We start from the raw sequence: 111,532 nt of genomic DNA, 5'->3' as shown, positions 1-111,532 counted from the left end.
CTGGTTTGTGCAGTTGAAATGGTTGAATGTGCTGTTTTCGTTTCAGAGTTATTAAAGATAATTTTATAGGTCACTGTTACGCATTGGTCGCATGATAATGCGCTGATCGTTTCCCCAAGATGCAGACGGTACTCCAGAGGCAGCGTGTAGGTAGGAAAATGATTTATTTTCCATAAATCACGCAAAAATACAGGAAAGCGTACCGATATGAATGAAAAATATATGAGTATACCACATTGTGGAGGGGGGAGTGGTCTGCGGGCGTGCCGCGGAACGGGGTGTGCAAGGACGGCCTCGAAGCCAGCGGCAGGTATGTAGATTGCCCCAGCTGGGGCTGGTTATCTAATCACTTGTCGCCTTTATTAGCAGCAGCCGGACCGAGACACGAGGGTTGGAGTTGGAGCTAGAGAGCAGAACAGAGCAGCAAGAGAGACTGGGCCTGAAAAGTCGAGTGCGTTTGCTGAAGAGTGGACTCAATAAAACATTGTTGAATCTTGAATACCGGGCTCTCGTGCCAGTGTGTGGTGGTCAGGAGAACCCACTAGAGGGCAACCTCTACACACATACAGTGTACAAAACCCAAAACCAGTGAAGTTGGCAAACTTGGCAAGTAAAAACGGAATACAATTGAGGGTTCAAATTGAGCAAAGACAAGATATTTAATGTTCGAACTGAGAAATTTAAAAACGTTTTCCAAATAATCATTAACTTAGAATTTAATGGCAGCAACACATTGCAAAAAAGTTGGCACAGGGGCATTTTTACCACTGTGTTACATGGCCTTTCCTTTTAACAACACTCACTAAATGTTTGGGAACTGAGGAGACCAATTTTTGAAGCTTTTCAGGTGGAATTGTTTTCCATTCTTGCTTGATGTACAGCTTAAGTTGTTCAACAGTCCGGGGGTCTCCGTTGTGATATTTTAGGCTTCATAATGTGCCCCAAATTTTCAATGGGAGACAGGTCTGGACTATAGGCAGGCCAATCTAGTACCCGCACTCTTTTACTATGAAGCCACGCTGTTGCAACACGTGGCTTGGCATTGTCTTGCTGAAATAAGCAGGGGCGTCCATGGTAACGTTGCTTGGATGGCAACATATGTTGTTCCAAAACCTGTATGTACCTTTCAGCATTAATGGTGCCTTCACAGATGTGTAAGTTACCCATGCCTTGGGCACTAATACACCCCCATACCATCACAGATGCTGGCTTTTGAACTTTGCGCCTATAACGGTCCAGATGGTTCTTTTCCTCTTTGGTCCGAAGGACACGACGTCCACAGTTTCCAAAAACAATTTGAAATGTGGACTCGTCTGACCACAGAACACTTTTCCACTTTGCATCAGTCCATCTTAGAAGAGCTCGGGCCCAGCGAAGCCGGTAGTCTTTGCAGTTTAGTCAGTGGTTTTCTGAAGTGTTCCTGAGCCCATGTGGTGATATCCTTTACACACTGATGTCGGTTTTTGATGCAGTACCGCCTGAGGGATCGAAGGGTCACAGGCATCCAATGTTGGTTTTCGGCCTTGCAGTGATTTCTCCAGATTCTCTGAACCTTTTGATATTACGGACCGTAGATGGTGAAATCCCTAAATTCCTTGCAATAGCTGGTTGAGAAATGTTGTTCTTAAACTGTTCGATAATTTGTTCACGCATTTGTTGACAAAGTGGTGACCCTCGCCCCATCCTTGTTTGTGAATGACTGATCATTTCATGGAAGCTGCTTTTTATACCCAATCATGGCACCCACCTGTTCCCAATTAGCCTGTTCACCTGTGGGATGTTCCAAATAAGTGTTTGACGAGCATTCCTCAACTTTCTCAGTCTTTTTTGCCACTTGTGCCAGCTTTTTTTAAACATGTAGCAGGCATCAAATTTCAAATGAGCTACTATTTGCAAAAATGAACAAAGTTTACCAGTTCGAACGTTAAGTATCTTGTCTTTGCAGTCTATTCAATTGAATATAGGTGGAAAAGGATTTGCAAATCATTGTATTCTGTTTTTTTTGGGGGGGGTTTTGTAGTAGCCATACTTGTTTGGTATTCCCCAATGTGGTGTATGCATTTGAATGGCCACCTGAGCACTGTACTGGTTGATTGTAGGTCGTAATGTGGGCGTGGTGTCTTAACTATAGTAAGTGCATTCATCTGCATTGGTGTGTGGCTGAGATCAGGGTTCACTCAACCTTTTTTCCACCACGGACCAGTTTAATGTATGCATTGTTTTCACGGACTGGCTTTCTATGTGTGGCAGAAAAAATCAGCATGAAAATGTTTTTATATGTCCATTAATGTGCATTGTTCCATGTACTCCAACAAATGAGTTGCAATGTACATCTATTAACAAGCTTGTTGGTGCGTTTAGTGGGCCAGGCGAAAGTTAAGTCGGAGAAAATGCGGTAGTTTATACAATTAATTATTGTTTCTGTGTGGCCCGGTAGCAAATGCGTCACGGACCGGTGGTTACTTGCCAACCTTGAGACTTCCGATTTCGGGAGGTGGGGTGGGGGTGGGGGGGGGGGGGGGGGGGGGGGGGGGGGGGGGTATATTTACAGCTAGAATTCACCAAGTCAAGTATTTCATATATATATATATATATATATATATATATATATATATATATAAGAAATACTTGACTTTCAGTGAATTCTAGCTATATATATATATATATATATATATATATATATATATATATATATATATATATATATATATATATATAATAAGAGAAATACATTTATTTACACATATACACACACATAACACTAATCTACTCATTGTTGAGTTAAGGGTTGAATTGTCCATCCTTGTTCTATTCTCTGTCACTATTTTTCTAACCATGCTGAACACCCTCTCTGATGATGCATTCTGCTTCGTCTCCTTGTTGTGTGCGCAGTTGTGCACTGCACTCTCTAAAAGCCCTAGATGTTATTGTCACATATGCATGTACAGTAGATGGCAGTATTGTCCTGTTTAAGAGTGTCACAACATTGCTGTTTACGGCAGACAAACTGCTTTACGGTAGACGAAAACATGACTGCCGTAGTTGTGTGTTGTTGCCGCGCTGGGAGGACGTTAATGAAACTGCCTAACAATAAACCCAAATAAGAAACCAAGAACTCGCCCTCGATCATTCTACAGTTATAACGTGATTGGGCAGGCACGCTGTTTATATTGTGGGAAAGCGGACGTGAAAACAGGCTGACGACACGTCACTCAGGTCCGCCTGAATTTCGGGAGAGGCGCTGAATTTCGGGAGTCTCCCGGAAAATCCGGGACGGTTGGCAAGTATGCCACTGGCCTAGATAATGGTGGCGGGGTCAACTTGAGGACGAAACTTTTTGCTGCCTGTCATCACATAATTCATGTTTATTACATCTCTCACATTGCGGCAACTTTGTTAATTTTGTCATCTTCATGAATGTTAGCCTTGTTCTAATTTGATCAACGGTAAGTCATATGCCTGAAAGTAAGTGACGGTTTCTTATACTTAGGTGATGACGCAATAAAGACACAAGTGCATCAGATTACGTTTCATCAGTGTCAACAACCCCACGTTTTAGCCCTGCCATTGCGTTTAAAGTTATACGCCGCGAAATACAGCAGTGAAGGAATTGTGCACGGAGCCCGAATGATAGTATGCCTGGCAGGGTGCGGAACATTGTGTTATCTGTGGGTGACATGATGGTTCTGAATCGCAGTGGGAGTTGAAGGTAAAATAGGCAAGGTGCTGGTGTGGTTAATTATATCATGTACAATTATCTTATATGATTGGAAGTAGCATGTGTTTGTATTTGGCCACATCATTTTTCAATTAAAGTATTCTTCTACTAAGGTCAAAGTGCAAAGGTCCATCACCGGCACTGCAGAGTGTCCACAGGAGATTGGGAATCCCATAAGAATGTAGGTGTCAAGTTTAGGAGGAAGACTAAAGACATTAGCAACACCTGTGTGGAAGTCGCTTCCTATTCGTTCCACTATTACACGTCGCAGGAGCCAGGCGTGCCGTTTTAACCAAGTTTTGTAATGCTCTTTGAACAATACAGCAATCTTTTCAGATGTTCGTCTCCAAGTCTCTCCAAGTTTCTCCTCCCCATTCTGCACCCGGCCGCTCACTGTTAAAGACAACAGATGATTAGATTAACAAGTACCACCTCCATCCATCCATCCATCTTCTTCCGCTTATCCGAGGTTGGGTCGCGGGGGCAGCAGCCTAAGCAGGGAAGCCCAGACCTTCCTCTCCCCAGCCACTTCGTCCAGCTTTTCCCGGGGGATCCCGAGGCGTTCCCAGGCCAGTCGGGAGACATAGTCTTCCCAACGTGTCCTGGGTCTTCCCCGTGGCCTCCTACCGGTTGGACGTGCCCTAAACACCCCCCAAGGGAGGCGTTCGGGTGGCATCCTGACCAGATGCCCGAACCACCTCATCTGGCTCCTCTCGATGTGGAGGAGCAGTGGCTTTACTTTGAGCTCCCCCCGGATGGCAGAGCTTCTCACCCTATCTCTAAGGGAGAGCCCCGCCACCCGGCGGAGGAAACTCATTTCGGCCGCCTGTACCCGTGATCTTGTCCTTTCGGTCATTACCCAAAGCTCATGACCATAGGTGAGGATGGGAACGTAGATCGACCGGTAAATTGAGAGCTTTGCCTTCCAGCTCAGCTCCTTCTTCACCACAATGGATCGAGACAGCGTCCGCATTACTGAAGATGCCGCACCGATCCGCCTGTCGATCTCACGATCCACTCTTCCCTCACTCGTGAACAAGGCTCCTAGGTACTCGAACTCCTCCACTTGGGTACTACCTGTGAAATCTAATCACCTGCCAGCTGTGTCTCGCCGTCAGCACATGCACATGCCCCTGCCCGATGGTGCTCGTCCTTAGCACCATGGACAGCGGCAGTGACTTTTGCTCCTGCAGGCAGCGCTGGCTACAACTCCCCCCACAACCTTGTAGAAGGTCCACAGATAGGGACAGAGGATAGGGGTCGGTGTTCACCCGACTTAAACTAATCATAGAAATAATGGTAAGGAAAGATAGACAGGCCAGACTGCCCGGCATCAAGATTAGACCCACAAGGAGAGGGGGTCTACAAGAAATGGTATTTAAACAGAGTGTTCCTACAGGACAGCAGAATGAAGAGATTTGGCACACTTCTTCTCCTAGAGCTACAGTTCTAGTCCGAGGCTCGCTGAAACAAAATTAAGCTTTTTGTTGGACGATTCCTCTTGGCGTCTCCTTGGCTCATCACCCGACCATCAAATATACAACAATGGCAGTTGCAGAGAAACCTGGAACATGGCCGGGAGGTCTAAGGATGATGCAGTGCCTGTGACTCCACGGGGTGCAGACTTTTGTTCTCTTATGTTTTGTCTATTTGCTGCAGTGCATATGCAGAGAGAGAGGAATGAAGCTTACACCGACGATACAATTAGAAAATAAGTACACTTGGCACCAGGAAACCCTAAGCTGCAGATCTATGATCGACTTTGTAGTCGTATCATCAGACCTGCATCCGCATGTTTTGCACCCACGGGTAAAGAGAGGGGCTGAGCTCTCAACTGATCACCACCTACTGATGAATTGGATAAGTTGAGTTAGTAGAGTCTCCTGTTCGCGGAGTCTTCAATACAAAACATTGAAAGCTTTGTCTGCATTCCGTGGTGGGCTGAGGATAAAGAATCCGAGTAGGCCGTATTATTTCCCTCCATTGCTGTGGTTCCAAGGTGGTCATACTTGTCGTGGCGGCAATCCCCTAACTTGAAGGTGGATAACAGAGGTTAGGGAGGCCGTCAAGCTGAAAGAGTCTTACACAGCGTGAATGACTTGTTTAAAGGGGAACATTATCACAATTTCAGAAGGGTTAAAACCATTAAAAATCAGTTCCCAGTGGCTTATTTTATTTTTCGAAGTTTTTTTCAAAATTTTACCCATCACGCAATATTCCTAAAAAAAGCTTCAAAGTGCCTGATTTTAACCATCGTTATATACACCCGTCCATTTTCCTGTGACGTCACATAGTGATGCCAACTCAAACAAACATGGCGCATAGAACAGCAAGCTATAGCGACATTAGCTCGGATTCAGACTCGGATTTCAGCGGCTTAAGCGATTCAACAGATTACGCATGTATTGAAACGGATGGTTGTAGAGTGGAGGCAGGTAGCGAAAACGAAATTGAAGAAGAAACTGAAGCTATTGAGCCATATCGGTTTGAACCGCATGCAAGCGAAACCGACGAAAACAACACGACAGCCAGCGACACGGGAGAAAGCGAGGACGAATTTGGCGATCGCCTTCTAACCAACGATTGGTATGTGTTTGTTTGGCATTAAAGGAAACTAACAACTATGAACTAGGTTTACAGCATATGAAATACATTTGGCAACAACATGCACTTTGAGAGTGCAGACAGCCCAGTTTTCATCAATTAATATATTCTGTAGACATACCCTCATCCGCTCTCTTTTCTTGAAAGCTGATCTGTCCAGTTTTGGAGTTGATGTCAGCAGGCCAGGGAAGCTAGGGTCGATATTCTTCTCTTGATCATCTTCGGTGGCATAAGGGACGGTGTGAGCCAAGACATCCAGGGGGTTTAGCTCGCTCGTCTGCGGGAACAAACTGCCGCCATTGCTTGCTGTGCTACGGAGGTCCTTTGTCCCTGAATTGCTCACACACTCCGGCAGATTCAATGGGGGACAAGCGGCAGATTTCTTTGACTTTATCGTTGGAAATGCATCTGCTTTGAGTGTCGCAGGATATCCACACATTCTTGCCATCTTTGTCGTAGCATAGCTTTCGTCGGTAAAGTGTGCGGAACAAACGTCCAATTTCTTGCCACTTCTGCATCTTTGGGCCACTGATGCAACTTGAATCCGTCCCTGTTCGTGTTGTTACACTCTCCGACAACACACCGACGAGGCATGATGTCTCCAAGGTACGGAAAACAGTCGAAAAAAACGGAAAATAACAGAGCTGATTTGACTCGGTGTTTGAGAAAATGGCGGATTGCTTCCCAATGTGACGTCACGTTGTGACGTCATCGCTCCGAGAGCGAATATTAGAAAGGCGTTTAATTCGCCAAAATTCAGCCATTTAGAGTTCGGAAATCGGTTAAAAAATATTGGTCTTTTTTCTGCAACATCAAGGTATATATTGACGCTTACACAGGTCTGGTGATAATGTTCCCCTTTAACTCCTGAAGCAGCTGATTGGTACCGGCAGGCCAAGCCGAACATGGCTTGGTAGTGGTTATAACAAAACCTCGATGTGGAAGGAGTTCGGTGAGAATATGGAGCACAATTTTCAGTCTGTTGGCTTCAAAAAAAGTTTCAGAAGCCATCCAAAACCGATATAATCTGGGGTTTGAAGGTCTTAACCTCACTGACATGCCTTCTGTGGAAGAGTCTTAGGTTACAAAAGTGGACGTGTCCATCACTGTGGCTGAGGTAGTGAAAACAAATTCAAGGCTTCGGATGTGGACGACTTCCACTCTGAATTCTTTAAGGCCGTTAACGTTGTAGAATTGTCTTGGTTGACATGTCTTAACACTGCGTAGAAGTTGCCCAAAACCCAATTTACATAAGATGCAAACAGGTTGAGGTGTCACAACCCGAGGGTCCCTGGTTCAATCCCCACCTAGTACCAACCTCGTCATGTCCGTTGTGTCCTGAGCAAGACACTTCACCCTTGCTCCTGATGGGTGCTGGTTAGCGCCTTGCATGGCAGCTCCCTCCATCAGTGTGTGAATGTGTGTGTGAATGGGTGAATGTGGAAGTAGTGTCAAAGCGCTTTGAGTACCTTGAAGGTAGAAAAGCGCTATACAAGTACAACCCATATTAACGGTTTAGCTGATACCCATTTTGCACTTGGAAAATGGACTTGGGCTATGAAAATAATAGGCAAAATACTGATTAGCCTAGTTATTAGTCATTACTGTTCCCTGACTTAATACTGGAATGGCTGAGCAATCTTCCTAGCTCTTGGGGAGATTTGTTTGTTTAAGGCCAAAGATTTGCTGAGACTAGGAGATTCAATACTATTAGTTATTTCTTCCACTGGTCATTAAAAATAGAGTTCAGCTCTCCTGCTAGCAAAGCGGGTTAAATCATCAGCTTTTAATTTTTAGTTCTACATCTTTTATATTTTTCTTCTTCAACTCCCTAGTTTGATTACTAATAATTTGTTACTGTTGAAATGAGCCATGTTTTGTGGACTTGAAAAAGCGTTCGACAGTGCCCCTCTCAGTGTCCTATGTGCAGGTCCTCCAGAAGTACAATTTTGTTCAAAATAATAGCAGTCCCACATCACTAGCAAGATAAATCACTGTTTTTGTTAGAATTTCAACTTCTGCGCTGCAAGTAAGTTTCTAGGTTTAGTAAAGAATATATATATAGATATAGATATATACAGTATGTATAGAAAACCAACAGACCCAACAGGCATGACATGCATGCTGCTGATTCTGTGAAACTGAATCATTTACTGAAAAGGGCGTGTTCAAAAAAATAGCAGTGCTCAGTTTCATAAGTGACGTCATTGATTATGTGAAAAAAAAAAGTGTTAAACAGGTGGCCCTTATTTAAAGATCAAGGCAACTGACGCTGCATATGCTGGCTGTGCATTTGTCCTTGAAAAACAGAGTAAAATGGGTCGTTTGAAGACACTGTTCAGAAGAAGAGTGTTCTTTGATTAAGAAATTAATAAAAGAGGGGAAAACCTATAAAGAAGTGCAGAAAATGATAGGCTGTTCAGCTAAAGGGATATCAAACGCATTAAAATGGCAGCCAAAACCAGAAAGGCGAGGAAGAAAAAGAAAAAGGACTATTGGAATGGATCGGAGAATAACCAAAATGGCAAAGGCTCAGCCAATGATCAGCTCCAGGAGGATGAAAGAAGATCTAAGATGGCCTGTGAGTACTGTAACAATCAAACCACGTCTATGTGAAGCCAAGCTACCAGCAAAGTCCCATTGTTAAAAAAAAGACGTGCTGAAGCGGTTACAATTTTCCAAAGAACACATTGACTGGCCTAAAAAGAAATGACGTAATATTTGGGGACTGATGAGAGTAAGATTGTTCTTTTGGGCCTAAGGGCCACAGACAGTTTGTCAGACGTCCTGCAAACACTGAATTCAAGCCCCAGTGCACAGTGAAGACGGTGAAGCATGGTGGTGCGAGCATCATGATATGGGGGATGTTTCTCGTACTATGGTGTTGGTCCTAATTATCGCATACCAGGGATCGTGGATCAGTTTGAGTACCGGTACATCAGAATACTGGAAGAAGTCATGTTGCCATATGCTGAAGAGGAAATGCCCTTGAAATGGGTGTTTCAACAAGACAATGACCCCAAACACACCAGCAAGCGAGCAAAATCATGGTTCCAGACAAACAGAATTCAAGTAATGGAGAGGCCAGCACAATCCCCGAACTAAAATCCCATTGAAAACGTGTGGGCTGATATAAAAAATGCTGTTCATGAGGCAAAACTAAGAAATGCAGAGGAATTGTTGAACGTAGCACAACTGTCCTGGGCTGCAATACCTGTTGACCGGTGCCAGAAGTTGGTGGACTCCATGTGCCACAGATGTGAAGCAGTTATCAGAAACCCTGGTTATGTAACTAAATATTAGTTAATGATTTTCAAGAAAGTTGAATATGCAAGCCTTTCTTAGTTTATACAGTACATTTGAGTTTTGTAAAGAAATATGTCAGCACTGCTATTTTTTTGTTTTATATTTATTGGCTTTCTGTAAAATATCAAATTCAATTACTTTTTGCCAATATTCTGACTTTGAAATAGAACGTGCAGTGTCCCCAATGCATTTGTGTTCATTAAAATACAATTTATTTGAAGAATTTTGAGGTTTACTCACCTTTTTAGACACACTGCTATTATTATGAACATAACTGTATGTGTTTGTGGCACCAACAGCACAACAAGCAGAGCATGAGTCCAGTTTAGAGGTATGGTCTCTGCTATTGGCAGCTGATGCGGTCATGATGGCCTCATCAATCTGTGACCTTTAGTGTTTACTGGGTCAGGTCACAGCTCAGTGTAAACTTCACACTGTAAAGCATATGGGATAAGACTGAGTTTGCAACCTTTGGGTTGGGAGCAAGCTTTTCTACAGGTAGGAGAGTTTAAGTATTTAAGGACACAGGGCGAGGATCTCCATCTTTAACTCAGAATTATGTCTTGCAGCTGGTCTGGGAAAACCAAGTGGTGGAACTGGAAGAGATGGCCAGAAACCAGAAGTCTGGCCTTTTCCTATTGAAACTGTTGCTTCCGCAACCCATAAAAGCATTAGGAAATGGATGGATGTCAGGTCATGGTATTCTCAAGGCATTAAATCGATCATAGCTTGGTCAGATCTAATTAGTCACTAGATCTGACCAACTAAGTCTGTGAGCATAAACTGACAAAGGTTGCTCGGATGAGAGGCGAAATATCTTCAAAGACAAACTGGACAGTCCAGTTGTGATCAATTGAATGCTCTTAGAATAAAATGGGTATTAGTACAGTACTAACCTTGAAAGTGTTTTCTTTGCTCGTTCCTTGTTTAGTTGCATATTTCAGACATTGAAACACATGGAAATAGTTGTTCCAAGTGAGTACAGTGATTGATTTTAATGGCTTCATTAACAACTATATAAAAACAGCTGATAAAAATCCATGCACTCTTGTGAAATATATAGGAAAGGTATGTACAACACAACAGTGTGAACCGTAACAGTGACTTCATTCAGGTGGGTGCTTGACCACAAATATACTTGGCTGCATAGAAGATTGACATTATTATCATTATTGCCTACACTCAAAACATCCGAGGAAAACACAAGTCAAAGTTCTAGCAGGACTTTTTAGACTGATTTTATAAGTCAGTTCTTGCAGCTTGACCGACTTTCAAGCATAAGCACTAAAAGCAAAAATAGTAAGAAGTTTCCCTTTAGCAAAAAGTCACATTCTGAAAGCATCGTCATGAAAGAACTATCGTACAGAAAAGAACAACAAAAGCCTGAGTTGATGGAGAAAAGTAGAATCTTAATCAATCTAAAAAAGCCTGAGGAAAAGGACCACCCATTTACTATTTTACATCCATTTACAAAGTTGTCATCCAAGGGAAATACAAGAAACATATCAAATGCAGTCATTTTTTACACATACTATGCGTCATTCTTAAATAATAATGATCAGGTGGTGATGGGGGAAGCAAAGGAATGAGAAATGGTGAAAATGAGGTACTTCAGGTGGTCAGCCTGAGCCCAGACTGGATTGAAGGTCAGCTCTGAACATGACGGTCATGACAAGTGACGCTTCTACCCCTTAACACTTAAATAAGGTAAAAATCACATTGTATGATCCATGTGAGCAAACATCCAGTGTCATGGTTTGATGGAATATGAGGCAGTGCTCGGGGTCTGTTGTGACCGGAGGTAAAAAAAAAAAAAGAAAAAGAAAAAAAAAAGAGAACGTTTTCATATAAAAATAACAAAAAGTGTGCTGCATGCAGCTTTCTTAAATACAAAAATAGGCTCTGATTCTTTGTCCACGCTGCGTAGCGTTTGTCTCCCAGGCTGTCCAGAATGAGTGCTTATACAGCGTCCTGTAAGGCATCGGCTGTGTTGGAGAGTTCAAGGCTGCCAGCGGCAGACGCCAGCGGCTGTTATGTTTTGCGGCTGCTCCAGATCTGCTCTGGCGTGCTCTTGTGATCCGAAGAATAGTCATAAGGTGAGCGCTGGTCTCGGGGAGAGCGCGGCCCGCTGGCCGACGCCCTCTGCTCCGTCTGCCAGTCCGAGTGGTAGCGGTAGGACGAGCGCTGGTCCGAGTGGAGAAAGTCCTTTAAGTCTGGCCGTTGGTCTCTGCTGGAGCGCACTTCCTCCAGCTTCCTTTGCTTGCCGTCACTGTAATGCCTGCAACACACATAAACACACAATTAGCAACACAACGATGATGTGTGCCATACATTCTTTTCTGCGTCCGCTATTGATAACATTTGACCGCAAAAACAGATTTGGTGCTACATGTTAAGAATCTCCACATAAACATGGAGAATTAATATGTTAAATCATTTTACTTTAAAAGAGTCACTTCCGTTACTTTTAATGTTACAATGGGTAGCTTTCTATTAGTGCATTGCTAATGTAAGTTTTCTAACGCATTATATACAGTACGTGCCCAGAGTGAAAATGTGTAAATGGGCTCAGGGCCAAAAACTGCAATTTTAAAAAGGGAAATGCATTTTTTGGGGGGAATTTTGCCTAACCTTCACATTCACTATGAGAGACAAGACGACAAAAGTTGTTTTTTTCCGCTTTCTAACATAAAAAAACGGCTCGTTCTCAATGGCTAGCAATGCAATTAATGTGAGCAATCAATTCTACCACTAAATCACTTTAAAATGCATTAAAAAACCGCCAATACTTCATTTACGTTCCATAACCCGTATAATAACCAAGCTGTAGCGACATTGTTATTGTAAGAGCGAACACTGAGGAACTCTTTTTCTATCGTGCTAACACATCGATGTGCTTCGGTATTAGCCGTAAAAGCTAACGACGGCAAAAGATAATTTTCTGATTAGATTTAAATAGGTTTCTGCGGTGCTTTTTTGTGAACTTCTGGATCTGCCTGCCGGGAGCCTTTCGGCCATGGAGACCAGCTGCTGGGTCTCTGCCACAACAGAATCCGTTTGGAGAGACTGGAGGAGATGCGGATGAAGAGACAGGGCTGAGCTGAGCGCTGGGACGGACAAGCTTCACAGTGTCATGGCTGAATGAGCAGGTATGGGACACCTTGGTCTTCTTGGACGTATCCTCGCTCATCCATGCGGACTGGACACTTACCGAGAGTTGGTGGGCGGCCTAGGGTGGAGTTGGCTCTCTTGGTTGCTTTGTTGGGTCTGCTCCTGTCTCTGGCCAGCAGACGATGGCGTGGAACACCGCAGAGGCCACCGCAGTGTACCGTATTTTCCGCACTATAAGGCGCACCTAAAAACCACAAATTTTCTCAAAAGCTAACAGTGCGCCTTATAACCCGGTGCGCTTTATTACGATTAATTTTCATAAAGTTTCGCTCTCGCAACTTCGGTAAACAGCCGCCATCTTTTTTCCCGGTAGAACAGGAAGCGCTTCTTCTTCTACGCAAGCAACCGCCAAGGAAAGCACCCGCCCCCATAGAACAGGAAGCGCTTCACCCGCCCCCATAGAACAGGAAGCGCTTCACCCGCCCCCGGAAGAAGAAGAAAAAACGCGCGGATATCACCGTACGTTTCATTTCCTGTTTACATCTGTAAAGACCACAAAATGGCTCCTACTAAGCGATCCGGTTCATAAAAAGACGCAATCTCTCCATCCGCACACGGATTACTACCGTATTTCACAGCAACTGAACCGCACTGTGGAACGGGAGCACGTACGGTGAATATTCGCGCAACAGGGAATGAGAAGTCATCCTTCACTGTGGTTCTAGCTTGCCATGCTAACTTCCACTCATGGTGATATTCAAAAGGAAGACCTTGCCAAAAGAGACCTTTCCAGCCGGCGTCATCATAAAAGCTAACTCGAAGGGATGGATGGATGAAGAAAAGATGAGCGAGTGGTTAAGGGAAGTTTACGCGAAGAGGCCGGGTGGCTTTTTTCACACAGCTCCGAAGGCGAACACACCTTCACTAAGACGGGCAGACAGCCTCGGACGACATACGCCAACATTTGCCAGTGGATCGTAAATGCTTGGGCAGATATTTCGGTCACAACTGTGGTCCGAGCTTTCCGGAAGGCAGGATTCACAGAACAACAGCGACACTGACTCCCGATGACTTCTACGAGACGGAACCGGCCATTTTGGATACCACGCTTGCGCAACTTTTCAATTCGGACACCGAAGACGAAGAATTCGAAGGATTTACGAATGAAGAATAACTTCAGAAGGTGAGCGCTATGTTTATTTTGTGTGTTGTGACATTAACGTTCGAGCAACATTATGTTACTATTGCTCTACACCATTTTGAATTTTACTATGTTTGTGATTGCACATTTGCGTACATTTTGGGACAGAGTTGTTAGAACGCTGGTTTTCAATATATTATTAAAGTTTGACTGAACTATCTGACTGTTTTTTTGACATTCACTTTAGCGCAGCGTTTTTTTGACATTCACTTTAGCGCAGCGTAGGCGCGGCTTATAGTCCGGGGCGGCTTATTGGTGGACAAAATTATGAAATATGTAATTCATAGAAGGTGCGGCTAATAATCCGGTGCGCCTTATAGTGCGGAAAATACGGTATATGTTTTTTTATTTTTTTGTTGTTGTTTTACTTCTGTGGCTGTGTTTACAATTGGCTGGTTGCATCAGCTCTGCTCTTTTAATGTCATTTGATGTTTCCCTCTTGCACACATGCTTATGTGTGCTATGGCTATGAGTTTTTTCTCTCTCCTTGGCCCAGGTTTAGATTTAGTTTTAGTTTTCTCACCCTCTCCCGGATTCCGTCTGCTCCAACGTCTTACTCTTACTGTGGGATCTGAGGATGTCGTTGTGGCATGTGCAGCCCTTTGAGACACTTGTGATTTAGGGCTATATAAGTAAACATTGATTGATACTCTTCCTTCGTGCTCGCTTCTACAAACCCCGTTTCCATATGAGTTGGGAAATTGTGTTAGATGTAAATATAAACGGAATGCAATGATTTGCAAATCCTTTTCAACCCATATGCAATTGAATGCACTACAAAGATAAGCAAGATATTTGATGTTCAAACTCAAACTTTTTTTTTTTGCAAATAATAATTAACTTAGAATTTCATGGCTGCAACACATGCCAAAGTAGTTGGGAAAGGGCATGTTGACCACTGTGTTACATGGCCTTTCCTTTTAACAACACTCAGTAAACGTTTGGGAACTGAGGAGACACATTTTTGAAGCTTCTCAGGTGGAATTCTTTCCCATTCTTGCTTGATGTACAGCTTAAGTTGTTCAACAGTCCAGGGGTCTTCGTTGTGGTATTTTAAGCTTCCGAATGCGCCACACATTTTCAATGGGAGACAGGTCTGGACTACAGGCAGGCCAGTCTAGTACCCGCACTCTTTTACTATAAAGCGACGTTGATGTAACACGTGGCTTGGCATTGTCTTGCTGAAATAAGCAGGGGCGTCCATGGTAACGTTGCTTGGATGGCAACATATGTTGCTCCAAAACCTGTATGTACCTTTCAGCATTAATGGCGCCTTCACAGATGTGTAAGTTACCCATGTCTTGGGCACTAATACACCCCCATACCATCACAGATGCTGGCTTTTCAACTTTTCGCCTATAACAATCCGGATGGTTCTTTTCCTCTTTGGTCCGGAGGACACGACGTCCACAGTTTCCAAAAACAATTTGAAATGTGGACTCGTCAGACCACAGAACACTTTTCCACTTTGTATCAGTCCATCTTAGATGAGCTCAGGCCCAGCGAAGCCGACGGCGTTTCTGGGTGTTGTTGATAAACGGTTTTCGTCTTGCATAGGAGAGTTTTAACTTGCACTTACAGATGTAGCGACCAACTGTAGTTACTGACAGTGAGTTTCTGAAGTGTTCCTGAGCCCATGTGGTGATATCCTTTACACACTGATGTCGCTTGTTGATGCAGTACAGCCTGAGGGATCGAAGGTCACGGGCTTAGCTGCTTACGTGCAGTGATTTCTCCAGATTCTCTGAACCCTTTGATGATATTACGGACCGTAGATGGTGAAATCCCTAAATTCCTTGCAATAGCTGGTTGAGAAAGGTTTTTCTTAAAACTGTTCAACAATTTGCTCACGCATTTGTTGACAAAGTGGTGACCCTCGCCCCATCCTTGTTTGCGAATGACTGATCATTTCATGGAATCTACTTTTATACCCAATCATGGCACCCACCTGTTCCCAATTTGCCTGTTCACCTGTGGGATGTTCCAAATAAGTGTTTGATGAGCATTCCTAAACTTTATCGGTATTTATTGCCACCTTTCCCAACTTCTTTGTCACGTGTTGCTGGCATCAAATTCTAAAGTTAATGATTATTTGCAAAAAAAAAAAAAAAAAGTTTATCAGTTTGAACATCAAATATGTTGTCTTTGTAGCATATTCACCAGAATATGGGTTGAATATGATTTTGCAAATCATTGTTTTCCGTTTATATTTACATCTAACACAATTTCCCAACTCATATGAAAACGGGGTTTGTATAAGCAGCAGTATATTTTAGCTTTAAAAGTGTAAGGTTGTAAATCATTTGTCCAAAAATAGTCGTCTTTGTTGTCTGTCACCAAGTCTGCCATGATTAGAAAACACTTGTGTTTGATTCCGGAAGTAGGAACACACATGTTGCCAAAAGTCAGACATGCGCTGCTATGGAAACAGAAATCAATGCACGGAAAAAAATCTGTCCCGAAAATGACTGAAATTCTTAAAATACGATAAATATTGAATATAATACATATTGTTATGAACGTGTCTGTTACTGCATTATATAGAGACTTGCACTGTGTATATAAAACGTTGCTGGAGGGTTTTGAAATAGTTTTAGAGGGCTTTGAAGGCTACAATGGTGACTTCCATTAGCTGCATCTTTCAATCGTTTTAGATCATCTTTAAAGTCGTAAAAAAAAAAAAAGACGCGTGTTCTTGTCTCTCAGACTACGTTTACACTGCAGGCCAAAGTGGTAGTAATTTATTATAGCTGTTAAGTAGAGGAGACACTGACATCAGCGTGGCTCTATGGGAGATTTGCTTTTCAACCCACATGTAAGCGAATGCGCCACAGCATCAATTCCGGTCTTTCAACAATCACTATTTCTTCGGAATCAAAATATATATTCATATACTACATATGGCCTATTATTTGCGCACGATTGACAAGCAATTCAGAAAATTCAGTCGTCTTTAATAAAAAACTAAACCGGATGTTGTGAGGAAATATCCATTTCCGCTGGCGACTGCGTCTTTGCACACGAATGATCGGCGTTTGAGTGACAGCCATAATCCCTAATCAGAATTGTAGAGCCCCGCGTTAATTTGTCTCTTGCTTCAAAAAGGAAGAAAGAAGTCTGACTTTGTGCATCGCTATCAGTACCTGAGCGCGTTATTATAACAGTGGAATTAACTGATTAGAGTAACCCCTCTTCTTAGTCATTCACAATCTTTATCTCGGCGCAGACTAGAGCGGAGTGCCGTCGCTAACACACACACACACACACACACACACACACACACACACACACACACACACACACACACACACACACACACACACACACACACACACACACACACACACACACACACACACACACACACACACACACACACACACACACACAGAGAGAGAGAGAGCCTCACGACTCGCCAGCGAGAAGTGCCGCAAAGTAACACAAATTTGGAGGAGAAACAAAAGATTATAAAGCCAAAAGTCCTGTTGTGGGAATATGTCAGCTACAAATAGGATGGGCGATATGAGGCCATCAACACGAGCGAAAATGTCGCCGTGACCATGTGATAGCAATAAACAAAAAGACAATGTCCGACCTAATTTTTCCAACTAGGAAAAAAAAATGTACTCCTCTAAAAGGCCTTAGTGGCCACCTACGTGGATAGCACCTTTTAGCTCTTATTTCCAAAATTGTGTACACTACTGAATTGGGGTCTTATGCCGCTTATGTGGACACTTATACTGCTATCTGGTGGTGTCAGAAGAGTATAACATACAATGGAATTTGAAAAAAAAAAAAAAAAAAAAAAAAAAAAAAAAAAGGAAAAATAAAAATTAGCATGTCACTACAAATGAAGTACACATTTGTGTACTTATGGACTAAGTACATCATATCAAAAGTTGATTAAGTTTTTATTCTAATTAGGGTCCAATAAGCCCAAATAGCAAAGAGAAATAAAAAATGCATGTAAACAAACAGCTTGGGCCTTAAGAGGTTAAGATGTTCAATACTTATTAAGGTTACAAAAATTAGTCCATTTAATATTTGTTTGTGTATTTATTTGATAGTTATTTACCTTCCAATTACAGTACAATGGTAAACATCCTACAGTAATGAGGAATACGTTTATTATATCCTTGTACCGTATTTTTCGGAGTATAAGTCGCACCGGCCGAAAATGCATAATAAAGAAGGAAAAAAACATATAAGTCACACTGGAGTATAAGTCGCATTTTTGGGGGAAATTCATTTGATAAAACCCAACACCATTTGAAACATTTGAAAGGCAATTTAAAATAAATAAAGAATAGTGAACAACCGGCTGAATAAGTGTACGTTATATGACGCATCAATAACCAACTGAGAACGTGCCTGGTATCTTAACGTAACATATTATGGTAAGAGTCATTCAAATAACTATAACATATAGAACATGCTATACGTTTACCAAACAATCTGTCTCCTAATCGCTAAATCCGATGAAGTCTTATACGTCTAGTCTCTTACGTGAATGAGCTAAACAATATTATTTGATATTTTACGGTAATGTGTTAATAATTTCACACATAAGTCGCTCCTGAGTATAAGTCGCACCCCCGGCCAAACTATGAAAAAAACTGCGACTTATAGTCCGAAAAATACGGTAAATACCGGTAGTTACTTGTGTTATTATATATTATGATTACATTACAATATAAACACTATAGTTTTGTAGACAAAAGCTTTGAGTCCGCATAAAGCCAAATATTTTAAGTAAATTATTGCAAAATGTTCTAATGTGTGGCACCATGAGCCAAGAATAAGTTGGCAGTCTAAAAGTAACATGTCATTCTTACCTTTTTAATTTTGCCGTTTTATGTATAAAATATAAAAATCGCAAATCGGATCGCAACTTGAGAGAAAAATCGCAATTAGGATTTTTCTCAAAATTGTGCCGCTCTAGTACATATAAATTAAACAATTTAATGTTGGCACCCTCACCTGTCTTGTCTGTCCCTACTGTCAGGTCTGTAGTGGTCTCGGTGGTCTTTGCCATTACTGAATGAGGAGTAGGACCGTTTCCTTGAATCACCCGCAGTCTTCCTGGGAGCCTCCGAGCTGTGTCTGTCCCTGCTGGTGTCATGATGGCGAGCTGTGGGCTGATGTCTGTCTGAGCTGTAGCTGTCCCTGCTGCTGTCGTCCTGGTGACAGCTGTCCCTCAGCCGATCAATATCTGTGGATGGAGCACAATCTTGATGACTCCACATTAACCACGCACCTTATGTTTATTATTGTTGCATTCACCATGAACAGACGTACCTGCGTGTTTAAAGCCCACTGTTCTAGTGTTCTGCTCTGCAGCCTGTTGGAAAACATCAACATCGATATTCATCTTTTGTTGGATAGAGGAACACTGCAGGGCACATACTTGAGCGTTTTCTTGTCTCTTCTTGATGGCGTGCTTGTACAGTTTATGCAACTTCCTGGCATCGAACTCGGTGAATTTAGAAACAAATATCCACAGGTTTCTGTGAAAACAAATATTACAACAAATCACTCACTGACATAGCTCACTATCAATCAATCAAGTTTATTGATATAATCCTTAATCACAAATGCCTCACAAACCACAAGTCTACATTTACACTTTAGATGCACACATACAAACTGTGTTTTATCAGAAGGTGTATTCTGAGGAATGCGTGACAATTCACCAGTGTCATTCTCCAAACCATATTAATCCCAGAACCAATTTGTGGAACCCCAAGCTAGGAATGTAACGCTTACACACCATCAGGCAAGTAACGCTTACGCAATCGTCACCGTATTGAAAGCTAGGGGTGTAAAGTAGGGATGTAACGGTTTAAAAATCTCACGGTACGATATTATCCCGGTATTAAGGTATGTTATTATTGTGGTTTATGTCAACATTTAGCACCTGCTTGGTTTTAAGGACACGGTTGGGTTCATTTTGGGTACAGTAAGGTATCAAAATGTAAAATATAAAGCTGAAGCGATAGAATAAAACATAAAAAACTACCGCATGCGAGCAGGTAACTCTTCAATAAATACAATTATCGCATACAAATGATATAAAAGTAAATAATTATGAAATAAAAATAGTTTTACCAGGTTTTCAGTTAAGTACAAAAATGTACAAATGTGCAACAGTAAGTTTAAAGACTTTGATTTTTTTTTTGTGGTAAAATATTGGTTTCAGTACAGTATTAATAGTTCCAGTTAGTAGTCCTGTTCTTCATTTCTACTGAACAATGGCAGCAAACTGCTTTCATCTTATCCACTTGTCTTTGTTTACGTATTTCACCGGAAAGGCCAAGTGTTTCCAAACAGGAGACTTAAATGACAAAAGGTTTTCAAGCTCTGCCTTCTCCTTGGCACTATTGTTAGCCATGGTTACTGTAAGCTAAAGGCTGCACTGTTTTTGTTGACCTCGTGGTCATGACGCAATAAACACTTCCTGTCCCTCAGTTAATGTGTACTGTGTGGAAAATCATTGCACTTGTGTACTGAACCGAATATTCTATGCCAAAAAAAAAAAATCTACTTTTTACTACGGTACATTAACCGTTACTCCCCCACCTGTAGCCAGGCATGTGAACACTGTCTTTGGTGTATAAATGATGTAGTAATAAACAAAACTTACTTTCTCCACTGTTTAATGAGTTCGGGGTTGGAATACTCCTTGAGACACTCAGTGATATGGTCTCCAATCTTGATGAGACATTGCCGGGTATGTTCCAGCTGCTCACGCTCTGACAGTCCCTTTTCTGGTCGGTCCAACTGCTTGAGTGCTGCCTTGACAGGTCGCATTCTCTCTTTACACTACACATCAAAACACAACATAGTAACTGTTTAGCATTTTTTTCCAGCTCGTTTGGACTGTTGTCAGGGACTAAAATGTATTGATAAAATAGGTGTTGGTGTGGACATGGACTAAAATGGAATTAAATATGTGTTGCTGTGCACAGTGCATCCGGAAAGTATTCACATTCCCACATTTTCTTATGTTACACCTTTATTCCAACATGGAATATATTCATTTTTGTTCTCAAAGCTATACACAATCCTTCATGATGATTACATGAAAAAGGTTTGTAAAGCTTTTTGCAAATTCATCAAAAATAAAAAAAATAAGAAATCACATGTACATAAGTATTCAATACTTTGTTGATGCACCTTTGGCAGCAATATATAGCCTCAAGTATTTTTGAATACGATGCCACAAGCTTGGCACACCTATCTTTGGGCAGTTTTGCCCAGCCCATTCCTCTTTGCAGCACCTCTCAAGCTCATCTAGAGTTGTCCTTAAGCCAATTCTTTGATATCTTGGCTGTGTGCTTAGGGTTGTCCTGCTGAAAAATGAACCGTCAAGAGTTTAAGAACGCTCTGGAACCGGTTTTCACACAGGATGTGTCTGTACATTGTTGCATTAATTTTTCCCTTTACCGTGACAAGTCTCCTAATTCCTGCCACTGAAAAACACCCCCATAGCATGATGCTGCCACCACCATGCTTTACTGTAGGAATGGTATTGACCTGGTGATGAGCGATGCCTGGTTTCCTCAAAACATGACGCCTAGCATTAATGCCAAACAGTTTAATCTTTTTCTAATCAGACCAGAGAATTTTGTTTTTTCATGGTCAGAGTTTTTCAGGTGCAATTTTGGCAAACTCCATGAAGGCTGCCATGTGCTTTTTACTAAGAAATGGCTTCCGTCTGGCCACTCTACTATACAGGCCTGATTGGTGGAAGGTTCTCCTTTCTCCACAGAGGAATGCTGTAACTGTGACAGAGTGACCATCAAATTCTTAGCCACCTCCCTGACTAAGGCCTTTCTCCCCCGATCACTCCGTTTACATAAAATGTATTCTACATCTTGGTTTGTGCTCTACCATGCACTGTCAAGTGTGGCACCTTATATATAGACAGGTCTGTGCCTTTCCAAATCATGCCCAACAAACAAAATGTATTTAAAAATTTAAATTCAATTAAGCTGTAGGAACATCTCAACAATGTTCAATTGAAACAGGATGCACCTGAGCGCACTTGAGCTTCATGGCAAAGGCTGTCAATCCTTTTGTACATGTGATTTCTTAGTTGTTTTTTTTTAATAAATCTGCAAAAAAATATTTTTCCCCCCACATTGTCATTATGGGGTATTGTGTGTATAATTTTGAGGACAAAAATGCATTTTTTTCCATTTTGGAATAAGTCTGTAACATAAAATGTGGTAAACGTGATGCACTGTAAATACTTTCACTGTACATGAACTAAAATGGAATAAATGAAGTATGTGTTGGTTTGGACATGGATTAAAATGGAATGAAATATGTGTTAATTTGTGCATGGACTAAAATGGATTCAAAATTTGTTTTGAAAACAAAAACAGAATTTTAAAAATCTAGCAGTTAATAGATATAAATTAAAGATCTGCCAAACAATGACAAACAGTATAATTGAAGTCAAAGACCACTTCTGTTAAGAACAAAGTTCCCTTGTGCAGGTAAGCAATGTCCACCTCATACAAAAAAATCCATATATTAATACAATTACCGGGTACATGAGGTGACTTTTACGCCGATAATAACGTCAACATGTGCATTTGTAACTGTACAGTTTCAAGAACATGAGCATCTCCAGGTGGAAGAGTCTTTCTTATATTTTTTTACCATTTGGAAATATTCTATGTCCACATCAGTGTGTTGATGTGGACATAGACACAAAAAATAAATATGTGTTTGCGTAGACATGGACTAAAGTGGATTAAAGAAATATGTTTTGATGTGGTCATAGAATAAAATGTGTTGGTGTAGACATGGACTAAGATGGAATAAATGAAACATGTGTTGTGTGGACTGTGGACATGGACTAAAATGGAGGAAATGCTGCAGCACTGCGATTGGCAGCAGGCTGGGATGTTTGAACGCACCACACTGAAGGTTTTTTGGTCTAGTTCTTCAGACTCCTCCAGGCCTTGAATGTTCTCTCCACCTGCTGATATGTGGACTGGCACATCAGATGCTTTCTTTATCCGTTCTCTGAGCTCAGCTTTGTTCTCACTCAGCTGAAAAAATGAAAAATGGTTGAAGTGTTGTCATGTCACTTCATTCAATGTATTCTTGAAAGTGGGCTCACATTTTCCACAGCGTCCTCTTGCTTAATAACCGCTTCCAAAGGGTTCTCTTTTAGCTCCTTTGTGTCTTTTCCATCCCAACTTTCTTCCTTTTTGCATTCTTTTGTTTCTTTTAGCACCTCTCTCTCACCAGAAGAAGAGCCTTCTTCTTGCTGAGCCTCCTCCTCCTCTTCATCTTCCTCCTCCTCATCATCCTCGTCGTCGTCTTCTTCGTGTGCCTCGTTGTCTTCCTTCACTGTTATCCTGTCTGGTCTGCTTCTTCTGCTTGGAGCCTTAACTGGTGCTACTTCCTGGAACTGTGAGCACATGTTCTAAATCAACTTAAACTATTTTAGATGCTACAATCAGTACAAGATACAATATATGTTTACAATGTACCTTTTCCTCCTCTATTTCGTCCTCATCATCCGACCTCTTGTCTGATGGAGGATCTGAGGATGCACTCTTTATTATCTCATCTATCAGAGTTGGCTTCAAAGTTTTGCTCTTTTTGCTTCTTGGCTTCCTCTTTCGAGAATTTGCCTGCACAAAGACAGCATATTTAGTCCAAAAGCATATGTTGGCAGAAAGTGTGAAAGATTGTGCTGGAGGTAGGGCTGAACAATTAAACACGTTTTAATTACATTTTCAACTTTGGCTTATCACAATCATAAAAATATTGGAATCGTAAAAAAACCCGATTAATTAATAAAAAAATAAAATAATTAATTGCACAATGCAATTCCTGAGCTTAAAGGGTGAAACGGATTAAGAGCGAAATAGTAAAAAAAAGACCACGTTTACTATACCATCAGAATGAGAATCAGTTTTATTGGTCAAGTATGTTTAACACGCAAGAAATTTGACTTCATAGACTGTGCTCTCTGTTCAATGTAAATAATTAAAAAAATATAAACAAGTACTTAAAGCAACCCACTACTACCGACCACGCAGTCTGATAGTTTATATATATATGATGAAATCTTAACATTGCAACACATGCCAATACGGCCGGGTTAGCTTACTAAAGTGCAATTTTAAATTTCGCGCGAAATATCCTGCTGAAAACGTCTCGGTATGATGACGCCTGCGTGTGACCTCACGAATTGTAGAGGATATTTTGGGACAGCATGGTGGCCAGCTATTAAGTCGTCTGTTTTCATCGCAAAAATCCACAGTATTCTGGACATCTGTGTTGGTGAATCTTTTGCAATTTGTTCAATGAACAATGGAGACAGCAAAGAAAAAAGCTGTAGGTGGGAAGCGGTGTATTGCGGCAGGTGTTGTGCCGGATAACGCACCCCCGCCGTAGAATGCACTCCCTGACTGTTGTGCCGGATAACACAGCCGGTGTTTCATTGTTTACATTCCCGGAAGATGACAGTCAAGCTTTACCATTGGCCTGTGGAGAACTGGGACAACAGAGACTCTTACCAGGAGGACTTTGAGTTGGATACAAAGACGCGGTACCCTGAGTACGCATGCAGCTGCGGCTTCCAAACATTTGATCGCTTGCCCGTACGTGCGTGCCGCTATGTGCATGTCACGTACGTAACTTTGGGGAAATATATGTGCTGTATGAACTTTGGGGAGGTGAACGGTACTTTGGGCTGTGGGATTGAGTGTGTTGTGCAAGTGTTTGAGTTGCATTGGCGGGTTATATGGACGGGAGGGGGGAGGTGTTTGTTATGCGGGATTCCTTTGTGGCATATTAAATATAAGCCTGGTTGTGTTGTGGCTAATAGAGTATATATATGTCTTGTGTTTATTTACTGTTTTAGTCATTCCCAGCTGAATATCAGGTCCCACCCGCCTCTCACAGCATCTTCCCTATCTGAATCGCTCCCACTGCCCTCTAGTCCTTCACTCTCACTTTCCTCATCTACTAATCTTTCATCCTCGCTCAAATTAATGGGGAAATCGTCACTTTCTCGGTCCGAATCGCTCTCGCTGCTGGTGGCCATGATTGTAAACAATGTGCAGATGTGAGGAGCTCCACAACCTGTGACGTCACGCGCATATCATCTGCTACTTCCGGTACAGGCAAGGCTTTTTTATCAGCGACCAAAAGTTGCGAACTTTATCGTCTATATTCTCTACTAAATCCTTTCAGCAAAAATATGGCAATATCGCAAAATGATCAAGTATGACACATAGAATGGACCTGCTATACCCGTTTAAATAAGAAAATCGCATTTCAATAGGCCTTTAAATAACTAATATGTGCAATACTAATAAATAGTACAGTGGTGAATAGAGCAAAAGCAAAAGATGATGACGTGCGAATGATTTAGGACAGTGACAGATTTGTTCCAGAGTTATTTCACAGCTTTCATCAGAGGGATAGCCTTAGGGAAGAAATTGTTGTTATGACAAGTTGTTTTGGCATACAGTGATTTGTAACGTAACATGGTTGCTAAGTTTTCTCGGACACAGCGCTAGTATGCCCAATGAATAATCAATACACTCAACCAAAAAATTAAGGCCATAAGATTTCCGCGTTAACATAACCGCGGACAAAATAAAAAAATTGGCCAATAAAATTAAATCGGCTATTGAACGCAGAATATCACGGAAATTAACATAAATGTGACTGAAATACTGTCATTGTGAGAAGAAGGAACATTTGTTTGGGAAAATAATGTGTTCGGACCCTTCATTAATCCTTGAAACACTCACCCGCCCCGGCTGAAGTAAACAACGTTGAAACGGCCACTTGAAACAGCGATTAAACTACGAAGCTAAAGCTAGTAAGAACAATCCAAACACCCACAACATATTTCATCTGCTTGTGTTGTTGTGTACTAACAGGACAGCAGTCGCAACTCGAGAGGATCTCTTTCTCTCTTTTTAGCAGCCTCAAGCTGTCTATATACATCAAGCTCGAGACAGCAGCATACTTCCCCCCTTCACAATAACAGCACATTGGGTCTGACTGCACTAACAAAATAAAGGTTTCAAAAAAATACGTTACACAAGCATAATGTACTTTAAGCACTTATTGATACATTTACACAATTATTATGTATGCTTTGACTTAAAATAGTGCTCAAAATTGTCCTAAAACGTATTGCAATAATACTGGTAAATGTGAGAATTTAACAAATTTAAGATTTAAATTCAAAATTTAAATTACATATTTCATTGAATATTATGTAGGACAAAAAACAATGTGGTGGTAAAATAAGTATAAAAGGTAAAAAAACAGATTTCTAAAAACTTAACAGAAAGGAATTATTTTTATTTTTTCGTAATGCATATTTTTAAATTCTTTGTTGTTACTTTTTTTTTACTTGTTTATTGATTACCAATTTATACGCAGTTATCATTTTAAATTAAAGTTTAATTTTGGTGCTACAATAAATAGTCATGTTTTCAAATGAATGAATAATCTTGTTATTAATCATGATTTGAATATCAATCAAAATAACCATGATTATTATTTTTGCCATAATCGTCCAGCCCTAGCTGGAGGTAGCTTGTTGATTTAGATCATAGCAAGACAAGAAGACATACTGTCCCTGCTTGTTTCTGAGCTTCTTTTTTGGCAAGATCTTTGCTCAGTAACTTGATGAGGTAGTCTGCTCTGGTCTGGAGCTGCTTGGCCTGTGGTTTCTTGTCAGGGTCATCTGGTAAGAGCTGGAAAAGATAATATTTACAACAGGGCCATGATGAAATGGTAAAGGGTCAGTGAGCAGTGTTGGGGTATATGCGCTACAGCAGTTGATACATCGTCCTTTAGGAAGAAAACTAAAAGGCAGCTGTGTGGTTGTGCAGTTAAGAACCGAGAAATAAAAATAACATAGGGTAGCGTAAAGTAGAGTAAAATAAGTAGCGGTAATAAGACATTATGCAATCCTAACATTTACTTGAACTTACCTTGTGTGTAAGATTGAGGTCTGGGTCCATTTTGATCATCTCCCAGCTGCCATAACCATACTCATAGATGCCAATGAGGAGGCTGGAGTCATCCTCCTTCCCCCACTCAATGTCAAAGTGTGCTGCCTTTGAGTGGCATGGAATCATGTACCTAATCAGACCCAAAACATAAAAATCTCAATCTCTGTTCACAGTATCAATATCATTTTAAAAACAAACAAACATTTTTTTTACTGAAGAATCAGCATCACAAAGAAACGATGCCATTTTACAAAAATATTCGCCAACGAAATTGGACGATGTGTGCAGCCGGGGTATAGCTTCCACCAGTTTATTTAGGCAGGAATGCTCCCCTATGGCAACGGTAATGATCCTTTTGCAGGTTCACCTAGAGAAACCATGTTACAATGTTTGTTTGGTCTAGATCAGGGATGCCCAAACGTTATGCATCTAAAGGCCAAAGTGAAAATGTGCCAATGGGCTGTAGGCCAAACAGCGATTTTTAAGCATGCAGCAGCACCCTGTTTCAACAACGAAAATCCTTAGTTGAAGACAGCCCTAAAGATGATTAAAAAAAGTGATTTCCTTAAAAACTAAGTTCTCATGGCTCTAATGTTGTGTGAGCCGGGATGTAAAGATACGAACATTTCTCCTATTATAGGTATTATCACCAAAATTATAATGGTTATCACAACTATCACAGTATTGTTTAATGCACTCACAAAGTACATATACTTGTTGTTATTGTTGTGTTTGTTGTCACTCTGTCTTATGCCCCTCTTGTCCCCGCAATTTCCCCCTCTGTCTTCTTTTTTTTTCTCTTTCCATCCTATCCTAAGGCAACAAGATAAGTATCCCGCACTTCTCTTTTGTAAAGTAAACCTGTACAGCCGATATGGGCATTTACTTGAACAATATGATTTTCCCAAGTAGCTGGATAGGACAAAAAAAAAGTACTTTATCACTTATTCCCAAGTCAAAAAAAAAGTATACAAATAAAATATATATCATCACAATATACTTTTATGGCAGAATAAATACTGTATGTTATGTAATAATATTGACTTGACTTAAGAGTCATTATTTTATTTGAGTGTTCAAATATGTTTATCTTCTTACGTTTAAATTTTTAAAAGTTTTTCTGTTTTTTTTTTTTTTTTATGATAAAGGAAAAAAACGTTTGTTGGACGCCTAGCCAGTTTATGTGATGCCATGCAAATTCGCTTCCCGTTTCATACTCCTTCAAGTATAGATGGATCTCTATGGGCTAAGCGAGTACAGCCTGTGCACAATTGAATATGTTAGTTGCTCCAACAGTAATGTGTTTATACTAATTTAGGTTGGGAAATGTCATTTCTTAATGGGGAAAGAGATGAATGTACCTTGTATTCATGAGTGATAGCTCGCATGAATACAAGGTATACAGTGCAACCGGTAGTAAGTTACCGGTAATCAAAATGTTATCAATCACTGTTTTACCATAATTTTAATTTAAAATGGTAATACCGTATTTTCCGCACCATTAGCCGCACCTAAAAACCACAAATTTACTCAAAAGCTGACAGTGCGGCTTTTAACCCGGTGCGCTTTATATATGGATAAATATTAAGATTCATTTTCATAAAGTTTCGTTCTCGCAACTTCGGTAAACAGCCGCCATCTTTTTTCCCGGTAGAGCAGGAAGCGCTTCTTCTTCTACGCAAGCAACCGCCAAGGTAAGCACCCGCCCCCATAGAACAGGAAGCGCTTCTTCTTGTACTGTAAGCAACCACCCGCCCCCGGAAGAAGAAGAAGCGCGCGGTGCATGCTGGGATATGTGACGTTTCATTTCCATTTGTGTGTTTATGTAAAGACCCCAAAATGGCTCCTATTAAGTGTGTTGTCTGTCTAATTATAAATAATGCAGACGAGGCGTGTTAACTGAGTTCTCAACGTTTACTCACAGCGTGCTCATAACCACATTCTAACTCCCAGCATACAACAACGCTTCTCAGGGCTACCGCGCATGCTCGTAACTATCGTTGCATGCTGGGTAGTGTAGTTGTTATATTTGCTAGCTCATAACATCACATTAAAAGACACGCTTACGCGCTTAATTCAATACTCGCCGTCATTCCGGGTGGATTGACAAAAGACCTCCAGCCGCTAGATATTGGTGTCAACAGGGCATTCGAAGCTAGACTGCTAACTGCGTGGGAACAGTGGATGACGAAGAAGCGCGCGGTGCATGCTGGGATATGTGACGTTTCATTTCCATTTGTGTGTTTATGTAAAGACCCCAAAATGGCTCCTATTAAGTGTGTTGTCTGTCTAATTATAAATAATGCAGACGAGGCGTGTTAACTGAGTTCTCAACGTTTACTCACAGCGTGCTCATAACCACATTCTAACTCCCAGCATACAACAACGCTTCTCAGGGCTACCGCGCATGCTCGTAACTATCGTTGCATGCTGGGTAGTGTAGTTGTTATATTTGCTAGCTCATAACATCACATTAAAAGACACGCTTACGCGCTTAATTCAATACTCGCCGTCATTCCGGGTGGATTGACAAAAGACCTCCAGCCGCTAGATATTGGTGTCAACAGGGCATTCGAAGCTAGACTGCTAACTGCGTGGGAACAATGGATGACAGAAGGCGAACACACATTCACTAAGACAGGGAGGCAGCGCCAGACGACGCCAACATTTGCCAGTGGATCGTAAATGCCTGGGCAGATATTTCGGTCACAACTGTGGTCCGAGCTTTCCGGAAGGCAGGATTCACAGAACTGCTGGATAACAGTGACACTGACTCCGATGACTTCGACGAGACGGAACCGGCCATTTTGGATCTCACATTTGCCCAACTTTTCACTTCGGACACCGAAGACGAAGGATTTACGAATGAAGAATAACTTCAGAAAGTGAGCGCTATGTTTATTTTGTGTGTTGTGACATTAACGTTCGAGCAACATTATGTTGCTATTGCTCTGCACTATTTTGAATTTTACTATGTTTGTGATTGCACATTTGCGTACATTTTGGGACAGAGTTGTTAGAACGCTGGTTTTCAATATATTATTAAAGTTTGACTGACCTATCTGACTGTTTTTTTGACATTCCCTTTAGCGCAGCGTAGGCGCGGCTTATAGTCCGGGACGGCTTATTGGTGGACAAAGTTATGAAATATGCCATTCATTGAAGGTGCGGCTAATAATCCGGTGCGCCTTATAGTGCGGAAAATACGGTACTACCTGTGGGGAGTTTTATTGCGATTTATAAATATACCGTTTATCGTTAGAGAATAGAAAATTGCCAGAGAATAGAGATCAATTCTAAGCAGAAATATCAATACTGTCATTGTTTCTAGTGGTTTGTAGCACCTGGAGTGGTCTTAATAAACAAAACATTATAATCTTCATCCAAGAAACCCTTTTGTTTTTAGATAATGCACATCAATAAATGGAGGTTTTATATAAGTTCAATGTTCTTTTTACTAACTTCTTTCTCTCCTCAGCGTCCTCAGGAATGGCTTTGTGAAGCGGAGCAAGCTCTTCCTCATGAGAGATAACAAGCTTGGCGTTGACTTGGACACCAGAGATCCTGAATGTGGGACCTTTTACCTTCCCTCTCCTGCCCCCTACACCAAAGATGTAAAACTTCAATTAGTGTCCATTCCAGAAGCTCCCAGACAATACCTGTGACATGGTATGTATGATATGTGGTATATTTTGTATGTTTGCTTAATCAAAAAAAATCTATCTGAAATTACCAGAATTTCTTTCAGGTCCACATGGGTTCTCGCGTAGTGTTCTCAAACAGCCGTTGTGGACGGTTTCAGCCAAGCGTTTCAGGTCATGTTCAGACTTATCCACAAGTTCGGCATCACGAGCAATAGCATCCAACCTGAGTCAGAAAATTACATGTCCAAATGTCAGAATTGTATTTTCTGACAAAACAAACAAGCGACACAATAGAAAAACAGATTTCAAGTACCTTTCCAGCGGTCCACCAAATTTCTTGTAACTCTTGACAAACCTGTTAAGTATTGGAAAAGATGTCAACAGCAATGTGGAAACTTCAATGCAGATATTTCTTGATAGTCGTGATAGTCACCTCCGGATTTCAGCATCACTGAAGCCCTTGATATTTTCACGCGGAATAGTACGAGGCCGGCCACGTTTCTTTGGCCTCTTTCGATCTGAGTGGGAGTCGCTGTCTGACCCGGAGTATCTCCTGCTCCGGCCCTGCCTTCTGCCCGCATTTGCATTAAAGCTTATCTGTCAAATTTACAAAAGGAAATAGAGTATAATAAATATAGAACATTATCAGCCATACTTTCAGGATTACTGCCCGAGTACCTGTTTGGCACAGTTCCTCATGCGTGGCAGCAAGTAGATCTCCTCTAGCTCCTTCTGCCTCTCCTCCTCCTCCATCCTCCTCCTCTGCTCTTCAGGAATGATGTCATCCCAACTTCGATGGCTACGCTCCGAGTCCATTTCTATTTCCTCTTCATCCATCATGGTGAAGTTCGCTACCTGTACAGGTCAGAGGACCACTTAAGTAGAAGTAGCACATTTTCCATATATAGATTGTTCTCGATTGCTGAACTGAATGTTTTTGATCGTGTCTTTGGCAGTAGGGCATGTTAATGACAGCATGAGTCTGCTTCTAAGAGCTTCAAAGCACTACAGCGCAAGCCAAATGTTTGTCAGTGTTGGGGTCCCGACCTGCTCTGCCACTTTGCGTAATCTCATGTATAGGTTCATGTGTAGGGCAGCTGAGTCAGACCACACTATGATTAATGGCCTGACAAATCCTACTCGCAGTTCTGTCAGATTTTCACACAATTTTTGTAACCATTGGCGAACAAGCCTGTATGCTGGACATTAAATATTGTGAAGGGTTTTACAAATTCAGATAAAAAATAAAAAAGTATTTTATTTTTTATTTATTCTGCTGCTTGTATTTCTTTAATTTGTTTTATCTTTGTCATGTTTTTCTTCTGTGATGTGGATACCCCTGGGTCTGAAATAAATGACTAAATTAAAGTACCGGTACAAGTAGAGATGAAAAACAAGTTAACTTTATATGCTTTGTGTTTCATTCCATCCATTAAACTATATCCAATTGTATTTACAATCCGCAAAGTGTGTGAAAATACCGTCTAAACATCACAAAATGCCACAAATTCAGTCAGCTATTTTTAATATTCCGTTCAGAATACCTTCGGCTATTTCCGGAGATTAACGTCACTGGAGGATCGCTTCTGCATTCTGACCATAGTATCAGATCAGTCACAGTGGAAATACGCAAAAATTAGAAAGACTTTAAAACCCGCAAACAATACCTAATTTACATCTCGTGACATGTATATTCACCAAATATTAGAAATGTTGTTACATAAGCGCTAATGCAGATGAAGTATTTTTTAGCAGTGATAACCGAGAGCTAACTATACTTTATGCTGCACTGGACTCAAGGAGAGACGTTAATGTAATTATAAAATGAAACTGAAGATAGCAGTAATGCAACATATATGGATGCAAACTGCCATAAAACTGTGAAGAAGAAGCAGCTTATGCAGCACTGCAGCATTGAGCCACTGATGTCTTGTTTACTGTCGTTCCTGCTACTGCTGCCAAGTGCCACCCACACTGGTTTAAATGTACCGGTAGCTTAAAATGTGTAGATAATGGGTTTCACTATGTAAAGCGCTTTGAGCCTTTAGAGGAAAAAGCGCTATATAAATATAATTCACTTATTTTTAGGTGCAAAGAATTGTACAGTGGCATACCCCAGCAAATATTACAAAACAATTTCAGTTGAGTCTTTAAAGTGACAATGTAAACATCCAGTGCAAAAACGATATTGTTCACTTCAGTTCACTTTCTGACAAGTAGTGTCACGGGGGGAAAATGTACATCAGTCTGGAATATGCCATTTCTAAAAAAATTAACACATTTTTCATTAAACTTTTCTGATGTTTGACCTCGCTGGCTTCAAATATATTTTCTGGGTGACGATTTATGAGGTGGCAACCTTTCCAGGGTGCTGCCTTTTACCCGAGTGTACCTGGATAGGCTCCAGCCACCCGCGACATCGAGAGAGACAAGCATTGAAAAATGGATTGAGGAATGATTAAGAAATTTTTAAGTTTACTCGTATTTCCCGCCATTTACCATTTTTTGGGGGTGATTTCCGTACGTGCCGAGGGACATGACCGACTGTGCCGCCTTCGAAATGCTCAAGACAAAAGTGGTGCGCTTTGCAGAATGCACACTTTCTTACCTCCGCCTAAGACAGGGGTCGGCAACCCGCGGCTCCGGAGCCGCATGCGGCTCTTTAATCACTCTGATGCGGCTCAGCTGCATACTTGCCGACCCCCCCGATTTTCCCGGGAGACTTCCGGATTTCAGTGCCTCTTGCAGAAAACTCCCGGGATTAATATTCTCCGATTTTCACCCTTACAATAATAATAAGGGCGTGCCATGATGATACAGCATTTAGCGCCCTCTACAATCTGTATAAACAGCGTGCCAGCCCGGCCTCTTGTTATATGCATCTTCTGCTTGCACACGCAAGTGACAGCAAGGCATACTTGGTCAACAGCCACACAGGTTACACTGACGATGGCCATATAAAACAACTTTAACACTCTTACTAATAATGCGCCACACCTTGAACCAAAACCAAACAAGAATGACAAACACATTTCGGGAGAACATCTGCACCTTAACACAACATAAACACAACAGAACAAATACCCAGAATCCCATGCAGCCCTGACTCTCCCGGGCTACATTATACACCCCTGCTACCACCAAACTCCGCCCCCACCCCAACCCTGCGCCCTCACACATCAACACTCCCAACCCCCCCCCCCCCCCCCTCTGTGCGTCGGTTGAGGTGGGCGGGGTTTGGTAGCGGAGGTGTATAATGTAGCCCGGAAGAGTTAGGGCTGCATGGGATTCTGGGTATTTGTTCTGTTGTGTTTATGTTGTGTTACGGTGCAGATGTTCTCCCGAAATGTGTTTGTCATTCTTGTTTGGTGTGAGTTCAAAGTGTGGCGCATTATTAATAAGAGTGTTAAAGTTTTTTATACCACCGTCAGTGTAACCTGTGTGGTTGTTGACCAAATATGCCTTGCTGTCACTTACCTGAGCAAGCAGAAGCCCCATACAACGTGTGGCTGGGCCGGCACGCTGGTTGTAGTGGCCGCTAAATGCTGTACCATCACGGCACGTTCGAGAGAACAGTTGCCCTGAAATTCGTAGCCTGCCGGAAAAATCGAGAGGGTCGACAAGTATGACGCTGTCATGCGCCATTCATATAAAACCCGCGGGTCGCACTAACATTCAATTTTCATATTAAGATGTGGACCGCGTGTCTGAGACCCTTGGTTTATACATAGCACAAAGCAAAAAACAACAACTTTGTATGCAGTGTTATTTCATTTTAAATTTCAAAAGATTTCTGTGACTCCCGTTGTTTTCTTTAATTTGTGAAACTGGTCAAAATGGCTCTTTGACTGGTAAAGGTTGCCGACCCCTGGCCTAAGAGGTTATGTTTTCGCCAGGGTTTGTTTGTCGGTTTGTTAGCAACATCACTCAAAAAAGTTCTGGACAGACTTTGATGAAATGTCCGAAATTCAATTCTTCTCATCTACCGGTACTTCGAAAACACTTCACTCCCGGTTTACAAGGTTCCACGCCCCCACCTTGCCAGTACCGTGCTGTGCAGGGGATTCTGGGAGACGTACCGTAGTTTATTTGCAATCCTGGCCAACGCTAAAGCGCCAGAAAAAAACTACATACCAAGTTTTTGATTGATACCGTCACGGCATTCATTATTGTGAAGCCTTTGAAACCGAAATACCGCGGTATCTACAAAACCGTTACAACCCTAATAAAAAATAATTTTGTAACTCACACAAGTGCTACTTATATGCATTTTACATTTTGCACCAAGGCTGTACAATTATCAATCACAATTTATTTGCTTAAAATTAAAGAACGGAATCAATTTTTTATTTTTTGTGGGGATGGGGTGGGGGGGTATTTCCATACGCAATGCAACGTGCATGCACACGGTCATCAGTATGTAGAGCAAGGGCAGTAGAGGTATCTAGTTTTGGCTGGTGACTCGCTGGGAGTGCCAGCCGACATGCCAACAATGTTTGAGTGAAACAGCATTTATTTGAGTAAACTAAAATCATATAGAAATGTGATCATATATTAGTGTAAATCAAGACAGCAATTTCCGTGCAGCTAATTCGTAGGAGAAAATAAAAGCAAAACACAGGCATTGTCAGGCCCTGTAGAGGATACCAGTCAACAGTTATTGAAAAGAGTCCTCCTATTTACCTTGAACTGAGACAGCAGCTCTTCTCCCACTGTGGAAGGTCCAGGATCATTCTCTCTGGTTTCAGCTCTTTTAAGAATCTCATCAATATCCATTTCCTGTAGACCAGGACAAACCCTTGCATGACACTCCACTACTTCCATGATAATACATTTGAGTACAGTTGAGGTGTTCTGTACCTGGGGTTCCTGCTCCTCGCCCTCCAGCTCTTTGAAAAGTTCCTCGGCACCAAATTTCAGGATGGCAGACAACTCTTCCTTGTTAAATGGTGCTGAACTGCATGACATAAAAAGAACATTGGAAAAGTTCACGTGACATTGACGGTGACAACCAAGTTTTCTGAGGTTGTCACAAGGCAGTAAATAATAAGGATGCAACACAGTAACATACTGGACCCCAGGACTCCAGTTTTTTTCTGTGACACATACAGTACATCTTGCCTTTTTGGATGTGTGTGAGCTTGTGTGCCTGTTAAATGTAGTAAAAAGCCCTCCATGTGACAGTGTCAAACACTTTGTGCCTCTCCCCCTCACAGTTTTGTAACTGGAGCCGAAGCAAAACAGATTTATGGCCACCACTAGCAGATAAATTGACAAACCGCAATTTAAAGAAACACCGGCTTCATTCAAATCTGTTGAATGCTTCTCGTGAGAAACAACGTCTCACCACTCAACCACGGCACCTCACGTTGTTGCTTGAGCAAATTCTGCCTGGCCACAACGCTGACACGCAGGTAGAACTAAGTGACTAAACTATTGATCTAGACTAAGAGACTAAATGTATCTTTTGAGTTAATGAGAGGTAAAAAATAATTATACTTGAATATTTTTTAATCACAGTTTTTGTTAATGTCTCCAATTAAAATTCTCAGATATACTTTTTACTACAAACCTCTACAGAGACGTTTGAGTTTGGCCACAAAATTAACAATTGTCCACAAATTGTGTAAAAAATATATTTTTCTTGAATTGATCATTTAACTTGTTTTGTGCTCGCACATTGTTATTTTGCACTACCTCAAATTCTAACTGCACTGTCTTTTCATTAAATATAGGCTATTTGAGTTTGAAAATGTCCGCAAATTGGGTTACGGTTTGCCATTAAAGGGTTAATAGTGGGTTCCACAGCCAAACCACTGGATATATATACCACTGGAAGCACTGGCATATATGAGTAGTCAAGGAATAGAAAGGTCTTATAATATTTAGTACACCAGTACCACATGTATCTTTGTACCGCTAGTAAATACAGTATTTGTGGCTTGCCTGGAGGGAGCAGTGCCCGTGTGGAGGACTGTTTTCCCTGTTGTGTCCATCCTCTGAATGACAAGGTGATCCAGCACCATCTTCTTCTTTGCTCGCTCAATGATTTCCTCCTCCACTGAACTCTTTGTCACCAGACGATAGATGTTAACCTAAAAGAACACAAGCAGAAGAAGTGATAAGAGAGTACACAAGGTGGGGTGATTGAGGGTTTGACTGTGATAATATAATACAGATGTGAGGACTGGAGGCATTTTTGATGTGTCTATCATCTCTGCTATTCAGCAACAAAGCAACAGGAACAAAATCCCCTTAAATAGTAGTGATCTACTGTAATAAATACTGCTGGGTAGTGATAGGTAAAGGGCACCTCCGTGACTGTATGGCACACTCACTACCTGTATCTACACTGCAATGATAATGTATTAGTGTTTCATAATGGTCCTCTGCAATCAATACATTTGAACTGCAAATGAAATACATTGTTTATTTGTTAAATAAGATCCCCATTAGCTGCTTAGCTATTCTTCCTAGGGTCTGAAATTTCAAAAAAGGTTTGATACATGTACAACATTAGGTAAAAAGCGAATACCCACAAAATCATACATGACAATAACAGCACATTCAAAATAAAACAACCGCTCCACATTAACATACAATAGTTATGCGAATGTGGGATTGCACAATAACCATAAAAGTATATTTTTTTTTACAGAAAAGTTTAACTCCTACCATATTTGCATCCAATCAAATTAGAAAACAAAAATGGACCAAAAAGAAAATGTTAGTCTTGTGTAAATGTATAAAGCCTAAATCATTTTTCAAAACGTTACTGAACTATTTCTACAAATTAAAAAATAAAAATTGCAAAAATAAGTAAATATAGTTGTTTTTGTTTATTTTTAAATGAACAGTTGCGCAGGAAGGAATATTAAATTTGCGCAACTCTGGTCAATGAGCCAAATAGTAAACATTTTACTTTATTTGCCTCTGTAAGATCAAAATGTTACCACACTTCGCAAAAAAATCCGTCTTGTTAGTTTCATTTAGATCGATGGAGAAGTAAATCAAACGCGGCACTCCAACGACTTCCTTTAGTACAAGCTGTCACTTGTGAGCGGAAAAAAGGGCTTCCTGATAAACACAGTTTGGCACTGCACAATTAAATGACAAAGCAGTTTTATGCCACATTTTTTTTCTTGAAGGGACACCGATGCGCTTCAGTATCGTTTCATCAATTACAACTGCTGTGTCTTGTGGGTTCAGAAAAAACCCCAACACAAATATTAGTGGAAGTATCATGAGGCTTTTATTTACATATTAGATTTTAGCTTGATTAAGCCTGAATAAAGACAAGCTAACTTAATTCATATACTGTTATTGCTTACTTGTCTCTTTTGTCCAATTCTATGGGCTCTGGCCTGGGCTTGCAGATCATTTTGTGGGTTCCAATCTGAGTCAAAGATGACAACTGTGTCAGCTGAAGCCAGGTTGATACCCAGGCCGCCTGCACGTGTGGATAATAGGAAGCAGAAATCCTGAGGAGACAGGGTGATCACTTCAATTGGCATATTTACTCACAGGACTCTCAAACTGCACTCATTGTATTCGCACGACACTTACCTCCGAGCCATCTGCATTAAAATGATCCAAAGCTTGTTTCCTCATTTCACCCTTGATGGATCCATCTAATCGCTAAATACACAGTATAACATGTTCAACTGATGAATTAGGTTAACTGGAACAATATACAAGTTAATAATTCATACTAATCTACAGTAATTCACAAAAGTGAGTACACTCCTTGTAGCCCCAGACAATGATGTTATGACCATCATGCTTGATTGTCAGGCAAAAAAGGGGTACCGGTATTACAAGATATTTACACAATAATGGCAGGTTGTTGACTGCTATTCTATATGCTATACACAAACTACTTTAAAGTACATTTCAATGGCTCCTGAGATGATTCAGTGTATTAAAATGGTTGCTGAGATGTGAGGAGTGCACTCACTTGTGGGAGATACCTGTTGTACAATAAATGTGATGGTAATGATCTATTCAGGCACCTGAAAGAGAAACTGTCGGCTTCTCAGGTAATCGGCAAGGATATCCAGCATCCGAACCATCTGGGAAAATATCAAAACTCTGTGGCCTCGCTCTTTTAAACGCACCAGCAACTTGTCCAAAAGAACCAGCTTCCCACTGCTACGAATGAGATGCTGAAAAAAAGAGCAGAAATTGGTGTTATTTTTCCAATTTGTTGGGTCATTAGTACTGGCAAATTTACCAAATCAGAAGAAAGGAATTGCAAGTAAAAGTGTACTTGTATTGCAACACTCCATTACTACAAACTGCATTAAAGGGGTCCCATTTGTTTGGATTTACATGAAGTCACGTCCGGTTCACGTTCGCTCATTAAATATGCGTGGTGAGCAAGCCAGTGTCTGTTCTCACTGGGTACTAGGTGCTATTTAGCCTTTCTCAAAGCAAACTGCCCTATGCTTGCAACCATTTAAATTGCAAAAAGGAAAAAAGTTTCTTCTGAGTTCCTCGAAAGGTAATCAAGAAGGGCGGAAGAAAGCAAGATTTTACAAAAGATGACGAGAAAAGTGTCACGGACTCCGGTCTAAAAGGAGTCGAAGAATGCAAGAGTTTGCTGTGATCACTTCGTTAAAGGTTTGTTTGGCATATATATATATACTGTATATAAAAAACAGAAATACAATGCAATACAATTCAATACATATCAAAGAAAAAAGGGAGACTATTCCAGCTGCACTCGGGCGGAAGGCAGTGTACACACTGGACAAATATAATATAATAGAACAAACAAAATAAATAACTGCTTGGTAAAGTTAAGGAAGTGTCGATGAAGGCGAATTGCAACAGAAAGCAAGCAGTTATTGACAGGGATTTAACAAGTAAAAGACTAAGAGTCTAAAGAAGATATAAAATGTGTCAGCATTGTGACAGTCCGTAGACAACATGTAAGAACAGGGCAGATCGATTCATAAACTGGTGGTGTCAATACCAAGGGTAGTATCAGTCCTACTTATATTGATACAGGAGAGATTAAATCAACATTGTTATTTTCTCAAAAATCATTATTTTGTTGTATACAAGCAAATGTTTATATGCTCAGGGAACAATTCCCCTGACATTGAAGGCAAAAACCAAAGGACTTAAAATGAGTAGTAGATGATAGTTTTTGCTTTTGTTTAGAGTACTATTGACGTGTTTATTTGCTCAAAAAATTGTATGTAACACAAGAGAATAAAGAACTATTTTAAATATTGTGTTGATATTGTTCAACCGTCAATAGCACTCTCCATAAATAAATTGAAAAATGCATGTTTAATACATGTGATCAAATTCTGCCAATCTCACTCATGGATGATCACATTGGAATTGGCAGCATAAAACCCTGATTGGAACCGATCTAATTTTTATTATTTTGTAGTGTGGAATGTTAGAAAAGACTTGATCAAGATAAATTACATAAAGAGAGAACAATGGTAGGTATGACAAACTTTAACTTATTTGTTATTAAACTTTTTGAATAAAACTGGACTCACTGGTGACGGTGGCAGAGAAGAGGACTGTGGAAAAACTAGTGAGCATCATGGATGATGCCAGTCACCCTCTGCATACCGTTATCAGTAGCCAGAGGAGCCTGATCAGTGCACTGCTTCATCCCAAATGCAGGACTAATAGACTCAAAAACTATTTTGTCCCACACGCCATCAGACTGTACAACTCCTCTCTGGGGGGAGGGGGGGTACTAGGATTAGGGATGTCCCGATCCAGGTTTTTGCACTTCCGATCCGATACCGATATTGTTTTTGCACTTCCGATCCGATACCGATACTGACCGATACTGGCCTATCCGAGCATGTATTAAAGTTTAAAGTTATTTAACCTACTTAGTTGTCGGAATCATGTTGAAAAGGGTTTTAGTACTCTTGATAATAACTAGCCAGCTGAATTAGGGGAGTTTGAATAATACACAATGGTTGGTAACAAGAAACTGACCTGTTTATTCAAGGATAAACACAAAATAGACAAAATTATACATGACAAACAGAAATGGCATCATTGAACTACGGCTGGGCGATATGGCCTTTTTTTAATATTCCGATATTTTAAGGCCATGTCACGATACACCATATATATGTGGATATGTTTAGTCCATGTCACGATACACCATATATATGTGGATATGTTTAGTCCATGTCCCGATACACCATATATATGTGGATATGTTTAGTCCATGTCACGATACACCATATATATGTGGATATTTTGCTTTAGCCTTGAATGAACACTTGATGCATATAATCACAGCAGTATGATGATTCTATGTGTCTACATTAAAACATTCTTCTTCATATTGCATTAATATATGCTACTTTTAAACTTTCATGCAGAGAAGGAAATCACAACTAAAAAAATCACAAATTTTTTCATACGGTGTTGATGTGGAAATTTTTGCCTCGGCATTTTGATGGTGTGGGCGTGTGGCACCGAATGGAGATAAGCGTCACGACAGACGCTACAATATTTGAACAATGATGACGAAAACTGTTTTCTCTGTCGTGTCCGTGTGTCGAAAATTGTTATGCGCTTATTTTTTTATTTGATTTTGTGCGTGGCATGGATTTGCCGCGCGCAATTGCACAGGCGCGCACCTTAGAGGGAGCGTTGCTAGCACGGCTGCGCTAGCATCACAGCTAACGTTAGCCATGCTGCTACCTCTCTGCTCGGGGAGGACGTATACGTATGTGACGTATGACGTGACAGTATGTGACGTGTGTAAGAAGGTGCGCTTGCTGTCTGTGAGAGGAAGACACAGGAAAGAGTGAGAAGAGCCTGTCGTGTAATGCCAGCAGCTAAAAGCAACTGCGTGAGAATCCACAGACCTGTGGATGTGTTGAAGGTGTGCTGGAAAATGCGGAACTGAAATTAGGGAGCAGCAGAAAAGTGGAATGTATTATTTAGATAGGTGCGTTGGAAAACACGGACCGGAGTTTTTTTAAAAACTGGATCTGGATCGGCATTTTCCCATGCCTTGCCGATACGCATTTTTTGGCAAATATCGGCGGCCGATCCGATCCAAATATCGGATCGGGACATCCCTAACTTGGATGACAAGGGATGCAAAACAACATGTACCCCCATTATTTATTATTTACTTTTTAAATTATATTTCAATTCTGTACACTGCTGCTGGAATTGTAATTTTCGTATCTATGAATGGATTTAAGTATTTTGGCCACACCTAGTGGTCACAGTAATTCATTAGCTTAAGCTCATGACGCAGTAAGTTCAATGATGTGGATACCTTACATTTTAATACGCTTCTTCCTTGGAAACTTTATATCCGTTATATGCAACTACAATTATTTGATACTTGTTCATACTGACAAATATCATGTTTTACACTGCAATATTGTTAATTAAGAACACTTATTATGTATCACAATCAGCTTTATTGGCCAAGTATGTTTTACACACAAGGAATTTGACTTGGTAGTCTGTGCCCTCTTTGTTCAATGTAAGTAACAAAGAAAAACGCAACAACTACGAGAGAACGCAGTACCCTACCGGTTGATCGCGAACAATAATAACTTAATATGACATCAGTGACACCCCCACATGGAGCACGCCTTTGTCTTTCTCTTTTCAACCTCACATCTCGCCGCTCTCGACACCTCGGCCACACTCTCCGATCACGGCCGCACACTTTACCAGCTAGTCTCGCAAATGCGCATAGCATCACATGCACAAAAATCATCAAGCTGCAACAATGCATAACAGCTGACTGTTGCAACGAATCGGAAATTTTCTATCAGCCAGCATCAAACAACTCTTCCCTCAACCACGACCATCATCGCGCGCCTACGAGGGGAAACTAAAAAGCCAAATAGAGTCAGTGAACATTGCTCCAAAATACGTTTTTTGGGTTGATTTATTGTGCATACAAAAGTAAACATTGACATGTGCAAAGGCATTAAAAGGGTTTCCCCCATATGTATCTGATAGTGGCGCAGCGCCACGGCTAAATTGAAGCCACCACACCTTAAAAATTAGGATTTTTTTTTACGTGGAAACAAATTAAAGTAATATATTGTATGAATGGATATATAGCCTATATTAGTTAAGCAAGATTGACTAGTGATGCGCAGAAAATGTGGCCACTAAAAAACTTGGATGAACCGTAAGCAAGACGCACACGAGTGTCTGAGACAATCATTGGATAAATCCTCAACTTTGTCCTGCCCTTGGACACTAAGCGAATGAATAAGAGTGATTAAAGAGGTCGCCGGGCTTCCGCATGATGATTGGATGACCTGTCTGGGCTGAAACCCTTTTTGACTGACAGCAAAATGATCAAATCAGCAATCTTGAAATATTAAACACTACTAAAATATTTATCAACTTTCATTCCATTGTTCCTGTTGATATGGAGATATTTATATTTTTTTTCAGTGAAGTTTTCTTTGTAAAACTCTAGCATGTTTATATCTTTGATCTTTTATTGGAGACTGTACTCATGTTTACAGTTATACAGCAATACAATACAACAAAAATGTTAACTAATTACTAATAACACAGACTTATTTTCTAAATTTATGTAAATAATTTTTAGAATTAAAATATATATACAAGCATCATCAACAATTATGCAAATTATATGATGGCGTCACACTGACCATGTAGATTTTAAGATGGGGAAACCTTGAGTAACAACAAATGGATGGAATGATAGATGGACAATATGAGGCCATCAACACAAATGTGCGAGAATGCTGTGATGGCAGCAAAAAAACACCTGACTTACGTTTTCCAACTAGAAGAAAAAGCACTTTAAAGTGCTCAATATTTAAGTAAAATGTTTGCTAACAGAGATGAAAGTATTTTGTTTGTTTATTTATTTAGGATAACTAAATGTTATTTACCTTCCAATTACACTACAATGATAAACAATTTTACAGTAATGAGAAATAAAAGTTTATAGCCTATTAAATGGTTACGGTACTTGCATTATTATTGATAAATTATCATTACATTCGTGATTATTTTGGTTATAGAATAATGCTGACAATATTTCTGTTAAAAGGCAATAATTTGTGGGACAATATATCGTCCGGCAAAAACATGTCCAACGTCAACAAAAGACAATAAACCGACCTGTAATGCTTCAGCTCTGTTGAGAAATTCGTTGTCCTCGGGAGGTTTGATGAGATAACAGTGGTTACAGCACTTCTTTAACTCCATCATGACGTTTAGGAAACCTGAAGTGCTGCCTTTGGTACCTTTACTCAGAGCCTTGTAGTTTCTGGTCAGGATCCATCTGTGCACACCAAACACATAAGTTACAATCTTTGAAAAGATACACACCTCTTTACTGGAAAAATATATCAGGACAGTATCCTACATTTTCTAAAAAGAAGGTATTCAAATACTTTATATGAAAATAACAAATCAAAAATGCTGTCAGGGATACTTTGATGGAGTTGCATTTAAATGTGATGCGGATAATCAAGTGTGGAGGGACAGCTTTGCATTAAAGCGGTGCTTCTCAAATATTTTCTGTTACGCCCCCCTAGGAAAAAGAAAATAGTTCACTCCCCCACTCTACACCGTGACTTCTAGACAGTATAATTTGTCTATAAAATTGTTATAACTGTACCTCTGCATAACATTGTAAGCTTATTGACATTAAAGGAAACAACACACCGGTCTTTCCTTGTCTCCCACCGTGGTTACAGTGAAGCTCAGAGCTATATACGCTTCATAGTATTCTTGTACAGCATGATCCTTGAGGTCACAAAAACTGCTCGAAGGTATTGGATAAAGTACAGAGATGCTGCCAAAAAATATTGTGTCTTTTTTGATGTTCAGGGACGGTTTTTGCCATGGGCAATTTGGAGGCCGCCCAGGGCGCAATCTATGTGAGGGCGCACGCACAAAAAATAAAATCCAAACAAAACTCACCAGTTTTATAGGCTATCGCTGCTCATTTCCATTAGTAACCCTTTTTATAGAGAGTACATATTGAACGCACCATTAACACCCAGACTGCATTGGATGTGTGCATGAGCGAACCACTGCAATTCCCGCCCTGTGAGTTCAATTCAGTTTTTTTCGAACATGCATACAATGCAATTACAATTTTTAATGCATCACATATTTCCGTTTGTTTTTGGTCTGTTCTCTGCTGCTCTGTGCTGATCGCCTGCGAGTGCTTTGGAACAGAAAAAGGGCTTACGGCGGCACCCTGCTTTGGGTTTTCACCTCAGAGTCTCCAAAACCAGTAAAAGTCGCTAGTAGCTGTTTACAAAAAAAAGTTGCAAAAAGGATTGGAAAGTCACCAGATTTTGCGACAAAGTTGCCGAGTACACAACATTGGTTCAACAGGCAAATTAAAATATACCTATATACCTACTTGTAATTAATTGGGTTATGTGAAAAATGAAAAAATCATCAACGTGACTAACATGACTTCGGTTGATTGACGGGCGAACAGGGAAACTTATTAAAATGTACTTGAGATCATCCATGCTACAGGAGCATCTCTCTGGACTTTCTATAATCAGACAACATCAATCATACTGTTGCACAAAATATTTAATATGATGATGTAATTGATGATTTTGCATCAAAGAAGGCTAGAAAAGTCAAGTTTTAGATTGCACTTCCCGCCTGTTAAAAAATCTGCTACAGTCTGAGCACTAAATTCATATAATGTTAATTATCTGCTGTTTTTCTATGTACAAAACTGGTGTGTTATAATTGGAACAGTTCAGATGCTAGGATGATGCAAAACAAAACTCGTATATAAAATATGAAATAGTTTACTGCAGAAATCTTATTTATGCTCCATAGAGTAGGTTTTTTTGTTAGCTTTCTTGATGAATTTTTCAAGCTTGGTTATAAGATCCTGTGATGGAAGGATTTGTGCAATTTACATTGATGTTTATATACTGCATTTCATTTACCGGTACTTATCTTGTTTTTTCTAGGTTCGTTACCTTTTTGTATTTCAGATTATACAATAAAATAATACAATCTAATATAATACAATATACCGGTAGTATAATATATTGTTGTGTTGGTGGCAGGGTTTACAGGTACCGTAAGTCTTTAGGTGTGTGTGTGTGTGTGTGTTTGTATGTGTAAATCTAGCCAGGACCGCCTCTGTTGATGTTACCAATACATTCATTTATGGTGGCCTGTCACGAATAAAGTAAGACCACATTTGGCACTACCAGTTAAGCAATTCCCCCGCAATCGCCTCATCAATGTAAATCCTGAAAATGAAGCAGGACAAAGATAGTTCATGTTACTTACTTGTAATACTGTTTCTGGATAGCGCTCATTTCCACTCTGAGGATCTGCTCCACTTTGGCAGGGAGAGATTTCTCCACATCCTTCTTGACTCTGCGTAGAAGAAAAGGTTCTAGTTCTTTGTGCAGACTAGTGTAGCCAGAATCCCGTCCTTTACCATGTTCCTCTTCAAATAACTCCCACGAGTAAAACCTTGAAAAAGCAGAATATTACATCAACTCATTAATGGGGGCATACATTGTTACTCCACACAAATGCACACTTCAAGAACTCCATTAGGACTGAAGTCTGTCTCATTTCCTTGCAAAATATGAAGTTTTCTGGACAGCAACAAAATTAATACATTACTTCTAAAAGGCAAGAACTAGAAATGCTCTGTAGTCTAGTGTCTTTGTCTATGATATTTAACCTCTTAAACCCTGCACGTATGACAGATATTTTGCTAAGAAAGACAAAATAAATGATATTTTAGTGTCATTATATTATCCTATACATCATATTTACTACTGAATAAGAGTGAATGGAAATCTTTGCTGAGTGAGTTTTAGTGGTAGAGGAATGATACTTGTATAAGTGTTAACTTGAAAACGCTGCTAAGTTTTGTAACATTAGTGTTTTGTTTTATGAAATTATTGATGATATTTGCTGCTGATTGCTTGCTTTCTTTTATACATTTTTACATTTAGGTGTTTGTGGTTTGAATGGTCTTGTTTTCCTAAAACTGGTTTGCACTTTGAGCTGAAGTTCTTCCGTTTACGTGGATGTGTAAAATGTACTGTATATTGATTAAAATGTCATATAGCAGTTACCAGAGCAGCACAATGTATTTAACGGGCTAAAATGTGTATTTTTGATTGATGATGTAAGCAAAAAAATTATGTGAATTTGTCCATATTTATTGAAGAATAGAAGAAAGTAATTTTTGTCAAATCGTTTCTTGCAAAGACTTGAGGATCAACAAGTTTACATATTTGTCGTAGATATTTAAAGTAATAAGCCTGCCAAGTGAATTTTTCAATGGATCATTTCAAACTAAACAGATATGATTTTGGGCAAAAAATCTGACAGCTTAAGTCAAGTTAAATCCCGATGAAAAGTCAAAGCTAAGAATTGTCATGCTGACTGAACTGACTGCATTCGTCAAACATCTGCGCCAAAACAACACAGAAAAGTTGCAAGTAAATTCAAACAGCAGTATGATGCTATTTTTATACTAGAGGTGTAACAGTACATGTATGTGTTAGTACAGCACATTTTGTCCAGTACTTAAGCCTTCTGAAATTGTGTGAGGGACAGCAAGTGTTTACTCGTTTCAAGTACAAGCGGCCGCTAAAGCCGATGCATTCGATAAGAGAGCGCAGATCCAGCATGATGAGGCGTGGAAGCATGCAGAGCACCCCCACAAGCATGCAGTCGAGTCCTCCGTCGTTTGGGGACACTACCTTCCTGGTGAAGTTTGTAAACTAGAGTGTCTTAACATTACTTGTTTTTTTTATTGGCCCGCAAAACTGTAAAACATCAAAATGGCCCCACATCCTTTAATTTTTCCATGTACTGCCCTCGGGAAAAAAGTTTGGACACCTCTGTCGTAATAGAAAAGAAAAGTGAATTAGACAATAGCAGTGAGCAGCCATTGTTCAGCGAACATTTACAAATAAAATAATTCTTCACTTCAACTGTCACCTCATTGCTTCTTTATGCTTTTAAAAGGTTAATCAAATTCAAATAACACAATTCAAACAAATTAATTAATGAATTTGACAGAAATGTAAATACAAATATCCGGTCTATGCATAGTTTGAAAAAAAAAAAGAAAATTTCTAGTATTAATTTCTAAGTAATTAAGGTATATTAGAGGAAATTTAAAATAGTACTGCCTACTTTTCTGGCATAATGAAGTGCAGAAGGGACCAGAGCTCTTTGAGAGAGTTCTGCAGTGGGGTTCCTGTGATCAGAAGCCTGTGATTAGACTTGAACTCAATCATGGTCTTGTAGAGGAGAGAGTCATCATTTTTCAGTCGATGTGCCTCATCCACGCCAATGAAGGCCCAATTAACGTTTCCCAAAAAAGACTGCAACATAGAGAGGAACAGGTTTGTTACACATTCAGTTATACTGGTATTGGCAATTATTTACTTTCCCGGACATGGAAACTTGAGCACAATTACAAGCAACCAACAACAATCTCAGAGAAGCTAGTCAGCATTGTTTATGCAAACTTTGTGAACATTTCAAACAAACCCCAAAAAAATGGAGTCACAGGAAAAAAAAGTGATGATGCAAAGGTCACCCACGTAACATGGCCCTCCTTTTTTTAATAGGCCAGGAAAAAAAACTGCAAAAATTGATAGACCCAAAGACATCATGTAGTGACAAAAAAACCCTGAAATGTTAACACTAATATGAACAAAAACACCTTCCAAGATTTGTCTTTAAATAAATGTGTAAAATTTATTTTGCATTTAATTTTGACTATTTAATTACAAATAACATGATAACGTCCCATTCACAAGCCATCCCACCTCCAGTACCCTCCCAGTGCAAGTAGATTGCCGACCTGTGGAAAACGTTGATACTGTATGTTTTACCCAACATGATGAATAATCGTGATTAATAATTGTGATTTCAATATTGGTACAAAAAATTGTGATTATTATTCTGGTCATATGGCCTTATGTAGATCTAAACAAGACTAGAATGGATTACAAGAGCATCAGCAAGAAGCACAGTGAAAAAAACATCTCCCCAGTCACATGACAGCAAGTTGAAGGGGTTTGTTTGCAGAGAAATGTTGAATTTGAATCCAACAACAGCATCCCCACTATCATACATGGAGGTTAAAACATTCTGCTTTGTAATGTTTCTCTGCTAAGGGTACAGTGCATAGAGGGACTGAATAACAGGGGTCATGGCATATAACATACAATGCTGAGTGTTGTTCAAGCTTTCAAATGACCCAAAATATACTGTCAAGGCAACAAAAATAGTGGCTCAAAAAGTAAATAAAAGCACAGTAAGTTCCTGAAGAAGCCTAGCCAGTGTCCGGACCTGATTCCCAACAGAACGTTTTTGCAAGGTGCAGTAATGTAGTTGCTCAGCAACATCCTCACAATCTTCAGTATATAACGTATAAAGAAGAATGGACCAAAAACTTAAAAAGAGCTTCAAAACAGCGATTCGTTTTGCGATGTTTCTATATTATACAAAAAAATGCTAAAAAAAGCGGAAATAAGTGAAGAAAGACATGTTACTTTGAGACTGTCAATCAACATAATCTGGTCTCAACGTGCCACACATTGGAACAATATGCAATAATTTACTTAAAAAAATATTTACGCAGACGGACCCAGTTCTGTCTGCTTTTAATTGTTTTACAGCTTTCTTTATTCTTTATCCAACATATTTAGTAGTCTTATCAAACTAAAAGCATCCAATTTCTGTTTCTTCGCCTAACTTTCAGCTAGCTAGCTGCTAAGCTAGCAAAGCTAAGCTGCACCCGGTCCAAAGTTACTGCGCTGTTCGCCGCTCAAAAGCTAAGTGCTATCTTTATCTTTGCGCTTCTAATTATTTTAAAGCTTTCTTTATTTCTTTTTCAACATATTTAGTAGTCTTATCAAACTTAACAAAGCATCCAATCTCGGTTTTACCACTGTTCAGCTCGTACCGGTGCAAAGCTACTGTGCTCCGAAGGCAGCAAGCACTCAGAATCACAGGACACTGTGCCACGCTTATTGGTGATATTTTTACCAATGATTTTGATAAACATCGCTCTCGCTTCTTGCCGCCGCTGTTTCACCGCTCAAAAGCTAAGCGCTATCTTTCTATCTGTGTGCTTCTAATTGTTTTACAGCTTTCTTTATCCCTTCTCAAACATATTTTAGTACCGTAGTTGTATCAAACTTACAAAGCACCCACTCTCTGTTTCACCACCTCACTTTCAGCTAGCTTGCTAAATTAATCCCGGTCTGAAATTACTGCGCAGTTCGCTGCTCAAAATCTAAGTGTTATCTTTGTATCTGCATGCTTCTAATTGTTTGACAGCTTTCTTTATTCCTTCTCCAGCATATTGTAGTCATATCAAACTAAACAAAGCACCTAATCCAGTGGTTCTTAACCTTGTTGGAGGTACCGAACCCCACCAGTTTCATATGCGCATTCACCGAACCCTTCTTTAGTGAAAAATAAATGTTGTTTTTTTTCAAATTCAAGGCAAAGTTATACGTTTTTGGTAACACTTTAGTATGGGGATCATATTCTAAGTAACAAAGACTTACTTTAGAGTTTTTTGGACACTAGTGGAACATATTCTAAGTACCGTATTTTCCGCACTATAAGGCGCACCTAAAAACCACAAACTTTCTCAAAAGCTGACAGTGCGCCTTATAACCCGGTGCGCTTTATATATGGATAAATATTAAGATTCATTTTCATAAAGTTTAGGTCTCGCAACTACGGTAAACAGCCGCCATCTTTTTTCCCCGTAGAAGAAGCGCGCGGTGCATGCTGGGATATGTGACGTTTCATTTCCATTTGTGTGTTTATGTAAAGACCCCAAAATGGCTCCTATTAAGTGTGTTGTCTGTCTAATTATAAATAATGCAGACGAGGCGTGTTAACTGAGTTCTCAACGTTTTCTCACAGCGTGCTCATAACCACATTCGAACTCCCAGCATACAACAACGCTTCTCAGGGCTACCGCGCATGCTCGTAACTATCGTTGCATGCTGGGTAGTGTAGTTGTTATATTTGCTAGCTCATAACAGCACATTGAGAGACACGCTTACGCGCTTAATTCAATACTCGCCGTCATTCCGGGTGGATTGACAAAAGACCTCCAGCCGCTAGATATTGGTGTCAACAGGGCATTCGAAGCTAGACTGCTAACTGCGTGGGAACTTCTCAGGGCTACCGCGCATGCTCGTAACTATCGTTGCATGCTGGGTAGTGTAGTTGTTATATTTGCTAGCTCATAACAGCACATTGAGAGACACGCTTACGCGCTTAATTCAATACTCGCCGTCATTCCGGGTGGATTGACAAAAGACCTCCAGCCGCTAGATATTGGTGTCAACAGGGCATTCGAAGCTAGACTGCTAACTGCTTGGGAACTTCTCAGGGCTACCGCGCATGCTCGTAACTATCGTTGCATGCTGGGTAGTGTAGTTGTTATATTTGCTAGCTCATAACAGCACATTGAGAGACACGCTTACGCGCTTAATTCAATACTCGCCGTCATTCCGGGTGGATTGACAAAAGACCTCCAGCCGCTAGATATTGGTGTCAACAGGGCATTCGAAGCTAGACTGCTAACTGCGTGGGAACAATGGAAGACAGAAGGCGAACACACCTTCACTAAGACGAGGAGGCAGCGCCAGACGACGCCAACATCTGCCAGTGGATCGTAAATTTGCCCAACTTTTCACTTCGGACACCGAAGACGAAGGATTTACGAATGAAGAATAACTTCAGAAAGTGAGCGCTATGTTTATTTTGTGTGTTGTGACATTAACGTTCGAGCAACATTATGTTGCTATTGCTCTGCACTATTTTGAATTTTACTATGTTTGTGATTGCACATTTGCGTACATTTTGGGAGTGAACAGAGTTGTTAGAACGCTGGTTTTTAATATATTATTAAAGTTTGACTGACCTATCTGACTGTTTTTTTGACATTCCCTTTAGCGCAGCGTAGGCGCGGCTTATAGTCCGGGGCGGCTTATTGGTGGACAAAGTTATGAAATATGTAATTCATTGAAGGTGCGGCTAATAATCCGGTGCGCCTTATAGTGCGGAAAATACGGTAACCAAGACTTAATTTAGAGTTATTTGGTTAGGGTTAGAGGGTTAGGGCCAGGGTAAGAGGGTTAGGGTTATAATAAGGCCATGCCGAATAAGGCATTACCGTATTTTCCGCACTATAAGGCGCACCGGATTATTAGCCGCACCTTCTATGAATTACATATTTCATAATTTTGTCCACCAATAAGCCGCCCCGGACTATAAGCCGCGCATACGCTGCGCTAAAGTGAATGTCAAAAAAACGCTGCGCTAAAGTAAATGTCAAAAAAACAGTCAGATAGTTCAGTCAAACTTTAATAATATATTGAAAACCAGCGTTCTAACAACTCTGTCCCAAAATGTACGCAAATGTGCAATCACAAACATAGTAAAATTCAAAATGGTGTAGAGCAAAAGCAACATAATGTTGCTCGAACGTTAATGTCACAACACACAAAATAAACATAGCGCTCACCTTCTGAAGTTATTCTTCATTCGTAAATCCTTCGAATTCTTCGTCTTCGGTGTCCGAATTGAAAAGTTGCGCAAGCGTGGGATCCAAAAATGGCCGGCTCCGTCTCGTCGAAGTCATCGGATTCAGTGTCGCTGTTGTTGTGCAGCAGTTCTGTGAATCCTGCCTTCCGGAAAGCTCGGACCACAGTTGTGACCGAAATATCTGCCCAGGCATTTACGATCCACTGGCAAATGTTGTCGTATGTCGTCCGGCGCTGTCTGCCCGTCTTAGTGAAGGTGTGTTCGCCTTTGGAGCTGTGTGAAAAAAGCCACCCGGCCTCTTCGCGTAAACTTCCCTTAACCACTCGCTCATCTTTTCTTCATCCATCCATCCCTTCGAGTTAGCTTTTATGATGACGCCGGCTGGAAAGGTCTCTTTTGGCAAGGTCTTCCTTTTGAATATCACCATGGGTGGAAGTTAGCATGGCAAGCTAGAACCACAGTGAAGGATGACTTCTCATTCCCTGTGGTGCGAATATTCACCGTACGTGCTCCCGTTCCACAGTGCGGTTCACAGGAATATCAGTTGCTGTGAAATACGGTAGTAATCCGTGTGCGGATGGAGAGATTGCGTCTTTTTATGAACCGGATCCTTGTCGCTTTGTAGGAGCCATTTTGTGGTCTTTACAGATGTAAACAGGAAATGAAACGTACGGTGATATCCGCGCGTTTTTTCTTCTTCTTCCGGGGGCGGGTAGAAGAAGAAGCGCTTCCTGTTCTATGGGGGCGGGTGCTTTCCTTGGCGGTTGCTTGCGTAGAAGAAGAAGCGCTTCCTGTTCTACCGGGAAAAAAGATGGCGGCTGTTTACCGAAGTTGCGAGATCGAAACTTTATGAAAATGAATCGTAATAAAGCGCACCGGGTTATAAGGCGCACTGTCAGCTTTTGAGAAAAATTGTGGTTTTTAGGTGCGCCTTATAGTGCGGAAAATACGGTAATAAGTACTTAATAATGACTAGTTAAGAGCCAATATGTTACTAATTTGCATGTTGATAAGCAACTAATTAATGGTGAATATGTTCCACATACTAAAGTGTTACCATGTTTTTTTTTACTTGTGCACAAAATGAACCGTGCATGAACATCACCTTGTTCAAAGAACAAAACCAACACAGTGCATAAACTCACAACAAATTACACACCTGCAAATCAGTGTGACTTCTGCTGTTGCCGTATCCGTAATACGCCGATAGGGAGAAGTTTTTATTTACACGATGAGTCAGGTGTGTCTTGACCTCCGCCGAACCCCTGAGCCCGACTCACCGAACCCCTAGGGTTCGATCGAACCCAGGTTAAGATCCACTGACCTAATCTGTTTCACCACCACACTTTCAGCTCCCCAGCTATTAAGCTAGCGAAACTAAGCTAGTCCCAGTCCGAAGCTACTGTTCTCCGAAAGCTCAGTGACAGAAACAACAGAGTCTGGTTGCCCCACTGCTGATACTTGCTCCTGCAGTTCGCCGTTCAAAGCTGAGTGCTATCTTTTGATCTGTGTGCTTCTAATTGTTTTACAGCTTTCTTTATTCCTTCCCCAACACATTTAGTAGTCTTATCGAACTTACAAAACACCCACTCTTTGTTTCACCGCCTCACTTTCAGCTACCTAGTTGCTAAGCTGGCGAAGCTAAGCTAGTCCTGGTCCGAATCTACTGCGCTCCGAAGGCAGCAAGAACCTGACTCGGTGAACGAAACAAGGTAAGTATGGATTCCTTTTCTTTGTGCACCCTACTCATGGATAGGTTGGTTCTACTAAAGGGCCATGTCCGCCAGTTGGAGCAGAGTAATTTAGAAACTTTAGGCGCTGCAGACACATTTGCTAAAGTTAGCTGCAGCGAGCTGACTAGCCCAGTTTGTAGCAGCCCTAAGCGGCCTACAAGATTTAGCCCTTTAGCGAGTCCTACACCGCAGTCTACCGGACACCACACCTTAGTCATAGGGGACTATACAGTTTAGTAAACGAACCATAATTAGGGGTATTCCCGGGCCCGAGCACCCAACATTGAAGCCAATCTTAGGGAGCTGACTCGCCGCAGGCATACTAAACACGTACGTCAGGCTAATCGCACCTCTCGCTACGCGAACATAGTTGTACACGTCGGCTCCAATGACACTAGGATGAGACAGTCAGAGATTACAAACAGAGACATAGCTAGGATTTGTAATCTCGCTAGAAAGATGTCTCGGCATCAAGTACTTGTCACAGGCTCCCTTGCCTGCAAGAAGCAATGATGAGAGGTATAGCAAATTAGTCTCGCTTAAAAAGTGGCTGGCTAGTTTTTGTAGAGAACAGGGACTTACGCTTATTGATAATTGGCCCTCTTTCTGGGCAAACCGAGCTTGCTGAGGAGGGACAGCCTTCACCCTAACCGGGAAAGCTCCTAGGAACATAGATTACTGTTTGAGTCACACTTGACTGACTACACTAGAGCAAGCTCACCCACAAGCAACTAGCGCCTGTTAGCCCGGATGAGGAGTCAGTTAAGCTAGAACTAACCAGCGCCAGGCTGGAAAATTCCTGCACATATAGCATTTGTCATAGAATAATAAATGACTCACATCATTTTTTATGTCTGTAGTGACTGTGCCAGAGGTAGACATGCATTTTACTGAGGTGGTAAATTATGAAGCGTTAAATCTATCGCAGCACCAAGCAAATAATCTCAATATCACCACCATATACATTCCTAGATGTGATCGAAATTATTTAAGGCTCATCACGCAAAATAGACGTAACGTTATTAATATCAGTACTACAGATACTATTAACAAAAATACCTCAAAACAGCCTATGCCTATAATATGTTTTTTTTTAAACATCAGATCATTGCCTCTCAAAACGCTGTTAGGTATAGAGGTCATTAGAGACAAAAATATTAATGTCATTGGTCTCAGTGAGACTTGGCTAAAACCAGATGATTTTTTTCCACTTAACGAGGCACCACTTCCTATCTATATGTGTGAACATATTACCTGTCCCCTTAAAAAGGGTGGAGGGGTCGCACTAATATCCAATGAAAACCTTAACCTTAGCCCTAACCTAAGTAATAAATATAAATCATTTGAGGTGCTTACTATGAGGTCTGTTATACCGCTACCTCTCCATCTGGCTGTTATCTATCGCCCCCCAGGGCCGTATCCGGACTTTATCAGCAAATTTTTAGATTTTGTTGCTAATCTAGTGACGCACGCAGGTAATATAATTATAACGTAGGAATTTTAATAGCCATATGAATATCCCGTTAGATTCTCCGTGTGTGGAGCTCCAGACTATAATTGATAGCTGTGGTCTTACACAAACGAACCCACGCATCGCAACGGTAATACAATAGATTTAGTCCTTGTCTGGGGTGTCATCAACAGTTACAATACTCCCATACATTAAAATAATGTTCGATCACAACCTTATAAAATTCGAAGTTCTGACTCATTGTCAAGAAACTACTAATAACCAATGCTTTAGCAGCCGCCACATTAATGCTGTCACAACTACGACTCTTGCTGGCCTATTGCCCTTGGTATTGGCACCATTCCCAAAATGATGTGGGCTATATCAATAACCTCACTAACAACTTTAACAAACTTTAACCCAGGATGAACCATTGCTCTATGCATCAGTTGGTGGCATCTCTGTGCTGCTGACATGTCTACATCCAAGAGGATCCACTGCCTATGAACTGGACTCTCACGTTATTAACTTTATCCATTCGGCATCCATTGCACCGGTCACCCAAGGGGGGTCCCCACATCTGCTGTCCCTTCCAAGGTTTCTCATTGTGCCCATTGTGTTGAGTTTTTTACTTGCTCTAATGTGGGATCTGAGCCATGGATGTCGTTGTGGCTTGTGCAGCCCTTTGAGACATTTGTGATTAAGGGCTACTGTATATAAGTAAACTTTGATTGATTGATTGATAATAATACAACAAGCCGTCTACTTACAACCGACATTAGCGATCATCTGCCAGTTTTCACATATGTGATGGAAACTACAAGAAGAGGAACATGCGTGACAAAAAGACATTTCAAAGACTATGCACAGAGAAAACTATGATTGCTTTCAAAAATGAGCGAGAAAAGCAAAATTGGGACAATGTGTACAATGAAAATGATGTTGCTGAGGCCTATTGTACATTTTTAAACACATTCATAATACTTTATGACAAACATCGTCCATGGAAACAGCTCAGGAAAAAGCAGAGAAAGAACAATCAACCATGGATGACAAAAGGATTAAAAAATGCATGTAATAAGAAGAATACATTATATAAAAAACGTATAACACAAAGAACTGCAGAGTCAGAAAATAAGTACAAAAATTATAAAAACAAGCTAACTAGCATACTACGGACATGTAGAAAATATTATTACAGTCAATTATTAGACAAACAAAAACAATATGAGAAAAAATTGGGGAATCCTCAATAGCATAATTAAAAAACGCATTAAGAGGGATTACCCCAAATACTTTTCAGACGGAAACGTAAATAATGACAACATGAAGGAAGTGGTTGAAAGCTTCAATAATTACTTTGTAAATATTGGATCAAAATTGGAGGAAAGGCTTCCAGACAGTTTCAACTGGTCAAACATCAATGGGTCAAATGCAGAGAATAATCTCGCCACACCTAGTGTGTGTGTGACAATCATTGGTACTTTAACTTTTTAACTTTAACTGAGGACTTCAATGACAAAGTAGATAGAAATTCCAACTCAATGTTTCTCACAAAAGTGACATAAAAGGAAATAGTTAAAATCGTGAAAAAATGCAAATCCAAGACTTCAATCAATTGTAATGGAATTGATATGGAAACGATAAGAAAAGTTATCAGAGATCTCAGGACCTGTAACCTATCATTTAAAACAGGCCTATTCCCAAACAAAATGAAAAGTTATACTGATTTATAAAACTGGAGACAATTTAACAAATTATAGACCTGTTTCTTTACTTCCACAATTTTCTAAAATTATTGAAAAACTGTTCAATAACAGATTTCATTTATCGAATCGAAAATATTGAAATTCAACGCTATAGTGAATTCGCAAACAGTTAAAATTATCCACAAAGCAAACAATAACCTGCTACCCAAGAATGTACAACAATTCTTCTCAACAAAACAGGGGAGAAATATAACCTCAGATAAAAATTTTATTTCAAACATTTGTATGCACATACAACACTTAAAACCTATAGTATATCAATCAGTATGTAGAATTAAATTATGGAATGGATTAGGTAAATAAATCAAACAGTGTACTAATATGATTCAATTTAGGAAACTGTTCAAACGAGGTGTTAAAGTACAAAGAAGAAGAACCATGATAAAACTTCCGAACATATTGATAATCTTATTCATATCAATATATGAAATACAACTTCACCTTTTTAAAAAAAATGTTATTTATGGAGTATATTGTGAATAAATTGAGAACATATGGAAAAGAAAACTGGAAATTGTGATGTATCATGTTGTAATTGTATGCATGTTCGAAATAAACTCAAACCATAACCATAACCAATAATTGTGCAAGCCACAAAAGCAGGGAGCACATGTAAACTGTTCACTGCCAGTAATACTGAAAGTACTAAGGTCCTAGCAGCCCTGACGTGGACTAAAACAACAACTTGATTCTCCTTCAAATGAGCTTATAATGGAAAATCTAACAGAACAGAGTCTCAAATAAAAGGCTATAGATTAGAAAGTAGCCTCTTACCTTGTCTTTAAGAAGAATCTCATATGTGGTAAGCAGGATGTTGAATTTCAGCCTCTTGGCATGGACATGCATCCACTCGTGTGTCCTGATCTAGTAAATTGAGGCAAAAGGTGTAAAATGAGCACATTCAACAACACAACAGTAAATTGCAATTGCTAGCGTATGACTGCATCTGTCTGATTAGACAATAGGAATTTGACATGCACTAAACTATTATTCTCAAAATACTTTAGTTTTTCATTTGGATGTCACTAAGTATATTTGAGATTTCAATTATTTTAATTTCTACATTTTATCATCAAAAATGTCCTAAGTCTAAAAAATATTGTGAAACCTTAAAGATTGTTTGAACTTAAATTCAAATGCTGTAATTTCCGGTTTATAAACTGCTACTTTCCCCCCCACTTTAAACCCTGCGCTTTGTACAATGCTGCAGCGACTTTATAGATTTCTATGGGGTTTACGACCTTCAACATGCTACAATCACATTTTGCCTCGTCACATCAGATCAATGAAATTGTTCACATTAAAATAAACGCACTCACACAATCATGTGGTCAACTATTTTGCGCGTTATGGACTCCAATCATAATGTGGAATAAAGGACAAAATGCACACGACGAAAAAAACGGCAAAGACAATCTCGTCCATCGAAAAAAGTAAAACCCGCCGCACGGAACAAAAATCCACTACCACAACTGGCTCGAAAAGCCGGCCCTCGCACGCCGAAGAAGACAGAGCTCTCCGTTAAGAGTAGTTTTGTTAATGAACACAAGCGCCTTTGTAAATATTTAATTTTTCAAATGTGTACACCTGCAGCCTACAGACTTGTGCGGCAAAGTACAAAATACAATCCGACCAACAATTTGTTGCAGTCTACAGCCCGGAAATTAGGGTACGTTCAGTTATTAAACAAACAGTTCTTCAAACAAAATTCGGGAACATTCCTGTACCATAACGTCTATAAAAGCTGTGCCAGTCAAAATAGAAGCACACCAATAGAACTAAAAACAGTTGAACAATTTGACTACTTGTCCAGTTTCAAAATATGACTGTTAGTTATTGATCTGTGCAAATCGTGTTTACTATCACATAGTCAACATGTTTTAATTCGATCCTTGAAGGAAAAAAATATCTAATGCAGTTACATAAGTTTTAAAAAGCTGGTTTCAACCAGCAACAATTGCAGTAATTGTTTTTACTGGATGTAAAAAGTAAGGATGCCCTGATGTTGGTCATCTTGCAGTAGTCAAAATAATACAAATCTATAACATCCCCACCGACACACTGTAATTGTGGATCACTTGTTCTTTGGTTGAAACAAAAAAAGCTTAAGATTCTCGTTCACTTGCACAACTGATATTTAATACAAAAAAATCGCAGTAAAAAGTCACTTGAGACCAACTTAAGACAATGTGTGTTTGACTGTTTGACGTATTAATCTTACCATATTGCGACTGCGAATATCTCCTAGGTAGACAACAATATTCATCTGAGGAGCCCAAAGCTGGATTTCTCTTTGCCACGATGTTAAGGTAGAGAGGGGTACAACCAACAAGAAGGGCCCATATAGCTGGTGTTCATTAAACATATAGTTGAGAAAAGAGATGGTCTGGATGGTCTTCCCTAAACCCATCTCATCAGCAAGGATGCAGCTGTTACCTCTATGAATACAGACAACAAGACAGGTTTAGTATGTTGAGGCTACAAATGAGGAAATGCAAGGTTGATTGAGTCTTACTTGCACCAGGAGTGGGCCATCCAGTTTAAACTGTCCAATTGGTAGTCCCGGAGTTCTAGCCCATCACCTCCAATGTAAAGTGGCTGTTTTTTCATAGGAGCAAATCTGGGTCTCTGCTTCAGAACCTTCAGAAAAAGAGAATCGGGTCGGTCAAACCTGCATCTAAAACAGCAATGCTTGTTTAATGCTAGTCAAAAATAAAACACTGACTGCAGCACTAAAGAAAACACACAGGTTGAGATATAATTTACTTTTACAACTGCAGGGGGTTACCTTGCACTCTCTGGATGGAATGTTCTTTGACTGGTTTCTGCTCATGTAGTCGTCAATACATTTTTGGAACTTCTTAGAAATCAGAGCTCCATCTTCCCAGCTGCATTCTGAATATGGCAATCCCTGCCACTTGCACAAGTAGTCTGGGTAACCAGCAGCTGACTTTTGGTTGGAATGACCTGGTGAAATATATTTTGTCATGAAAATCTATTGTAACCACATTTACCATATTATCCTGTGACAACCCCATAGGCCTACAATTACGGTACACTTGCTTTGTTTTGCACCATGTTCTGATGAAAAGACTCTGTACATTGCCAGAAAGCAGGCCAACCTATACATTTCAGTCAGTTAGCCTTTACAATCTTCCTTCACCAAATATTGCAGGCAATGTTGGGAATTTGTCATGTAAAAAAAACGAGGACACCCAATGGTAGTATACAGTTTTCACATGACCGTAATTAGCATCTGTGGAGCCCCCTAAGGGCCGTGCTCAGCATTCTTTGGAATACATGCAAGCAGACATGTAAAACAGATCAAGTCCAGAATGTGTCTGGAAAGGCGTTTTGCTAATTGGCAGTCATGTTTTCCAACTATTCTTGTTTAAATTCGACACATGAGGGCTTGCCATCCCCCCAAAAGTATGTATCAAATTCTGTGGTGATTCAGTAATCTTCAATTCAATCCCGACTAGAGCAGTCCAATTTAGGAGTTTAATAAAAGCGCCACTATGCGATGTATTTCTCCAAAAAAATTTAAAAATAGCCCAGGCAACACAGTAGGGGTGTGTGTGCGCGGTTTTGCCAAAGATTCTTAATGATATTAAAAATATAGTATATATTCAAGACATTTTAGATTTTAAATGCTGGTAATTATAAACCCTGTTCATTTAAATTTGGACCAAAAAAGAAATAAAAGGAAATACAAAACAACATTGAAAGCACACCTATGATTCTCTCCACAAGTTGGTACTGAGAGTGCAGGTCATCAATGAGTTCTTCCTGACAACTGACATATTCGATGTCTTCTGGTGATGCCGTCTTTAACCTGGAGGGAAATACATATCACCACAGATTACTGTATTTTCAGAGTGACATTTTAATTACACTAAAATAATAGTAATAATGGACAAACATACAATTTGTTTAGCTTTGGAAACAGTTGTGGGTAACATTCAAGTACTGTATATGAATATGATAGCCAGTGTTTACGAGAACCACAGCTCACCAGTTTTTTGGGATACGAGCTGTGGCTAATTGTTGCTTCAGGTACAAGAAAATATTCAATATACAAGCCTCCCCTGCACTAATGGGCGTAGCAAATGTCACAGTAAACCCCGTAACATCCAATCAAAACATCTGGTCTTACATGCTAGCATTAGCTTATAGCCAGCAAGACATAACTAGTGTCTTCCAATCAGTGTAAGAAAAAAACAGTGTGGAAGACAGTGATGAGAAGAAGTGGATGATATTTGTTGAATTAATGCAACAAATCATTGAAAACCATGATCAAGTGTGCGTCGAGCAGACTTAGCGAGGTCGTACGAGCGTAGCACTTTACAATCGGCACCATACTGGACCAGGAGTCGATTATGCCAGCCAAAGATGCTAAAAAATAGTTTTAAATGGAGGACATTTATCAACGCAAATATGGAGATGTTGCTGATGGTGTGTTTGATTGAGAAGCAGCTCGCAGGAGATATCAGTAAAGTCCGCCCTCCAAGGTAAATGCTGTACATTACATTACTTAATAAACAATTGTAGTTTTTGTAGTATATTCTATTGTATTATTTTTGTACAATATTCCTTATCTAGAAGTTACATTATCTTATTAAACAGCATGCTATATGTTAAAATGGTGGTGTTTTGGAGGGCCACACAGCTTAATTTGTTTTCAAATCATTTCAATGGGGCACTTTGATTTGAGATTATTTTGAGTTATGAGGTAGCACTACAGTATGTGGAAAATAGTAAGAGATTGCTGTTTTTACCATTTCTTTTTCTCCTGTTCCTTCTTCTTAAAATTGTCCAGTTTCTTCATACCCCTGACGTTCTGCAACTTAAGGGTCTCCTCAGTCTCCCACGTGTTATGAATATGTGCCCAGTTTTTCCACTTGATTAGATACTGGTGTTCCCCTAACTCCTTGTTGGGGTTGAAATTGGTATTAGGGTCTCCATCAGCTTCTACAGCATATACCGTAGTTACACTTCCTACCGCTGGAACAGAAGACAAAAAAAACATATTTACACTTTTGCACATTTGAACAATACATTTCCTTTATTATGGCAGCATTCTTACCTTCCAGAAGTAACAGATGAGCAACAATAACAATAATGTGTAATGTTTCTTACCCCTTTTCCTTCCACTTCTGCTATCCATCACTCGCTCCAGTGTTTCAAATTCATCTTCCTCAGGTTGTGGGACATCTTCCCCAAGAACTTCCACTAGGTCATCAGAGTCGGTCTTCAGTTCCTCATCTTCCTTGTAGCTGATGTTGACTGTAGCCTGCCGCCGCGGCCCAGCAGAGGCTGCCTTTTGATAGTCGTCATCCTCATCGTCTGAAGACGAACGTTTCTGGGATTTCTTGTTCTGGGAGCTGCTCTTGCCATTACGAAAATTAACCCTGACAAGAAGTAACAAAGTTAACTGTGCACAGAAAGCCCATAGGTTTTCTTATGACTTGAGCAACCAATATGGAATATAATACATACAACTAACTCATATAATTGTTTATTGGGGAATTTAAACTTCTTCAAAGTAGTTACATTCGGAACTCAATCAGAAACATGTGGAATAGGGATGTCCCGATCCAGGTTTTTGCACTTCCGATCCGATACCGATATTGTTTTTGCATTTCCGATCCGATACCGGCCTATCCGAGCATGTATTAAAGTTTAAAGTTATTTAGCCTACTTAGTTGTCAGAATCATGTTGAAAAGGGTTTTAGTACTCTTGATAACAACTAGCCAGCTGAATTAGGGGAGTTTGAATAATACACAATGGTTGGTAACAAGAAACTGACCTGTTTATTCAAGGATAAACACAAAATAGACAAAATTATACATGACAAACAGAAATGGCATCATTGAACTAGGGCTGGGCGATATGGCCTTTTTTTAATATTGCGATATTTTAAGGCCATATTGCGATACACAATATATATCTGGATATTTTGCCTTAGCCTTGAATGAACACTTGATGCATATAATCACAGCAGTATGATGATTCTATGTGTTTTGATTGAGACTTTTATTAGTAGGTTGCACAGTGAAGTACGTATTCCGTACAAGACCACTAAATGGTAACACCCAAATAAGTTTTTCAACTTGTTTAAGACGGGGTCCACTTAAATTGATTCATGATACAGATATATCTGCCGTTTCTTTTCTTTTCTCCTCTGCTCCCCCTTATCCCTTGTGGAAGGGGAGACACACAGATCCGGTGGCCATGGATGGGGTGCTGGCTGTCCGGGGTCGGGACCCGGGGTGGACCGCTCGCCTGTATATCGGTTGGGAACATCTCTGCGCTGCTGACCCGTCTCCGCTCGGGATGGTTTCCTGCTGACCCCACTGTGGACTGTACTCTTACTGTTATGCTGGATCCACTATGGACTGGACTCTCACAATATTATGTTAGACCCACTCGACATCCATTGCATTCGGTCTCCCTAGAGGGGGGGGGTTACCCACATATGCGGTCCTCTCCAAGGTTTCTCATAGTCATTCACATCGACGTCCCACTGGGGTGAGTTTTTCCTTGCCCTTATGTGGGCTATACCGAGGATGTCGTTGTGGCTTGTGCAGCCCTTTGAGACACTTGTGATTTAGGGCTATATAAATAAACATTGATTGATTGATTGATTGATATATACTATCATCATAATACAGTCATCACACAAGATAATCACATTGAATTATTTACATTATTTATAATCCAGGGTGTGGAGGGGGGCGCCGGATGTAAGTGTCAAAAAGACAGCCAAAAGAGTTTGATATGAGAATAAATCTAAAGTTAAAATATAGGGTAGAAATGCACCCATTTGCAGGAAATGCAGTCTTGATTTTCAAAATGTTCTTTCAAGGCTTGCATGTCTACATTCAAACATTCTTCTTCATACTGCATTAATATATGGTACTTTTAAACTTTCATGCAGCGAAGGAAATCACAACTAAAAAAATCACTATTTTTTTCATACGGTGTTGATGTGGAACTTTTTGCCATTTTGATGGTGTGGAGTCTGGACGTGTGGCACCGAATGAAGATAGGCGTCTCGACAGACGTCACAATATTTGAACAATGATGACAAAAACTGTTGTCTCTGTCGTGTCCGTGTGTCGAAAATTGTTAAGCGCTTATTTTTTTATTTGATTTTGTGCGTGGCATAGATTTGCCGTGCGCAGAGGACGTTTGAGCAGGCGCGCACCTTAGCGGCTGCGCTAGCATCACAGCTAACGTTAGCCATGCCGCTACCTTGCTCTCTGCTGGGAGAGGACGTATACGTATGTGACGTATGACGTGACAGTATGTGACGTGTGTAAGAAGGTGCGCTCGCTGTCTGTGAGGGAGACACAGGAAAGAGTGAGAAGAGCCTGTCGTGTAATGCCAGCAGCTAAAAGCAACTGCGTGAGAATTGTGGATGTGTTGAAGGTGTGCTGGAAAATGCGGAACGGAAATTACGGAGCAGCAGAAAAGTGGAATGTATTATTTAAATACACGGACCGGAGTTTTTTTTAAAACTGGATCTGGATCGGCATTTTCCCATGCCTTGCCGATACGCAATTTTTGGCAAATATCGGCAGCCGATCCGATCCAAATATCGGATCGGGACATCCCTAATGTGGAAGTCAAAAACTAGCATTAAAGCATCAACTGTGCAAGTGCTTTGTTTATTCTTTATGCTGCACCTAACAATACAGCGACCAGCACAGAAGTTATCTTGTAAGCAAACAAGAGACAGAGCAGTGAGTCAGCATACATTATTACTGCTAGAAGTAAAAAATGTTAACTTGTTTCACTACTCAGAATCATGCTGTAGAGTACATAAAGCAAGGCCAAGTACATGCCTGCTAAGTACATTCAATACAGCACTGGTCCCCAATATTCGGTCCGTAAATTTCGAATATTTTATTTTGATACAAATCCTCATTTCTGCCCATGTATCACAATATAGCACTTGATCGAGCCTCCTCCATCCTTGCGCACAGCTACGATAAGCTAGCAAAACGAGTTGCAAGAACTCAAGATTGGGTCCCACTGATTCTGCATTAAGGTGAGTTTATTTAGGTGTGATAATACGGTACTGTAGTGCTTGGTTTGATACATGTCATTAATAGTTTTTCCCCTTTCTTGATATTACATTATTATGCCACCCCGAACCCGAATGTTAGTGTGTACAAATCTTAAGCATCTGAAGATTCAATAACAATTCAGAGTGCTTTATTATAATGATTATGACGTTTTTCAATACATCTCCCCCCCACCTCACCGGCCCTTACAGAATTTCTTTTGAATTATTATTAGAGAAAGAGCAGTGTACTAAGTCAAATTTCAACATACCTGGCCAATAAAGCGGATTCGGATTTGTCAGCATTAAATGAAATCATAGGATTTGATGCATCAACATACTCCTACTACAAAGCAGGCCAAGAGTTGGACACTAAAATAATTATAAAATCGTATTTTAAAAAACTGTTTTTATTACTGTTATTTTTGATTCAAACAAAATATAATACACTAAAGAAAATATGTTACTATTTGTAATAACTGTTACTATGGTGACCAAGACTGTTTTACTCTTGAATATACTTCCATCATTCATTTTCTACCGCTTGTCCCTCTCAGGGTCGCGGGGGTCCTGGTGCCTATCCCAGCTAAATTTGGGCGGAAGACGGGGTATTTGTATGTTCTAATAGAGGAAAATTTAATGGTGTGGGTGCTCACTTTGATGTTGTTCACATTTGAATTAATTGAAGACACTAAAATCAATTGTTACCATTCTGGCAACTAATTTGCCTTTTGGATGGCCTAAACATACTGGAAAACGGCTTAAATCTTGCAAGCATGTGCATCCTGGGAAAAATGTAGATATTTAAAGGGTTGAAGACACAAACCTGCAAAACCTGCTACTGGAGAGGGAGAAATCCTTGCATCAGTGCCAGGTTGCCATGGAATTTGGTGCATCAGAAGCAAATAGTCATTTGGGATTGCATGGACCATTTTAAGTGGATTAGGGACAAATGTCCTTTGTTTTCTGTTTAATTGTATTGCATTGTTTATGGTGTTATATTTTTACAAGATGGCACGGGCAAAAAAAAGGGGCCGCAAGCAGCACTTTGGTTCTCATTTGTATTACCTTCCAAAAGATGATAAAACTTACTTGGTGGGTGGCTTTTGACTTTTGATGGTGTGACAGGGCTCATAGTCTGACGCCGTTTCATCACTGTTGTTTTCCACAGACGAGTCGGATCCAGATCCACTACCCGATCCAGAGTCAGAAGAGCCAGAATTTCTTCTCCTTTTGGATCCACTTGATGAGTCTGATTCATCGCTACTTGACGAGTCCTGGAATCATTGAAAAATAACAATCACTGTTTAGGAAGTAACAGTATTACACATTACACAGTATTACCTCATCAGATCCAGTATTTGAGGAGCTTTGTCTCTGCTGCTGTTGCTGCTGCTGCTGCTGCTGCTGTTTCCTGAGCATAGCAGATCGTTGCACTGCTAGAATACTTGGATTGGACTTCCAGAACTGAGTGAAAGTGGAAGAGAAATATTTAACAATCAGTGAGTCAAAAAACTGAACATTATACAAGGTGTCCAAACTGAACCATTATAGAGGGGTCTTTTTAAGACCTTCTAGCATTTTGCAGTGAACATGATGTATCAATTTTACACAATGCAAAAGCCACCACATCTTTGACTAATCACCCATCCATCCATCCATCCATTTTCTACTGCTTGTTCCTAACGGGGTCACGGGGGTGCTGGAGCCTATCTCAGCTGCACACTATCCTATAATAACATAGCTAATGTTGGGTGGACAAAGAGAGAAAATTCTAATCTTGAGTAACGTTGTACTGCTAATGTCAGCTAAAAACTTGCAATATAATGTGAATTATATTTATATAGTGGTTTTCTCTAGAGACTCAAAGCGTTTAACATAGTGAAACCCATTATCTACATCTTTAGGTTACATTTAAACCAGTGATGGTGGCACTGAGACCAGGTGGGTAAAGTGTCTTGCCCAAGGACACAATGGTAGTGACTAAGATGGCAGAAGCAGGAATTGAACATGGAACCCTCAAGTTGCTGGCACGGCCACTCTACCAACCGAGCCACCCCAATAAAAAAACTAAAATATCATAAGTGAATATGCTCCATTTTAAGGTGAAATAAGTAAGAGACTAAAATAGAAAAAGTGCCAAACATAGGGTTGTTGAATGCATTTTACAAGTATTTTAATCTCTTGATAATAGAGAGTTCTGATTTTTGATTATATTACTGTGTACTTAAAACAACTGAAGTGCTTTGTTGAAATCAAAGGCTGTATAATGCAGTATGTAGTGTGTGTATGTACAGAGGGATGTCACTGTGTATTTACTCAGTTCTTTGAAGATTCAACTTTCGGTGCACTAAACATGTCTTTGTAAAAGACAATCCCAAAAGAAAAAAGTCATCAAAGGCGGAGCTATATTTCACTTTTCTGTTTTGCATTATTGAACTTTGCAGTTCCTAGTAAAGATTGTGTTGTACTTTTAGAATAATTAGGATCACATCGTAAAACACATGAATTAATTTTTTACGGCTTTTCGTTTGATCAAAACTTTTATAACAAATTATAATTACAAAGATCCTGGAGAGTCTGCTAAAGAGACTTCATTATCAGAGATCATTCAACAAGTTCTAGCTATTTGTGTGGAAAATTAGCATTGAATAAAATAAAAGCATTCAAGAAAGAAGCTTCAAATAATGCTTACATCAGCGCCGTCAATGTTGGACTTATTTGGGGGTTCAATCTTTTCCTTGGATTTTTCTGTCTCAGAATCAGACTGGCTGCCAGAGTCTGAGCCGCTTCCTGAGTCACTGCTTCCTGACCGGCTGCTGCTGCTGGAGGAGCTAGAACTGGAACCTGAGCCTGACTTGGATGCTGATCGGGATCCAGAACCAGATTCATCATCAGAATTGCTGTTGTATTTGGGAAAGAAGAAAAAGAAGCATGTTAATGTTGTGCACATAGAACTGGACAAAAACCTGCATCATTATTAGAAGCTTCAAACAATTCAGTGTTTTCCATTGCATTACATTCCTGGGGGGCAGTTGTACAAATATGCGCACTGTGTACTGCAATTGCTCCTTGACAGTCACAGGTGCACGTGCACAGCAACTGTGGGTGAGGTGATAATGGATACGGAGTACTGATACAAACGTGCTCGGATAGCATAGTATCGCAATCGCTCCTCTACGGTTATATTACACACATTATCATCATAGACAGTACAGAGGTACTTCAACTTACAATCATTTTGAGATATGAGTTATCAATGAGCTTTTTGTTAATTTAAGTTAAGAGCATCCCTGCTGCCGCAGTTACAGTAGTGACTGTACACAGACGGACACAATCCTGCCCCTCAAACCACCGGAATTGAAAAAGTTAGTGTGAAGAAGAAGAAGCGGGTGACCGAATGAGAGAAACAAACCATGACAAACATGTTCGACTGATTAGCTGACCCGGCGAGTCGATCTAACCGGAGCATCGTCAGTCTGCATCAAACAAAACTGCAGCCAGCCTTCGCGGCCAGACATGTATCCATGCTGTGCTTGTTTAATGTTTCAGTTTGTTCAGTCTAGTCCTGACATAACAAACTGTACAGTCGAGCATTACCAAATCTTGCTGTCAACTCTGACCCCTAGTCTGCCACTCAAAAACATCTGTGTGCAACATAAACACTAGTTCCTATTGATTGTTACACGACGGAGAAGAAGCCTGTAGAAGACACCTACAAAAGTCTATTACCCAAGGTAAATGCTGAACAATATATTACAATATTTCATAAACCTATTGTAGTCATTTTGACAGTAAATGCTATTTTATTGTTTTTTAAACAATATTTCTTATCTCAAAGTTTATTTTACTTTTTAAAGGGAATGCTACATGTTAAAATTGTGTTTTGGGAGAGCCAAGCAACAATTGAATTGATTTAATTTAACAGGCAGGGCTGATTCAAGATACGAGTGTTTTGAATTACAAGCTCGGTCGTGCAGCCAATTGAGCTCGTAAATTGAGGTAATACAGTATTAGAAAGAGTCCAAAATAATCCACAAGGTCACACTGAAGACATATCACTGAGTGAATGTGATCGCTCGTCTACAAGTGATAGAGAACAGATGATACATTATAAATGTGAACACTAAACATGATAAATGATTGTTTAATAAAATAGCAACGTATAGAACTGTTCTGTATGGAATATATAAATTGGTACCTCAGCTTGCAAATGCCCTATATTACAAATTTTGGGATTCGCACTGTGTCTCAGCTAACTGTTATGAGTTAAGTTGTGAGCAAAAATGCAGGCTACGAGCCTCCCCACTACTAGTTAGCATAGCTAATGTCACAGTGAACCCTGTAAGATCACAACCAACACATCCGGTGTCTCACTCACTAGCATAAGCTAATAAGCAAGACACAACTTTGTTTTTCCAACCATGAATGTGAAGAACAATGTTGAGAAGAAGTGGACAAAATTCATTGAATTAAAAGAAATAATGGGAAAAAAATATTAAGGTGTGCATGTAGTGAGTATTTTTTTAATGAAAATATCCATCATATAACCAATTAAAACGTGTATGTCAATGCATCACTGTACTTTAAATGACTTGTGTTATCTGGTGATATGTCAAAAATAAAAGAGACAAAGTTGAATGAACTTGACCTTCAGGTAAGGTTAATATTACATACAATTCAGAGAATGTGGTCTATTTCTGTGAAAAAAAGGTTGTGCTCATTGTGAAGCTTTATTGAAATCATCAAATGAATGTAAAGTAAAATATGGAATACCTTGATTCTCCACTGCTGTTGCTGACACTTTCATCCTCACTACGTCCTGCCATCCTAACGTCTAGAATGTAGACGTGCCTCAAATATATATTCTGTATACTGCAACGTCCTTCACCTGCAATGAAAGAACATATACCGGTACACCATAAAATATGCTGCATAAAAAACAAGTAACATCATAATTAACAAGAACAGGGGGGTGGGGGGTCCAAACTTATACCAGACACCTGACACATTTTGTTCAAAAAACAAGCTCTCGTACTGACTGGTATAAACAAGCTATGGAAATAATATCAGTGGAAAAAAATGCATTTAGTTTAGATAATAATGAGTCATATATTGGAATATGGGATCCATTATTTAAATTTGTTTTAACTATTAAAAGGAACCTAAAATATGACTTATTTTATCTTTGTGGAAAATATTGGACAATGTGTTGTCACGCTTATGAATTTATTCACAATATACTCCATAAGTTTTAACAATAAAAATAAATAAATAATAATTGGTGAAGCAAGTTATGTTTCGTATGGTGAGATGAGTAAGATTATCTTGAAAATTAATGGATGGATGAGATAAATTCAGAATGTTTATCATGGTTCTTCTTCTTTGTACTTTGGTAAACACTTTAAGTTTGAAGTAATAATTTAATTCCACATACTGATATACTGGAGGTCTTAAGTGTTGTACGTGCGTACAAATGTTTTAAATTAAATTTTTCTCTAAGATTATATTTCTCCTCTTTTGTTAAAATGTGTTGTATATTATTGTGTAGCAGATTGTAATTTGCTTAGTGTTGAATTTTAGGTCTAGAACAGTGGTGTCAAACTCGATTTTATTGAAGGCCACATCGCAGTTATGGTTGCCCTCAGAGGGCCACGTTTAACAATGAGTAAAATATGAATATACATGTACATATATATAATACATTAACAATATTTTTTTTTTACATAAGCTGCAAAAAAAATCTTAAAATTTTACTTTAAAAACTGGCAGCTCAGTCACCAGAATTTTACAATAAAAACAGTGGTTTTTTTTGTTAAAGCATATAAAAAAAATGAACAAATGGAATGGAAAAACAATACCACTGTTTTTAGCAGTAACATTCAAGCAACAGAGCTGCCAGTTTTTTTGTTTTTTTTACCATAAAATCTTGTTTCAATGGTTTTTTTTGGTTAGTTTTTTAATGTTTTAGTGTCTTACTGTATATGGCAAAAAACAGTACCAAAGTTGATTTTATGGTAAAAAACTCAAGTCGGCGGAATTTAACCGTAAAATCTGTTGTCAATTTTACAGTCTACAATTTAAATGATAATTTATTTTGAAATCATAAGTCAAGCAGATATTTAAGTACAGTATTTATCTTTATTTTACCCAAAAATATTTTTGGAATACATGATAATATAATATTTTGATGCTGATAATATTGCATTTTAAAAGATATGCAACTGCATGCAGTACATGATTTTTAATGTCAAAAGGAAAATAAATAAGAATAAGAATAGGAATAAAAAAATACTAAGCATTTTTAGGGATGTCCGATAATATCGGCCGATAAATGCTTTAAAATGTAATATCGGAAATTATCGGTAACTGTTTCAAAAAGTAAAATTTATGACTTTTTAAAAAGCCGCTGTGTACACGGACGTAGGGAGAACTACAGAGCGCCAATAAACCTTAAGCCTTTGCGTGCCGGCCCAGTCACGTAATATCTACGGCTTTTCACACACACAGAATGCAAAGCATACTTGGTCAACAGCCATACAGGTCACACTGAGGGTGGCCGTATAAACAACTTCAACACTGTTACAAATATGCGCCACACTGTGAACCTACACCAAACAAGAATGACAAACACATTTCGGGAGAACATCCGCACCGTAACACAACATAAACACAACAGAACAAATACCCAGAACCCCTTGCAGCACTAACTCTTCCGGGACGCTACAATATACACCCCTCGCTACCCTCTACCCCCCAGACCCCGCCGCATCCTCCACCCCCATCTCCCGAATTCGTAGGTCTCAAGGTAGTATACTCCGGACTGAAGCTGTGTGCCTTCATTGTTTTTGTAGCTGTTGTTTTGAGGCATGTTTAAAAAAAAATAAAAAAAATAATGCACTTTGTGAAAGTCAAAGTTTAGTATTTCTCATAGTTGTAATGGGTATCAGAATTATCTCAGGGAGGGCATGTCCCAAATTCCAAGCTGTTTTGAGGCTTGTTAAAAAAAATAATGCACTTTGTGACTTCAATAATAAATATGGCAGTGCCATGTTGGCACTTTTTTTTTCCATAACCGGAGTTGAAGTTGTTCTCTTATTTTGGAAAACCTTGTTTTTGATTGATTGATTGAAACTTGTATTAGTAGATTGCACAGTACAGTACATATTCCGTACAATTGACCACTAAATGGTAACACCCCAATAAGTTTTTCAACTTGTCTAAGTCGGGGTCCACATTAATCAATTCATTGTAAAGTTACATTGTTTAATGCATCCAGCGGGGCAACACAACAAAATTACGCATAATAATGTGTTAATTCCACGACTGTATATATCGGTATCGGTTGATATCGGAATCGGTAATTAAAAGTTGGATAATACGGAATATCGGATATCGGCAAAAAACCCATTATCGGACATCTCTAGTATTTATCTTTATTTTACCAAAAATATTTTTGGAATACATGATAATATTGATTGATTGATTGAGACTTTTATTAGTAGATTGCACAGTGAAGTACATATTGCGTACAATTGACCACTAACTAACACCCGAATAAGTTTTTCAACTTGTTTAAGTCGGGGTCCATATAATATTTCACGGTGGTACAGGGGTTAGTGCATGTGCCTCACAATACGAAGGTCCTGAGTAGTCCTGAGTTCAATCCCGGGCTCGGGATCTTTCTGTGTGGAGTTTGCATGTTCTCCCCGTGACTGCGTGGGTTCCCTCCGGGTACTCCGGCTTCCTCCCACAACCAAAAACATGCACCTGGGGATAGGTTGATTGGCAACACTAAATTGGCCCTAGTGTGTGAATGTGAGTGTGAATGTTGTCTGTCTATCTGTGTTGGCCCTGCGACTTGTCCAGGGTGTACCCCGCCTTCCGTCCGAATGCAGCTGAGATAGGCTCCAGCACCCCCCGCAACCCCAAAAAGGGACAAGCAGTAGAAAATGGATGGATGTTGATAATATTGAATTCTAGAAGATATGCAACTGCATGCAGTACATGATTTTTAATGTCAAAAGGGAAATAAATAAGAATAGGAATAAAAAAATATTAAGCATTTTATTAACGCATATTATTTCTAGGCTTTCGCGGGCCACACAAAATTATGTGGCTGGCCAGATTTGGCCCCCGGGCCTTGAGTTTGACAACTGTGGTCTAGAACAGTGTTTTTCAACCACTGTGCTGTGGCACACTAGTGTACTGTGAGATATTGTCTGGTGTGCCGTGGGGGATTATGTAATTTCACGTAATTGGGTTAAAAATATTTTTTGCAAACCAGTCATTATAATCCCTAAATGTGCCGTTGTTGAGTGTCTGTACTGTCTAGAGCTCGGCAGAGTAACCGTGTAATACTCTTCCATACCAGTAGGTGGCAGCAGGTAGCTAATTGCTTTGTAGATGTCGGGAAAGGCGACAATGGTTTGCAGGTAAAAAGGTGTCTTATGCTTAAACCAAAAATATGAAAAGGCAAAACTAAAACTGAACTGGCTGCAAAGTAAACAAAAACAGAATGCTGTACGACAGCAAAGACTTACAGCGTGTGGAGCAGACGGCGTCCACAAATGACATGACAATCAACACCCAAATAGGAGCGTAAAACGTGAATTGCATTTATATAGCGCTTTTTCTCTAGTGACTCAAAGCGTTTTACATAGTGAAACACAACATCTAAGTTACATTTAAACCAGTGTGGGTGGCACTGGGAGCAGGTGTGTAAAGTGTCTTGCCCAAGACACAACGGCAGTGACTAGGATGGCAGAAGCTGGGATCGAAACTGGAACCCTCAAGTTGCTGACACGGCCACTCTATCAACCGAGCTATACCGCTTTGAGTCACTAGAGAGAGAAAAAAGCGCTATATAAATATAATTCACTTCAAGACAAAAACTAAAACACTACACACAGGAAAACACCAAAAAACTCCAAATAAGTCACAGCGTGATGTGACAGGTCGTGACAGTACACCTACTTTGATACAAGAGCTATAGTGATGCATGCTTGGTTATGGTTGGAATTCATATCCAACAATTGCGAGAACGACTTTTTATTGTCAATATCGGCTGCTGGGTTTCTTTTTTTAATGTTTTCTGCTGGTAGTGTGCCTCGGGATTTTTTCAATGAAAAAAATGGGCCTCAACTCAGGAAAGGTTGAAAAACACTGGTCAAGAACATGTTTTGCTGTAATACATAAATCATCACATTTTCCCAGAGGTATGTTGTCTGTGTGATTAAAACCTTAATCAAAGTTTTAGTATTTTTGGGAACGTGCAAAATGGGCCTGTTAAACCATAAATACAGGATCCAAGAGGCTGGGCGAGCATTAATTAAAGTGACAGATGTATGGATGTAGCATTAGCCACAAGCGGTGTTTAAGCCCTTTGGCCCTGGCCGACTGGGGCCTAACAGGCCTTCACAACAATAGCCTATAAGTTGTTGAAAACAACCATTAGCCTAATGCTTGTATTTCACCCAAATATGATACACACTTCCAGTCATCAAAGTCTCAATGGTGACATACTGGTGTCAGTTAAGTCATCTGGTGATGGAAGACTTTTCCGTTCTGCAAGGCGACTAACAGCCAGCATAACAGCATTGGCTCATGGCGGGGGAAAATCGTTTATATAGACGCTGCTAACCAAACCACCATTAGTAAGGAAAACATAATAATAATAATAAATATACATGCACAAGTACGAAAAGCACTCGTTGGCTGCACAAATGCTAACATCAATGTCGCTACAACCACAATGTAAAAAACGGTGGCTGGTTGTTATGATAATGAGCAAAGGGATGCCACGCGATTGAAGGACATTGCGTAACGCGATGTGATAGTTTGCCGTGCGGGTATGAAAGTTATCGTGTTATATCGACGTGGTAAACATTAAGTGTGCGGCGAGATGCTAACCTAGCACAACAATTAGCCGGTTGTCAAGGAAAGTCGTTGGCTAGCGCAAGCGAGCACGAGGCTAGCACGGAAAGCTAACAAAAATGAGCGAACTTTGCGCGTCCGCTCAACCGGCGAGAATTCGGTCACGGGCGGCGAAATACCCGACGGTGAGTGCAACAAGCGTGGCGCCATGCAAATAAAGACGTTCGACGCACCTCGGCACGGCACTCGGCGTCCCAATGAGGCTTTAGAAAGCACACATATACAAATGAGCTAACTTCAACTCCATCTTGTTTTCATCCGACGCTCACTTCTCGCGGCTTTTAGCACATCAACATGCAAGCTTGACTTTTCTCATAACTATAGCACACGTCGTCGTAGCGCATAGTTACCTTTAACGCTGCTCTTAATCTGTCTTAATCCAGAGTTTCTTTATTTTGAGCAACAATATGTGAGGACGGCTACGGCTATGTTGCGTTAGCCATTAGCTAGCCAGCTAGCTACCCCGATTCGGGAAATCGGTCCTAAAATGAGCCAGCGGAGTCAAGCTTTGACTCTACCGTCTCTCAACTTATCAAAAAAAGGTAAACAATGAAAAAAGCTTTACGCTGAAATGGAGTTAGGAATCCCAAGGTGGCTGGTCAAGTGAGACAGAGTAAAGCGGGCATTTCATTCCAGGATGTTCGGACAGCCGGTCTCCGCCATGACGCCGTACATTCGCTCCACTCGGAAACCCCGCACAGTGACGTCATCACCGGACTGCTCACCTTCCATCTAGAATTGTTTTCTTTTTCTTTGGCTTAATAGCACCTTCAAAATGCAATCATTTATTATTCTAGTTATAAATGAAGATATTCAGTAGGGGTGTGGGAAAAAATCGATTCGAATTCGAATCGCGATTCTCACGTTGTGCGATTCAGAATCGATTCTCTTTTTTTTTTTTTTTTAGTTTTAATTTTTTTAATTAAAAAAAAAAAATCAATCCAACAAAACAATACACAGCAATACCATAACAATGCAATCCAATTCCAAAACCAAACCTGACCCAGCAACACTCAGAACTGCAATAAACAGAGCAATCGAGAGGAGACACAAACACAACACAGAACAAACCAAAAGTAGTGAAACAAAAATGAATATTATCAACAACAGTATCAATATTAGTTACAATTTCAACATAGCAGTGATTAAAAATCCCTCATTGACATTATCATTAGACATTTATAAAAATAAAAATAAGGCAGCACGGTGGAAGAGGGGTTAGTGCATCTGCCTCACAGTACGAAGGTCCTGAGCAGTCTTGGGTTCAATCCCGGGCTCGGGATCTTTCTGTGTGGAGTTTGCATGTCCTCCCTGTGACTGTGTGTGTTCCCTCCGGGTACTCCGGCTTCCTCCTACTTCCAAAGACATGCACCTGGGGATAGGTTGATTGGCAACACTAAATTGGCCCTAATGTGTGAATGTGAGTGTGAATGTTGTCTATCTATCTGTGTTGGCCTTGCGATGAGGTGGCGACTTGTCCAGGGTGTACACCGCCTTCCGCCCGATTGTAGCTGAGATAGGCTCCAGCGCCCCCCGCGACCCCAAAGGGAATAAGCGGTAGAAAATGGATGGATGGGATGGATAAAAAAAAGAACAATAGTGTCACAGTGGCTTACACTTGCATCGCATCTCATACGCTTGACAACACACTGTGTCCAATATTTTCACAAAGATAAAATAAGTCATATTTTTGGTTCATTTAATAGTTAAAACAAATTTACATTATTGCAATCAGTTGATAAAACATTGTCCTTTACAATTATAAAAGCTTTTTACAAAAATCTACTACTCTGCTTGCATGTCAGCAGACTGGGGTAGATCCTGCTGAAATCCTATGTATTGAATGAATAGAGAATTGTTTTAAATCGGGGGGAAAAAAATCGTTTTTGAATCAAGAATCGTGTTGAATTGAAAAAAAACAAAACGATTTTGAATCGAATCGTGACCCCAAGAATCAATATTGAATCAAATCGTGGGACACCCAAAGATTCACAACCCTAGTATTCAGTAATAAAAGAAAGGTAGAAGTTAGTTTATCCATAAACAATGTGAAAATTGAGAAGGTGTCTGAAATCAGATTTCTTGGGGTCATCCTAGATCAGGGGTCGGCAACCCAAAACATTGAAAGAGCCAAATTTGACCAAAAATACAAAAAACAAGTCTGTCTGGAGCCGCAAAAAATGAAAAGCCGTATATAAGTGTTATAATGAAGGCAACACATGATGTAAATGTCTATATTACCGTATTTTTCGGAGTATAAGTTGCACCGGCCGAAAATGCATAATAAAGAAGGAAAAAAACATATATATAAGTCGCACTGGAGTATAAATCGCATTTTTTTGGGAAATGTATTTGATAAAACCCAACACCAAGAATAGACATTTAAAAGGCAATTTAAAATAAATATAGAATAGTGAACAACAGGCTGAATAAGTGTACGTTATATGACGCATAAATAACCAACTGAGAACGTGCCTGGTATGTTAACGTAACATATTATGGTAAGAGTCATTCAAATAACTATAACATATAGAACATGCTATACGTTTACCAAACAATCTGTCACTCCTAATCGCTAAATCCCATGAAATCTTATACATCTAGTCTCTTACGTGAATGAGCTAAATAATATTATTTGATATTTTACGGTAATGTGTTAATAATTTCACACATAAGTCGCTCCTGAGTATAAGTCGCACCCCCGGCCAAAGTATGAAAAAAACTGTGATTTATAGTCCGAAAAATACGGAATAGCCTACTATCAAATTGACTGTGTCGCAGGCTCGAGCAAATCTTTGTTGACAGAAATGTTAAAATGTAATATTGTACACATTTTTACATTAGAAAACATTAGTAAATTAGTAACATTAGTAAATAGCATGTTAGCATTGATTAGCTTGCCAAATATGCCTGATTAGCACTCCAACAAGTCAATAACATCAACAAAGCTCACCTTTGTGCATTCACACACAGTACAAAACGTTTGGTGGACAAAATGAGACAAAGGAGTGGAATACGTAAACAAACTGTTGCGTCACAGTCCACACTATGGTGAGTTCAAGAACCGCCGAAATTAGTAGGACAAAACGATGTTCACTAAACACTCTCATCAGTGAAGCCTACACACATACATATTAAACAGTGGGCTTTCGAACAATTGGGAACGTTTGTGTCATGTTTGTCCTCAAACAAAAAACAAACTAAAACAAACAAAAAAAATGTCCCCCCATCTTTTTCCATTTTCAATCCTTTTATAAAAATGCTACAGGGAGCCACTAAGGCGGTTGCTAACCCCCGTCCTAGATCAACCTAAACCCCCCGCCCCAACCCCCTCCACATCTCACCCCCCGGATTGTAAATAATGTAAATAATTCAATGTACAGTATATAATCTGATGATTAACTTGTGTGATGACTGTATTATGATGATAGTATATATATTTGTACCATGAATTGATTAACGTGGACCCCGACTTAAACAAGTTGAAAAACTTATTCGGGTGTTACCATTTAGTGGTCAATTGTACGGAATATGTACTGTACTGTGCAACCTACTAATAAAAGTTTCAGTCAATCAAAAAAAGGGGTGTCAAACTAATTTTAGATCGGGGGCCACATGGAGAAAAATCTACTCCCAAGTGGGCCGGACTGGTAAAATCACGGCACGATAACTTAAAAATAAAGACAACTTCAGATTGGTTTCTTTGTTTAAAAATACAATGAGAACATTCTGAAAATGTACAAATCAAAATGTTGTTGTTGTTTTTTTACACGTACATGTTGCGGTTAATAGTATTCCATCGTTATTTGTCATTATTTATATTTTCTGAATAAATTATGTGATAATGTTCATCAGTCAACTCATTAGTCCATCCATCCATCCATTTTCTACCGCTTATTCCCTTTGGGGTCGCGGGGGGCGCTGGAGCCTATCTCAGCTACAATCGGGCGGAAGGCGGGGTACACCCTGGACAAGTCGCCACCTCATCGCAAGGCCAACACAGATAGATAGACAACATTCACACTCACATTCACACATTAGGGCCAATTTAGTGTTGCCAATCAACTTATCCCCAGGTGCATGTCTTTGGAGGTGGGAGGAAGCCGGAGTACCCGGAGGGAACCCACGCAGTCACGGGGAGGACATGCAAACTCCACACAGAAAGATCCCGAGCCCGGGATTGAACCCAAATTTTAAATCTATCAAGATAAAACAATTATATCAAAATCAAATTACAGGATGTTATTATGTAGTTTGATAATTTTCCTCGACTGATGTGCGAACATCATGTGGTTTATTTTGTACATATGTAACATGGGGACGGCGTGGCGCGGTTGGGAGAGTGGCCGTGCATGGTTCGATCCCCACCTACTACCAACCTCGTCACATCCGTTGTGTCCTTGAGCAAGACACTTCACCCTTGCTCCTGATGGGTCGTGGTTAGGGCCTTGCATGGCAGCTCCCGCCATCAGTGTGTGAATGGGTGAATGTGGAAATAGTGTCAAAGCGCTTTGAGTACCTTGAAGGTAGAAAAGCGCTATACAAGTATAACCATTTATCATCTACAAAGATACAAATAATTGCTATTGCGACATCCAGTAGACAAATTTAGAACAGCTGTTTCTTTCATTAAAAAAATGTCAGCTTAATTTTTATACTTAGCAAACTCATCCCGCGGGCCGGATAAAACCTGTTTGCGGGCCTGATCTGGCCCGCGGGCCGTACGTTGACACCCCTGTCCTAGATGAAAAGTTGACATGGAAAGCTCATATATTGCATGTGAAAAATAAGGTATCTCAAAGCGTGTTTGTTTTGAACTTTCCCGTATAATACAATGAGAATGTTATATTGCTCAATTATTCTACCTTATTTCCATTATTGTGCGGAAATATGGGGAAATACATATCACAGCAACATAATGGTTTTATTTATTTTACAGAAAAGAGCAATTCATATTATTTTTAAAGTAGGGTATAGAGACCACACAAATCCACTCGTCATTAGGTCAGGATTATTAAAACTACAAGACATTGTAGAATTGTATACTCCTATTAGTGATGTTCAAAGCTAGAAATAAAGTTCTTCCAAAGGACTTACAAAAGTTATTTGTGTTCACGTCTGAAGATGAACATCACAGAAGGCCGTATGACTTTAAACATCCAAGAATGAGAACAAATTTGAAACAAATGTGCTTGTCTGTGACTGGTGTGAAAGCATGGAATTCTCTAAAGAAAGACTTAAAAAGATGCAATAATATTTTTGAATTTAAAAAGAGTTACAAAAGAGACAACTGGCATTTTACATCAAACTGATTTTTTATTTTGATTGGACGTGTCATTGTGAAAAGGCTTTAACGAAAATTAAAAAGTATGTTGGAGTTCGGGTGTTGGTGGAGGGAACAGTGATAAAGTCATGTAAAATAATTTGTGTTAAAAAAGGGGGCAGATAAATATAAGAATATTATTCTTCCATCTGCTCCTTTCTGATCATGGAAATGTATAAGAAACAAAAAAAACAATGAAAGTGTGAACAGTATGTGGCTTGTATATATGCATTTTCATGAGAAGAATAAAAAGAAATGATGATGAAGATAATTTGCGCATGAGCAAAGAGTGCAAACACTAAGAAATTAAAGAGTGACATAATTGGTAATTATCTTTAACAGCCACTGTAAACATGATGTAGCAGCAGAAAACAACCTTATTGTGAAATAGAGAAAGAGTAAATAAAATATTTGTGTGCTGTTGTTTGCAGCATTGCGGAGTCCACTTGACAGTTATTGTAGTTGTACGGAGCCGGGTGGATCATGTTTTATTTATTATTATTGATTTAATTGCTGTTACTCCCGATGGCCACTCCGCCAAGGTCGGTTTTCACCACCCTCTCAGCTTCGGTGCAATTGGAGAATCACGCCAGCCATCAGCCCACCCTACAGCAGGGGTGTCAAACTCATTTTAGCTCAGGGGCCGCATGCAGGAAAATCTGTGCACATGCGGGCCGGACTATTAAAATCATGGCATTAAAACTAAAAAATAAAGACAACTTCAGATTGTTTTGGCCAAACGTAGAACAAACACATTCTGAAAATATTACAATAAAAATATGTAAAAAAATACAGGCAGAAGGAAAGAAGAAAGTGAATGAATGTTTATACTGAATACATTTACATATGTATGAAAATTTGTTTTCTTTTGTATTACTTTTTTAAATGAATTAAGTAACGTTTACGACAACCTTTTTCCAAAACACAATATAGAATGTGAGATATAACAGGATAATGCAGACATTTATCATTTGTTTTCAAAACGATTACAAAAAAATTACTGTGGGACACCATTTTTATGACTTGATGGGGTCCCTGGGATCCTATTTTGAAAAAACTTTTTGTTTATTTGTTGCTGCACTGCAAATTTACAACCAGATGACCCAAAGTGTGCCTTTGTAATTGTTTCTTTAATTCTCTATTTAATTCTTAATTATTTTTTATAACTATTGTATTTTAAATATTTTTTATGTTTGATCTTGTGCTAAAAGGCAGAGGTGTAGGCAAATAATATTTTAAACACCTTCCCGGTAATGTTGTATTAACAGTTTCTAAGCTATTTATGACATGTTCATTTGAGCTTTTCTGAGTTTGAATATTTTCCATTTGGACTGAGAAAGTTTCTAATAAACATTTGAACAATATAGACTTGATGTGTTTTGTTTGTTTGTTTGTTTGGTTTGTCTTTTAAGTCAAGAGTATTCAATATGTTTAAGGCAGTGGTTCTTAACCTGGGTTCGATCGTACCCTAGGGGTTTCGGTTAGTCGGCCTCAGGGGTTCGGCGGAGGTCAAAACACACCTGACTCATCGTGTAAATACAAACTTCTCCCTATCGGCGTATTACGGATACGGCAACAGCTGACTGGTTTGCAGGTGTGTAATTTGTTGTGAGTTTATGCACTGTGTTGGTTTTGTTGTTTGAACAAGGTGATGTCCATGCACGGTTCATTTTGTGCACCAGTAAAAAAACATGGTAACACTTTAGTATGGGGAACATATTCACCATTAATTAGTTGCTTATGAACATGAAAATTAGTAACATATTGGCTCTTAACTAGTCATTATTAAGTACTTATTAATGCTTTATTCGGCATGGCCTTATTATAACCCTAACCCTCAAACCCTGACCCTAACACTAACCAAATAACTCTAAATTAAGTCTTTATTACTTAAAATATGTTCTCCATACTAAAGTGTTACCAAAAACATATAACTTTGTCTTGAATTTGAAAAATTTTTTTTTTTTTTTTTTCACTAAAGAAGGGTTCGGTGAATGCGCATATGAAACTGGTGGGGTTCGGTACCTCCAACAAGGTTAAGAACCACTGGTTTAAGGCAATCAGTTGCCACATACATTTTAAGTTTAGAGGTAAATGGTTTTGAGTTTCAGCAAGTCTTTGTTTTTGAGATATAGCTCTAATTGGAAGATTGAAAGAAAGAACTAATGAATGTAAATAGCATGTTCATGTAACAATAAATCCTGAATTTTCATACTTGAATTATTTAGTTCTCCTGAGTTATTACAATTAGAAAGATGAGTAGCATGTACTGAAAATGTTTGAGTTGGCTTAATTGGTAAGTTTAATTCAATTATAATTTAAAAGTACATTTAAATGTGGAAGTAGTGTCAAAGCGCTTTGAGTACCTTGAAGGTAGAAAAGCGCTATACAAGTACAACCCATTCATCATTCATTCATTCATTCAACATAAACTCCAAATATTTACGATCTGATATACTCAAATATTTGAGTTTATGAATTCAAAAAATATGTGGCAACTGATTGCCTCACTTTTTTTGAGTTCTGCTTACTTATTCGGGTTTACAGTGTAGCGCCAACATTGATGGAGTATTGGTACGTGCAAAAAAAGCAGCGACCTGTGGGCCGGTTCTAATACTAATCAAATATCATAGATATGCGGGGCCTTGACTTTGACACACAGGCCTGACAGGGACAGTTCTAGAAGTGTATATTCAGCCTCTAGGGGAGTTTGGCTCTTCCTCAGGTAGAAAAGACGCTACTGGGCCTTTCCTATAGCCGCAGTCATATTTGCCAACCCTCCCGGATTTTCCGGGAGACTCCCAAAATTCAGCGCCTCTCCCGAAAACCTCTCGGGACAAATTTTCTCCCGAAAATCTCCCGAAATTCAGGCCGAGCTGGAGGCCACGCCCCCTTCAGCTCCATGCGGACCTGACCTGTTTTCACGTCCGCTTTCCCACAGTATAAACAGCGTGCCTGCCCAATCACGTTATAATTGTAGAATGACCGAGGGCGAGTTCATGGTTTCTTATGTGGGTTATTGCTAGGCAGTTTCATTAACGTCCTCCCAGCGCGGTAACAACACACAACAACAGCAGTCACGTTTTCGTCTGCCGTAAACAGCAATGTTGTGACACTCTTAAACAGGACAATACTGCCATCTACTGTACATGCATATGTGACAATAACATCTAGGGCTTTTAGAGAGTGCAGTGCACAACTGCGCACACAACAAGGAGATGAAGCAGAAGAACGAGGAAGATACAGCCGTGGCGACGCCGACGACGAGTAAGATGAAGAAATACGCTTGTAAGTTCCAAGCCGCAGCTGCGATTGGACCTGGATAGCCTCCGGGAAGAAGTAGTGGACTACCAAGTGCTTGGCAGTGAAGATCTTCCTCAGGAAGCAAAGATTGACCGGTTTTGGGCCATGCTCGGGAGAGATGGAAGATTCCAGACTCTAGTGCATTTGATGAAAGCACTTTTTTGCGTGCCACACAGCAATGCATCATCAGAAAGGGTGTTCAGCATGGTTAAAAAAATAGTGACAGAGAATAGAACAAGGATGGACAATTCAACCCTTAACTCAACAATGAGTAGATGAGTGTTATATGTGTGTATATGTGTAAATAAATGAACACTGACATTCCAGTAATTCTTATATATATATATATATATATATATATATATATATATATATATATATATATATATATATATAAAATAAAATAAATATATATATAGCCAGAATTCACTGAAAGTCAAGTATTTCTATATATATATATATATATATATATATATATATATATATATATACACACTGTATATATATATACATATATATATATGAAATACCTGACTTGGTGAATTCTAGCTGTAAATATACTCCTCCCCTCTTAACCACGCCCCCAACCACGCCCCCGTCCCACCCCCGACCACGCCCCCCACCCCCCACCTCCCGAAATCGGAGGTCTCAAGGTTGGCTCTCTGACCCTATCACACTGCAGAACGTAAAACTACTCCGTGTCTCCAGCAACTCTCCATTAATGCTACAGGTCTGACGTGGGAAAGTCTACAATGATTTTCTTTGTTACGTTGAAAAAGGCGGGTTGTATAGTCTTGGAGAGTTCAAGCTCTTCCCTTGTAATGAGGCAGCACAGGTGTGTGGCGTCTGCAAATGTCATGGTGATTAGTTGGGGAGGATCAGTACAGTCAAGTGTGTAACGTGTAAAGAGAATTGAACATATAGCTCTGGGCGGCCCAGTATCCAGTTGTACAAACCCCGTTTCCATATGAGTTGGGAAATTGTGTTAGATGTAAATATAAACGGAATACAATGATTTGCAAATCCTTTTCAACCCATATTCAGTTGAATATGCTACAAAGACAACATATTTGATGTTCAAATTGATAAACTTTTTTTTTGTTGCAAATAATCATTAACTTTAAAATATGATGCCAGGAACACACGACAAATAAGTTGGGAAAGGTGGCAATAAATACTGATAAAGTTGAGGAATGCTCATCAAACACTTATTTGGAACATCCCACAGGTGAACAGGTAAATTGGGAACAGGTGGGTGCCATGATTGGGTATAAAAGTAGATTCCATGAAATGCTCAGTCATTCGCAAACAAGGATGGGGTGAGGGTCACCACTTTGTCAACAAATGCGTGAGCAAATTGTTGAACAGTTTAAGAAAAACCTTTCTCAACCAGCTATGGCAAGGAATTTAGGGATTTCACCATCTACAGTCCGTAATATCATCAAAGGGTTCAGAGAATCTGGAGAAATCACTGCACGTAAGCAGCTAAGCCCGTGACTTTCGATCCCTCAGGCTGTACTGCATCAACAAGCGACATCAGTGTGTAAAGGATATCACCACATGGGCTCAGGAACACTTCAGAAACCCACTGTCAGTAATTACAAGTTAAAAGTCTCCTATGCAAGGCGAAAACCATGTATTAACAACACCCAGAAACGTTGTTTGCTTCGCTGGGCCTGAGGTCATCTAAGATGGACTGATACAAAGTGGAAAAGTGTTCTGTGGTCTGACGAGTCCACATTTCAAATTATTTTTGGAAACTGTGGACGTCGTGTCCTCCGGACCAAAGAGGAAAAGAACCATCCGGATTGTTATAGGCGCAAAGTTGAAAAGCCAGCATCTGTAATGGTATGGGGGTGTATTAGTGCCCAAGACATGGGTAACTTACACATCTGTAAAGGTGCCATTAATGCTGAAAGGTACATACAGGTTTTGGAGCAATATATGTTTCCATCCAAGCAACGTTACCATGGATGCCGCTGCTTATTTCAGCAAGACAATGCCAAGCCACGTGGCTTCATAGTAAAAGAGTGCGGGTACTAGACTGGCCTGCCTATAGTCCAGACCTGTCTCCCATTGAAAATGTGTGGCGCATTATGAAGCCTAAAATACCACAACAGAGACCCCCGGACTGTTGAACAACTTAAGCTGTACATCAAGCAAGAATGGGAAAGAATTACACCTGAGAAGCTTAAAAAATGTGTCTCCTCAGTTCCCAAACGTTTACTGAGTGTTGTTAAAAGGAAAAGCCATGTAACACAGTGGTGAACATGCCCTTCCCTAACTACTTTGGCACGTGTTGCAGCCATGAAATTCTAAGTTACCGGTAATGATTATTTGCAACAAAAAAAAAAGTTTATGAGTTTGAACATCAAATATCTTGTCTTTGTAGTGCATTCAATTGAATATGGGTTGAAAAGGATTTACAAATCATTGTATTCCGTTTATATTTACGTCTAACACAATTTCCCAACTCATATGGAAACAGGGTTTGTACAATGAAACGCTGAGTGCACGCTAGAGATGTGATGTTCGCAAACAGTCAAATCTTTTGAACAGCTCTTTTATGTGAACAAAGAGTACCGGTTCACATTTGCGAGCCAATGGTTTCTGAGACATTTTATATAAAAAATGCCAGACATGTTCCTTGCACCCAACTGGACCGGAAAATGAGTCACAGAAAAAGGAGACCTCGCAGCATTTTGATTACTGTTCCGGTTAATTGTTATTTGTAAAGTAATTCAGATGTAAACAGCCTGGTGGGGTAGTACAGTTTTGCATTACATGTTTAGCTTGTCCTAATTTTATTATAGTTGTATCTATATTTTACATTTACGTTTGTAGACATACAGATATATGCTATTTGTATATATGTATCTGTACTTGTGCTCCACAAAGTTTTAAGGTCATTTGAAAATGTCTTTGTCAATACATATATGGATATGGCACCACCTTATGGAATGTTTACAAAAAAAACATATAAGCCACATTAAAAATTATTATTAATATTTCAGAATACTTCTCAACAAAATATATTTGTGTCAATTTGAATTATTCTGATCCAATATTATCTTATAAACTTATACCAGTAATTATTTTATTAAGACAAAGTTACTTATGAAAAAAAAAGAAAAATATAACAATGTTTTTCCCATCTTTTGTGCGCACTTTCAGAAGGAGTTGGTTTAGAAAGATCACATTAAAGGTGAAACTAAAGTCAATAAAAGAAACTTGCCTAATGTTTGTGCGCTCCAGGTGTTCCAGTGTGTTTACACAATAGCGCCTTCTGTTGATCTGTTCCTCTAGTCCTGTACGACCCCCTTGAAAACGAGATGCTGCATCTTAAGACGTTATCCTAAAAATCATTTAAATTGTTGGCAAACTAGTACTGTACTGGTCTAGCAGATAGTTGTGCCTTTTTCTCAAACATATGTTTATTGATACATACAATTGACATAGGTTGTTAAACATACATCAAATGCTGTTTTTCCCGTAACAAGTAAAACAATAAAAAAATAACAAACAATAAAGTAAGAAACCACAGACAGATGCCAACATAAAACCAGGGACAGCTGCATTCCTGAACAGCCTTGGAGAGATATAGCAACCCACACGCACACAAAAGGCTCATCAACCACCCACATCTCAATTGTGTTTCATCCACCCATCTATTTTCTACCACTTGTCCCTCTTGGGGTCACTGAGGCACTGAGCCTATCCCAGCTGCACTCAATCAGGGTTCATTTTGAGATCAGTCTCGCTAACACGTTTCAGAAAGGCACCCCACAGTTAATGAAACTTTGCAGAACAACAATTCAATGTCAAGCTAAACGTCTCCAGTTTGAGAACATAGAGAATATCTCTAATCCAGCGGGTGTGGGGAGGAGACGCTGTTGTTGTTGTTCCAATTCAACACAATGAGTCTTCTAGCTGACAAAGTAGTGGATTCTAAAAGATCATTTGTTGATTTGCTAAGGAAAGATGCTACTCCAAACCGCCCACTTAGAGGATTTGGTTTAATGCAGGGGTGTCAAACTCAAATACAGAGTGGGCCAAAATTTAAAACTGAACAAAGCCGCGGGCCAAGGTTGAACAAATGAACCTTTTAATAGGGACCCAAACAAGTTTTGCACTAAATATTGAACAAGCAAGGCATATATAAAATCGAGTTTCAAATAATAATAATAATAATAATAATTTAAAAATATCAATGGCATATCAAATACAATTTAAATACAATTTTAATGCCTCTTTTCTATTTGCAGCCTTCTGAGGTAAATATCAACATTAACTTTTTCCACAGGCTAATAAATTTGAAAATAAAATAATTAATAAACCAACCATTCAGGACTTTAAACGGCACAGTTTGCAACACACTGATCTAATCTGATGTGCCCAAGCCAGATACATGCCATCTTTTCTTGGATGCTAGTTCATTAATGTCGGGGCTCAGGCTTTGAGCTGAGGCAACCTTCATTATCGAACGATGTTGTTCATCAGTCCTTATTTCTCGTATTCCACAGTCCTGGGGGCGTGCCTTACAGAGGCACTGCTTTCAACATCCTCTACGAGCTGACGTCACGTCCGCTTTTCATCCCTTCTAACAACGTGCCCGCCCAGTCACAAGATATGAGCGGCTCCTGTACGCACACTCACGTGAATGCAAAGTATACTTCATCAACAGCGATACAGTTTACACTGAGAGTGGCCGTATAAGTAACTTTAACATTGTTAGAAATATGCGCCACACTGTGAATCCACACCAAACAAGAATGACAAACACATTTTGGGAGAACATCCGCACAGTAACACAACATAAACACAACAGAACAAATACCCAGAACCCTTTGCAGTACTAACTCTTCAGGTGTTGTGCCGGATAATGCATCCCCGGCGTAGAATGCACCCCCTGACGGGAGTGTTATATCAACTAAAGCCCACACTTAAAGTTTCCATGTGCAAGATTGAATCTATTTGAAAAAGTTATTTAATAAGAAGCCAAAAGTGCAAAAACAATAATGTTCGTGTTGGAGGAGTTGTGAATGAATGAAATATGAAATCCGTGCTGCAGTCTGCAGGTGTACCTAATATTGTGGCCCAGCAGCGACTGCAGCACGGATTTCATATTTCATTCATTCACAACTCTTCCAACACGAACATTATTGTTTTTGCACTTTAGGCTTCTTATCAAATAACTTTTTCAAATAGATTCAAACTTGCACGTAGAAACTTTAAGTGTGGGCTTTAGTTGATATAACACTCCCGTCAGGGGGTGCATTCTACGCCGGGGGTGCATTATCCGGCACAACACCTGGACGCTACAATATACACCCCCGCTACCTCCAAACCCCGCCTACCCCCACACCCCCACACACACACCTTGTAGCGTCCCGGAAGAGTTAGTGCTGCAAAGGGGTCTGGGTATTTGTTCTGTTGTGTTTATGTTGTGTTACTGTGCGGATGTTCTCCCAAAATGTGTTTGTCATTCTTGTTTGGTGTGGATTCACAGTGTGGCGTATATTTCTAACAATGTTAAAGTTTTTTTATACTGGCACCCTCAGTGTAACCTGCATCGCTGAAGATTAAGTATGCGTTGCATTCACTTCTGTGTGCATGCTAAAGCCGCACATATTATGTAACTGAGCCAGTACTTGTTGGACTGGACGAAAAGGAGACGTTACAATTCTCGGAAGGGGCACTGAAATTTGTGAATCTACCGGGAGATTAGGCAAGTATGTGAATTAGCGGTGTACCGCGGCACCGCCGCTGTATATGATCGGCGGGCCAGCTCTAGTGTTAATTTGATATCGCCTCACGGGCCAAGTAAAATTACAGGGCGGGCCAAATTTGGCCCGCGGGCCAGAGTTTGACACCCATGGTTTAATCCTTTTGCCAGTGATCACAGACAAAGTGTTAGAAATGTTCGTCCAATAGCTGTTCGAGGATGGGCAGAGCTAAAAGATATGTGTTAAATTAGCTGGAGCCTGTTGACAACGATTGCATAACACAGATATGCCATCATATATTTTCGCTAATTGGACTTTAGTATAATAAGTGCGATGTATTAGCTTGCATTGAATAAGGCTGTGTTTGGCACAAATGAAAGACTTATGAGCTCGACTTAAGACCTTTGTCCAGCTATCCTCAGACAGTCTCAGGGTCTAAAATAAAAAAATGGTTATAAATACAGTCATGGCTGTCTTGAGTTTCCAATAATTTCTACAACTCTTTTTTTTTTGTGATAGAGTGATTGGAGCACATACTTGTTGGTCACAAAAAACATTCATGAAGTTTGGTTATGTTATTAATTTATTATGGGTCTACTGAAAATGTGGTCAAAAGTATACATACAGCAATGTTAATACGTAGTTGGTTACATGTCCCTTGGCAAGTTTCACTGCAATAAGGCACTTTTGGTAGCCATCCAAAAGCTTCTGGTTGAATTTTTGACCACTCCTCTTGACAAAATTGGTGCAGTTCAGCTAAATTTGTTGGTTTTCTGACTAGGACTTGTTTCTTCAGCATTGTCCACACGTTTAAGTCAGGACTTTGGGAAGGCCTTTCTAAAACCTTAATTCCAGCCTGATTTAGCCATTCCTTTACCACTCTTGATGTGTGTTTGGGGTCATTGTCCTGTTGGAACACCCAACTGTGTCATGACGTGGACTATGGTGTGTTTGTTTTCCCGAGATGCAAGTAAAGCTGGACTGGACATGGCGTGAAGATAAATACATATTTATTGTTAACGCTCAAAAAAGGAATCAAACAAAAGGCGCGCACAAGGGCGGAAGTACAAAAAAGCTTGGCTATGAAAACAAAAAACTAGCACAAAGGCAATTAACTAAGAACACGAAACAAAAACACTTACTCTGGCATGGCATGAAGCATGAATAACAAGGGTGGACATGAATATCATGGGTAGTATGGATGGATAGATAGATAATGTCACCAGGCTGACTGCCTGGCAACAACAAGCTTAAATACTGGTGACATGATTAGTGAAAACAGGTGCGTGACTCAAAATGAGAAAACGTGAGACAGGTGCGTGACATGAGGATGTGAACCAGGTGAAGCTAATGGTTACTATGGTGACAAAGCAAGGGAGTGAAGACAAAAACTAAAAAGTATCCAAAAACCAAGTAAAACATAACTAAACAAAACATGATCACAGACATGACAAACTGAGCTCAAGACCCAACCTCCGGGCTGATGATTTTAGGCTGTCCTGAAGAATTTGGAGGTAATCCTCCTTTTTCATTGTCCCATTTACTCTCTGTTAAGCACCAGTTCGATTGGCAGCAAAACAGGCCCAGAGCATAATACTACCACCACCATGCTTGATGGTAGGAATGGTGTCCCTGGGATTAAAAGCCTCACATTTTCTCCTCCAAACATATTGCTGGGTATTGTGGCCAAACAGCTCAGTTTTTGTTTCATCTGACCACAGAAGGTCTTATCTATGTCCATGTGATGTCAGATGAAACAAAAATTGAGCTGTTTGGCCACAATACCCACCAATATGTTTGGAGGAGAAATGGTGAGGCCTTTAATCCCAGGAGCACCATTCCTACCGTCAAGCATGGTGGTGATAGTACTATGCTCTGGGCATGTTTTTCTGCCAATGGAACTGGTGCTTTACAGACAGTAAATGGGACAATGAAAAAGGAGGATTACCTCCAAATTCTTCAGGACATCCTAAAATCATCAGCCAGGAGGTTGGGTCTTGGGTGCAGTTGGGTGTTCCAACAGGACAATGACCACAAACACACGTCAAAAGTGGTAATTTAATGGCAAAATTAGGCTAGAATTAGGGTTTTAGAATGGCTTTCCCAAAGTCCTGACTTAAGCGTGTGGACAATGCTGAAGAAACAAGGCCATGTCAGAAAACCAACACATTTAGCTGAACTGCACCAATTTTGTCAAGAGGAGTGGTCAAAAATTCAACCAGAAGCTTGTGGATGGCTACCAAAAGCACCTTATTGCAGTGAAACTTGCCAAGGGACATGTAACCAAATATTAACATTGCTGTATGTATACTTTTGACCACATTTTCAGTAGACCCATAATAAATTCATAAAAGAACTAAACTTCATGAATGTTTTTTGTGACCAACAAGTATGTGCTCCAATCACTCTATTAAAAAAAAAAAAGACTTGTAGAAATTATTGGAAACTCAAGACAGCCATGACATTATGTCCTTCACTAGTGTATGTAAACTTTTGACCACGATTGTACGTGCAATTGATCATTTTAAAGTCGGCGGCGGTGTCAAAAAACACATCTAAAACGGTGTCAGTCGGTAAATCTAAAAACTTAGGAAAGGTATTACAAACAAGACTGACGACTGTAGGTATCTAAAAAAGTGTTGCCTAGGGAGTGAGAATTTATTACAAAGTTGCGGAGAAGAGGCAAAAGTATTGTCAATGTATAAATCTTTAATGTTGTTGATCCCCAGACATCACGTGACCATTTTAAACAGGCACTATCAACAAGAGAGGGAAGGAAAGTCTGATTAGCAGTGATGCGTGCAAGACTAGAAATAGTCTGCAAACCAAAATAGCACTTAAACTGAACCCGAACCCTAAATTAGGTTTTTACGATTTGATTTTTCGTAAAAGCGAAAGTATATGAGTGAATGGGAGAGTGAACTAGAGCACTAAGAGGTACTGGTTTAGTTGAGTTTGCCTCCATAACCAGCCTTAACGAAGAAAGGATCGAATACTTTATATTGCAGCTGATATTTAAGAATTTTAATGTTGGTGGCCCAGTAGTAAAACCCTACAGTTTGGTAGTGCTAAACCTCCCGACAATTTGGGTCTCTGTAAATATTGTTTACGTAACTTTTGAGTCTTTTTATTCCAAATGAAGTCTAAAATCTGACTAATTTACGAAAGAATGACTGAGGAAGAAAAAATTGTATATATTGGAACAGATAGGAAAATCGTGTTAGTACATTGATTTTAATAGATAAATTGATAAATGGATACATTCAGTAAGGACCAGCAATCAAATTCTCCCTGGATTCTGGACAACAACCACTGTGGATTTTGAAATGTCCTAAAAAGAATCAGCCAACATGCCAATTGCATTCATCATCCATCTATCCATCCATCCATCTTCTTCCGCTTATCCGAGGTTGGGTCACGGGGGCAGCAGCCTAAGCAGAGAAGCCCAGACTTCCCTCTCTCCAGCCACTTGGTCCAGCTCCTCCCGGGGGATCCCGAGGCGTTCCCAGGCCAGCCGGGAGACATAGTCTTCCCGACGTGTCCTGGGTCTTCCCCGTGGTCTCCTACCGGTCGGATATGCCCGAAACACCTCCCTTGGGAGGCGTTCAGGTGGCATCCTGACCAGATGCCCGAACCACCTCATCTGGCTCCTCTCGATGTGGAGGAGCAGCGGCTCTACTTTGAGCTCCTCCCGGATGACAGAGCTTCACACCCTATCTCTAAGGGAGAGCCCCGCCACCCGGCGGAGGAAACCCATTTCGTCCGCTTGCACCCGTGATCTTGTCCTTTCGGTCATAACCCAAAGCTCATGACCATAGGTGAGGATGGGAACGTAGATCGACCGGTAAATTGAGAGCTTTGCCTTCCGGCTCGGCTCCTTCTTCATCACAACGGATTGATACAGCGTCCGCATTACTGAAGACGGCGCATCGATCTGCCTGTCGATCTCACGATCCACTCTTCCCTCACTCGTGAACAAGACTCCGAGTTACTTGAACTCCTCCACTTAGGGCAGGGTCTTATCCCCAACCCGGAGATGGTACTCCGCCCTTTTCCGGGCGAGAACCATGGACTCGGACTTGAAAGAGCTGATTCCCATCCTAGTCGCTTCACACTCGGCTGCGAACCGATTCAGTGAGAGCTGAAGATCCTGGCCAGATGAAGCCATCAGGACCACATCCTCTGCATTCATCATGAATTTTTATAATATAGGTACATGATTCGTGTGTTCAGACAAATAACATTTTTACGTTTATATTTTGAATTAGGGATGTCTCTTACCTGCTGACAGTTTCAAAATAAAGTTGCCCAACACAGTCATGTCTGTCCTGGTAAGGAGCCAGCGCAATCAACAGGTAAGAGGTGGCATACATGCTTCCACAAATCTAGGACACTATCCTTACCAACCAGTGAAACGCCAAATGTTGCCTCGTCTGAGCAGTGAAGCACCGTCGTCAAGAAAGGAAATGACCAGAGTGGCGCATCTGGTGTCGAGGTGTAGGGCGGTCCTGATGCGGAGATCGACCATTTTTGTAGAGTAGAAGTGTGCCAAGTAGGCTCCCGCAGAAAACTTTTGGAAATCCCCTTTAAGACCGGCTATTTGAGGTATAACGAGGTTAGATATTTTTAGCGCATTTGACCATGTCGAAGGCGAGAGTATATGTCAGAATAATTGTATCTAAGTTATCACAATACTTTGTGTTGAAATGAGTTCCCGGCGAGAAGACAAAAGCTGTCTTTGAACCTACCAAGATGAAGGCTTGTAAAACTCCACTGTGTAGGATGGGAAGCAATATGAAGGTGTTCTGTTTCTTTCATGTATTGTAATCAACAGAAAGATATTGTCTTGACCCAAGAACTACAAAAGCGAAGAGGAAGCAGGACCAGACTCCCCTCCAGGCACTGTTTGTTTGAACTGTTTTACGACCTTTTCTGTGAACTCTTTTACGACCTTTTCTTTCAACTGTTCTGCAACCAAAGGCAACGCTGTTTACGGCCCCCCTCCCTTAGAAACAGCTGTTGCCATGTAATCAGGGAAAGTCCAAATAAAAGAGGAGACGTACAATCTTTCGTCAGAGCGTGCTGAGACACTGTGCAAGGGTACAGTGTCCAGGCGTCTCTCCTCACTGAGCCAAATTGAATTCTGTCTCTGTTTGATTCTTTGCTTCTTGTCTCGTTTAATAGATGTCATCAGTGTTTGAACCTGACAGTATAAACTTGGTCGAAAAGGACTCGTCACCTCCTGCTAGCATATCCAAGATAGACAGTGCACACCCGAGCTTCGCTGCCAAGTCAGCCGCAGGTGAGCGGCCTTGACCGGTCACCTGTCACCCACATCTGCGGTCCTCTCCAAGGTTTCTCATGACATCCCACTGGGTTGAGTTTTTCCTTGCCCTGATGTGGGATCTGAACCGAGGATGTCGTCGTGGCTTGTGCAGCCCTTTGAGACACTTGTGATTTAGGGCTATATAAATAAACATTGATTGATTGATTGATTGACTTCTTGTTATAGATCATAAATCATTATGACATATGGACTACAAGCAAGATGGCAGATTTATTAATAAAATCTACAATACGGACGACTGAGCAACGCTTTAAATAGCAGCAGCCTGCCACCGTAATCCCCCCACTGTTGCAAATTTTGTGGATTCTATGTAACATGTTTACATGCGCTTATGGCTATCAAGTTTTCTTCTTGGCCTGCTCTGGGTCTGGACCTCTTCCCCATGAGCCCAGTCTGAGACCAAACTTTTTTTTACTCATTTCCCTCCCACCGTTTACCTTTTTTCACACCTTTTTAAGGGGCGTGGGAGTTGGCAGACCCGTCAGCGTTCCTGTTCGGTCTCTCTGTAATGTACAAACGTTTGTATGTCTGCTCTTGAACGGGACTGTGCTGAAAATTTGAATGTCCCTTTGGGAAGTATTTCTGATTCTGATTCTGAACTTTGATCTCTGAGATCATTCTTGAACCCTGTCAACACTTTGCTCTGTGCATATTCCTCAAAATGTATTTTTGTCATCAATGTTCCTCTACTTGTAGTTTCCGTCATAAATTGTGACAACTGGCAGATGATCACTGATGTCGGATATTAGCAGACCACTTGTGGTATTATTATCAAAATCTTTAGTAAAAATATTATCAATAAGTGTGGCGCTGTGTCCTGCTTGGCCTTGTGATTTTAGGATATAAACTCAGGCTATACATTGTGTGTATGGAGTTATCTATGGACTTTTGTTTGTTAGGGTTCAAGAGGTTAATGTTAAAGTCATCACATAAGAAAGTTACTTTTTGACTGATTTCAGTAAAAGTTGCCTTAATCCAGTTCTCAAACGTATCAATGTTTGATTGAGGTGTTCTATATAGGCAGATGGTTAATACGTTTTTGCTTTTTTCATGACATATTTTAATGGTTAGACATTCCGATAGCTAATGACATGTTTTTTTTTACCACTTTGTAGTTCAAGTTCTTCATCACATACACAGCTACTTCTTCTCTGTTCTTATTAGCCTTTATTTAACCAGGTAAAATCCCATTGAGATCAAAGATCTCTTTTCCAAGGGAGACCTGGCCAAGAGGGCAGCAGCAAGGTTACATTAAAAACAGTAAACAAATACATAAAACATCACATTTACAACATTAAAACTTGCTCACATGACACATGTGCATACAGACAAGGTAGACTGCAATCCTTTCACAGAAGCTTTAAACTCATTCAACGTAACTAGGGTTTGAAGTTTAATGTTCGATTGTAGGTTATTCCAAGCCTTCGGTGCTGAAAACCTAAATGCTTTCTTGCCCAGTTCAGTTCTTACTTTGGGGACGACAAATTGCAGAACATTCATTGAACGAAGATTGGGACTTCCTTGTTTCTTTGTTAAAAGACAAGACAGATAAGATGGAGTGATACCCAGAATGGTTTTTCTTGTTGGTTCTGTTGATATCATTTAATTAATATCTTTCCAAATTAAAATCTATTAATTTCTAGCATCAATCTTTGTTTCTGAGATAGCAATCACTGTGAAGGGTTCGTTGAATTGTTCCAAAAAATGCGTTACATTGTTGTAGTTAGCATAAAAACTTTGGCAGTGACGTGCAGTCAGGGGAAGCAGGTGAGGCAGGGCCTCACGTGCCATCATGGCATACTTGCCAACCTTGAGACCTCCAATTTTGGGGGGTGGGTGCGGGGGGCGTGGTTGTGGCGGGGGCGTGGTTGGGGGCGTGGTTTAGAGGGGAGGAGTCAAGTATTTCATATATATATATATATATATATATCCCCGCGACCCCGAAGGGAATAAGCGGTAGAAAATGGATGGATGGATGGATGGATATATATATATATATATATATATATATATATATATATATATATATATATATATATATATATATATATATAAAAGAAATACTTGAATTTCAGTGTTCATTTATTTACACATATACACACACATAACACTCATCTACTCATTGTTGAGTTAAGGGTTGAATTGTCCATCCTCACTCGTCACTATCTTTCTAACCATGCTGAACACCCTCTCTGATGATGCATTGCTGTGTGGCACGCACAAAAGTGCTTTCATCAAATGCACTAGATGGCAGTATTGTCCTGTTTAAGAGTGTCACAACATTGCTGTTTACGGCAGACGGACTGCTTTACTGTAGACGTTCTTTATATTGTGGGAAAGCGGACTCAGGTCCGCATGGAGCTGGAGCTCCAGCTCCGCCTGAATTTCGGGAGATTTTCGGGAGAAAATTTGTCCCGGAAGGTTTTCGGGAGAAAATTTGTCCCGGGAGGTTTTCGGGAGAGGCGCTGAATTTCGGGAGTCTCCCGGAAAATCCGGGAGGGTTGGCAAGTATGCATCATGGAAAGAAAAAAAAATGTAAAAAGAAAAAAAATTAATTAAATTGTTATCCAGTGATTATACTATAAAGTTATTTTCCATTTAACTTCACCAGTTTTAGATTATTTTTATTCAAAATCGCTGAATTTTCACATTTGCCGTTCAAATACTGAGAAGAGACTTGCAGTGAGTCACCAGCCAGTTGAGCCTCGCCATGGATTGCGCAATGACTCGGCTAACTGCTGGCCTGCTGTGCAGTGAGACCGTATTGCTATATGAATTATATTATACATTTCCATAGTTCAGTTAGCTGAGGTATATAATGTACAGTGTATTTTGTCAACAACTGTATGTGTGTAACGTATTTCTTGTGCTGAGCAATCATAAAACCGCTGCGAAGACGCACTGGCTGAGGCTCGCAGTAATCCCGCCTCCTGGTGGTAGAGGGCGCGAGTGATCCCAGAGATCATTCATGTGACTACTCGGCTGCAGAATAAGTGACAACAAGCAGCAACAGTTAGCAGCAATCGTTTATTTTTTCCTCTCGCCTGGACGTTTAACATGGAGGATTACATATCTAAAATAAAACAGTTTTCTAAACTGGACTATCAATCGAAGCAGGAGGTAATACTTAAAGGAAGATCTCCACCGAGACAGAGAGACTTTTAAAACTGAAGAAAGATAAGGAAGACTTCTATAAACAAGTTATCGATGCTTTTGTTCAGAAGGAGTGGCGCATGGACTTCATTTATAAGTAAAGGTAAGACCATAATACATTTTTTTGTATTAAATGTGCTTTTTTGTGTGCTACAGTTTGTATGTGTAAAGTTAAAGTTAAGTTAAAGTACCAATGATTGTCACACACACTAGGTGTGGTGAAATTTGTCCTGATTTAACCCCCAATTTAACCCCCAATTCCAACCCTTGATGCAGAGTGCCAAGCAGGGAAGAATGCTGGTATGAGCTTTTAAACATAACCCGTTAACTGCTGCCAATCAAATGGTGAATAAAATACTCTTTAGGGTTCATATGTTTGTAAATCTGACTGTGATGAAGTCAGTGCCTCACCAGCCATCAACCTCACCGCACGTCACTGAACTTCGGCTTTCATCAGTCATACGATAAAAACAGTTATTCCTGATACGGTAGAACATTTTTTATCCGAATGTATATCCTCCTCCAATTCCAGACTATTGTGATCTACGCTGCAAAAGGTTTTCAGTTCCATATAATCCTTTTCAACAATGTTTTGCCTTGCTATGTGAATGTCCAAAAGTGTAAATGAATGTGCTCCTAAATACAGATCTTCTTGTTCAGTAATTCCTTGGCGCATTGTAATTTTGTAGTTGATTGTTTTTTGTTTTTTTTTCCAGCAGACTCCATTACTATTAATCTATTACACTCCTGCTTAGTGGCCTTGTGGTTAGAATGTCCGCCCTGAGATCGGTAGGTCGTGAGTTCAAACCCCTGTCGAGTCATACCAAAGACTATAAAAATGGGACCCATTACCTCCCTGCTTGGTACTCAGCATCAAGGGTTGGAATTATGGGTTAAATTCCCAAATGATTCCCGGGCGCGGCCACCGCTGCTGCTCACTGCTCCTCTGTGGAGATGGGTCAAATGCAGAGGATAATTTCACCTCACCTAGTGTGTGTGTGACAATCATTGGCATTTTAACTTTTATTATCGTTGTCTTTGTTGTGGTTGCGCTAGTCAAGCTGGGAGCTTCAATATTTGTCCAGATCCTTGATGTCTTTGACAACCAGCATTCTTGCTTCTGTACCTCGATTAGACTTAGACTTATTTTTATTGTCAGTCAAATTTTAATTTTACAGTACAGATAAGAACAACATTTCGTTAGATTAGTTCGTTGTAGTGCAGGATAAAAGAGCAATAAGGTGCAGAGTGTTTGCATTTACAAAAGAAGGTGCAGATATAGATTACTGTACATATAAATATATTGCACTTTTGCATATGCATCCACGTTTATGGATGTATGTTATATTGTCTTTATAGTCCAGCGAGTTAATCCATTTTTGGGGGGGAATTGAGGGGATTATTATGATGCGTTCAAGAGTCTTATGGCCTGAGGGAAGAAGCTGTAGTGAGTAGCTCGTTCATGTACACATTTGTACCCCTCAGCTTCTTACCCTGGTTCAGCAATGCCATTTTGGATTTTCTGTTGACAAACTTCACGATGATGGTGTCTATTCAGTGGAATGAACACATCGATAGTGTTAATATCGAGGCCATGAGTCATTCTTCATCTAAACGGGAATATATCAACATCCTAACAGTTGGCATCCCAGTACTTGGCTCGTCACTTCATGCTCTGCGTGTACTATGCCACGCAGAGCAACATATCCTCTTAGCTGTGGAGAAACAAAGATAAATGTGTGAAGGATCAACCATACCTGTGGAAAAATAGGAATACAAGTGACGTTCCGGCACATAGACATTGCCATCGGGTATCTTGACTTGAAGCTTTGGCCGATTAGTGCCCAGGCACAGTCCACTGCCACCTTGCCGGCGTGATATTGGCGCAACTTCCCTTTCCTATCCAGCTGCAAAAGCTGCACTAAACTGAGCCAGTGGGTGTTTAAACTGGAGGAGAAGATTTACATTTACAATCTGTACAAAATCCATAGAGCTGCAGATACAATCATGTTCCGCAAAGATCAAGCCATTGCCGCAACCAGCGCTGAGCTCGCCAACACCGTACACAGCCCAGCAGCCTACCCCAAACACCACAAACAGCTCCTGCACTACTACAACTTGCATTGCTGGAGCAGGCGACCTCTACTGGTTTTCAGCTGGGGGCGAGACAGAAGGCTCCGGTCAGTTCCACTGCACATCATCTGCTGTGGAGCATTGTCAGGACCTGCAGAGGTGGCGGAATCCCTATCAGGGGTCCTTCTTCTTCTTCTTGCTTTCCTTCCAGCAATTGCTTGACGGTGGAAAACATTTTCAGTGTATAAAATCGCTTGAGTCTGTGCTTTCTCAAGAGATTGAGCAAGAAGTTAGACCTGGTGCTTATGCAAGTTGAGACCTTTGACCCACTGAGCACATTATGGAGAATTATAGTTGCATGAAGTTGGAATTTCTCGCACTCAAGTGGGTGATGGCAGATCAATTCTGTGAGTATTTGTTGGGGCATAAGTGTATTGTTTTTACAGACAATAACCCTTTAAGCCATCTTCAGATAGCTAAACTTGGGGCGACGAAACAGCGTTGGGCTGAACAGCTTGCAGCCTTTGACTTTGAGGTAAAATATCGATCGGGTCGTAGCAATAGAAATGCTGATGCACTCTCTCGGAAGTCCCTTTAAGGCTCTTGCTCTCTTCACCATTTTTTACCTGGCACATCAGTCCCTAGCACCCTTTAGAAGGCTTTGTTACCTTGCCCTCAGGTTCCTACAGTCCAGTCAATAATTTCTGCCCTTCCATCGTTTTATGGCCCAAACATCAGGGCTTATCAGGAGGCCGATCCCTTCTTGAAGGATATATTGGGCTTCTGGAGGGAGCAGATTCGGCCAAATCAATTTGAAAGGAAGCCAATGCCCTGTTATGGCGCCAATGAGATCGCTTGGTGGAGAAGGAGGGTGTAGTCTATTGTCAGATGTTCCGCTCCGATGGAGGGGAAGAATTCCTTCAGTTGCTTCTACCTGAAGCACTCTAGGAAGAAACTTTGAAGCAGCTTCACAAAGACCATGGCCATCAAGTTATTGAGTGAACTACCGAACTGGTTCGACCACGTTGCTACTCTCCGGGAATGTCTTCTGACATAAAGCAGTGGGTTCAGGGGTGTGAGCATTGCTAGGTTGCAAAAGATTCAAACTCTGCACCACACAGCTACAGTATATAAGCCACCTGCTTGCACGTGGCCATTGATTTCACTCTGCTTGAGCCATCCAGAAATGGAGTCGAAAATGTCCTTTTGATGACTGATGTGTTCTCTAAATACACCAACGCCGGACCAACGGGTTACCACCATGGCCCAAGTTCTCCTGACAGAATGGTTTTAGAAATTTGGTGTCCCAGCCATATACATTTTGATCAAGGGAGGAATTTTGAATATGCCTTGATTAAGTTAAAGTGCCAATGATTGTCACACACACACACACACACACACACACACACACACACACACACACACACACACACACACACACACACACTAGGTGTGGTGAAATTTGTCCTCTGCATTTGACCCATTCCCTTGTTTCACCCCCTGGGAGGTGAGGGGAGCAGTGGGCGCCCGGGAATCTTCTTTGGTGATTCAACCCCCAATTCCAACCCTTGATGCTGAGTGCCAAGCAGGGAGCTAATGGGTCCCATTTTTATAGTCTTTGGTATGACTCGGCCGAGGTTGCGATCTCAGGGCGGACACTCTAACCAGAAGGCCACTGGATCCGCCAGCTTTGTTTATTGTTTGGCGTGGTGAAGTCCCATAATACCCCTTACTATCCTGCAGGTAATGGACAGTGTAAATAGTTCAATAGAACGCTTCACAATCCCCTACGAACTTTGCCTTCACAGAAACAGGATTGGGCTGCTTTTTTTACAACACGTGTTGTTCTATTACAATACCACATTGGAGCATGGGTGAGCCCCCTTTTCTGTTGATGTTTGGTGAGGAACCTCATATCCCCATTGACTTCCTCCTGGGTTAGGTCGGGGACTCAGTGAAGGGGGAGGTGCAGGAATGGTTCCATCAGGCAAGACTTCGGGTTGCCTTTGAAGGGGCTTGTGGGCATTTGCAGGCTGCTCGCCGTAAGGAATAGCACGGTCGGGGGTGGGACAGGGGTGTGGTTGGGGGAGGGGGCGTGGTTAAGAGGGGAGGAGTATATTGACAGCTAGAATTCACCAAGTATTTTATACATACGGTATATATATATATCTCTACATCCTGAAAATATGCAAACAAAACTGTGTTTAGATAATTGATACTTCAAACTTGCATAAATAAATCTTAAGGAATATAACATAACTTGGCTTCTGAGAGCTTCAAAATGTAATGAATAAAATGCTAAAGTTGTTGATAAACAAGCAATTATTTTAATAATTAAATATGGTCATTTTAAATGAATTATGATCATTTAAAATTAATTATTTCAAATATGTTTATTTTAATGTATAATTCTATGGCTGGATGTAATAAGGAGTCAGAAAAAATACAAATAAAAATACAATTCATTTTGATGTTTTTAGCAAAATATAGTAACATTTTTTATTTTTTTATTTTTTTATTTATTAATAAATATATTTATTTTTAGGTAAGATAAACATAATAATACAATTTATCTCTGTCTGGATGCTTTAGTTCTTGTCACGCTGTTTTCCTCCCATCGTGAAAAAAGGCTGTCCTCACTCAGGTCCGCATGTAACTGGAGGGGGCGTGGCCTCCAGCTCCGGCTGAAAATCAGGAGATTTTCAGGAGAATATTTGTCCCGGGAGGTTTTCGGGAGAGGCGCTGAATTTCGGGAGTCTCCTGGAAAATTCTGGAGGGTTGGCAAGTATGGTGTCCAGACTGAGGCCAAGGAAGAAAAAAACTCATAGCAAGCAAGCACACATAAACATGTGTGTAAAAAGAAACATCAAAGAACACAAAGGACATTAAAGACGTTAAAAGAGCAGAGCTGATGCAACCAGCCACAAAAGTAAAAAAGAAACAACAAAAAACATATACAGTGGTGGCCTTTGCGGTGTTCCACGCCATCGTCTGCTGGGGTGGGGGGGGAGCATGCATGGCCAGCGACAGGAGCAGACCCAACAAAGCAACCAAGAGAGCCAACTCCACCCTAGGCCGCCCACCAACTCTCGGCCAGTGTCCAGTCCGCATGGATGAGCGAGGATGCGTCTAAGGAGACCGAGGTGTCCGGAACCTGCTCATTCAGCCAAGACACTGTGAAGCTTGTCCGTCCAGACGCTCAGCGCCAGCTCTGCAGCCCGGTCTCTTCTTCCGCATCTCCTCCGGTCTCTCCAAACGGACTCTGGTGTGGCAGAGATCCAGCAGCTGGTCTCCATGGCCAAAAAGGCTCCCGGGAGGCAGATCCAGAAGTCCACAAAAAAAGCACAGCAGAAGTCAGGAAAGTACCTCCCCTTGTCACACAGTCCCAAAGGGTCCCGAACCAAAAGGCAAAAAAACCCCTCATGAAAACAAAAGGGAAACATCAGTAACACAAAAGGATGACACAAGAGCACAGAGCTCCTGCCAACAGCAGCTCCTACAACGGCACCATTTTGGAGGAAAAAAAAACCCAAAACAACCTGCCTGATTGATATTTAAGTGTGAATTGTTTTGAAAGTTCGCTTTCTTGTTCCCTGTGCAGTGCAGCTGGTGTGGTGGTGCAGCTGCCACAGGTTACTTTGGGCTCCGCGTTCGGTGCGTGCTCGGTGCAGCGCGACTGTGGGTAAGCTGACTCGCTTGTCTGGCTGATTAGTAATTAAACTATGGGTGGTGGCACATCCTTTCTCTGGTGTACAGATAACGTGCTTCCTTTTGTGCACTATGCATCGAAATTTTGCACCCTTCAGTTCTTCACCGTGGCAGGCTGCTGGAAGCCAATTGTCGGCAAACACTGTTGTTTTGGTCATAGTCTTACTTCTAATTTATTTACTTTGGAGCATTATTTTGTAAAATGTTTCATTATTTTATTTTCTTTGATATTGATTTGTTTTAATGTTTTGTTCATTTAATCTGTTTATTATCATAGTTATTGTAGTTTATATTATTTGTTAAAATATATTTATTTTCGTTTCGGTTTCTATGTGCTTTAGTTGTTCTTTATTTTGGCTTTAGTTATATTTAATCTTGCTTTTCTTGTTATTTTTATTTGTTTTCCTTATTTTTCATTCTTTACTTACACGTTTTGTATTTCCAAAGTCATTTGTTTGTTTCTTTATTTTTTTGTTAAATTTAGTTTATAATGTGTCAATTTTTAAAACGCTGGAAAGACACTGTGTTGATGTTTTATTGAGTGTCTATTCCAACTAATTTTAGAGTACTTGTTTATTTTTAAATAATTAAATACATTTATTTTTGTATTATTGTGTGGAAAGGGATTGTGATCAGCATGCTGCAGGAGTAAAGGTCAACGCCTCTGTCCATGGTACTGAAAACAGAGCGCCATCAGACGGGGGCGTGGCATGTGCTGACGGCGAGACACAGCTGGCAGATGATTAGATTGCACAGATGGTACGTGTTAAACCAGGGGTAGGGAACCTACGGCTCTAGAGCCAGATGTGGCTCTTTTGATGACTGCATCTGGCTCTCAGATAAATCCTAGCTGACATTGCTTAACACGATAAGTAATGAATAATTCCGCTGGTTATCACAGTGTTAAAAATAACCACGTATCAACCAGACTACAAAGCCATCAACAAAACCATACAGCACCAGAAGTGGCATTAATGGTAAGAAGTATTTTATTTATTATTGGTTACCTTCAGAAAAACAATGTTATTAAAAAGAAAAAGAGACTTATTATACTCTAAAAATGTTGGTCTTACTTAAAAATGCACACATTTAGTTGTATTCAATGTTAAAAAATATTATACGGCTCTCACGGAAATACATTTTAAAATATTTGGCTTTCATGGCTCTCTCAGCCAAAATAGGTTCCCGACCCCTGTGTTAAACTAATCATCTGTTGTCTTTAACAGTGAGCGGTCGGGTGCAGGAGGAGGAGGAAGTTGGAGAGAGACTGGAAAGTCCAAAAAGAAAGCATATTAATTGATGGTGGTGTTGAAAAACATTAAACCTGTTGTAAACGCTGCACGCTTGGCTACTTTGACGTGCATCTGTGGAACCGCAAGACAGCGACTTCTACATATTGTAATCATGTCTCTGCCCTGTGTGAATGAACATGTGTGCTTTTAAGTTAATGACCCTGGTTTAAGAGGACCAATTTATACCTGGGAGGTTGAAATCCCCCCCAGGTGGCGTTACTCAGTGGCCTTGTGGTTAGAGTGTCCGCCCTGAGATCGGTAGGTTGTGAGTTCAAACCCCGGCCGAGTCATACCAAAGACTATAAAAATGGGACCCATTACCTCCCTGCTTGACACTCAGCATCAAGGGTTAGAATTGGGGGTTAAATCACCAAAAATGATTCCCGGGCGCGGCCACCGCTGCTGCTCACTGCTCCCCTCACCTCCCGGGGGGGGGGGATCAAGGGTGATCGGTCAAATGCAGAGAATAATTTCGCCACACCTAGTGTGTGTGACAATCATTGGTACTTTAACTTTTAACTTTATCGAGCTTGCTTTCCCCTAATTGCTACCTCGCCACATTTAGAAAAATATATATTTTTTAATGTAACATTTAACACTGAACTGTGTTATCCCGTTGTTATCTTTGTTTTCCTACAATTCTCTTTATAATTTACAAGAGCTGTACTGTACTGTATTGTATTATATAGTAGACTTTGCATGCAGTTGCAATCCCAAGACGTTAGATGGCAGTATATAGACTACGGTGTGTTGCCTTATTCAGGAAGTACTCTTTGCCATTAACTTGAATGTGCCAGTCTTGTCTTTTGTGGAGTCCTACAAATTAGTCATACAGTAAATATTATAGTTGTTACGGTTGATTGTAACGTGGATCTTAGTTTCGATTCCCAAATTTTGAGGAGTTGAAATCGCTTTGTAAATACGCAAATGCTAATCGGTAGCATGTCTTTAGCAAATCCAATGTAAATTAGCATGAAGCCAGCACATTTAATAAAGTGGATCTTTACTTTACTTTTGACGGCCTTCTTGATTTGTTGGCATGGTAAATCTGATCATTACCTAGAGGCAGTCCTACTGATTCTGCTCTAAGTGCTTGACTGCTTGTTTCCTGGCCAAGTGCCTGAGCCGGTGCCTGCCAGTTTTCAACCAGACATGGCATTACGTGCAACAAAGGTATCCAAATATGGCACCTTTGGATTTCTATATCTGGTAGTGCCGATGGACTATGGTCAATACCTATAGTACCACATTTCGTAGCCATCCTTATTTGCCAGTAGCCAAAGAGCTGAACCAACAGGACCCAGTAATGCAATATAGATAATGTAATCAAGGACCCCCAGTAGATCTAATATTGATAATTGTATATAGTTACACCATTATTATGACTAATGATAATCCTACATAAATTACCTACCTTACACTATGACGTGAAGGGAAATATTTATCCTCATATTCATATTTAAATTAGTTTTGTGAATATTAAAACTGGCTACTTTAAAATGTAATTTGTCAGCACTATTTTGTAGAAACAATTGGGGAAAAAACTCAGTTATGTTGCTGCAAATTCAGACATTTAATGCTGCAACAATCACAATCAACAAGCTGATTGTGAATTATATTTATATTGCGCTTTTTCATCACAAGACTCAAAGCTCTTTACATAGTGAAACCCATTATTTACATCTTTAAGTTAGATTTAAACCAGTGTGGGTGGCACTGGGAACAGGTGGGTAACGTGTCTTGCCCAAGGACACAACAGCGGCGGTGACTCGGATGGCGGAAGCGGGGGTCGAACCTGAAACCCGCAAGGTGTTGGCAAGGTCGCTCTACTAACCGAGCCACGCCACCCCGTCATCAAGAAAGGCTTGCAAACTTTTGTGCTGTGGTTTTAAAATGCTAGTTTCAACCAAATTACCGGTACCCTGCAAAAAGTCAGTGTTCAAAAACAAGAGAAAAAAATACAAAAATGAGGGGTATTTTACTTGAACTAAGCAAAACTATCTGCCAATAGAACAAGAACATTTGGCTTGCAAGACTTTCCAAAACAAGTAAAATTAGCTAACCTCAATGAACCCAAAAGTACCTTAAAATAAGTATATTCTCACTAATAACAAGTGCACTTTTCTTGGAAGAAAATAAGAGACCTTTTTGCTCAATATGTTGAAAAATATTTTTAAATTAAGTAAATGCTAGTGCCATAATCTTGACATAATGATATGCGCTCGGCATTACATTTCTTGAAACCAGCAAACTTATACTAAAAACTAATTTATTTTTCTTAATGGAAAGGCAACATCTTGTTACTCTCAGGGTCTCTTAGCCGCTCAGGCAAATCATATGGTCTAAAAATGCATTTTTCCATCAATAACATGACATCATCGCGCCAAGTGCTTGCTCTTCAGTCAATTAGTGCGCATATATACAGGCCGACCCCCAGCCAAAAAATTTTTTATTGTAATTTTAAAGAATTTATCTGAATGTGCATGAACTGTTTCTGTTCAAAATTGTTTGAAATGTCACATGTTAAATGTTTAAATATTAACTGTCAGTTTACTGTACTGTGCCAACTGTAATACTATATGAGTAAGTATTTTCTATCGTTTTATTGAAAATAAAAGAGCAAAGTCCATTTGGCTGTCATCTGTTTTAATTATGAGACACGTGTGTCAAAATAAGAAAGTATTACTTTAAAAAAGTAGTTTTATACTTGTGAGTGTTGATGACACAGCTTTGCAACACTTGATGTTCTAGTTTCAAGCATGTTTTACTCAATATAGGTCATCAAATCTCAGCAACAAGCTGTAGTATCTTACTGAGATCATTTAGGACCAATTACCCTTAAAACAAGTAAAAGACTCTAGCATAAAATCTGCTTAGTGAGAAGAATTATGTTATTAGACAGAAAATAAGCAAATATCACCCTTATTTGAGATATTTAATCTTACTTAGATTTCAGTTTTTGCAGTGTAGGTCAATAATTGAAAAAATTCCCTGGGGGTTCCTGTCCATTACGACAAAGTAGTTTAGTGTCCTTGGGCCTGCAAGTTGTGGGTAGACGGTTGAGCCTGCTCGCTAAAACTAGCCGGTGGATGATCTTCCATCACGACGGTGTCATTGTCCCCTATCTGACTCGGTCTGTCATGATCCGTTGCCCGGGTCATGTTTTGTTTAAAGACTCCCTTAGTTCTGTTTCAGCACCCCTGGGTTGGAGTTTTCTTGGTCGCCATGGGTTCTGATTAGAGATGTCCGATAAAAATGCTTAAAATGTAATATCGGAAATTATCGATATCGGTTTTAAAAAGTAAAATTAATGACTTTTTAAAACGCTGCTGTACGGAGCGGTACATATCCGGTAAAACACGGACGTAGGGAGAAGTACAGAGCAGTTGCGTCTCCCAGTCAGCAGCCCCTCCCCTCTCCCCTCTCCCACACACAACACAGGAGTTGACAAAAGCAGCATGAGAGGTTTACTGGCGACGCTTGATGACCTCATCAAACCGCCGCGAGCGCAGCATAACAACAACAAGAGTGTTGTTGCCGGTGCTGTAGCCGTGGCTAACAAGCGAGCTCGCTCGGTGACTGACTAACGGCACCATGTCTATGGTTTGGGATTATTTTAAAGTGTGTCTGACGGATAAAAAACTGGCAATTTGCAATAACTGCAAAAAGTTAATGTGCGAGGAGGAACCAAGACGTCTTCCTTTAATACGAGCAATTAGATCTCTCACCTCTTCAAGAATCATAAGGAGATACACGATGAATACAAGCGGAAGATTATAATTCCCTGTTATACAGTATGCCAGGCAGTCTTGCACTAAATGAGGACTACGTTATTGTGTACTTTACTTTGTTGTTTTTGTAGCTGTTGTTTTGAGGCATGTTTAAAAAAAATAAAAAAACAATGCACTTTGTGAAAGTCAAAGTATAGTATTTCCCATAGTTGTAGTGGGTATCAGGATTATCTCAGCATGTCCCAAATTCCAAGCTGCTGTTTTGAGGCATGTTAAAGAAAATAATGCACTTTGTGACTTCAATAATAAATATGGCAGTGCCATGTTGGCATTTTTTTCCATAACTTGAGTTGAAGTTGTTCTCTTATTTTGGAAAACCTTGTTACATTGTTTAATGCATCCAGCGGGGCATCACAACAAAATTAGGCATAATAATGTGTTAATTCCACAACTGTATATATCGGTATCGGTTGATATCGGAATCGGTAATTAAGAGTATGACAATATCGGAATATCGGCAAAAAAGCCATTATCGGACATCTCTATTGCTGATTATTTTCACATGCCTCGGATTAGTGTGCGGGACACTCACCTGCACACGGGCACTAATCAGAGAGCTATTTAATCCCGCTTTTTGCCACACTCAGTCTGGCTGTCTTGTTTGCTTCACGCAACAGTTACGTTGAATACCTTTTTGATTCCTGAGCTAAGCTTCGCCATTTGTTTGCCTGTTTCTATGTTAAGCTATCGCGCTTTTTTCATAGCCACTCGTTCTATCGGCACGCTCTCCTGTATTTTTGGATTTTGTCCTATTTATGAAAAATAAATAATTGTCTTACCTGCACACTGCCTCCGGAGTTCCGCCTGCATCCTTGGAAAACGATCCGCCGATCCGCTTATTAACATGCGACCCCGTTGTAACTCTGTCACATCCACTGCAGTACGTCTGACCTAATGTCAGAGATTGTTTCTATGCAGTTACACCAAATTAGGAGAACACACTGGAACAGTATGACAAAGTTTATTCAGTAAGAAAAGTCATTGTCGTCAATTGTGTGCATACATTAGTCATGTGCAGTGGTACCTTTGTCTTCATAAACCTAACTTTTTATTTTTTCTCCATGGTTTTGCCTCAGTTTTCATATACCATTTAGGTATTTGCTCGGCCCAACAGTGTGTGTAACTAACCAGTCTGTATTAGTGTTGTCCCGATACCAATATTTGGTACCGGTACCAAAATGTATTTTGATTATTTTCTAAATAAAGGGGACCACAAAAATTGCATTACTGGCTTTATTTTTAACAAAAAATCTGACGGTACATTAAACATATGTTTCTTGTTGCAAGTTTGTCCTTAAATAAAATAGTGAACATACAAGACAACTTGTCTTTTCTTAGTAAATAAGCAAACAAAGGCTCCTAATTTAGTCTGCTGACATATGCAGTAACATATTGTCATTTATCATTCTATTATTTTGTCAACATTATTAAGGACAAGTGGTAGAAAATGAATTATTAATCTACTTGTTCATTTCCTGTTAATATCTGCTTACTTTCTCTATCTACACTTCTGTTAAAATGTAATAATCACTTATTGTTCTGTTGTTTGATACTTTACATTAGTTTTGGATGATACCACAAATTTAGGTATCAATCCGATACCAAGTCGTTACAGGATCATACGTTGGTCATATTCAAAGTCCTCATGTGTCCAGAGACATAGTTCCTGAGTATATAAACACAATATACATTTTTTAAAAACGAAAGAAGATTTTGTGATGCTAAAAAGAATCGATGTAATCATAGTAGTATCGACTACATACACTCTTGTACTTGGTATCATTACAGTGGATGTTAGGTGTTTGTTTACATTTTGACGCCGGTGAGCTACGGTGTGTAGTGAAACATGTTTAGCTATTCCTCGTCCTGCAGGGATGATACTTGTAAGAAACGTACTTTATTTGTCGCCAATGAGACCAGGATTAGTGATTTAGAAGTAGCTAAAACACTACAGACTGCAGCTGATGTTAGCCGCTAGCTAAGTAGCCATAGCTTAAAGCACCTCTTCCTGAGGGTGTTTCAGTGTTATAACTTCACCTTTATCTAAATGCGTCCGTTCTCCCTTTTCTGTCTACACACTGTGTCTGCTTGTAAGTACTCTGTGATTGTGTGCTGCCGAACATGCTCCTCTGCTCGTAAACCAGCAACGACACGACGTGACGATGACGGTGCGGGGGACCGGTACTTTTTAGAGGCGGTAGAGTACCGAATATGATTCATTAGTATCACGGTACTACACCAATATTGGCCGTACAACCCTAGTCTGTATGAATAGCCAAACTACAGATAAAATAAGTGCTGTAAAACAGTACCTCAATTTATTAGGTCTGTGACAAGCCCATTGAAATGAACTGATATCAATTTACATTTTAACATGTAAAAACTAAAACTTTTAGATAAGAAATACAATACAATACAATAGAAAGTACTACTATTGTTCTGCCCTCACTATAATATTGATGTAAGTATATAAACGAGTTAAACGGTTTACTTACAGACTTAATCATTTCCAAGGCTTGTAAGAGCTAACACAACTTGTCTACTTCTCATTGTCTCATGAACTGTACTGACATCGTCAACCCGGAAGTGCCCAAACAAATGAAGCGTAGTATTTTCCTATCACCACAAGGTGTCAGTAAGAGTCTACAATCAAATGGGCATGACAACTATAATGTACAGCATTTACCTT

The 111,532-nt window shown here is 40.1% G+C and overlaps 1 protein-coding gene across 3 annotated transcripts; it reads right to left on the bottom strand.

Moving 5' to 3' along the window:
• Window positions 1-10,594: 10,594 nt before the first annotated feature.
• On the bottom strand, window positions 10,595-75,846 carry chd1 (chromodomain helicase DNA binding protein 1). 3 transcript variants are annotated; one of them, XM_061980685.2, is made up of 36 exons: window positions 75,693-75,846; window positions 69,968-70,082; window positions 67,887-68,094; window positions 66,536-66,658; window positions 66,284-66,468; window positions 62,259-62,530; window positions 61,898-62,123; window positions 60,854-60,954; window positions 59,908-60,086; window positions 59,635-59,759; window positions 59,341-59,557; window positions 57,894-57,983; window positions 47,776-47,966; window positions 45,898-46,086; window positions 43,735-43,897; window positions 38,610-38,762; window positions 38,164-38,235; window positions 37,929-38,078; window positions 36,544-36,692; window positions 35,458-35,554; window positions 35,281-35,376; window positions 31,276-31,452; window positions 31,031-31,194; window positions 30,911-30,952; window positions 30,687-30,820; window positions 30,416-30,554; window positions 26,933-27,083; window positions 26,570-26,692; window positions 23,453-23,596; window positions 23,077-23,370; window positions 22,871-23,005; window positions 20,584-20,762; window positions 19,348-19,447; window positions 19,239-19,281; window positions 18,921-19,152; window positions 10,595-11,906 (listed from the first exon to the last, which is right to left on the bottom strand). In XM_061980685.2, exons 2-36 carry the CDS (start codon window positions 70,018-70,020, stop codon window positions 11,660-11,662), a joined length of 5,343 nt encoding a protein of 1,780 aa, XP_061836669.1. In that variant the 5' UTR covers window positions 70,021-70,082; window positions 75,693-75,846; the 3' UTR covers window positions 10,595-11,659. The 3 variants fall into 3 exon arrangements, with proteins under 3 accessions (XP_061836669.1, XP_061836670.1, XP_061836671.1); XM_061980686.2 differs by lacking the exon at window positions 75,693-75,846 and adding an exon at window positions 75,478-75,658; XM_061980687.2 differs by lacking the exon at window positions 75,693-75,846 and adding an exon at window positions 75,301-75,384.
• Window positions 75,847-111,532: the final 35,686 nt, after the last annotated feature.

Source organism: Nerophis lumbriciformis, linkage group LG20, assembly GCF_033978685.3.
Source record: "Nerophis lumbriciformis linkage group LG20, RoL_Nlum_v2.1, whole genome shotgun sequence".
Taxonomy (NCBI): Eukaryota; Metazoa; Chordata; class Actinopteri; order Syngnathiformes; family Syngnathidae; genus Nerophis; species Nerophis lumbriciformis.
This window is presented reverse-complemented; position numbering and strand designations above follow the sequence as displayed.

Excerpts from the sequence above, each read along its gene's own strand:
- chd1 (XM_061980685.2), bottom strand. The coding sequence starts at position 70,020 with ATGGCAGGACGTAGTGAGGATGAAAGTGTCAGCAACAGCAGTGGAGAA. Across the intron at positions 35,377-35,457 it reads GCGAGGAGCAGGAACCCCAG|GAAATGGATATTGATGAGAT; the intron begins GTACAGAACACC and ends CCTGGTCTACAG. Across the intron at positions 23,597-26,569 it reads CTCAGAAACAAGCAGGGACA|GCAAATTCTCGAAAGAGGAA; the intron begins GTATGTCTTCTT and ends GTCTTTGTGCAG.